This window comes from Pseudoliparis swirei, chromosome 4, assembly GCF_029220125.1.
Source record: "Pseudoliparis swirei isolate HS2019 ecotype Mariana Trench chromosome 4, NWPU_hadal_v1, whole genome shotgun sequence".
Taxonomy (NCBI): domain Eukaryota; kingdom Metazoa; phylum Chordata; class Actinopteri; order Perciformes; family Liparidae; genus Pseudoliparis; species Pseudoliparis swirei.
The window spans coordinates 20,995,644-21,135,611 of NC_079391.1; the positions used below are offsets into that span (position 1 = coordinate 20,995,644).

The 139,968-nt window shown below is 43.2% G+C and overlaps 12 protein-coding genes and 2 long non-coding RNA genes across 22 annotated transcripts in view; 11 read left to right on the plus strand and 3 right to left on the minus strand.

Annotated features, from left to right (window-relative positions):
- Positions 1-18,368: 18,368 nt before the first annotated feature.
- Positions 18,369-21,815, minus strand: mrpl46 (mitochondrial ribosomal protein L46). Of its 2 annotated transcripts, none has more exons than XM_056412919.1 (4): positions 21,553-21,815; positions 20,756-20,957; positions 19,937-20,104; positions 18,369-18,735 (listed from the first exon to the last, which is right to left on the minus strand). In XM_056412919.1, exons 1-4 carry the CDS (start codon positions 21,811-21,813, stop codon positions 18,488-18,490), a joined length of 879 nt encoding a protein of 292 aa, XP_056268894.1. In that variant the 5' UTR covers positions 21,814-21,815; the 3' UTR covers positions 18,369-18,487. The 2 variants fall into 2 exon arrangements, with proteins under 2 accessions (XP_056268894.1, XP_056268895.1); XM_056412920.1 differs by having other exon boundaries at positions 18,369-18,732; positions 19,937-20,107.
- A 500-nt stretch (positions 21,816-22,315) lies between these two features.
- mrps11 (mitochondrial ribosomal protein S11) lies at positions 22,316-25,482 on the plus strand. The gene is made up of 6 exons (XM_056412817.1): positions 22,316-22,499; positions 22,692-22,796; positions 22,943-23,041; positions 23,477-23,606; positions 24,777-24,842; positions 25,292-25,482. The coding sequence occupies exons 1-6, from the start codon at positions 22,396-22,398 to the stop codon at positions 25,397-25,399; spliced, it is 612 nt and encodes a 203-aa protein (XP_056268792.1). The 5' UTR covers positions 22,316-22,395; the 3' UTR covers positions 25,400-25,482.
- A 1,619-nt stretch (positions 25,483-27,101) lies between these two features.
- On the minus strand, positions 27,102-37,234 carry pdpr (pyruvate dehydrogenase phosphatase regulatory subunit). Its single transcript, XM_056412816.1, has 18 exons — positions 37,130-37,234; positions 36,165-36,438; positions 35,858-35,991; positions 35,499-35,580; positions 34,978-35,141; positions 34,688-34,809; positions 34,336-34,453; positions 33,690-33,839; positions 32,220-32,412; positions 31,947-32,071; positions 31,239-31,394; positions 31,005-31,138; positions 30,662-30,810; positions 30,462-30,574; positions 29,914-30,008; positions 29,701-29,790; positions 29,389-29,571; positions 27,102-28,540 (listed from the first exon to the last, which is right to left on the minus strand). The coding sequence occupies exons 2-18, from the start codon at positions 36,425-36,427 to the stop codon at positions 28,133-28,135; spliced, it is 2,679 nt and encodes an 892-aa protein (XP_056268791.1). The 5' UTR covers positions 36,428-36,438; positions 37,130-37,234; the 3' UTR covers positions 27,102-28,132.
- On the plus strand, positions 31,302-32,312 carry LOC130192706 (uncharacterized). Its single transcript, XR_008831429.1, has 3 exons — positions 31,302-31,892; positions 31,975-32,067; positions 32,227-32,312. It is a non-coding gene; the product is annotated as an uncharacterized LOC130192706 (long non-coding RNA).
- A 1,923-nt stretch (positions 37,235-39,157) lies between the features above and the next one.
- Positions 39,158-63,028, plus strand: nadsyn1 (NAD synthetase 1). Of its 2 annotated transcripts, XM_056412414.1 has the most exons (22): positions 39,158-39,444; positions 40,850-40,910; positions 41,100-41,216; positions 41,431-41,484; positions 41,601-41,690; positions 42,304-42,355; positions 42,489-42,577; positions 42,703-42,820; positions 43,855-43,986; positions 44,239-44,310; positions 46,221-46,345; positions 46,484-46,532; positions 46,938-47,040; positions 51,976-52,144; positions 53,323-53,458; positions 53,602-53,708; positions 54,389-54,520; positions 54,862-54,931; positions 55,458-55,586; positions 56,627-56,803; positions 60,827-60,928; positions 61,079-63,028. In XM_056412414.1, exons 1-22 carry the CDS (start codon positions 39,360-39,362, stop codon positions 61,115-61,117), a joined length of 2,208 nt encoding a protein of 735 aa, XP_056268389.1. In that variant the 5' UTR covers positions 39,158-39,359; the 3' UTR covers positions 61,118-63,028. The 2 variants fall into 2 exon arrangements, with proteins under 2 accessions (XP_056268389.1, XP_056268390.1); XM_056412415.1 differs by lacking the exons at positions 56,627-56,803; positions 60,827-60,928; positions 61,079-63,028 and having other exon boundaries at positions 55,421-55,577.
- Positions 63,029-63,659: 631 nt separating this feature from the next.
- Positions 63,660-94,252, plus strand: tpcn2 (two pore segment channel 2). 4 transcript variants are annotated; one of them, XM_056412411.1, is made up of 26 exons: positions 63,968-64,053; positions 73,015-73,213; positions 76,305-76,360; positions 76,643-76,719; positions 80,177-80,354; positions 80,506-80,622; positions 81,584-81,690; positions 82,318-82,390; positions 82,944-83,043; positions 83,121-83,186; positions 83,950-84,014; positions 85,495-85,586; positions 85,763-85,844; positions 86,142-86,231; positions 86,348-86,467; positions 86,576-86,635; positions 87,007-87,135; positions 87,644-87,693; positions 88,129-88,228; positions 88,479-88,550; positions 90,048-90,121; positions 90,708-90,813; positions 91,169-91,251; positions 91,324-91,405; positions 92,795-92,886; positions 93,046-94,252. In XM_056412411.1, the coding sequence occupies exons 2-26, from the start codon at positions 73,048-73,050 to the stop codon at positions 93,122-93,124; spliced, it is 2,316 nt and encodes a 771-aa protein (XP_056268386.1). In that variant the 5' UTR covers positions 63,968-64,053; positions 73,015-73,047; the 3' UTR covers positions 93,125-94,252. The 4 variants fall into 4 exon arrangements, with proteins under 4 accessions (XP_056268387.1, XP_056268386.1, XP_056268385.1 ...); XM_056412412.1 differs by lacking the exon at positions 73,015-73,213 and having other exon boundaries at positions 63,660-64,053; XM_056412410.1 differs by lacking the exon at positions 63,968-64,053 and having other exon boundaries at positions 72,556-73,213.
- On the plus strand, positions 66,700-70,239 carry LOC130192448 (uncharacterized). 2 transcript variants are annotated; one of them, XR_008831386.1, is made up of 6 exons: positions 66,700-66,834; positions 68,155-68,283; positions 68,362-68,555; positions 69,083-69,230; positions 69,425-69,629; positions 69,792-70,239. It is a non-coding gene; the product is annotated as an uncharacterized LOC130192448 (long non-coding RNA). The 2 variants fall into 2 exon arrangements; XR_008831385.1 differs by lacking the exon at positions 66,700-66,834 and having other exon boundaries at positions 67,895-68,283.
- Positions 94,253-96,897: 2,645 nt separating the features above from the next.
- LOC130192442 (ribonuclease P protein subunit p29-like) lies at positions 96,898-101,450 on the plus strand. Its single transcript, XM_056412447.1, has 7 exons — positions 96,898-97,009; positions 98,317-98,372; positions 99,197-99,420; positions 99,554-99,631; positions 99,765-99,826; positions 100,243-100,344; positions 100,769-101,450. Exons 1-7 carry the CDS (start codon positions 97,003-97,005, stop codon positions 100,903-100,905), a joined length of 666 nt encoding a protein of 221 aa, XP_056268422.1. The 5' UTR covers positions 96,898-97,002; the 3' UTR covers positions 100,906-101,450.
- Positions 101,451-101,643: 193 nt separating this feature from the next.
- Positions 101,644-104,901, plus strand: LOC130192437 (pleckstrin homology domain-containing family F member 2-like). Its single transcript, XM_056412437.1, has 2 exons — positions 101,644-103,293; positions 103,951-104,901. Exons 1-2 carry the CDS (start codon positions 103,038-103,040, stop codon positions 104,544-104,546), a joined length of 852 nt encoding a protein of 283 aa, XP_056268412.1. The 5' UTR covers positions 101,644-103,037; the 3' UTR covers positions 104,547-104,901.
- A 258-nt stretch (positions 104,902-105,159) lies between these two features.
- LOC130192685 (two pore channel protein 2-like) lies at positions 105,160-117,075 on the plus strand. Its single transcript, XM_056412790.1, has 7 exons — positions 105,160-105,198; positions 107,919-108,043; positions 112,640-112,745; positions 113,103-113,185; positions 113,264-113,345; positions 116,633-116,724; positions 116,964-117,075. The coding sequence occupies exons 1-7, from the start codon at positions 105,160-105,162 to the stop codon at positions 117,040-117,042; spliced, it is 606 nt and encodes a 201-aa protein (XP_056268765.1). The 3' UTR covers positions 117,043-117,075.
- Positions 117,076-120,874: 3,799 nt separating this feature from the next.
- On the plus strand, positions 120,875-125,409 carry LOC130192443 (ribonuclease P protein subunit p29-like). The gene is made up of 7 exons (XM_056412448.1): positions 120,875-120,986; positions 122,284-122,339; positions 123,166-123,389; positions 123,523-123,600; positions 123,734-123,795; positions 124,210-124,311; positions 124,736-125,409. Exons 1-7 carry the CDS (start codon positions 120,980-120,982, stop codon positions 124,870-124,872), a joined length of 666 nt encoding a protein of 221 aa, XP_056268423.1. The 5' UTR covers positions 120,875-120,979; the 3' UTR covers positions 124,873-125,409.
- Positions 125,410-125,499: 90 nt separating this feature from the next.
- On the plus strand, positions 125,500-128,874 carry LOC130192436 (pleckstrin homology domain-containing family F member 2-like). Its single transcript, XM_056412435.1, has 2 exons — positions 125,500-127,253; positions 127,919-128,874. The coding sequence occupies exons 1-2, from the start codon at positions 126,998-127,000 to the stop codon at positions 128,512-128,514; spliced, it is 852 nt and encodes a 283-aa protein (XP_056268410.1). The 5' UTR covers positions 125,500-126,997; the 3' UTR covers positions 128,515-128,874.
- A 5,010-nt stretch (positions 128,875-133,884) lies between these two features.
- Positions 133,885-137,515, minus strand: efcab2 (EF-hand calcium binding domain 2). Of its 3 annotated transcripts, none has more exons than XM_056412449.1 (7): positions 137,162-137,515; positions 136,213-136,297; positions 135,663-135,735; positions 135,299-135,375; positions 134,727-134,769; positions 134,564-134,630; positions 133,885-134,376 (listed from the first exon to the last, which is right to left on the minus strand). In XM_056412449.1, exons 1-7 carry the CDS (start codon positions 137,298-137,300, stop codon positions 134,258-134,260), a joined length of 603 nt encoding a protein of 200 aa, XP_056268424.1. In that variant the 5' UTR covers positions 137,301-137,515; the 3' UTR covers positions 133,885-134,257. The 3 variants fall into 3 exon arrangements, with proteins under 3 accessions (XP_056268424.1, XP_056268425.1, XP_056268426.1); XM_056412450.1 differs by lacking the exon at positions 137,162-137,515 and adding an exon at positions 136,455-137,033; XM_056412451.1 differs by lacking the exon at positions 137,162-137,515 and adding an exon at positions 136,482-137,031.
- Positions 137,516-138,619: 1,104 nt separating this feature from the next.
- Positions 138,620-139,968, plus strand: part of LOC130192445 (phosphorylase b kinase regulatory subunit alpha, liver isoform-like) — a 3,600-nt gene continuing 2,251 nt past the window's right edge. The window contains exons 1-5 of the mRNA XM_056412452.1: positions 138,620-138,722; positions 138,957-139,037; positions 139,263-139,435; positions 139,540-139,684; positions 139,787-139,865. Of these exons, the coding sequence (XP_056268427.1) occupies positions 139,331-139,435; positions 139,540-139,684; positions 139,787-139,865 (329 nt within the window). The 5' untranslated portion in view covers positions 138,620-138,722; positions 138,957-139,037; positions 139,263-139,330. The remainder of the gene's footprint in view (positions 138,723-138,956; positions 139,038-139,262; positions 139,436-139,539; positions 139,685-139,786; positions 139,866-139,968) is intronic.

Consider the following 139,968-nt stretch of genomic DNA (forward strand, 5'->3'; position numbering starts at 1 on the left):
GTGACTGGCTAGTGCTACCGTGTGGTCAGCTGGTTAAGCATGTTAGTTGTTACCTTGGCAGCAGTTCAGCAGCTAGTTATCACAGGTGTTCCTACCTCACATGCTCCTAATTTTCTGCCATTTAACCGGCTACACCTTTGAAATGCAGCCGTTTTTTTCCGCACTGTTTCGCTGCTTTAAATGTGTTTCCAATAGTCTGAAACTTTCGCTCAGTAGAACAAATAACTAGTCTTAAAGGAGCACCGTTGCAAAACAGTGCAAGTTGTCCCCTTTTTAAGTCTGAATAATCGAAGTTAACATATAATTAACACAGCCGTGCTTAAAATCCAAACAAAGAATCCTCTACACGGTCCACGTCACACCGATGTTGTTCACCCGGCGACGCCGCGTGAGACGGTACAGTAAGGCAACGCTGTCTCGGGCTCGGTGGTTGTTGTCAGGTCTAATTATTTCGCATTCATCTCACTCTCACTCTCTCTCTCTCTCTCTGTAGAGAGCAGGAACATGTGAAAGAGAGCATTTTTCTATGTCTGAATCAAATAAACGTGTCTTAAAGTGCTGACACTGCTTTTTAAAGACGGTAGCTGAGAGAATTCAGGGCTGGGAACTTGTTCAAAAGGTTTATTTCTAAATCAATCACAAGGGAAATAAATCAACACTCAATAAACTACTTTCTCAAGTACAGTTACTTAAGTCCTTGGGTTGCAAAATAATATGTTCGTTAACGTCATAGGATATTCACCGCTTAGAGACAAAAGCTATAACAATGAGCTTGAGTTACAGCTTTCTTTCACTGCCAGTTTGGAAGCACACACACACACATAGCTGTATACAATTCTGTATGATCATATCTTATCTTCGAAGATTTCTTTTTGTGCATTCTATTGTTTGTGCAACGGAACATTTTACATCCTTTTATCCCCACTGTAAAAAGACACACATACAATAATGTTCCATCTTCTCCCTGCCAAAGATTTTTTGTCATTTTGTTCACAACTCATTGAATGTTTGACTTAAACCATCTCCATTTGCATTTTGCATTTGGAGACGGAGGAGATGCAAAGCAGGCCGTTGTATGAGGATCTAATTACTCCACTAAGAGTTTCCCTCCATCTAAATCATGCAGCTTGTCATGTGCTTCTAATAGGATCCAAATAAAGTCTGGTCATTAATGAAGCAGTTAATGTGTTCAGCACAACTCCAGTCGGAGGCCATGTGTTTGTGGCCATTACACTGTCCAAGACAATGTTTCTCATTTCTCAACACGCGACAGGGAAAATCTTCTTCACTGCAGTTAGCTGCAGTCTGTGGAATAAAAAGTGACGCCACAGCTCTAAAGCACATCCCAACGCATGGTTGGGAAAATATATATGTTTGCGGCACATATTTATTAGGAGAATAAAGCATTAAAAACATTTGCATAATCGCAGCTGCAGCTGGCCCACAACAACATCAAATCATACGGGCATAATTTCACTCTTATCGTTTCTCTGCTGAAAGAGGAGCATCGAAAATCAACCGTTCATCCCTTTCCCATTTATTAGCAAGACACTCTCGTGCGTGAGTCTTTCAGCTGCCGCTGTTCATTTAGAGAGCCTGTCTCCTGGGAGAGATATCATATGCTGTTTTATGAGTGTTTTAAAAACCAGTGGTCATGAAAAAAACCAAGACATACCGTGGAAGCGACCTTTTAGATAAGATGAGACAAGGCCCTCCGGAGTGCTTGTGTTTTCACAGAGGTGTCCTAACGTCATGAAGACATAAAACAACATCTTCTAGATACGAGACCCTTATTGATGCAAAGTGCACAAGGGCTAAAAAGAGAGAGGTGTTGGTGAGCACAAGACTGCAGAATTTAATTTATACATTTGTCACTGAAAAAAGCAATGACCCTCAGAAATGTGCAGTTTAATTGTTCGAGGTGGGAGCAGTACTAAGATGTTTTACGAAAAGTAGCAATAGCACAGTATATAAACTAGAACGGGCACTCGGTAGAGCGCATACCTTCGCAAATCACAAGATTGGGCATTGAATTGTAAACATGTTGGCATTAGTTGCCAATTGGATAGAAATGGTTAAAAGAAGATTTTGACCTTTTCATGACTTTGACCTTTGACCCAATCGATCCCAAAATCTAATCAAATGGTCCCCGGATAATAACCAATCATCCCACCAAATTTCATGCTATTCGGTTCAAGAAGATGTTGACCTGTTCATGACCTTTGACCTTGACCTTTGACCCGATCGATCCGAAAATCTAATCAACTAGTCCCGGATAATAAACAATCATCCCACCAAATTTCATGCGATTCGGTTCAATACTTTTTGAGTTTTGCGAATAACACGCATACAAATAAATAAATAAATACACGGCGATCAAAACATAACCTTCCGGCATTTTCAATGCGAAGGTAAAGATAAAAACAGCTGTCACAATCAAGAATGATGGCCAAAGCTTAGAGACACAGTTAGTGTACCAAGGGTTATAAACAACAACTGCTTACTTGCACATCCAGACGCTGAGCAACACGAGACTCCCATCGGGATGAAAACACTGTGTGTTGGAGCCAATGAGGAGAACTCAACTGATATAGCATCGCACTCCAGTAAAGCTGTCAGACTGAAGATAGACGGATTAAATTAAGGATCGACATTGATGAAACAGAACCAGCGATGTCCTTGTCAAAACGTGGCGCCTGCATCACCCACAATGCAACTCGACCACAGACAGTTGAGTCGCAGACACGATAACAACCAGTTTAAGTTTTAAGACTAGTTTCAATTATAATATGAGAGCGGCCATGATGCAAATACTTGTTTAAAAGTAGAACATTTAAATAACTTGGGCGACTATGAAGCTGACAACAACAAAGAAATGCACTAAATGTAGACATTAATCATTATAAGAAAACATTTCCCAGTCCAGATGTAATGTCCCCTTGATTGTCCAAAAGGTTTGTGAATTTATTATTTCGAAGGCCTCCTGAACAAGGTTGTTTATAGTCCAAACTAAATGTCCAAGAAAGTAAAGCAGAATAAATGTCCTCCTTTCAAAATGCAAAATTAAAAATCAGGAAAAGCAAAGCATTGTTAAAAACCCTCAAAATGAATCAAACTCACTGCACGCAGTATTTGGAAATGTTAATCCGGCCTCCGCCTGATTTCAGGTCCTCTTCTCAATAGTTATGGTCCTCCAATCACGCTGATTTCGTTGTTCACTTCAGATAGACAAAGTACAACCATAAACGGTTAAATGCTTTAACTCCTCAGCTCGACTGAAGGCTGCTCAGCTTTTTTGGTGTCTCAGCTTTGTATTATTAGACAGGAAGCAGTACATGATGGTGAAAAACAATGGCTACTATTGTACTGTCGTCAGTGCATTGTCAGAGAAACGTTTCATCCATCGCTGTGAGAGGAGGCGTTTCTCCTACCTCTTCCTCACTTGCAGAGCTCCACGATGCAAAAATTGTCCAACTGAAGAAGAATTGTTACCTGACAACAGTGCTTCTCGTTGGATTTTTTTCCTCAAACAAGTGGAATACGATGAACATTTAGCTCGGTTGCTCTTGCACATCAAGAAAGCTGGGGTCTGCCACACAGTGGAATTGTCACACACTTTGGTCTCCTCTTTCACTAAAGATAATAAATAAATATGATGTTCAACACGTAAGAAGATTGAACTCTATTGGATAGTTTTGCAGCTTTTCTCTTGGTTTTTTCTTCTTCTTCTTCTTCTTCTCCCCCTCCCATCAACCACCCTCTACCTCCATGCAACTTCACACTCCATAGAGCCCCAGCCCTGAGGGCCCAGCGCTCCATCCTCATCCATCATCCTGAAGGGGGGGTAGATTCACGTTTCCTTAGGGCGGGAGCCGTGGCAGAGACTTACAGACAATGGTGATTGATGGGCGGGGTTACGACAGGGCACCTGGGCCAACGCACACAGCTCATCCGGGGAGCGCGTTGGCTCCTCAGCACCAGCTGGGCCACTGTGGAGCAGAAGGTGCAGCAAGGCAGTGGAGGCATATAGGCACTGGCCTAGGGTAAAGGGGGGGGGGGGGGGGAGTTCTCTGTCAGAAGGGTGAATTCTTGTCTACAGTGGTATAGTTTAATTGCGGCAGAAGTGAGGGAGTCGTGCAGACACCCACCGAAGGGAGGATGACACACACTAACACAGACACTGACGCTGCTGTTGCAATACAGTAACTAAGCAACAGGAAACCTCACACACTGACCACTGACACCACATAGTAATAGAAATATGGGTTAACACCTCTCTTTCTCTCTCACTTTCCTTTCTCTCCGTCTCTCTCCCTCTCCCTACCTTTTCTGTCAGACCCCAGACTCTATTCCAGATTCCAAACCACCTGAACAGAGCTTCGGCTGCGGCTTTCACTTCCTCCTCCTACTCCTTCTCCGCAACACCACTATACGCCTCCTCTTTCTGCTTGTCTTCTGTGCATCCCTCTCCTGTTTCTCTGCACGAACACTACAGAGACACAGGCACTGTTTTCCTCCCTCCACCTCCCCGAGTGTTTTGTTTTCTACACCTCCTTATTGTCCTCCACCTCTTTTGGCTTCTACAACACCCTTCTCCTCGCCTGCACCCCCACCTCCTCCTCTACAGTGCCCCTCACTTCCTCGTCCATCTTCATAGAACTCACCTTCTCCTTCACTGCCCCCGACGAGAATCAGCAGACAGGTGTGCATTTCACACGCTATTTGTTTCCCCTGTTTTGTCATTCTACCGGACTCCAGCGGTCACCATTAATAACCCCGGTCCCTCTCGCTGCGTGTTCCTGCGCCTCCGGGCTGATGTTTCCTCCAGCCCGTTGGCAGCACTGCCGGCTCAGAGCCTACGGTGCACGGAGAGAGATGGAGGAGGTAGATCGGGCCAGACACACAGGTACCAAAATGCAGGCAAAAGGGAAAGTGAGCTCCGAGAAGAAATTATACAATGAATTTGAAAATATGTCTATGATATGATGATATGATATGATATTCCTTTATTTGTCCCGCAGTGGGGAAATTTCAAAAATCACAGCAGCGGTGCACATCAGAGCATCAATAAAAATAAATATAAAATACAAAACACAATACTAAAAAAACTAATTACTAATACTAATACTAAATATACAGAGGAAAAATAAAGTGCTGAGTGTGCCAAGATCTCCAGCGATCTAGTGCAGTGTGTTGTGCTGACAGCAGCAGGAAGGAAGGAAGGAAGGACTTGTGGTTCCTCTCCCTCAGACAGCGGGGAGGAATCAGCCGGTGGCTGAAGGAGCTGAAGGAGCTGCGGGAGTGTCCTGCACGGGGTGGGAGGTGTGGTTCATCAGGGACGAGAGCTTTGCCATCATCCTCCCGTCCCCCACCACCTCCACAGTATCCAGAGGACACCCCGGCTCGCTGCTGGCCTTCTTCATCAGCTTGTTCAGCCTCTTCCTGTCAGCCGCTGCCATGCTGCTGCTCCAGAAGACCACTCCATCAAAGATGGCTGATGCCACCACAGAGTCAAAGAAGGTCTTCAGGAATGCTCCCTGCACTCCAAAGGCCCTCAGCCTCCTCACAGGAAGAGTCTGCTCTGACCCTTTTTGTAAAGTGCGTGTGTGAGGTTGTTACTGATGATGTAACAATAGAATATACTTCCGTGTTGTGTATAAAATCGATATATCAGCTGTCTCATATTAAAGTTAACAACCCAAGCAAATCCCAGCCAACAAAAGCATATTTCTTTAGATTTTTTTTTGTTATTTGAACTTCGGAAATTATGAATTCATTGGATTGAATAAGGGATTGGATGTAGATTGGAGAGGATGGTGTAATTCTTCCCTGGATTTGAATATGCCTGTGTGCTGATCTGTGTTGGCCCCATAATGGACCGACGGGTCATCGAGGTTGTTTCCATTTTCTCTCAACAAGGTGCACTGGGACAGTCTGGAGTCAATAGTGTGGGCTAACACTGCGCCTCGCTGCCAACCGTTAATTGTCTCTTTGTCGCATATAATTTCCTGCACTGGGCAACTGTTCCCCTACGGCCACGGCAACAAATTCAATCAACAGCCCTAAGTTGTTTATTTAAGCTACCATATATTTACTTGTGGCAATTCTGCACCTCCCACACAATGACATTAGTTTCCTTTCAAGAAAAGCTTTTGTGATGCTCTGGAATATTACATCAATATATTTTCTATCTTTAAAAGGAAGAAGAGTGCTTATCTGATTGGTCGTGACTGAAGCCAGATGCAGGGGTAATGCGTTTCTCTAAATCAAACCTCATTTCCAGCTGCACGGTTAGCCTCCGGCCTCGAAATTATCAAAAACTCAGTTGCCGAACGCTGTGCACTCACATCCTGTGCCACTGATTTGCAGAAACAGAGCCCACAGTGCAATACTGGGGACATTTGTTCCTTTTTGTAATCATCCGTTTCATGACAGCGGCCTTTCTTCACCGTTAAGCTGCTCTCAAACAGGGTTATGTGCTCTTACGTTCCTCCCTCCTTCCTTTTTTCTTCCATTACTTCCTGAAATCTTTACTGCTCCTTTCACTTCCTGTATTATCCGCTTCAATCCAGGTCGTCTACCCTCCTCCTTTTGGTTCTCTTTCTCCACATCCTCCCTCCCTTTATCCCTTCTTTCCTTCCTTCCCCTCCTGTCTATAAGTCTAGTTCAGTGAGGTCATGAAGGGATCTGTGTCCCTTGGCCTCCGTGAGGCAGTGTCCGGTTGGTGTAATTATGATGGATGGAGTAATTTCCAGAGGCGCCTTTCGCCAAGAGGGTTGAACCTACTGTGCTTTCTCTCAGCTTTAATGACTTTTTAATAGAGCTCACTCCCAAACCTACATTACAGCCAGTGAGAGGCTGCGGGCGAATCGCCGCCGTTAAAGCAGGTAATGGCACAGCGGGACATGGGTGGTCTGGCTTCTTCAAAAGTAACATCCCCTTTAGGTAACCGCAGCCTCTCTGTAGATGTGTGTTGGGCTCCCCTTTTACCAGGTCCTAACTCAGTTAGACTCCTCAACTCTAGAACCACCTGCCCTGAGGCCCAAACTGACAAACCCTGGATTCTGTTATATGATCCTTTGGGACCGCCATTATTGTATAGACTGAGTTAGGCTAAGACTACAACAGTTGTTTTCATAAAAATATACACACACATATATATATATATATATATATATATATATATAATGATTTTGCATAAAAATATAGTATAATGTGCATTGTTTTTTCGTTTTTGAATGAACAATATGGCAGCTGGAGGGTACATTATTTAATTGCTCAAAGGTACTTCAACATTTGCAGCCGTAGCAAAGGAGGAGATGTTGTAACGCTCACCACCACGAAAGATTTATCATAGGCTTTCTTTGAATGTGTGGTGGTCCTTAAAAACTGTGTTAATCATGTGTGAGGGGTTTCCCCAAACCCCCCACCCCTATACATGTAGGAGAGTGCAAAACCAGTTAGTAAAGAAAAAAAGTGCTTAACTAAAGGTAAAGTTACAGTTTTTAAAATAATAATACTGAGAGTAATTTGTTACAATAGCAGCCTTTAAACTAAAATAATTAGATGAAAAAAAGAAAGACCTACCTATCCCAAATCTGATATTTGCCCTCTGGACAGCATTCAGTGTATTAAATACAAGATACCAGAAAGTTAGATGTCCAATTCTCTCAGCGCACATAAACTGCCGTTTAAAGCTTCTTTTTTTTGCTGTTACAATAAACAGCCAAAAATAATGACGGTTTGGACAGTTTCCGTTTCTGTCACTACTTCTCAAGCCCTGAGGCAATCTGCACGGCGGCTTCTTCTGCCACGTCGGTAAAGCTGCAGCAGCTCCTTGTTCTTTCACTGACTCCTCTTCTCTGATTGCACACTATCAGGTGAAAATGTCTCTATTTTCTCAGGGACTGCTCCTATTTCGGTGGCATCAGTCTTGTCCGAGCTGATTCATGACGTGTTCAATTGTAGATCGCTCAATGTTGCATCAACAAGGGGCGGCCTTTGTCGGGACGGCATTTATTTTCACCCTGACTGATGTCTTTTGTTCTTTTCTTTTCTTCTAGAATCTGTGGAGTAAAGAGATGGAGATGGCTTGAGGTAGGACGCATTTCATTTTGATACACCAGAGAGTGATTCAGTGAAGTCAAGCAGTCCATTCAAGGCCTCCCTCGTAGTCTCTCGCACATCTTCTTGTCAAGACTGAGTGAAGTGACCTTGCGTAGCTTCAGCATCATCTCTTGACATCATCTCTGGCTGGTGACCGCTAGTTTGAGTACCAGTGGGTGATGTTTTTCCTGAGCGGCAGCCAGGTCTCTCTGTTTCAGTATAGCTAGATGGTACTAGGTTTTGTTTATATTCTCTTGTCTTTGTCATCCTAATTTGTATTTAGCTATCAAACATCTCTTTCTATCAAACACAAACACATTGTGTTCTAATTTATTCATTCAAGTCACATTACCACGGTTACCCTGCCCGAAGCACTGCAGTGGCGTCGAGTTGCAAAGCGCCCATCGCTACATTTGACCTCCTGTCAGTCGTAACGCAGAGGCAACAAAGGAGCTCTTTGATGGTGAGGTTCATGTATGGTTGACCACCAATTAGAGATGATGGAGAAGAGGTTCTTATTAGGGCTGTGAAACGAGTAGTGACTTTTCTTTGCTCCGTCCCGATGCGTGCAGACACTTGAGAGCCCTGCATTTATACACAGGGGGGCACATAACTTGCTCACCGGTGCGCACGCCAGCATCGGAGCTCTGCCGCGCGAGCCGAGAGAAGAGTTGTTGACGGGGGGGGGGGCAAGTGACTTTTTTTCGTCCCGATGACAGAGATCGGAGTCGTGTTAACGCGACACGTAGAGACAGAATGACATGCTGCTGGTTCGAGACGACCAACAACAGACGGATTGGAAGCTCATTCTGCGCATGTATTAAATGCGTTAAAAAAACAAAACTAATTAATCCTGTAATTTAATTAACTGAGTTAACGCGTTATTTTTCACAGCACTAGTTTTTATATATTTTGCCGGTTATATGTGTAGCCAGAGAGCACGAAGCTCGAGTCGTTTATTTACAACAGCTTTTTAAATCCCTTGTTTTCTTCCATGCGTACTGACATCATGTCTTTTGAGCACATTCTTAATTGACCCTTCGCCGACCCCCGCCACCAGCCTCTAGTTCAGCAAGCTGTCAGAGCTACCGTGGAGCCCACACTGTCACTAAGTGCACTCCCCTGGAGTAGAAGCTAAGCCATGTGTGATTGTGAACTACATCATCCATCGGTCATGACTCGGGGATGAAGAAATTAAGAAAAGGTTTATTATTATTTTTGAAGCGTTAATGCAATCGGCCTGAGTAAAAAGTTAACTTAACTATAAATGAAGTGAGTTTACGACAAGACTATGAAGTCGGACAGGTCGGGGGGGGGGGGATGACGTGTTGTCGTCTCATTTTGCCACTTGTTAGCAACTGCCTTTTTTAAGACATTCAAAAGCTTCAAAGTTCACCCGAGGGGTATTAACCAACGTATTTTATATCCTAGAACTAAACATTAAGATCTCTAAAGCTTCTGTTCACACCGGACCTTGTTTTAGGTGTCCATCCAGAAACCTGTTAAAAAAACACATTCACTTTGAGACGAGGGAACTGGGAATTCCTAGATTGCTACTAACTTCCGGGTTTTAGGACCCATTCCTGCAGCACACCAAGGAACATTTATCAACTATGGTCACAGTGAAATTAGGATTTTTTTTTTATGGGATCCAAATCCCATCTTCTCTTATTTTCACTTCATGATAATTATGGGTTGCTGTTTTTGTCGGTATTTCTTTCTTTAGACACAGTTCAGTCCCTAGAAGCCCAGTGTTAATTTGTCGGAGTTTATTTATAGACCTTTCGATTGAAGGTTTGATCCGATTCAGTACACTTACAGCCCAGCATCAAGCAAGTATTGTCACCATACAGAACAATAGTTTATCATAGGCAAGGACTACAAGATGTTGTACACCTGCAAACAGAAAGGAGTATTTTCTGTGACAATGCCATATGTATTTTGTATTCTTTAAAGAGACAGGTATGCAGTTGCCTTGTCGCACTGGGGTGCAGTTTCACTTTCACAAACAAACAGCAGGGGTGGTAACCAATATTCTCTCCCCCTACTGGAGTTTTCAACGCCTGTTTTATCCCTCTTTTAGCACTCTCTTCCACATCTTTTACATCCAGGCTCCCCTCTTCCACAGTGTTCTCCTTTTCATCCCAACCACAGGTTGGAGGCTGCATGACAGACTTGCATGTCCTCTTCACATTAGATGATTCCTGTCAGCGTCGGCCTAGTTTGGTGGCTTTATTGTGTCACCATTCACACAATCCACTCCTAGACATAAATATCTCACGAGTGTGCTTCTCGTCTCCTCCTGCTCCCTCCACCGACACACCAACATCCGTTAACTTAAGCGTAACCCACAAGCGGAGGTGCTCTTTAAAACGCGCCCAAATCTCACTGCGGTCAAACGGCGGGCGGCAACCCGAGACACCGAAAGCAGCGTGGTCAGCACACTGTCTCGGCCCTCCACCTCTCCGCCTCGCCACCACAGTGCTGAGCTGTGGACTTGTGGCCTGTAAAGAGATTTAGGTGCAAACAAACAGCCCATTTAGTAGCATCTCTCCTCCATTTAGGCCGTCATTATGGCCCTCAAGGCCCTGGCTCAGCACTGAATTATGAATTAAGTTGTCAGGAGAGCCAATGCTTATGAGCTGAGGGGGTCATTTAAATTTAATTTGAAAAGGGATTCTGTTAAGAATGTATGCTCAGCAACCTCTTGTGGAAGCTTCTCCATCGGAGTGGAGAGGGGGTAAGTACTGACTAGGGTGAATTAAATAAAAATGTCTGGAAGAGCATTGACTATGATAATGCATAGTGCATGATGGGATGAAAGCTACAAGACACTGGCATCGCCAGAAACAGTGTTTGAAATCACTATCAAAGTCGGAATAAATGCCTAGAGTTTTTTTTCTTTTTGTCGACGGGCTGCATGTCTTCGCGCGCAGATGTCTCGCACGAGGTGTTGCTTCACCTCGGAGCATTTAAAGTTCTGCTTCGCTGTTGAATAAATAAATTGCAGTGACATTTCAAAATCGGAGAGCTGTACAAAAACAAAATGCAACTGTCAAAAGATCGTACTCATAAAATAGGTTCCGAGGAGTGCACAATGAATTAGAAAATCTCCCCTCCCACCCACACCATGGAGGGCTTTGTGCGCCGGTGGGACCGTCGGGCCGAAATGTTAAATGTTAAACCGGTTCAGTGGCACGAGCTGGGTCTCGGTGATGCACGGCCCGGGGGAACAAGAAGCAGAGTTCCTTCCACTGAATAGTAACAAGAGTGTCAGATTGAGGAGACTCATGTTGGCTTGATTTGCCTCGGAAAAAGAAAAAAGGAGCTTTTGATTCTGATTCTTTTTATGCTGTGAACTGCAGCGATTGGTCCAATTGGTAAGCATTCTCCTTCACTCGCACAGCGGCAGAGAGAAGCTCAACTCACTAAACTCAAGAGGCCGCAGTCGAAGGAACACAAGCAAAGGGGGAAAGCATCTCGCTTTATGAATGCTGCAAATGAAGATAAACACTTTCCCTCACTTCAGCGTGATAATAAATTCAATACTTTTTGGTTTTGGAGTGTTGGTCGGACAAAGCGAGACATTACGTGACGTCACCTAGCTCGACATGAAAATCCAAATTTGTATTGTGTTGTTACTTAATTCAGATGTCATTCTGTACCTCTTGCAGGATTTCGCTCATATTAGTATGTTTGTGTTTATGGTGCTTATTCAAAAGAAGGTGCTTTTATGTTTAATTTACTTACTAATATTAGATTTGGCTCTCCATACATTTGAAAAAAAATGTCAAGATCAAAGCAAATGTGGCAATGGCCTGGTCAAATGTATGATCACAAAATCTTGAATGGATTGATTTTATGTGAAATTCTCTCCACTATTGGGTGTTCCCTAAAATTCCTCTGATGCCTTCGCAGGTTCGGTTCACAACAACTCACTCCTCGTGACTCCGACGACCTCACTTGACCTTATTGACTTAGAAGTGACCTTGAAGGTGTGAACAACCCACAGAGACACAAAAGGAAACTAAGTGTTCTTGACTGATTACTTAATGAGGAAGCCCCCGAAAGAGTCTTTCACCATGCATGCAGTATGCAACGCAGACTAACATAGTCCCCCAGGCCTTCCTATCAAAACCCCTCTGTCTGTTAACATTGCAGGAATGTTCAGCAGCACTTTGCAGATACAGAAGCCTCCTCTCTCTCTCCGGGGAGATGTGTGCAGTGTCTGTTAACGATGACAGAGCCATCTTACGTGATCCTCGGTGCCAGAGTCTCCACTGACAACCTACAACACCAGACTTTGACTTTCCTACCATTGATGCCAGATGTTTGGTCCTGCTGCAGCAGCTGTTGCCCCCCCACCCCCGGGAGGTCGGGCGGGAGCGGGTGCCAAAGCCGAGCATTTCAGAAGTCCCCCAGGGACCATTGATCGTCATCAGAAAGGTCTTTGGAAGGGGACTCGACCCTTCACCGGCCGCTGCCAACAAATTACCCAAAGCCATTCATGATTCCACTGCGTGTGAAGGTTCCCCTTCTTGTTTTCATATTTAGTGTTTAAAGGCCACGTGTTTGATTCGGCTTCATTTGACTTTGTGTTGGCAGTTATTCTATGTTGAAATCAAACACCTCTGCCTCTTTGGGCATACATTCCCAGTGTTGAACCAATGTACTTGTTCCAGCCTTCCTTCCGTATGCTACCACTGACCTAAGGTGTGACGATGCTCCAGTCCGCCCATTGGATGGCGGTGAACTGCTAACCCCAGCAGCCAATCGAATGGCCTGTATGGCTAGTAGGAGGAGGAGGAGGAGGAGGAGGTGTGCTGTGAAGGGGTGACAGTGATGGAGGAAGTAGAGGGCGGCGAAGGGGTCGGCTGTCCGGAAGCGACGCCATCTCACCGCACAGTAGGAGGTGATCTTAACCCCTCTGCTGTCCATTCCCACTCCCTTTTTCCTCGCCCCACTTTCAACCCTTACACCCCATTTGTCATCCATCCATCCCCCCTCTCTCCTCCCCCCTCAACGCAACACGCTCAACAGTCTGTTTTGGATTGACAGCTCGCAGGAAAAACAGGGGGGACAGGAAGGAGGTAGCGTATCCAGACAGTCAGAGGAAGGGAGGAGGACTCACCCTGCCAGACACAGTATGAACAATTTTAATTACATGCCATATGCCAAATCACAACAGAATAAGCTAAATTAAAGGGACTGAGCAAGACACAGCTTTGGATGGAGGGATGGGAGGGAAGAGGGCAAGAAGGAAAGATAGACGGAGGTGTGGAGGACCACAGCTTCCCACTGCAGAGTGGAGACTGGGACAGGAGGAAGCAGGAGGGGCGTCTGCCATCTCCAACTGTTCCATCCCAACAACATCACACACACAAGCCCCCGCAGCTTCTTAATGTGATTCACTGGAGCCGTACGAAACAGAAACAGCCAAAAGCGAAATATGAAACGTTTAGTGTGGTGATTGAATGTGTTGCTTCAAATGAAGATGCGGCGCCGTCACGGCCCGCCTCCTGATCGGCTCTCATCAATTGACGTCACAATTCAAACGGGATCAAAAGATTATTTGTCGCCGTTGACATATGCATATATTCTGTTTCTCAAGAATTTTCTTGGTCAACCAGAAAAGGGGCGGGACTTTGCCTCTATGCCGTTTGGCAGTGTCACAGTTATCGAGGTCCCCTCTGAATACACAACACAGTGTCTACATAACGCACTCATAAAGAGTTCGCCCTGTCCTTGTGTCCTTCAGCAAAACATCCACCAAGTGAATATTAGATACGGCTTAACCATGCAAGAAAAGATAAAAACATGCACTCTATCTTCCAAAAATAGAATACCATTCATCGCTACATATTAGCCTGTAAAATGTCTCTCAATATTTTCCTACTTTCCTCTACTCTGCTGACAATCGAAGCTGAAGAAGTTTATCCAGCTGGTCGAGAGACAGAAATCACATCTCTGCGACGGGACAGACATGAGAGGTCAACGGGTCGCTGCAAAATACAGCTCGGTCACAAAGAGTCACAAAGCCCTCAGCAACGCAGCAGATTTGCTGTTGTCTTGAACTCCGAGAAAGAGTCTGCTCTCGAGTAGTAATACTGTGTCCTGAGGTTGTAAATTGGTTACTGTGGTAGAAGTATACCGTTCTTTTGTTTTAATTGCACTGAAGAAACGGTAATTCAGCCACACAGTCCTGATGAAGCTCTTGAAATACTTTCAAGGTTACGCCGAATTTAAAGAATCATAGCATCGAAAATAAAAACCAGCTCTGTAAAAGTAGCTCGTAGCACTAGCTCCAAAAGTCGCTGAGTTTAGCTGTCATGAGAATTTCATCAAATAGAATGAATAATTTTTTGGAGGTTACCAACCCAAAATTTTAACCTCATAATAGCTTAGTTTGGGGTTGCTTTGGTGCTTATTTTATCCATATGAATAAGTTGAAGCCATCTTGCCAAGTCCTTTTTTTTCTTTCAAGCCTGGTGACGGTTTTGTAGACAGCAGATTGTTGCACGTGTTGGTAGAAAGGAATTGCGGGCAGTGTGGTTTGCTAGCATAAGCTGTCTGGCTGAGCTGGGGTAGCATCATAGTTTGTCTTTATGTATCTCTCTATACACAGTCGTGCATTGTTTCAAGAATATTACCGATCCAAGATAACAATTTACGGAGAAACGCGGCACAAATCCGTCTGCCTCTTCAGCACCACGGACAGCGCCGTGGATTTATGAATCCACGGCGCAGGCTACTGATATTTCAGATCCATGAGTCACATATTCTAACTTGCACAAACCTCAGTCAGACAAAGGTGTCAAGAAGACAAGACTAACACATTAATAAACTTGTATAAATATATTTTTTGCCAAGTACCCCCTAACCAACGCAAAGCATTTTTGGTAGTACAAAAGATGTAATGCACAGCGCTGTGCCATCAGTTTCTGATTTAAAATAGAATATATGAAATTCAGTTTATGAGCTCACACTTATATTTCATTGAATATTTATTAAATAACAATTTGTGAATTTAAATTATATTTTTAGAGAAATCTCACGTACCCCCTGGAGTTCCTTTGCACACCCCATTTGAGAACCACTGAACTAAACAACCCCGCTGGCCCTGCACTTCCTGAAAAGTGTGCATTCTAAGATGACCGTTACTAAATGATTAAGGGTAATACATATAGTGCTGCATGCTGGGAGAGTGGAGCTTACGGTGGTCCGGCTCGGTCGGGATCCAAAAGCCTTGCTCCTCTCTACCTGCATGTCTCGACGAGTCTTAAAGAGATTCCTCTATCGAATTGTTTGGTAAGCTGCTGTGGCCGACCGGCCTGCTTACATCCCTCCCAGTCATAGATTTGCATTCAATTAATGAAAGAAAAAAATACGTTGCAGTGTGTAAGTCTTTGATGGAGGTGTTGGATATTCATTATATATATATATATTTATATATATATATATATATATATATATATTTTGATCTGCAATATATAAACATTGAAGAGGAAATGCCCATACGTGAGGTTGCTATTATTAGCGCAGGACATCCTGATGGAGTTGAGCCTCTCAGCCTGGCAGGGCCTCACTCATTGCATTCAACTTCAAAGGATGATCAAGAATGAGGTTCCGAATATGTAAACAAATCACTTGAATCTGTCTAATTAACTCGAAACACCTGCAAGTGATATCCTTGAGCCTTGACAAACACTCAGCAGTTATAAATCTTTACTTGGTCTGGGAAATATTAAAAGCATCAGCGGCGCCTCATTCTTCGCGATTTCCATCTCTCTTTTATCCTTATCTTAGGGCGAAATAAATGCAAGACCTTTCTTTTTAAATTTGTCATCCCAGAGGTATGGTGTGCTTTCTAATTGGACGAAGAGGCAGTGGGGGGGGGGGCAGCCTCCCTCTGGCAGGAGGAGGATATATATATATGGGGCTGTGATCTTCTACCTAAACCTTGAAGAGGAAATGCCCATATAGGTTGCTATTATTGTTCTGTTGGTGAGCCTCTCAGCCTGGCAGGGCCTCACTCATTGCATTCAACTTCAAAGGATGATCAAGAATGAGGTTCAGAATATGTCAGCGGCTGCCTTCAAATCTGTATAAATTAAGTATTAGCAATGCTGTTAATGCTAGGTTCCTATACCTGTTTAAGTTATGTAACTTAAAAATGGCCAAAAGGGCTATTTAGGTGGCAGGAGTGAGAAAGTCATCCCCAACATTTGTTGTGAAAAACGTTGGAGAACAATTAGACCTCGGCTCGACAAGATGATTTATGATATCATAGTGATGTCACAGTGATGTCATTGACGTTATCTCAGCTCAGGCCTGAGGGCTAAAAGTATATAATAAAAAAGACTGGATAACAAACCTAGGCATTAAGTTCCAAAGATGCAGGCATTGGCCAGAAGGGGAAGTCTAACACAGGATGTTACTGAGATGCATTATGGGGGATGTAGGATCCGGCTTTTTTCAAAGCTTGTGCCACAGTCGGGACTGAAGATTTCAGCATCTGCTGCTTCGTTTTTTTATATTCTGTTTTGGGGTAATAATTCAACCTGCAAGTCACCCAACAATATGAAAGCTCAGTGAGTAAGTTTGCGTGATGGATTTTTAGCATTACGCCTCCATAAAGTCGATGGAGTCACAAGAAACAGATTTTAAAAGAGAAAGGTCAACATTTTCAGGCTGTTCAGTGAAGATGGAAGTCCATTTTGAAAAGACTGTATGCTCGTAAAGATCAGAAATTGGCACTTTCGTAAGAAATCGCATGAACAATGAGAAGTAACTTTTCATAAAGGTAGGCTAGCAAACTGTTGTGTGTTAGTTAGAACTCTGCATATTGTTTTTGACATGTAAATATTGGGACGGATATTCTTCGGTTCCATGAGCCGCCCGACAACCAGCCTTCTTTTTGCGCAGTTCAACAAGAGTAACTGCGAGCTAAGTGCCTTGCTCAAAGCAAGACATTCAGTCCCTTTCAAGTCCCCGATGGTTTCAGGATTCAGACGGACAACCTTCTGATCTCAGGCCAATTCTCCAACCTTAGGCCCTTTCATTACAACTCTGGGAGAAGGCGCTTTCATCAGACTCCCCATGGACATGAAAGCAGTGACTGTTGCTCCTTTTTTTGTGGTCCACGATTTGCCGACAGAGGGAGTGTAATCCGGACGGAGAAGCCTCCATCAGCCGGCTGGAGAGGAGGCCCGGGTCTGTGTGCAGACCAAAATGTCTACCAGTTAGACATGACCTTCATTACCTCTCCCTGACCTTCACATTACATCACGTCATTTAGCCGACGCTTTTATCCAAAGCAACTTACAATCATGTTACATTCATACACCGTGGACACAGCTACAGGGAGTAATTCAGGGTCAAGTGTCTTGCTCAAAAACATATCGACTAGGGCTTGAACCACCAACCCCCTGATTGAAAGACTGACCTGCTAACCACTGACCCACATCTCCACTGACGGAGCAGTGCTCCGCTGCACTCAAGCGGCTACAGGCTTTCAACAAGCCCTGAAAACTAAAGATGAAAAAGAAGAAAAAAAACCTAATGCCAAAGTCTACAACATTAATAACTCTGTCCCGACAGACACAAATAGAACAAACAGGCTGATCTGAGAGGCTGGCTCGGGAACATCAGATTGCTCTTACCCAAGACGAATTATCGGAGCTATTCCAGAGGAACATTTGCCTGCTATAGTGGATATTTTCAGTCTGAGTAAGAGGAAGCCAAGTTGATCAGAAAAGCCCTCTCTCTCTCTCTCTCTCTCTGCAGTCCCTCTGAGGTCACCACACAGGCGCAATTACAGCTCCTTCTCTGGCTGAGCCAACACTGCCATCTGCTGTTGGGACGACGGGAACCTGCTGGAGCCCCGCTGGCCTGCCCCCGGGCCCACGCAGTTCAGTGAGTAAGTGTGCACTCCAAACGGCAGCAGCACCATTTGGCTTTCCCTTTTCAGGGCTCGGTTTGTGCTCATGAACTGCTGCAGGGCGAAAGAAAATAAAACCCACTTTCAGCAAAATGCCTGCTCGACTCCAGGTGAGCACGGCAGCCGTCTCATCATCACGTGGCATCGGACCATATCAGTCGGTGACTCGTTGACATTTGTGCGCGCGGCATTCCAAACAGCTGCAGGAGGAAGTGTGAGCCGTTCCTCTCTCACGCTGCCGTGCAGAAGCGAGCCCACGTCTAATTGTTCTCCAACTGCTTTCATCATTCCGACACCTACCTTACTTAGAACCTACACAATGTGTGTGTGGAAAAAAACTTTTTATTTGTACAACACATACATCAGATGAAAGAACTCTTTATGATACAAGACGACAAGGACGCCTCATAAATAATTGCGCCGCTCTTCACGTGGAGCGCGTCACAGGCCGAGGACGACGCGGTCGACCTTCATCATGTACGCTGGCTTCAGGTAGCGCCGCAGCTCGTCTTTCTTCGCCCACAGGAGAGGGCCGCCTGGGCCCGCGGGGGGCCCGCCGCCCGACAGCACGGCTTTGAAGAAGAACACCTTGATCCCGACTGTGCTCTCAGTCCGAGCGGCTTGGGGCAGTTTGTACTTGTACACTCCGCAGGGCGCGTTGCCGAGGAAAGTCGCCTTGAGACCAGCTGCTGCGGGAGGAGGAACAAAAAAGGGGGGGATGAGCCCTAGAGGTGAGCTGAAGTGCAGATGTTCCAAGTGAAATGCAGCTGAAGCTGTATCGAGTGCGATACTACCCCCGATACTGGAGTTTCCCTCATTTTCTGCTGTGACCTCATCCCCCCCTTGTAACTAAACCTCGCCGTGGTCTAACGCGCTCGCTCCCAGCTGGCCTCACCGGGCCGAGAGCTCCGTCTGGCTGTATTAAAAATGGATCAACCCCCCCTCCCACTGTGGGGCCACTTTAAATATAGAAACCCCCACGCAATAATGTCAAGTGGGAAATCTTTAATGGGGAGTGATTGATGGGGGTTGGCACATTAATCGGTCAGGAGCGGCGTGGTGGGACAGTCCAACTTGCTCCTTCACTGCCGTTTGGTCTCGACGCTTAAAAAGGCTTGGTTATCGAGCGAGCGAGAGAGAGAGAGAGAGAGAGAGAGAGAGGTTCTGAGAAACATCTGGCGGGACGGATCACGACTGGCCCGCGTGTTGCCTTGCAGCTGTGACCCCAAAACGTCCGCCCTGTTCCGTTTTACCACCTGATCCGCGAGCCTCTGCGTCAGTGACCACAAGCATGTTTAGAAGACCCGGTGTTATTGCAGCGAATGGAGTGTTGACAATAAACATCTGACAGAAACCGATGATGTTTAGGATATGGATACAGAGCCTCATATGCTGCCTCGAGCAGCGACTTTGAGGCTAATCGAAATGCATCGTGACCAATTTCCACGCGTCGCTCTCACACCGCAGGCGTCATTTTGTTCAGTTTATCTTTACGGTAATAGATCTGCTTTATTGACCGTGAATAAAAAAAGGTAAGGCAGTAAAGGTCGGAGCTCGTGTGGTAAAGATGAGACTGAAACGGCTCTGTCGGCGCAACAGTGATTGTAAGTACTGTTGATACAGCTTAATATTCCATTTGACTTCATATTGATATAAATGTAAAGAAATAAACGTGGAATAACATTGATAAAGTTAGTTTACATAGAAAGCTCTGGACTTTAATTGACAACATTGCCCATGGGACTTCACGTTTTGGATTAAAACCATTGTTTTCCATTGTTTATAGTTATTCATAGAGGTCTCCATGAGCTGCATTAAACAACAAGTGGAGTTTCAGTGCACCCTGATTCAGCAAAAATTGCAATGGTAAAACAAAAAAATCCAAGTTACCTGGCAGGGAGGCGAGGGCTCTCTCGGCCGTCTGCCGCAGCGTTTCCCCTTCCTGCCACCGGGCCTGAGGCAGCAGCCACAGCGGCTCGCCGGCTACCTGTTGCTCGGCCAGAAGGACCAGCGAGTCGGCCAGACAGCGCTCCGACGAGGTCAGGTCCTGGTCTGCATCTGCTGAACAAGAGACGGGACCGTCATCCGCCACTCAGTGGCAACAACTCTCGCAACTGTACACGGCAAACATTTTCACACTAACTTTGGAAATGTCAACTGGCAATAAAAAAAAATGTTATGCAAATTGGGAGTGATAGAGCGAATAGATTTCCTGAATGTCACAAAAACAAAAAAAAGGAACAAGTCTCTTTCCTTCTTGGTAATTTCATTAAAAACCCAGGTGTGCATTCTTATTATTTTATTGTTTCCATTCTGGTTCACTTCACAGTGAAGATTGTCATCAAGCAAAAGGCTGAATACTACCAGGTGGTAGGAGCCAGTGGGTGGCAGTTCATTTCTGGGGATCTATTAGCATAGATGAAATATGATATTCATAACGATGTTTTAACTCATAAATAAATGCCGCAATCTAATAATTGTTCTGATTTTGACAGCTTTGAAAAAAGGCACTTATATCTACATATATATATATATACATACAGTATATGGGGAGAAGGTCCTCTTCCATGGAGTAGTTGCACCACCATGTTTCTATAGCAGGTTGCAATCTGCAACCACGCCACTAGATTTCACCAAATCCCACACAGTCCCTTTAAGAAGATTTTCATGCTATTTTCAAAATGTTTGTCCCATTTCGCCCATGCTGACCTGTGACCCTTGGAGACGGCTGAAAGCTCTTCATCTTCTGCTCCCAGGAGTCTTCCAGGTCCTGAGCCAACACAATCTCCTGGTCCCTGTAGTCGTCCTCCCCTTCCGAGTCGTAGTTGTCCGCCTGCCTGCGACTCATCCTCTCAGCGTCCTCCAGCAGCTGCAGCTCGTGGTCCGACAGCAGGCTTTTCTCCCGCTCCATCTGAGGTTCAAGTCAAAGCAGGGCTCCACCTCAACTTCCGGGACCCATTGTGTGCCACTATTTTAGTGTAAAATCTTTGCTGCGTGTAATCTGATTCTGATCATATCCTTCTGTGGCTAAACATTACTCTAACCTACTGTGCCAGCAGCTGTAATCACAATAATCCTAAATGACGTCTACATACTGTGCTTGTACACAGATGCAAATCAAATGTTACTCTAATAAAATCCATGGAAATATGAAGTCTGATAAAATCCATTTTTTTTCAAATCAATTCCAAATTTGAGACATTTGTTTTATAATCGTATTAACATTATGCTGACTCAATGAGCCTCCCCAAGAGATTAAAGAGTTTTAGATCAAATGTTACGATTAATAAGTGACATAAAGACACACATCTGTCAATATTTAATCAAAGCAGGTATTACCTACGTTTCTGAAAGATCAATTAGACCTAATTGGGAATCACATTTGGCACTGAATGTGTTTTTATCATGGTCACATATACTGTATTTTTAAATGTGTACAACAAAAGTATTTAGATGGTCAGATCATTTCACGGTCTACACTTGTATTTCGTGCTGAACAAACGCACCTGGTGCATCATCTCTCTGAACTGCTGCTCGATCGGGCTGCAGTCCGCTGAAATGACCGGAAGCCTTTGCAGACAGACAGCTGCCATCAAAGTCCACGGAGAATGCGCTCTTTCTACCACATTGTGGGTCCGAAATGTCGCACGACACACAGAAGTGCTGGAAAAAGGACGAAGACCCGCGTTCCCGACCGCTGTCCTGCTGAAGCAAGACAGAAATTGTAAGAGAGACCGACTTGCCATCCTTCTACAGGGCGCAGACATCTTTTTTTGCTACATTTAGTGTCTATCCAAAAGAATCATAATCCTGGAAACTACTTAGGAAAACAGGGGGTTATAGAAAACGAAAGGAGGAAGTTTCAAACACGTTTCTTCCATGCGGTGGAAAAATTATCATTATCACCAATTCGCGATTTTAAGTGTTCTCCTTTCAGTGATCCCAAGCTTAATGCAGATTGATTTGAACGTTAAGGTATCAAGTGATTTTTTGTTTACGACGGTACATGAAGGCAGCATGCTTTTACCCACAATTCCATGCAGCACGACGAACGGTCTATTCAGATAAAAGTGGGGGAGGCTGATATTGAAATCCTTTTTAAAAACAGACATCTCATTCTACGTAGTATGGAGATATATGTTTATATTCCTCAAAACGGTATTTTCCAATCAACCTTAAAAGTCACAACTATATTTAGTGTCTAATGATAATGTATATTGTATCAAAATTCCTTTCCACCCCTAAACAAATTAATATATCCCAGGTCTGATCAGGTCCTCAATGTCACATTTGTTGTGTGTGAAGTAGCTAAGTATCTGATAGCGAATTTGTTTCTAAATGTATCAAACATGTTTAAATTAAATTGTATATTAGCTAGTTCTGTGAGTAACGTGTGCCGACAACTGTCTGCCTCCCTAAACGCAAGCGGAAGCTCTCTGAAGGTGGCTTATGGGTATGTTTTGCGAGCATCCTTGTTAGCTAACGGCTAGTTCTGATCAAGTCTGAAGCACTGGGCTTTTTGTACAACATCGTACATACTGCCCAGATGACACTTGTTTTGATCGTAGCAGTAAATAGTTTTGAGCTGATTTCCAAGCCACAATGCTTTATGACGATGTAGCACATGTAACTTTGGTGTTTACAGGTTTGGAAGCGTTGGGTTGCAGCGAACACTGTGTGCCAGTGCAGTCCGTCTTCAGGACACCGCAGCGTCCATCGCAGGCTCTGAGAAATCCTCCAGGGACTACAGGTCAGACTATGCTACACGTGCTTATATACATGTTCGTCTACTGACTAATCATTCTGGATTCTTGTTCTCTTGTATTTTCCCCTTTTAATGTGTGTGTACGCCTACTGCACGTTGAAGAGATATTAACCAAACTCTTTATCCTCCAGCCATTTTTCTCCACTCATTGACCAGGAGAGTTCACTGAGATGGGGTGGAAAGAAGTTTGAGGAGTTACCAATCGTTCATGTAAAAGCCACGTACAACAAGTAAGTGGAAAGCTGCAAAAGACAGAAAAACACAAAAGTACTAATTACACAAATTAAACTGAGGAGATCCTTTTTACAGCAGATGTACTGACCACCTAATAACATTCACGATTGTTGCACTCTAAGAATTACTCATACGTCATTAATTTTATTTTTCTGGTACAAGCCAAATAAATATGCTATCTTTATATGTTTTTGCCGGTTTCAAACTGGCCTTTTATTGTTGCCATCTTCAAGTTTGTGCAAACTAGTAGTTCAGTTTTCTAAGTGCTTCCTGGTGGACTGAGTGAATGCATGTGTAGCAACATGTTGTGCAACAGAAAAAGTCTGTCACCCTAATTAGACAATGCACGCTTTATTTTTTTATAAATGCTATTACAAATGTAATCAAATGGCCCAGCGAACCACGAAATAAACTGTCCTGTCCTGCACCAGTACACACATCCAGTTGACGGAGAGCACGGGACAGTCGATGGTCCGGACGTCCTGTGGAACAGAGGGCTTTAAGAATATCAAGAAGTCGACGCCCATTGCTGCTCAGACCGCAGGCATCTCTGCTGCTGCGGTACGTTTTCACGCCCGTGACTCGCTGCGAGGGGATCGGGTTCAGTGTGTTGCTCAACGTTCGGCCTGCTTCGCCACCCTCTGGAACTTATCGTTTAGATGGGATTAACCTTTCTCGTTCTCTTGGGCATTGGAGAGAACACGGGTGCCGTAGTACACGGCCTCTCCTCACAAACAATATATTTGATCTCAACAATCACTGCTATATAATGGGAAAAGAAGAGAGGGTAGGGTTTACTTTCACCTGCTTTTGACTTCCTATGAGAACATGCATGACACCATCTGATCGTGTTCTGAAGGGGCTCCCCACCTCCACAAGCTCATTTCAACAGGATCGGAGGGAGTGTGGTTTTAAACACTGCGCTAAACTCCGTAATCATTAGTCCATCTCCAGTGCATATGCTGTCGGGGTTTTCCAGCTGCTTTATGATGAAGTGAGCTATAGCGTTTAGACTTGAAGGCATCATCGGGGGCCGCTGCCATCATTAACTGTAATTTATGATGAATATTAAAGCGTTTGCTGCAGGTAAGCTGCCCTCACTGAAGAGTGTGACAGAGTGCGACGTTTGGTGTCGAGCGCTCATTGAGACTTTCTATTAGGCTGATTTATGACAGCTGCTGGCCGGCCGAGTTAAGGTCACGCTGGTTCGCGGTAAACACACCGGAGAAATGAGGCGTATTATCATCGTGCTGCCACAGCTTTTACCACATGGGCAGATTATTCTGACCTCAGATTGGATGAGTTTCTTTTTTCTTTTTATGTTCTAAAGCAGAAAATAGAAATTATATATATTTAATGGGAGCTTTACCTCTTGATTGAAAGGCCATATAGTGGAGGTTAGATGAGTCATGCTGTTCAGAAACAAATTAATAAAATACCAATCGAGAATCCCAGAGTGTTTTCGTGTGACTGACGATGAAAAGCAGCAAATCCTCAACTGCAAAGCCGCAACTCGTCTATATTTATGCTCGGTTTAACTTTACAATCAACCAGTTGTACTGAAACTACAGTAACAAAATGTGTTGGTCATACATAAATAAATAGTTTTAATAGCATTAACCCAATGCAGCAAAGTTAGTTTTCTCCTCGTGCTGAAGTTCAACCAGAGGATTCTTATCTAGGATGGCTGCTCGTGTCGACATCAAGCTTCTGTGTGTCTCTTCTGAACAGAAGGCCAAAGCAAAGGGAGTGACGTTTGTCCGCGTCGTGGTCAAAGGTCTCGGCCCTGGACGTCTGGTGAGTCAAAAAATAAAGTTTCTATTGTGGCATTTTTGTCCTTGTGATGGCATTAAAGTGCATATTTAGGCCCCAAGAACATCCTATTCAACCTTCTACAAATCTTGAATAATGTGGTTGCAAGACTTTTTCATTATTTAATTTAGTCTCTGAAATATCGCCAATTAGTGAGAAATTGACATCGACATTCCCCGATGCTCAAGGTGACATCTCGTCAAAAGGTTTTCATTATTAAACCGGTTAAAGCAGCGACTCCTCACAATCAATTGCTGAACGAATGCTTCTTTCATTTTTTCACGTTAGAGGATAGCACATGATGGTATATTAAAGGATAATACGTGTGTTGATCTAACAGTGGCAGTGCAACTCAAACAAACTGAGTGTTATTTTGAGGAGCCACAGACTTGATCTGTTCCCTTGTTCATGAGTGTTTTTCCTCCTGGGTGCAGCCCGCGATCAAAGGCTTGACGATGGGAGGCCTGGAGGTGGTATCGATCACTGACAACACCCCCGTGCCGCACAACGGCTGCCGCCCACGCAAAGCCAGGAGGCTATGATCTGCCGGCCAGGAGGCACTGCAACCCGGAGGAAAGCGGTTGTGTCGTAATATGCTAATAAAGGTGGTCTTTTTGTTATGTAACCTCTGAGCTTAATTTCATCAGTGCAAATAATTCCAGCTTTAGTTAAACACACAACAAAAATTCAAACAAAGTTCTCTTTGTTTCACTCAAAGATACAGCCAAAACACCTGTTTCAACAAGATTATAAATACATTATAGTAAAGCTCTAACAAACACTTACCCAACAGGACGAGAAGGAGTTCAAATGGATACAGAAGGGGGTCGAGCATGCACCGAGCGCGTAGTGGCCAGTGGCACCGTTTCTACACGACCGACTTCCAAATTGGTGATCGTTACAACGGACTTAACGCACTTTCCAGACCGCCACTGACGTTCAATGTGAAACGTTCACCACTTTGGGGTTTTTAATGGTCTTGTTGATATTCAGCTGTAGCGCTCTCTGCACCGTGTGCTATGGTGTCTGATACATTTCCTTCGAAAGATGAGAACTCTTAAAGTAGAAATCCTTTGACGGTGACCAAAACACATGCCGATGCAATTTAGTGCAAATGCTTGGGGCTTTTCTCTTTTACCAAACAGGAGTTAAGAGAAGCAACTGATATCTTAAGTGATTTTTGCAGTAGTGCGTTTCAGACCCCTTCACCTTGAAGGATGCAAACCGAACGGGGACCCTCCATTTATCACAAGCTCCTGCAGTTAAAATGAAATACGGTTGGCTTCATGGCGTCGATTTAATCAAGTAAGACCCCAAAAAGTTTGTTTTGCGTAAAGCCGACGCAGAGTCCCACTGATGGAGACGTGTTGCTGCTTCCAGCACCACGGTGACTCGCTTCCTTTAACATCGAGGCTTAATTTTACAAACATAAGACCTAATACAAATTTGTGCATACTTTATACACCAGAAACTAATAGTATACATCAGTTGAGCTTGGGTACTCGTCCTAAAGTAGTGAACAAGCCTGAGGTGTTAGCAAAGTACTAAAAGGAGAATGACTGGTGAGGCTTTCCATTATCCTGTTTCTGTCAACTCAGCGATGGTTCTTCAGCAAAAGCCTTCCTTTTCAGACGGTACCCCAAAATGATTTAAGTGGTGCAGTCCGGTGGGTTCCCTGTCCTTCCGTTTACTCCGTCCCTTTCATTTGAGCACACCTTATTACCCAACACTGGGAAACACAATTTAGTAGAAACAATCTGCAGCCAAATTGGACTACGAAGATATCAGGAAGCAGCTCATCGGAGCTCAGAAGCACTTGTGCTGTGCTGGTTTGGGCTCAACCATTTAACCTGGGGGGGGGGGATGTTCCTTTTGTCAAAAAGAAACATGCAGTACTCACACACTATTCAAAGTGCGATTGGCTGGACGAGTTCAACTATCGACTGCTTGCTCTGCTGCTGCAGCTGATCTGTGGCTCTCCCAGACTTCTGTCCTGCGAAGGGGGCAAAAGGATCCGATCATTTGAAACGCATGGAGAAAACACCAAGCTTTGGCTGAAGAATGACACGTCCAAGGACAGGACACCTCTGGAAATCATTTGAAGCAAAGCTTGAGAAGAGGGACAACTGCAGGAAGGAAGTGACGTCGTGCAGATGATTCACACTGCGGGTAGGACTTAAAGCTGATCGACTTTGAGGAGGAAACAAAAAGGTGTGCTACTGAAAATAGAGATTTTATACACACTACAGTTACAAAAATATTTGTTTTATTTTATATCGCACTGAAGTCCTTTTACACAAACATCTTAACTCGGGGTCTAGCAACAAAAAACAACAACAATCAAATGACTAATGTAAGATATTGTGGACTCAAACCAACACGTTGGTAGCTTTCCCTCACTGCAGCTCATTCGACATCTTGAACATCGAGAGAGCAGGAAAACGACCACAAAACATAAATAACGGATTATATTGCGGTGAATAGCGTCACAAGCTCCACACAGCAGGACAGCTGGAAGGTGATGAGAACAACGAAGTCGGGTGAACAAAAAGCTCATTTTGCTTCGAGCAGACTTTTACACTTCAAGAGGAGTAAAGATTTGTGGTCGAACAATTTTTCACAGGCTGCCTGATCTTTTCCCCCCGACTGAGAAGGCCGATGTAGCGGGGATGATGGAAAGGATGAAGCCTCTGAATTGGGCCTCTACAACTCACGACTCGCATTCTTTACAGCAGCAGATTTACAACTTGTGAACGGACAAGTGAAACGACTGGAGGGGCACGTCAGCATCCAACGCCATTTCTGTTTCTAAGACTGGGCCAGACTGCGTGGCGTGGGACCGTCACAGTAGCCGGACCGCTGCTGGATGCGGCTTTCTGTGTAAATTCCCACTCGATGGGTGCAAGTGAAAAAAGTGTCATCAACCAATATGGTCGACGCTGCCTTGACAAAGGCACTTGACCGGCGCAGGCCGGGTTACGAGTGCGAGGCCGGGCAACAACACACGAGTGCTGTCGCAGTGTTGCATTTTAAAAACAGCTCAAACTTTTGGTGCCTCTTAAGTATTGCACTTTTGAAAATAAATAAGTATAAATGAGACGCAGCATGGGAGCTAGATACTAGAAAGATAAGGAGTGATTGTGCATACAGCCCTCGGTTTACAAGACGTGGAAGGGCCTATCGGTTGGCACTGCCGGGTAGGAGTGGACTGAAGGACAGGAGGAGTGTCGCAGAGGCCCCTGCTGAGGATACCTGAGGCCTTCCAGTACTCTGGATCACTTCCCCTGGAGGGTGCTGATATCCATGTCCTCTTTGCTGCGTTTTTGTTGGGTGAAGAGTGAGCTGAAGGGGTAGAGTTTGGCTTTGGCCGGGTAGCGCTGGCCGGCGATGTCCACCTCGTAGTCCCCGCGGTTGATGAAATCAGGGGTGATGGGCGTGGGGAGCCCCTCCGGGCCCGGAGGCGGCGACACGAAACCGAGGCAGACGTGGCGCTCCAGGGTGTAGCTGTAGGCGCTGCTGGTGGTCGTCCCGGCCAGCAGGCCATTGCGGTAGATGGGCTCGCCCCACCACGGCCACAGGTCCAGCTCGGTGTCGTGGTCCTCGAGGACCAGCATGACGAATCGCCGGGACACCCCGTCTTGACGCTGCTGCAGCAGGGCCTCGCGACCAAGGAAATCTATGTCCTGATGGAGGCAGAGAGAGAGGACGGGCGAGAATTAAGACAATCGAAAAACACTGCACAGTCCTGTTGGGAGCGACAGAAAGCAACTTTTCATTTGATACATTTCCTAAATAAACTTTACTGGTAAAGACATCGACACTGCTGAGGACTACTAAACTATTCCACACGGTGACGTCCGGTCATTAACGTTGTGCCAATAACAATCAGACAGCAGCGCACCTGATGTTCTACCGTTTTAGGAAATGCTACTTGTTGTGCCTGCAGGTGCCGCTTGGTGACAATCTTAACAGATGTTTTAGCAAAACCGATGGCGCAGTGTCTTTCAGTATTCTGGAGTCATCGTGGCATATTCTGACCGATTCAAAGTAGAATTTGAATGACAGCCCTGCGGCTGTGTGCCGCCGCCAGACAGTTGCAGTTCATCACCACATCTGTTCAAAAATGTTCTCACTTCATCATGTTATCCTATTAGACATGTAACATTGTTAGATTCATTTTTGAGCCCTATAATGAATAGTCGAGGTAGACGTATGAGCCAGATTTAAAGAAATTCCTTCAAGACGTTCCTGATGGAACTAACAGAAGGTCACAGTGACCTTGACCTTTTGACTATAGAAATCAAATCAGTTCAACCGTGATGATCTTTGGCAATTGATGGCACCGAGGCATCCAAAAGTAGTGTCAAATTCAAGCGTCGATAGTAAAGCGGGTCGGCAAAGTCGTGCAGTAGGCAGAGCGAGGAGTTGCTGTTGACCGACACTCAACAAAAGGCTTTCTGTAACCCTAAATGGGAACGCAGCGGTCAGAATGCCCACTGGCAGATAACAGTTCGCTGAACTTGCAACAAACCTTGTCAAATTTAACCCTGAACTCTCGACCACACTGCAGCGGGGTGGTGAAGGCGTCGAGGTCCTGACCCCAGAAGGCAAAGAACTTCTCGATGCGCAGGCTGCGCAGCGCGTAGTAGCCTGCGTTGCGGATCCCGTACTTCTGACCCACCGACATCACCTCGTTGTACACGTGCAGCGCATACTGTGGAGAGCAGAGGGGAAATGCTAATGTTAGACTTCCTGTACGAAGCACTTTCTTAAACCTTACCAACCATCCTGTGGAATGGTGACTGGACTCATCTTTTATTTGTGCATGTGTGTGTGTGTGTACCTCTATAGGTATGTAGAGCATGAACCCTGGCTCTCCAGTGTGAGTCATACTCATCACTCGGATCCCATTGGCATAGCCAACGCTCATCTCCTGTAAACACAGACGCAAACAGTTAAAAATGACTTCTGCTACTGTTAGCGACACTAATGCTATCACCACTATGATTATCGTGACTCTATTAATGTTATTGGAACTAGATTTGTGTCTCCCTACCTTACAGAACATGGAGGGGAAATGGTCCGGTGTCATGGAAACATAAGACAGCTCAGCCAGAACATCCATGGCACGAGGTCCAATCAGATTTAAAGCTGTGCAAAGAATTAAGAGTTATAAACACTTTACACTCTCTTTCCGACAACGTTGAGCCCAAGTACTGCCAAAATAACTCAGAATAATAATATAAACAACAATTAGTATTCGTCTGAAAATAGATACAAATGTTTGTCATGTATTTTTCTCATAACCAGAGTTAATTCTGTAAATTACCATCAAAGCATATTTTTATCGTTAGTGAAAGTACATACTGTCCAAGGCCATGGGTACGTTTTGGGAAAGAGCTCTTCAATTTGTGTCTTATCATCCGTCTAAAAAAAATAGTCACGCAGCCCTAGTGGTGCTCACATTTCAGACAGTTATGCAAATTAGATATTGGAATTGTAATTAACCACCTTCTTTGTGCCCTTAGTGTCCGATAGACAGAGCCTCCACCCTTTATACAGCATGGCCACTAGATGGCGACGTTGCAACAACCTCGTGCTTACCAGTGTACTTCCAGCTGACATCCTCCAAGTGGAGGTGTGGGTCGCTGGGCATGTGTTTCTTTATCCAGGACCAACAGTGGACCTGCTGGTCTGTCGGAGAGACGATGAAGTAGCTGGAGCCGGGGACAGAAACGCTTGTTATTTTTAAATGGTCGTGGTGTACTGCGTGTCTAAGGTACAAGGTCTAAGGGGTTACAAACTTGTTCTTGCTGATGCGGGCAATGCTGCAGTCGTTCTCATAGCCTCCTCTCTCATTGAGCATACCGGTGTGGACGATATGTCCAACGGGGACGTCCAGGTCGTTGGCACACAGATGTTGCAGCAGGTCCAGCGCCTGGCTATTCATCGACTAGGACATCAGGACAGACCACAAGGTTCTGCTTAAATGACTTCACAAACGAGAATGCATCACTCGTCGACTGAGTACATTACAGCTGAATCAACAGCTCCCAGTTGATATGGAATGGCACAAGAGGCATGTCCATGTGCGGTTAGAAGTCTGAACCCCGAAAAGACGAACTCCTGTCCATGCCGATGACTTACAGTCAGCTCGAACTTGGTGAAGGAGGACATGTCGATGACACAGACAGCCTCTTTGCAGCATTTCACTTCTGCTGCAACAATGTCAAACCAGTCCGGCTTGTAGAAAGTCTTACTCTGGTCCAGAGACAGCAAATCTACACACACAAAAGGTTTGTTATATATATATATATATTTTGGATGAAAAGTTACTGAGGATAAAAACAATGTAGTGCGTTGCAGATGAGTGTTCTTTACCTTTACCGTGAGGAACAAAGTATTTGGGCCTCTCAAAACCATGTTTCTCCATCCAGCGAGCTCCCTGGGTGTCCAGTCGGTCATACAGAGGGCTGGTCCGCAGCTGACGGCCAGTCTGAAAGTCCCAGCGCGGAACCTTGAGTTCGTACAGCAGGGCTGGAAACACACACACAAACTTTAAAAAGGTGCTGGAAACACTACATCATGAATCTGACTGCTGTGAACGAGTCACAATGGAAACGTAGAGAGTAGTTTTCTGTAAGTTTCTTTGGTTAAAGGACAAAGTACATTCAAATAGTTATCAGAGGATGTCATCGTTCCTTTCTCTCAAAACCACACACATCCTCTTTTCAAGCCGATACGAGGCTTCTGCAGTGGGCGTTTGTTACATCAGGAGGGTATTTTCCAAAGTGAGGGTCTTTGACATAAAAGAGTTCTCAGACAGCGCGTCCTTGCTGAATTGCAACGGAAATAAAGTAAAACAAAGAGATGTTGTGCGAGAAAACGTTGAAAGATACCACCTTGTTTGTCGCACCTAGACATATCATCTTCAGCTGAACTTGAGATTCCTTTTTGCAAGGACGGTGGACTTTGTCTGCAATCTCTTACACTGGAATCTTGCTGGGAGTGGATCTCTTCGTTTACCACGCAAAGGTTGTTATAAGACCCTGCAAATATTTGAAATTGCAACAAGACTTCACGACTCACGCATGACCTCCATGACTCTGTGTCGCAGGAAGGTTCGGCTGCTCTGCAGGTTGCCAAAGCGCTTGATGTCCAGGGGCCAGACATTGGCAGTGGGGTAGCCGTAGGTCATCCACTCTGCCAGGTACCTGCAGGCCAAACCACACAACATGCCATTTGTGCTTCAATGTGACGCAATCGATGCGATTACGGCGTCATAGAGAGCAGTGATGTCTTCATTTGGTAATGATTGTCCTCAGACTATGTCCTAACAGATACACTTGAACCCATGCTTACTTTCCAGCTCCTCCAGCAAAGGCCAGGCCAGAGGAGTTCATGCCTGCCAGCACGTAGTAGCCACAGACAGCCGGCATCTCCCCCATCAGGCAGCGCATATCAGGCGTGAAGGACTCCGGACAGTTGACCAGCTGATGGATCTCAGCTGATTCAAGACTCGGCATTCTCCTCAGCAAGGCCCCGAGCATCGGCTCTGGAAACAGAAGACGGCACATGTTTAATCTCATTTGAGATTGTTCTTTGTCCACATCAATATATTGCATTTTTAATAAAGACATTACACATACATTGGGATTATGAAAATGGTTGGCCTGTCAGTCTTAGTTTTCTTTATGTCAGCATTTAAAGCCACGTTTCCTATAAATCCAACTGCTGCGTGCCACTAATGTGAAGCTGCTACTTGTCAACAGCTTTTCAAATAACAAAACACTGGAGTTGGCTCTAGTTGCCTTTGCCCAGCGCGCTCCCCCCCCCCCCCCCAAACCAATCTACTATTGCAAAGAATCAACAAGCTAAAGCTTGTGACTCGCAGCAGCATATTCACCCTCCTCCTCACGCTGTGCTATAAACAAGCCATGAAAGCTGACCCAGTGGGTCAAATGTGGCGGCACAATGTAAAAATACATTGCCATCAGAAACCAAACAATGTGGTGCACCATGTTGGTAATCATTTGCTACCGCAATGAAACACATAAGATATTAATATTGTTTTCTTTTTCTTTTTAAAAAAATGCTGACTTGTTACCCGACTTGACATTCCAATCATTATTTCAATTTCCATTTCATATCTATTGTTGACAGGACTTAGTGTTCAATCCAATGTATATTTATTTTTAACAAAATATGCTAATGTTAGGCAATGTTATATATATTTATTTACAACTGTAGAACCCCCTGAGACATTACTTTGACTTGACTGATATATGGCTGTCTTTATGACAACCCGTCAAGATGCCTGAGGAATCTCAGATTACTAGCATAAGGCCAAGAGACAGCTGTGTGTGTGTTTACATGAGTGAGGTGTACTTGGAACTGACATTGCTTTCAGTTAAATTAAAAAGCATTTCACAAACTGAACCGAGTCAGACGATTGTTTTCAGACAACACAAATAAACTGGCCAAAGAAATTTCCAAAATGCAACGGAGGGAAATCTTGGTCGATCAGGACAGGGATAATAATGGGCTGAAAACCAGGTTTCCTGAATCCTTTGCAAATATTTAAAAAAGTATTCTGCAACTACAATGTTCTTTGATCTTATTGGGATACAAATGCAAATGTTTGTGTAAATGACTTTACTCACGTGAGTAAAGTACAAATCAGATTCCTCATTGTTACGCAAAATGAAACACACCTAGTGTCTGATCAAAGGATGCGTCGGCCTTCATTCGTTCCACCCCCCCCCCCTCCCCATATGTTAACTTAATGTGTTTTAAAGCGATCTTCCTCCCTTCCGTCGCTCCATTCCTTACCGAAGTGGTCCCAGTCCTCCTGCATGTTCTGGATCTCCAGCTGGTTGCGGCCCTCGGTGAAGATGGGTTTGGGGTTCTTCTCAAAGCCCCCCGACAGAAGGCCACCCTGCCATGGCCGTGCATATATCCTGCCGTCCATATCGATCACAACTGGAGAAAAAAGCTTGGTGAGATCATGTCCTCTGTAAGCTTGTGTAACCATGTTTAGTGTATATTATTAAACAGTACAAGGAGCCGAGTGGCTGGATTATTTCACTGTAAGAAAGACATTGGACTCAACAAATTGACCAATACATTATGAATCCTCTCTCTCCCACTAAACACACTGAGTCAAACTGCAGTCACAAGAATCAAGGGAAGTTGCATTCTGAAACGTATTTCAATGAGTTTTTCTTCTGAAACTACGTATTAAATTGAGGTGTATATAATAGTGAACCATCAGAGCAGACTTTGCCTTGTGTCATTAGCCTTGTGTGATCCGCTGACTGTTACAGTTATACATTGTGCAATGAATTACTAAAAGACAATTTTCCAAGAAAAGAATGTCAATGTGAACGTTTTTCTCTATTCCAGCCATCGTATTCAGCTGTCATATATTATCCATTAGCAACTTCTGAAAGTTAAAGTGAATTTTCTTGCATGATACCTGGCGTGCTGGATGGAAGTGGCTCCTGGAGAGGTTTCGTGAGGAGGTAGAAGTGTTCACAGCCATGAAGAGGAATCGACACCTTCGCCTCACTTGCCTGGCCCAGCTCGTAAGCCCACTAGAGCAGAGACAGAACTCATATTCACATCTCTGCTCTCAATTTGTTTAGTCATACCGTTCTTATCTATGAGCATAACGTAGGTGAGGATCAGATCAAGATGTATGCATAGTTAAGGCTGAAATTAAGAATTATTTCTGAAATGTTTACACAGATTTCCCATTGATCCAAGTTGATTTGGGGACTTATTGGTGCCCCTACATTTCTACCCCACAAGTCCACTTAGAGGTTTACCTGTCCAGCACAGTTGACAAAATATTCACACTCGATAGAGCCACGATCGGTCTCCACCGCCGTCACTTGACCCTTCTCCACCAGCACCTGCTGAACCGTGGTTCTATCCAGGATCTGAACCCCTGGATAAGAGAAGTAGGAGGATGGAAGTTAGGAGACGCCGATGACGAGGAGAAGAATCAGATGGAGAAACAGTATTGGGGTAGGTAATAAGTAATGCCTGTAAAAAATGTGTTGTAATTGCCCATTAATGCTGCATCAAGGGCAAGCTGAACATTTGAGTCTCTTACCATGTGCAGCAGCAGCCACAGCCAGGGCGTGGTTAACATCAGGCGAAGACACCACAGCGTCTGCAGGGAGGTGGAGCGCCCCCACCAGGTCATGAATGTTAACAAGAGGGTGGAGTTTGGCCACTTCTTTAGGCTTAATGATGTTACAGCTGATCCCCATTACCCTATGAATAAAGTGAAGGAAATAAAGATGAAGGTCTGATGCTAACAAATATCTATGTTAAAAAAGACCCTGCATATCTAACCTGGTTTCAGACCTGTGAATGATTTGAAATGTCTCATCAAATCTGATATATAGGCAGTACATCATCAGCATAATCAAATTGGGAGAAATAGCCTTTGGTGCCGTTACATTGTAGGTATTGTTTACAATACAATACTCTCTAAAGCTTTTTTTTTTTAGGTATCTAGTTGTTTTTCTTAAAGCAATATCGTAGGGACTGTAAATGTCTCAATTGCCCAACACTAATCCTGGCAAAGGTTTCTCTACTAAATGTTGACTGGAGGTTTTAGGTTCTTACTTTAGCCGGGATGCCAGGCGCTTCAGCGAGAGGAAGCGATCTTGATTTTGGGCCAGACAAAGAGAGCCCGTCTTCACATAGCCTGAAACGCACAAAACCACATATTACGCGACAGGTCTCAAACTACGCAAAGTGGATCGTCACCCAAATACTTTATTTTTAAAAAGTAAAGCAAGAATTATAATGCAACTCAAAACTGAAGGGTATGTCATTGTAGCTTTTGAGGAAATGTATGGCAAGGCACATCAAACGACCTCTGGCTCTGGCTGTAATAAATGCCCAATAGTGCATGCCTCGTGCAAATGTTTCAGCTGAATGCCTACAAACATGACAAAGTAAACGCGTCCTGTTCAGCTGACCTGTTTTGACTCCAGTCTCCTCCTCCAGGTGCTTGTAAAGATGATTGGAATAGTTTGCCATTTGACACTCGATGGGAATAGGCTTGGCCACGCTGACAATGCCGGCACACAGTCTGGTTGTTCCTGCACCGAGCCTGCCAACAGGAAGGATATCAGGACGGGCAACGCAGCATGAGCAGAACAATATCCAGTCGACAACTCTTTCCCCTGATAATCTCTTGTATCCAAGCGTAGATAAACGGTCTATATCCCTCCTTTATATTTTGAATAAAAATCTCACAAATGAAATCTCAGACATGCATCTCACCTGCCCTGTTCCAGCAGCACTATATCGGTCCAGCCCATTTTGGCAAGGTGGAAGGCTACTGATGACCCCACAATACCTCCTCCGCAGATCACCACGCGGGCCTGGCCGGGCAGGGGGAGCGGCTGGGAGTCCGGACTGACAGCCAGACAGTGCGGGGAAGTCGAGAGGCCCCTGGAGGCCAGTCTGTACCCCGTCGGAGGAAGCATCAGCCTGGGGAGCAGGACGGGGGACAGAGCCCTGGAGCTCCGCACACAGCTGCACATAGCTGCGCTTGCTGCGGTCACAAAACAAAACGCACCTTTCTCACACACCGGCCGAGCACTGACGGTGTCAGGTTGGCACAAGGCAGCGACGACACTGCTAAAGTAAATATGCGGGTTACATGGACATGTAGCGTTAGGTTAGTTACGTTGATGCTGTTTTAGGAAACTAACCTCGCGCATGCCATTTACCAAGTCGTTGTACTCAACGGGAGTTCAAGTAACGCGGGTTGACGTTAAAGTACGTTACAGTAACGTAACATGTAACTAGTTTGCTAACTTACGCTTTGCAACGCAGACAGGGCCCCGGGAAGCCAGCAAGGTTAGCTTGCAGCAACCCTTCAGCTGTTATCATGCGGGGTAATGTCAGTTTTAACGTAAATTACATCACGTTAACGCCAGATATCCATCTAACCTCGCGTCATAGCTAACGGTACGTTATATCTCTGTGACGTAGCCTAGCTGTAACCATCTCAGAGGCTACGGTAACGAGTCGTAGCTGAGCCGTACGTTCGTCAGGTTTCGTAGACGTGTCTTGGCAGTTGGTGTTTTAAGAGTTCCCCGTGGTTAAAGTGAGCCGTGGCAGCGTAACGTCGCATAGCTTCGGCTATCGCAAGGCTAGCTGACGTGGGTGGTTCGTCCCAGTCACTTCGCTTTGGTTACGCTACGTTAGCTAACCATTAACCTTCGTCGTTTATAACTCACCGAGTCAGCCAAGTCCAGACGTCGTGCTGTCCAGAGGACAGATATGAATGCCAGGGACTGAGCGATATGACAGAAAGTCTTGTTGAGCTCCAGAAGTCACTACAATGTCAAAATAGCTTCAATCACGATTGAAACTTCCGGTCCAAACCTTCAAAATAAAATCCTTCTGCCCGTTTCATCATTCATACATTGAATCAACGTGTGGTTCATTTACTAGTTTACTAGTTAAAATAAATTAGTGGGCCTCCCATAGTTGACTAAACTGATCACCTGGAAGTTATTGACTATGGCTGAAGTCATTGGACCTGTGTCCTCGTATTGTATTGTATTGTATTTTATATATTGTTGTTGTATTTGTGTTTGTGTTTTATGGACCCATGAGTCTGGAATAAAGAAATATATATGGCTCTGTACTATACTAGTCAAATTCAAATTATACGAACTAGTATCGTCAAATAAAATGGGATATTTTTAAATAAATGTATATTTATCTTTTTTAATGAGAGGGTTCACAGATCCTGTCTCCTTTCTTCTCTTGTGTCCACTTTTTCTTATTTCCTCCTCATGTCGTTTCTCTCTCTCTAAAAGACAAATAACAAACAACAAAGAGTTAGTTATTACATTTAACCGAATTGTTGATTAGTATAAATATTATGATAAAACATTAAGTAAATGTGTATACTTATCTTTTGAAGCCTTCCTCATGTCCTCACCTCTCTCTAAAATACCAAATAAAGACAAAGACTTGAAGAAATAATATTTCATGAACAACTTTTTCTAAATTATGCATTAAGAATTTTAAGAAAAAACAAATGTATATTTATCTTTTTAAATGAGGGTTCACAGAGCATCCTGTCTCCTTTGTTCTTCTCTTGTGTCGTCTTGTTCTTGTTTCCTCCTCATGTCGTTTCTTCTCCTCTCTCTGAAAGACAACAAAGAACACGAGAGGAGACAACAGTAAAGAAACAACATCAACAACCAACAACAACCTGTGTGTCCATGAGGTGGTTGGCAGTCTCGTCTTCTCGTCAGTATCTGAAAGACAAATGGCAGATCAGGGAAAATCAGTTCATAACTTCAGCAATGAGGGATACAGAAGAAATATTCATACAAATTATGATTCTTACCATAATATGAATAAATGAACTTGCATTGATCTTCTTGGACCAGAGAGTTCACAGTTCAGGCTGTCTCGTCTTGTTTTGTCTAAAGACAAACAGATGATAAGGAGGACACAGTTAATATTCTCAAGTGTTTCTAACATTTGGGTCATCTCACTTCTCCATGAACACAAGATATCTCACTTTTCCATCGTCATGAACACAAGATATCTCACTTTTCCATCGTCTGTAAAGGACTAACTGCTGATCATTTAAATGTGATCGATTTGAATTGATAGTTAATCGGGAAATATGACAAAGTAAATCAATATTGATTATTTATTGCCATTTATACAAACACTTATGTTTCCCTTGCTGTACGGGATGGCTTGAGCTCTATTCGTGTTGTATTATCTTTCCCTTTTGGCTAGAAACACTTCAGTCAGCGTCAGTCAGGTGTCCGGACTGTTGCATAGTCTGACCTCTACTGGTGACATAACATCTTTACCGAAACACAGACGGTCTCCTTGTCTTAATAAGAGGAGCAGTGCATGCTACTTGACACAACGTCACATATTCTCTTCAGCATCCACTTCGTCATTAATCTCAATATTTTAAAAGTGCTGGATTCTTCTATGATTTCCATAATTTATTTCTTACCTGTGCAGGAAACAGTAGACAGTAGCAACAGCTCTGGCAATCAATACAATATACAATACATTATTGGCATTGGTCAGACGTTCTGAAAGAATAGTGAAATATTAAACAATGATGACAACAACACATTCGATGGATTCAACAGAAATATACTCGTTTGGACGGTGACTGGAGTAATGCCTCTGTTATCCAGTGGGGGAAGTAATGTGCTTTAACTGCCAACATATACAGAAGAAGGAAAGGAACTGTCAAGTAGAGGCTGGGACGAAGACGAGCAGGACAGAAGTACTGAACTGGTCTTTAGACGAGGTCGAGTCAACGCGACACGCGTATGCCAGACAGGAAGATATCGCTGCAGTATTTTCCTCTAACGTGCCACCGTAACATTATTTATACCTTTTCATTAGCGCTGCCTTCCGCCTGGTTTGTTCACGCGATGCAACAGTTGTAGTCGCAAACTAAGGACCAAGAACATGGGACGGAAAGTGACCCTCACGACTTGCTCGTTGAATCAGTGGGCGTTGGACTTTGACGGCAACTTGGAGAGAATACTGAAGAGTAAGAAGGACTATTACTGCCGGACGGTTATGTCATAGACTGTAACTTCTGCAATGGTGTAGCTTTCTGGTTTGTATGAAAAAAACGTGTTTCCTAAAAAACCACCAGACACTCTTTATGACGTTAAATGCAACTCCTCATATTGATGGGTGGAGTGTAAACGGATGTAGCGTCGCTCTTTCTTATTGAGTGTAGTTGGTCAGCCAAGCAGGAGCAGGTAAGCTAAGTTGACAATTTCCCTTTTGAAAAAAAATCCAGTTTCTACCCAAAGTCATTCATTCACGATCGCAGTCGACAGTCCAATATTGAAACTCAAACGGGTCGCCACAGTGTTGATCACATAGCCTGCTATTTCACACGGAGTAAAAGCCATAAACATGCAGTGGCTATGTGAACTGTATTGCCCTTTTGTGATTTGTGCAGTTAAAGCCACGAAAACCACATTTCATGTTGATCTACCAATAAGCTTGAGTCATCCACATGAGGGATTGCACATCAAGACAGTTCTGCCGTTGCTGTTACAGTCATCATAACGGCATTCATAACAACAGTCAGTCATCACATCATGACCACACCCGTAACAGTCAGTTGACATACCGGGACCACACTTTTAACAACAATAGTACAGATCAAAGCATCAAGGACACTGCACTTGGCTGCTTTATCCTCGTACCTTTGAGAAAGATCTTACTCGGTCACTATAGGTGATCACTCGTCTTCCACTACTCATATTACCTGTGGTGTACCATAAGGTTCAATTGTAGGTCCACTTTTATTTTCCATCTACATGCTTCAACTTGGCCAAATCCTCCAGCGACACAATGTATCTTTTCATTGCTCTGCAGACGACACAGATGTACCTTCCGCTGAGACCTGGTGACCCAGAGAGCCTAGCTGCTGCCTTAGATTGTCTCTCTGACGTTAACTGCTGGATGGCACAACATTTTAAAAAATTGTCCAGTCCTGCATCTTTCAATTGCAAATCATTACAAAAATTAAACCCATACTGTAAAGGTCAGACCTGGATAAAGTCATTCATGCACTCATTTTCTCGAGACTGGACTACTGCAACTCCCTCCTTTCTGGCATAAATAAAAAAATCCATCTCCCGCCTCCAACTAGTCCAGAATGCAGCAGCTAAGCTTCTGACTGGTTTTAACAGATGACATCACATAACCCCAGTCTTGGCCTCTCCCCACTGGCTCCCTGTTCGTTTTAGAATTGATTTAAAGATTTTACTGATCACTTTTAAAGCACACCCGGGTCTGGCCCCAGGCTACATCATTGAAATGTTAGCTCTTTATGAGCCAGCGCGCAGCGGGTCAATGCACATAAAACCAACAGTAATTCTTGATCTAAATATCAATAATTCTGTCTGTTGTCTGTCTTGTGCGTTTCTCTGCAGGTATTGAGATTGCTAAAGCTCATGGAGCCAAATACAGACTGGGCCCAGAGCTGGAGATATGGTATGATGAGAAAAAGCTTCATATGGTTTCACACTGACATGAGTTTATTCACAAATTGAAATGTCATAGTATAATCTAAGTGGAATAGCAGCAATACAATATTGAGAGCTCTTTGTAGTGCAGAATCTCCTTTATTAGATGCTAAATCCTTCCAGAGTTTGACTTTTACTTTTCTTGTTCACTTCACAGCGGTTATGGCTGTGCGGACCACTTCTACGAATCCGACACATTGCTCCACAGCTTTCAGGTCCTGAGGAAGCTTCTAGAGTCTCCTATCACCCAGGACATCATCTGTGACGTGGGGATGTGGGTATCGCCATCAAACCATCAGACCAGCCCAACAGCAGGATTCAGTCTGGCTGTGACTCTAAATGTTTTAAGTTTTTTAAAATCGGTTTTAATTACAAAAAAAGTCAACATTGGACACTCTTCATACTTTAGAATTTCAGCTGACAGTTTGTAGTGAGAGTTTGGATTTACTTCAGAAAAATCTAACCTTAGAACATCCTATTCTCCTCAGGCCCATCATGCATCATAATGTGCGCTACAACTGCCGGGTCCTTTTCCTCAACGGGTACGTCAGCACATCAGTCCAGTCTCACAAATGACATTTGTTTGCCCAACACCATATATATCTTGACTAGAGACATATTATATGTTTACCCTGGGTATTTGTTCTTCATCCTGTAGCAAGATACTTCTGATCAGACCTAAAATGCTGTTGGCCAACTACGGGGTCCACAGAGAGATGCGCTGGTTCTCACCTTGGAAGCAGTCAAGGTCAGTCATCACTCGTTCACATGCGACACGTTGTGGACCTGTGGGGGCGCAGGAGTTCGCTCCTCTGCAGTCCTTTGTGACCTCCGGAGACCCTGCTCTGCGGGGGTGTTGACGTGTGTAATCACAGAAAGCTAATTCCAGTAAAACATCCCTTCTCAGTAACACAATCTATTAAAACTTGAGTAGTGTTACACATGATGACTAAACTGTTTGCGATGTGTAAGAAAAACATTGTACAGTATCGAGAAACAACAGTTTTAAGATTAGCTTAGCACAAAGAGCAGAAGCTAATACGAAGCATGCACCTAAACATTCTCGTCCAACTTGGAAGCTGTCTTGTTTACGTGATGGAGCTCGTTAGCTGGCGTGCTAGTCACCTGACCGACCAGAGTTGGAACGCTAATCAAATCAAATGCATTTTGATATGAGCTGTTGAAAGGTGAATTAGTTCACTTTAGTAGAACCTAGGCTAACAGTTAACCTGTGAGTGTGGTCTTTGACTAAGAGCTAAAAAAAAAAACGATGGAGTTTTGTTAAAGGGATTTTGCGTCACCTTTTAAAAAATATAAGGGATGGAAGTGAAAGTACTTGTCTCTTTGCTTTTTTATTTAAGGCAGGTAGAGGAGTATTTTCTGCCCCAAATAATCCAGGAAGTAACAGGGCAGGTAATACAAAAACACAACAAACTAGTATTAACTCTTTTGTGACGAAGACCAGCGTTTTTCTTCTTCACTGGAAACATTAGCAAAGAGATGGTCAGTTTTCTTTTTCTTTCCCATGTTTCTTTGCGTCCATCAGGACACAGTCCCATTCGGTGACTGTGTGCTGTCCACGAGGGACACCTGCATTGGCACTGAGATGTGCGCTGAGCTCTGGAACCCCAAAAGGTACAACACGGAAACAGAGGCTTGGATCAGGGCGCATTGCATGGGGGTTTATAGTTTTCTGCGTACTTACTGAAACAATCCAAACCACCTGATGACTAAACCTATTTTTTTTCTCTTTTCATCAGCCCCCATATTCAGATGGGTCTGGATGGGGTTGAAATCTTTACTAATTCGTCTGCCAGCCACCACGAGCTCCGCAAAGCTGACCAAAGAGTCAACCTGGTCAAGTCAGCCACCATCAAGGTACACTTTCATCTTCCTGTCACATATGACTTACTCAGGCCTCGTGTTGTTTCACTCTTGCAACTCTATGGAAACGGGAAAATCACTGCTAGAAGTAAGGGAACATTTTATTTTTATTTTGTAGAATATATCAGTTATAAAGGCCATAAATCATAAAAAAGAGAGAATTGTCATTTGTTCAAGGACTGAAGGAAATCTGAAAATATTGACAACAATTTATGTTTAGCAGTTTCTGGCCATGATAAATGGTGTAATTCTAGCAGTTTTAGAAGAGAAAACATAACTATAAAACCCGCTGGATGGTTGTTGGGTTCTTCCTTCCATGAGTCATGAGGTCACAACACCGATAACGATACCTGGGCTTTTGATATCGGTCAATACTGCACACAGTTCCAGTACCAGTGTTTAATTAATAAGCTTCACTGTGACTGGTATAATTCTTTATCACCATTTCTGTCAGGCAACATTAGGCATCATTTAAACGTTGCTTTCAGAACTTTGTGAAACTAATTGTAACAAATTCATTTCCTGAATGTATTATTAAAATCCAAAAGATTAAATAAATCTCAAGATTACATTTCAATCGTAAACATTTAATGCAGCAACACATGGATTACAACTTAAATAGGAATTAAACTCTGTATACAATGTAAATGAATAGAATTTATTTTAATTGATCGGCCCGATATCCGATCAAGGTATTTGAATCAGTATCGGCGAGATATCTGTATTAGTGCAGCCGAAGAATCCACAATCATTTCATGGTTTATTCACATAAAAAGAGGGGAACTTTGTGACTGGTCTTATAAACATATGTTGTAGTAGATTATGTAAAAGACGAATACAGATACTGAATAAAATCTTAATTACAATATTGGTCAGAAAGGAATGAGACGCATTCAGTTCGACCAGCATCTTACTGGTAGAGATCACCAGAGGGCAGTGCTGCACTACCAAATCCTGTGTTCTCGGCACAATGCAATGGTTTGACTGAACTCAGTTCTGCATTTAATGTATCGTTGGTGTTGTTCCAGAGTGGCGGTATCTACCTTTATGCCAACCTGAGGGGGTGTGATGGAGACCGTGTCTACTATGATGGTTGTGCCATGCTGGCCATCAACGGAGACATCGTGGCACAGGGAGCACAGTTCTCTCTTCATGAAGTGGTAGGTATGGACATGAAAAGAACCGGGCTCAATGCCTACCTGAAGATACGTCTTTATGGAGTTGAAATCACTAACAAGTCATTGTAGGCGTGGACAGAAGAATGGGTTTATGTGATTTCCTCTGTACTGACCTGTTGGTTTAGTGTTGCAGAGCAGGTCGTGTGTGTGTATGTGCGTGTGTCTGTCTGTGTGTCTGTCTGACTGACTGGCTGACAATGTAATGTTCCCAAAACTGTATTTTGTGTGTTGTAGGAGGTCATTACAGCCACATTTGATCTTGAGGATGTGCGTAACTACCGAGGGGAAATGTGCCAGCCGAACATGGTGAGACAGCTCCAGACCGCTCCAACCGTTCTGATGTACGAGGTTGCCTTGTGGCTTTTTGTTTTGCTTTCACTATGTTTAGCGCACACTGACGGTGAGAAGTTGCCCCCAGTGATTTTTAGCATTAGCTGTCTAAAGCGTTCTCCCTCAATACAAATGTTTCCCTTTTAGTCACTTAACCCTTGTGTTGCCTTAGGGTCATTTTGACCCGAATCAATATTACACCCTCCCCCCGCCTTAGGATTAATTTGACCACATTCAATGTTTAATGTCGGTGTTCTTTCGGTAGTCAACAAACAAACATAAAGTGCCTCACACTTAAACTTGGAAAACAATATTAATTCTAAAAATTTTCTGGAGGTTTTAATTGCTGGCGTCAAATTGAACCCAAAGGGTAAAATATGTTAGTAAATATAAAGGTAACAGGAGGGTGAAACATTGAATCGGGTCAAAATGACCCAAAGGCGGGGGGAGGGTGTAATATTGATTCGGGTCAAAATGACCCTAAGGCAACACAAGGGTTAAACACCACAACGTGGGAAAAATATGGTCCAGGCTGAAAACTACCAAAGTTACCCTTTAACTACAATAACCTTTATTAAAGACACATATTTTGGTTTGAATAAATATTTGTTATGCTGTATTTATTCAGTCGCCTGTAGGCCCATGATAACCTGTGTAACATATTGGAAGTTAATTTGACTGTGTTGAAAAGCCTTGGTTGTATAGTATGTAAGGTGTCTCCAGCTGAGTGGCCCTGGGTTAATAGCAGGCCTGACTCTTGGATGGCACATACTGCAGCTCATGACACTGGAACAGAGGCTGCTCAGGGGCCCCGCTCTCATGAGGAAGTGGCTTCTCTCTTTACAGACCCGTGAGCATGTCTCCTCCTCTTGAGACGCATATCTCTCAGCTATGTTGGGTCCATGTCAGATCTCTTGCCATTAGAGGTGGAGTCCGAAGTCGTGCTTTTAAGTAGAAATGGAGAGAACTGAGCCAGGACAAATAATCCAGAACTGTGTCCAAAAGTGCACAATAATACGTAATATCAAACGTACGCCACTGAAGCACACTTGAGCAAAGCCTGCAGACAATTACATACCGTAATATATAAAATTCAAAGCTGCACGATCATTATCTTATGTTCAAATTGGATCAAATTACAATGAATGATGTGAAATGGGTCATTATAGTCCACAGAGAATTACCAGCCTACTCTGCAGCTCCCCTCAGCGCTACAGAGCTTTTTAGCCTCTTTTAGCTCCATGTTTTGGTTTCATGGCCCACATCTTTACTGTTTGGTTTCCAGCAACAGGCAGCTGTTTATGGTCTCAAACCTGCTGCTCACTAACTGCTCCACACCAAACGGCAGACACACTGTTAGCTGGTGAACACAGTGGCGTGTTTAGCAGCTACGTGTTTGAGCAATACTTTTTCTCAGGGGTTGATGGAGACCAAAATAGAGCTAAATGAGTGAATATTGGACTGACATTCATCAGGTGGACACACACACGACACAACAATGTTGGTCTGTATGTATAAAAGGTAACTGCTTACTTACAACAGCTAACCTCATAATAGAAAATAAGTCATCCAGATGTTGTCTCGGTGTTGCACTGCCCCCAGGTGCCCAACAAACCTCAAACAATTAATGCAGTTTTGAGAAAATCTTCTTACCTATTCAATATTTATCCTTTTGTTGTCCCAGATAGTTTCTTTCCGAATAATCATAATTCATTTTAATTATCATTATTCTCTAGCATCTTTAGTTGGACAGTCACACATTGCTGGGTTCAAGGTGAACTTTGGCTTGAACACCTTTCTACATTTCCTGATCACTGTTGGATGGTTGTGTATGTTTCCCTCTGTTGTCTTGCCATGTCCTCTCAGTCTCAAACTCTCTGTTGTAGGAAATTGAACCCAAACCTTGTCACAGGGTCAAAGTTGACTTTACTTTATCCAGTGGCAACGATATCCACCTCCCGACCCACCAGCCAATAACATGGCACTTCAATTCACCAGAAGAAGAAATCAGGTACAAATACATGGATTTTTTTATTTTGTACAAAATATGTAATATCTGCCAGAAAACTATTTAGTGGCTTCTGAAAAGGGCCAGTTGAAAAGACCCAGTGAAGAAATGACAACAGCAGTTACCACCTGTGTTGTTCAGTCTAGGGCCGGCCTGCTGGCTGTGGGACTATCTGAGGAGAAGTGGACAGGTGAGGAGGAACACATCTCAGTTGATGCTTTGATAAGCCCCGCCCCCTGATGCTACTCGCACACCGCCCACACTGTCACTATATTCACTCCCTGAATAGATATGACTATATTTTTGAAAAAACATAAAAGCGATTTCAGAAAGCAGCATACAGAAGGGTCTTACAACATGTGTTTGAAGGATATATGCAGAATGCCTAACTGATTCATCAGAAAGAGAAGTCGATAACATAAAGGAACAACACTGTTCCTTCAAAGCCGGGTAGTCCTTTGTTTACTGGCATTAAAAACAAAAGCAGCATGTTTATTTACATTCTAATGATGGCTACACAAGTTTTTACGTAGAAACAGAAACGTATATATCTGTGTGACTTGGAGTGTTTGTGATGCTTCTGGTTTGTGTTCAGGCTGGTTTCCTGTTGCCTCTGAGTGGAGGAGTCGACAGCTCCTCCACCGCCTGCATCGTCCACTCGATGTGCGTGCTGCTCTGCCAAGCTGTAGAGGACGGCAGTGAGTATGTTCTCGTTGGCTTTCATTTCAGTTTAAACACACAACTTCTCTCAATATGACTCTTGACATGTTCTCAACAAATAAGCAATGAATGCATCTACCAACACGTATTGTGTGTGCATCAAAGCCTGACATGTATTTGTCCTCTGAGCTGTCGTACTTTACAACTAAAAACACATCAATGAGTCACACTGTTGCTTCGTTACCGTGAACACACACTGTAGTTTATTTTTACTCTCATACACCATCCTGCAGCCACAAATACACAATGCAGCACCAAATGTGGATTAATCGCTGCGGAAAATAGTCCCCGACAAACCTATTTCATCCACCTGGAGTAACCCCTGTTAAAAGCTGCAGTGACTCACCCGTTTTAGTAATTTTTAGAGGTTAGACCATGTATTTGTGAGGTCTGGGCTTTGTGTCGAGTGCCACAGACGGGGTGAGAAGAACGAAAGTATTGAGCGAATCACAAAAAACAAGCTCGGTTTGATCTTTCCATCAGATTTGTAGGCAATGAAAAAATAATACATACTAGGATACGTTGGAAATCAGCAGTATAAGAGGATGAGTTGACTGATGCTGACATCAGGACAGCAGAAAGTCTCTACATCTTCCGCCGGAGACTGAAAACACACCTTTTCCGACTATCTGGATTAAAACACAGATTTGCACTTCAGTGGCACTTAAATAGCTCTTATTATGGTACTTTTGTATTTCGACTATGTTGAGGAAATGTTACTTCCTGTATTCTTGTTGTTCTTAGTTTGTACTTGATAGGTTTTTTCCTCTCTATATCATGTAAAATATTCACGGTCAAGGAGGTGAGAAATGAATCACAGACAACGTAGTATCTTTGAAAGCTTTGGCCAAAGGGGAAGCTCAGACGCACGTGCTACGAGCACGACGACCTCCAAGACATTCCGCCGAGCCACCCTTTGGTCCAGCCTTTTATTGAAAGTTGAACACACACACCCATAACAACAGATGGAGAAGTGGAACTGAGGACATGTTGACATATTCCTTCCGTCTGGTTTATCCTCCCTTCCTTATCCGACTCCCCAGACACATAACACAACCTTCGGGTGGGAACGCGGAGTTTGGGAAGCTCCTCTGATTGTTTAGTTTAAGATACGATAAGCCAAAACATAACACATTAATATCTCTGTCAGTTCCCTCCTGTTTATGCTATTGCTTATTATTTAAACATGGTCAATAAGGGCACTCATTTGATTTGTCTAATTTCTAAGCAGCATGTGATTTACGTATTTGGGTTAAGCATTCCAAGCAGAATCATGATTATTCTTTTTCTCTTACACATAATCTGTTAGTAACACCACACCAATCTCTTTGGGAATTAAACTTTTTAGTTAGCAGCTTCACATCAATAATTGTCCGTTCCTTGTGAGGAGTTTTACACAATTATGTCATACAAGCTTAAACCAAAAGTTTACGTTATATTTTCTTAAACGGGAGCATTGACAGGTCTTCCCATCCCATCATACATATGAATGTACGCGGTCGTTTCAATGGGCTCCTCTCGTTTGAGTTCCTCGGGACCTCTCGCTCCATCACCCGAGCCGACACCTAAGAGCAGGGATCGTTGGTTTCTTCACTGACGTTGAGATGGCTGTCTTTTAAGCGGACAGCCCCCTTTGAAGTCAGTCTTCCCCTCTGCTCGTGGTCTGGGATCAGGCACTGGTCCGGGATTTCTGTAGGGAACAGTTTGCAATGGGAAAGATGTATCCAGGTGGTCCTCTCGGCTATCTTTACAGCGGTTGCAGTCGTCAGAAGGACTTGGAATGGTCCCTCCCAGCGCCGCTCACGCCGTCTTTTTCTTGATGACGCGGATGCAGACCCAGTCGCTGACCTGTACAGACATAATGGGGGAGACAGGTGAATCTGGCAAGACATTTGCTTCCCTGACTCCTCTCCCCATCATGGTCTTCTTCATGTACTCCACTATTGTTTCTTTCTCCCCCACCCGCTCTAAATCTGGGTGAGTTAGTGGTAGGGGATGGGCCCATGAATGATTAGGTTTCCTTGAGGGTTGTGCTTGATGCATGTCACACATGCTTTACAAAAATTTTTAAGTAGTTTTGTTCTATCATAGATACCATCCCTCCTGTTGAGACATGGCATTGCCCATGACTCAAAATAGCAACGGCCTTGAATAGACTTCTTGGTAGGATCTCAATGTCTATTGGACTTGACGGTGTTGTTGCTGCGTTCAGATCATGGTACCTGTGGTGTTTTAGCGTTTTGCTTCTTCATCAGCTTTAGCATTGCCTTTTGTTACCTCATCTTGGTGTTTGTTAGTCTCCTCGTAGTCAGTCTCGTCCTCTACGAGGGTGCTGGGGCTGCTCTGTGGCTGCCATTGGGGACGTCCCGCCCCACTTAGGGTGGGGGCAGTCACGTGACCAATGTCCAACCCCTCCGCAGGCCCAACATTCTTCCTCATTTCGCCCTCTACCCCTCCCTCGAGTCTGTCCACGGCCTCTTCCTCGGCCTCCCCGGTACCCTCCTTGTGGTTTCTCCCCGTATGCAGTCAGTCCAAAATCCTCTCGAACGTAGACCTCTGGTCCTTTGTTCATTTTCAGTTTAATGAGGTTTTCTGCGTGACGTGCATTTGACATAATTGTGTCCATGTTAGCTGTTTCCCAAGTGACGCAGTGTTTTCTAATCCAGTCCTCTATAGGTTTCTGGATACCACGGAGGATGCCGTGTTTCAATGATTGTTGGTAGGGTGTTCCTCCCCCTTCCTCGTAGGGGATCCCACTGCTTGCCCTGTGTTCCTCCTCGTAACGGAATTGGAACTCGGAGACTGACTCTCCGGGTCCCTGTTTACATGCAGCTAATCTGCTGTGGGATGCTGATTGTTGGAACAGTGGGCGAGCTCTTGTCATAACGGCCTCTACCTGGTCTCTGTAACGCCCGCCCATTGGACCGTTCAATGGGTGGACAAAGGGTGCTCCTTCGTCCGCTATTCCTGTATAATCCCCCCTGCATTTCACCCATCGTAGCACCTAACATTTTCTGCATAACTTTCTCCATCTCCTTGCCGTTCAATTTGTAGGATTCGCCAGCATGAACAAATCTAATACGAACTGATCAAAGTTTTCTGTGGTGGAGTAACTCCTTCACATGCATTGGTACATTCGGCCTCCATCCATGGCCGGAACACATACGGGTGTGTTCGCATCATGTGGATTAGAGACTTGTAACATTGGAAATGCGCTTTGCTGTATGTTGGTGGGACGGCGTGTGGAAATCGGTGGGGCTTTGGGTCCTGGAGCTCTTTTAATTTGGGATATAACGGTGTGGTGGCGGTGGTATGCTGGAGGTGATACGTCCTCCTCGTCATCCGGCTCGCTCTGTGGCTCCTCTCCGGAGCTGGACACTGTTGCTACGGGGTGCTGGTGAACTGCTTTTACGTTGGTCTCGTCCAAGTCGGTTTTTGTGTACAGGGCCTGTGAACTCTTTTTCCCTCGCGTGATTTCTACGGCCCTTAATTTTTCTTTTTCTTGGGCTTGTGCCTCTCTTTGCTGCTCGGAACCACTGTTCTGCTTGTTTTAGTTCGTGATGTTTTGATTCGCTGAGTCTGGGTTCTTTGTTTTCTATGGCGATGGTTTTAGATTTTACAGATTGTTTCTATCTCAAAACATTTAGTTCAAAAGCCGTATTTTGTTTTCCATTTTCTCAGATATTTTACACTATCTGAGTCCTGTTTGAACATAAACAATGCGTCGCCTGAAAATTCGCCTTCAGGCTTTCCGTGAGAATTACCCATTGTTTATGGTGTGATCGTATAGTATTAGTACATTTCCTGTTTCTTTACCCAAACTTGCCAATCTGTGGTTGTCTAATTGAACAGGTCGGGCGACGCTGATTCAAATAGAGTCACAGCATTCATTCACAAACAAATATAAACAAACAAAGCTAAACAAACACATAGTTCTCCCACAAATATGTATTAGTTCACCACACTTATTTTTACGTAGTCAACCTTTATTTCTCGCAAAGGGCAAAACCTTATTTTTCCGACGCCAGTCAACCTTTATTTCTCGCAAAGGGCAAAACCTTATTTTTACGGCGTAATCAACCTTTATTTTCGTCGCAAAGGGCAAAACCATACATACTTTGTCTGGGTCAGTCTCTCGGTCTTCCGATCCGGATCCCGTCAATCCACGACTGGATCTCCTCTCTGCCGAAATTATTATCCACTGCTGAGCGGTCTCTTAATCCGATGATAAGTCGGGACCTTGCACAGGTGTCAGTGGCTCCGCAGGAAAAAGAAAAATCCAGCCGATGGGTATGTTGGGATCCGGGTCACGGCACCAAGTTATGATAGGTTTTTTCCTCTCTATATCATGTAAAATATTCACGGTCAAGGAGGTGAGAAATGAATCACAGACAACGTAGTATCTTTGAAAGCTTTGGCCAAAGGGGAAGCTCAGACGCACGTGCTACGACCTCCAAGACATTCCCCCGAGCCACCCTTTGGTCCAGCCTTTTATTGAAAGTTGAACACACACACCCATAACAACAGATGGAGAAGTGGAACTGAGGACATGTTGACATATTCCTTCCGTCTGGTTTATCCTCCCTTCCTTATCCGACTCCCCAGACACATAACACAACCTTCGGGTGGGAACGCGGAGTTTGGGAAGCTCCTCTGATTGTTTAGTTTAAGATACGATAAGCCAAAAACATAACACACATTAATATCTCTGTCAGTACTCTAGGTTGAAATGCACTTATTGTAAGTCGCTTTGGATAAAAGCGTCTGCTAAATGACATGTAATGTAATAATGATGCTTTTATAAGCCTAAGAATTCAGCCTTGTATATTGGTTGTATGCCTCACTTTTTTCCATCTTTCCTCTTGCAAAACAGAAGTATAGAAATGTCTTATTTCCCCCTCCGTGTCTATCAGACAGCCAGGTACTGGAGGACGTCCGCAGAGTGGTAGGGGATGACTCCTACCGTCCTCAGGACCCGAGAGAGCTTTGTGGTCACATCTTCACCACCTGCTACATGGCCAGCGAAAACTCCTCGGAGGACACATGCAGCAGGGCTAAAGGCCTGGCCAATCAGATCGGCAGGTAGGCTGGGTTTCACCTGAAGGGCTTTTTGTGTGAGAATCGAGTAAAACAGTCGTACAAAGCAGCACATGAAAAATGGAAATAAATTATGGAAATAAGGCCTATAATTATAAAACAATCAGAATCATGAGGCAAGACTGAGATAAAAAGACACTTATGCATACAATATGAACGGTATGCAATGGACAATAAAGGGCAATCCAACTTGAGTTTATGACGGATATATTGTGTTTGTATGTTTGTAAAAGCAACACAGTGGCATTTTGGAGGTTGAGTTGGGAGCGATAAGCCGAGCTCAGCATAAAGACTGGAAGTAGGAGGAAAGTTCTAGCCTGGCTCTGCTCACAATACACTTGCTAAAACACCTTAAACTCACTGAGTAACACACTGTATGTTCTTTATTTATTCTGTACTCATCTAACTATTGGTCAGATAGCAAGTGTATTACTTTTATTAACAAATGTCAGGACAGGAATGCCAAAGATGTATGTTTGAGGTCATTAACTGTCTCCTTTACATTAATTGTCACTTTTACAGTGTACATTTTTGTAATGTGTTTACAATTCCTGAAATGTAAGATGTTAAATGTAAACTTGACAGGTGAGGACACAGACAATAATAACAATGAGAACTTGTTTTTGGCATCATTCAGATCAAAGTGGTATAAATCATATACAAAAGTAATTATAAGGTGCATATATTTGGTTTTCAAATGATCACTATTTAGTTGGATGTACATGTTTAATGTTAAATATTAGGGCTGTGAAACGATTAACATTTTTAATCAGGTTAATCACAGGTTTCTGTGGATTAATCATGATTAATCACACATTACCGATATTCTCGGTATATTTTTGTGAGAACATAAAGATTTATGACAAAAGACGGATATATACATTTATACACAGGGGTGCACATAACTTGCTCACCAGTTATCCTTATTTATTTTATTAGGCTTTACAGGGATGCTTCATAGAGTAAATGGACCTGTACTTGTCCAGCGCTTTTCTAGTCTTCCGACCACTGAAAGTGCTTTAACACTACATGACATCATTGACCCATTCACACCCATTGATACACTGGTGGGAGGAGCTACGGTTCCACCTGCACGTCAGCAGTAGCTAACATTCATCTGTAGAGTTCTTTTCATTATTTGTTATTTATCTCTTTGTCTGCAGCACACACATGAATATTAACATAGACATGGCAGTGAAAGGCATTCTGGGTATCTTCTCAGTCATTACTGGACGGTGGCCTCAGTTCCGTGTCAACGGAGGAAGCCACAGAGAAAACCTGGCTCTGCAGAATGTACAGGTACGACAGCCAGTCACACTCATGGCTTTATGCTAGGTTTTAACTGTGCTGCAGACAGTTTTGTAATCACTTCCTGTCTGTGTGTCTGTCTGTGTGTGTGTGTGTGTGTGTGTGTGTGTGGGTGTGTGTGTGGATGTTTCCAGGCCCGAGTCAGAATGGTCCTGGCCTACCTGTTTGCCCAGCTGGGTCTGTGGGCCCGGGGGAAGCCAGGTGGATTGCTGGTGCTGGGCTCAGCCAACGTAGATGAGAGGTATTGCTGGTGCCAGTCGCTGACTACTGTGTGATCACGTCTGACAGTTCATATTTCTTTTTAAAACAAATTCTTAGTTGTTGTTTTTTTCACAAGATGTACCTCAATAATGAAGTGACGACACTTTGCAACACAACTGTTTGGGGGGGGGGGGGGGTGTTTCTAGTTTTTCACCAGTTCTTAAGCAGGCAGCAACCCACCAGTTCTGAAAAGTTAAGCCAGTGCTGAACTGTCTTGAACCTGCATTCTTTCTAATGTCCATCAGGAACTACTCTTAAAAAGAAGTTTGATTGTATTGTAGAGACTCTACTTCTCTCTTGATTCATTCCCTCAGTAAACAGAAGTTTATGGTCTCAATCTCTAGTTTCAAGTTTTCTTCAATACAGCATGATGTTCATTTAGGCAAATGATTTAGAGTCAAACAGACCATAAAGCAGGGTATGCGCTCTGTGATGGACAAGTCGCTACAACTACAGAGTACCGTAGCGCCTATTGCCGTAACGTTAGCTTTTTACTTCTGCAGATTGCAGTCACGCTTCAAAAATCATAAAGGGTTGTTCATTTGTGAAGATTGTCTTGCTGAACCAAACGTGTGCATGTTGAGAGGGCAGTGCAACTACCAAAAGATACATGTTTTCTCAGTGGAGAATATTTCCAGTCTAACAACCTTTCCTGCTCAGTCTGACAGGATATTTCACAAAGTACGACTGCTCCAGTGCCGACATCAACCCCATAGGAGGCATCAATAAGACGGACCTGAAGAGCTTCCTGCTCTACTGCGTCGAGCGGTTCCAGCTCACCGCTCTGACGGGGTGAGGTCCGCTCGCAGACACTTGGAGAGGTCAAATTACAGATTAATATACCTGTTAGTATTCAAAACAAAGGTTGAAGGAGTAAAAAGCTGAAGCAGGAATCAGCTCCAGTATATTAACTGCTTCACTATACCACGTAGAATTGAAAGTAGCACCAGGATTCATGGGAAATGAGGCAAACCAGCATCACCAGTGTAAGATGATGATGATTTAATTTGTTAGTTTTTTCTTTTCTTTACATTTTACACGTATACATTCATATATGTAAATACATATATATATATGTGTGTGTGTGTATGTATGTGTGTGTATATTGTTTTATACTGCGGTTTCCTCTGCAGCATCCTGTCTGCTCCGCCCACAGCTGAGCTGGAGCCGCTGACGGATGGGCAGGTGTCTCAAACAGACGAGGTAATAAAATAAGGCAGAGTTCAAAGATGGGTGAAGAAGGGGGTCATTGTCGATATAACGATTTTTTTGTATTTCCGTTCTTTTTTAACAACAGTCAATGGGGGACAAAAATGTGCAATTTAAAATGTCTGAACTAATAGAACATTTATGTAGTCAGAGTTGTCCTGAAGAGTCCTGAGTTAGTTATTAAATCTTTCCCAGCAACCAAAAAAATCACACAATTGAGTGATATTTTCTCTTAAATTGACAAGGTACAGGCAAGGTACAATGTTTTATACTTCTGGTGAATATAATACATTGTATTTACAGATATTTATTTTGTGCATACCCTTTGTTAACACCTTATTTAAAATAATGGAGGTCCATCGCTAGCTCTCCTTGTCGGCTTTCTCCTCTTTGTACATCCCAGTTCAGCTCGTTGGGCTTCACAACAGTATTGGATTTGTAAAGCATTTGTTTTATTCCTCGTCATCCTTTTGCTAATTTCAGCAGACTTTCACTAACCACCTCACGCGTCCCTCCTCAGGCAGACATGGGACTGACCTACTCTGAGTTATCCGTGATCGGTCGGCTGAGGAAGATCTCCAAGTGCGGCCCCTTTAGTATGTTCTGTAAACTTATTCACGCGTGGAAGGACGCGCTCTCACCCGCTGAGGTCAGTTCCATTATTCTGCTCATCTGTCAGTGTAATCCTCCACTAGAGGAATAATGTATTTTCATTTATTATTTACATTGTTGGCAGGATTTCTTTTAAGTGCTGAACAATTTGTACAATATCTATTTGCGATTTTATGCTGACTAAGATTGTGATTAAAAAAATATTTTAATTGAAATTATTTTCTTTTAGCTTGTGATATAAGACACACTTGTATCAAGAATAATCTTACAATAAATTATTCTGGCTGAAATGGAACCAGATAAAAACGAATCAGATGGTTGTATACGGTAAAAGTAAAGCGACGTAAACCAGTTACATTTTAAGACTTGAGTCCACATTTTGATATTACTGTTTAATTACTAACTCAATCGTATTTAAATATTCAGCAATAATGGCATTCAGTTCCTCTTGTTGTAAAGTGTCTTTATTACAATCATTATTATGAATGTATGTATAGTATATCCATTTTTTTTATATTGTATATCTTTCTCTTTTTTTTTAATCTGCTGGTTTTGGACAACTGTGTTATTCCATATTGTTATAGGGCAGAATCAAACTTGGCTTGTATTATGTTTAGGAGTGTAGCCATGAAATACAAATAAATAAACATTAATGACATAATAATCAGAAGTAAAATAATAATATTTAAATAATCTTGACTCCTTTTTAAATCATTCAGTCTTAACCTCCCTACATTTGTATTTTGAGTAATTCATTTGTTTTGGTGAATTTGACTATCATTATTCATTTGTTTATTTTAAAAACAATTTTATAGATATTGCTATTATAATGTTATCGTGAATTATTTTGGCTACAATAATTGTGAAGTGAAAGATCTGATAACGGGACAGCCCTGATGGTGACTTGGAGCTTAAAGGGTCATGCGATGTGCCGAAAGGTTGAAATGAGATTCCAGCAAATATACAATCAAACATTTAAACAAGTTTCTTTTGAACCCCGAGGGTGAATATTGTGCATTTTGCGTCTGTTTAAGACTTTGACCTTGGAACAACCTTGTTGTCGTCGTCCCTACCCAGGTGGCCGAGAAGGTGAAGCACTTCTTCCGAATGTACTCTGTGAACCGCCACAAGATGACCACGGTGACACCGTCATACCACGCCGAAAGCTACAGCCCTGACGACAACCGCTTTGACCTCCGACCTTTCCTCTACAACACACGCTGGACCTGGCAGTTCAGGTGCATCGACAACCAGGTAGCTGTAAGGCAGGGACGTCACTGCCACCGCATTCTCCGCTTGAATGGTGGGGGGAGACGAGGAAGTCAAATCTGACGGAGATGTAGAGATACAGAAAGGAACCATTGAGCCGAGTCATCCATCCCCAAAGTCAATAGTATTTGGTAGAGCTTTTATTGAGTGTGATAGCTGCACCACCTAGAGTTAACACTTAGTAGTAGTTCATTGTTCACCTCATGCAAATTATGGGGAAACCAGGCGACAACCTCTGGCTCTGACAAGTGAAACCAATGCGGAAATGTCTAAAACTTGCATTCATTTTCGAATTGCCATCATGAATTCATGGTCGCAATCTCTAGTTTCAAGTCTTCTTCAATACTGCATGAATTTTATTTCCTAAATTATGTTAAATTAAGAGTCAATCAGAGTATGCTTTCGGTGGGGTTTACTGTGATTGGCAGGCACCTTCGCAATTGTTATGGAATATAGCATGAATGCATCATAACATAACTCAATACAACCTCTGTACATTAGTTCTTAGCTCCTATGCTGCCAACATTACTAACTCACCAGCAGTGGCTTTTGACACGCCTATTGTTCACAATTCGTTATCAGGGATCGGCGACTGGAAGCATTAATGGTCATCGAGTAAATGGGTATTTTTCAGCTAGGATCCGTGACACCACTAACACAGTTGAAGGACTGCACATGGCTTCCTACATCATACAGAGTTTCTTTAGGATTGGCAGTTTATCAGTTTCTATTTCTAGAGCACACAATTGGGTAATTTCTGTACGGTCATGCAAGAGATTCAAGATTCAAGATGTTTTATTTGTCACATACACACACAGGGTGTGCAGTGAAATGAAAGTGGCAATGCTCAGCAGGAATGTGCAAGGGCAACAAGTACACACTATTTACAATAAAAAACAACACAATATTTACAGTAAGTGTGTGTGTGTGTGTGTGTGTGTGTGTGTGCCTAAGAGGGGCAGTTGTGTGGGTCTATGTGGGGGTCCTGGTGAGGTCGGAGTTCACAGTCCTGATGGCCTGAGGAAAGAAACTCCGTCTCAGTCTCTCTGTTCTTGCAGCGTGACTACGGAGGCGCCTGCCTGACCGCAGCAGCTGAAACAGTCTGTTGTTGGGGTGGTGAGGATCCTTCATGATCCTGCCGGCTCTGGTTCTGCACCTCCTGGTGTACAAGTCCTGCAGGGTGGGAGTGTAGTTCCAATAGTGCGTTCAGCCGAACGCACTACTCTCTGCAGAGCCTTCCTGTCCTGAGCGGAGCAGTTGCCAAACCAGGCTGTGATGCTTCCTGTCAGGACGCCTCTACAGCTCCAGAGTAGAAGGACTGAAGGATCCTCTGGGAAACTTTAAATTTCCTCAGCTGCCTGAGGTGGTAGAGGCGCTGCCTTGCCTTTCTCACCAGAGTGTCTGTGTTCGTTGACCATGTCAGATCCTCGGTGATGTGGACTCCCAGGTATTTATACCCGCTCACCCTCTCCACAGTAGTCCCGTTAATCCCCAGTGGTGAGTACGTCCTCTGTTGTTGTACCCTCCTAAAGTCCACAATCAGCTCCTTAGTTTTGGTGACATTCATGAGGAGGCTGTTGTCCGGGCACCAGAGTGACAGATCAGCAACTTCCTCCAGGTAGGCCTTCTCGTCGTTGTCGGAGATCAGGCCCACCACCACTGTGTCATCCGCAAACTTGATGATGGTGTTGAGCTGAACCTGGCCACACAGTCATGTGTGTACAGGGAGTACAGTAGGGGCTGAGGACGCAACCCTGGGGATCCTGTGTTCAGGGTGAGGGGTTGGAGGTGCGTCTGCCCACCCTGACCACCTGTGGTCTGGCGGTCAGGAAGTCCAGGATCCAAGCACACAGGGGGTGTTCAGTCCCAGCTCAATCAGCTTGCCGGCCAGTCTGGAGGGACTATGGTGTTGAAAGCTGAACTATAATCAATGAACAGCAGTCTCACATAGCCCCGGCTCTGGCTGTCCAGATGAGAGAGTGTGGTGTGCAGTACCTGGGAGACAGCATCATCCGTGGATCTGTTTGGGCGATAAGCAAACTGCAGCGGGTCCATGGAGGAAGGGAGGAAGGCGCAGATGTAGTCCTTTATCAGCCTCTCAAAGCATTTCATGACCACCGAGGTGAGGGCCACCGGTCGGTAGTCATTCATACATGCTGGAGAAGCATTCTTGGGCACAGGGACAATAGTGGATCTCTTGAAGCAGGCGGGACCACGGACTCAGCCAGGAGAGGTTGAATATTGTGGTGAACACTGGAGCTAGCTGGTTAGCACAGGTCTTCAGTACTCGCCCAGATATGCCATCTGGACCTGCAGCTTTCCTGGTGTTCACCCTCAACAGAGCCCTCCTCACACTGTGCTCGGTCACAGAGAGTGTGTGTTCATCCCCAGCGGTAGAACTCACCTCGGCTACGCTTAACGGTGTTGTTGTTAGCCGGCGAGCTAGCGCTGTTGTTGCTAGCCTCAAACCGTGCATAAAATGAGTTCAGGTCGTCCGCTAGGGATGCGTCGGCACTCACCATTGCGCGGGGTCTGCTCTGGTAGTCTGTGATAGTCCGTAGCCCCTGCCATAGGCGCCTGGTGTCGCGCTGCTCCATCTGTGATTCCACTCTGTCTCGGTACCTCCTCTTGGCCTTCTTCACCGCCCTCCTCAGTCCATAGACCGCTGCCTTGTACTCGTCCATGTTGCCGGATACAAGACCGGAGTTATAGGCAGCAGTACGGGTGTTCACAGCTTCACGGATGGATCTATCAACCCACGGCTTTTGGTTAGGAAAGACCCTAACTTTTACCGTGGGGACGATGGTGTCCGCTAGCGTTGCTATGAGGCTCATTGCTACTTCCAAAACTCGCTGACGTCACTGGAACTGGATTGGATCATGTCCCAGTCGACGACACGCAGAGCGCCCTGTAGCTCAGCCTCTGATTGGTCAGACCACCGCTTCGTTCCTCGTCACTACCGCTTCCCGCGATCTTTTGCGGTACTCCGGAAGCAAGAAAATGGCGGCATGGTCCGATTTGCGAGCGGAGGAGAGAGACAGCCTTGTAGCCTCTCTTGAATGGCGTATAGCAGTGGTCCAACGTTCTTTCCTCTGGTAGCACACGTAATGTGCTGGTGAAAGTTCGGCATGACTTTTTTAGGTTTGCCTTGTTAAAGTCCCCAGCCACCACCACAGCCGTCGGGATACTTGTTCTGATGCCGACATAACACATCATGTAGGTCCGATAGTGCTACGTCGGTGTCCGCTTGTGGTGGTATGTAGACGGCTGTGGTGATGACCGAGCTGAACTCCCGGGAAGGTAGAATGGACGGCATGAGATCGCCAGATGTTCCAGGTTCGCGAGCAGGAACGAAAGAGTCTTAATGTCCTTGGGGTCGCACCACTTGTTGTTAGTCATGAAGCAAACCCTCCACCCTTAGATTTACCAGACTCTTCCGTTCTGTCTGCACGGAAAACAGAGAAGGACTCGGTTGGGCATATGACTCGATCCGCACCAGCGGGTCAGCCATGTTTCCGTCAGACAAAAGATGTTACAGTCCCTCATGTCCCGTTGGAATCTGATCCTTGCCCTAACATCATCCATCTTATTTTCCAGAGACTGGACGTTAGCAAGAAGGATGCTGGGCAGAGGTGGACGGTGGGCTTGAACTCTCAGTCTGTTCCGAATTCCGCTCCGTTTCCCTCGATGTTTTCGTCGTCTCCCCGTAGTAGCGGCTCCACTGTTGTTGTTGTGGTTCGCTCGTACGATCTCTGCCGGCCACGCTGGATCGATGGAAAAAGTGGACAAAAACCCTTGTTTTGCGCAAAAGTTTATGTCCAAAAGTGTGCTGCGGTCGTATGCTGTTAGTGCCGATGTGTTTGTGGCAAAGAAAATATTTTAAAAAAACACAAAAACTAAAAGAGCGCACAATCTCCGCGGAGCTACCTCGACGGCGTCTGGACACAGCCGCGCCATGCTTTACCTTGTCTTGACATGCGTTTGCCTTTTCAAATATTTTTTCTTGAGATACCACTGCTGAGGGTTCCTTTGCTGGTTGCTGCTGCTGGAGGGATGTCCTGGCAGGCTGGAGTAAAGGATGCGCCCCCTAGAGCAGAACCTTTAAATGCAGTAAGTGGCCACCATATCGTGATGAGGATTGGGGTTCCTAGTCAAGAGATTCTGCTATACTGCTATATTTTGGGGAAAACATAGACCTGTCATAATCATGCAAGCCAGCTCGGTCCCTCACATTGATGTTTTACCCTCCTTTCCCCACAGGTGTCCCAGATGGCACCCCATAACACCCCAAAACAATAATAACCTACGTCATCAGGGTCCTGAGAAAATCCACATCTGTGACCAATCAAGACTTGATTATTTGGGCATTTGTGTTCCTGTCAGTAAAGCCAAATCTGCTGCACTGTGTTGGCAAAGCGGGAGAAAGAAATCCTGATTTTCTGGGACTAAATCAAACCTTTGTTCTACCTCGGTGTCACAGATGTTATCAGGGCTCTCCTTCCCAGACGTTGCTGAGGTGCATTTGATGTCTTTCCCCAGGTGAAAGCAGTAATGCCTTCATTTATGGCAAACTATGCAACAAGAAATAATTTCTGCCCCACCTCTCTTTACATTGTATGTGATTAGTACCAACTACGATTTAAATAATATTCCTAACTCCCAAACCCACTGCAAGGGTTTTCAAAGTTGATGTCTGATTGATCACGTATGTGATGTAGTTAATATATCTTTGTCATATTAGTTATATGGTGTTAAAGCTAAGAAAAATAACAGCTTATATTCATGTTGTGGCCATTAAAAAACAATTTCTAATAAATGTTCTATAGAGATTTTTTGTCAAATCAATAGTTTTATTTTTTTTTACGACAGATTTATTTAAAGCAATTGTCCCCGTATGAATCACTTTTTATTGAGATTTTAAAAAAGCAGCTTTCAACCTCCATGGTGGGAGATGAAGAGTCAAGGAATTGATACAGTTATAGGGATTCATCCTCTGGGCACCATGGATATCTTTACAAAAAAACCAAAGCGATCGTCCAATAGCTGCTGAGATACCCAAGTCTTACCTTTAAACATCTCAACACCTCTTGGATGAACCAACCAACATTGCCGTATTCGGAGCCTTGCCAATGAATTTTAAAGCATTTTGTCAGCGTTAATGCGTTAATCTATGCAATTAATTTGGCTGCGATTAACGCACTAAAATATTTTAACGCAACTTTGTTTACTTCCGGTGTGCGTTGATGTGTTTGCACTCCTGAGTGTCAAGCCGCGGCAGTGCGGTTTGACACGGTTTCTGTTTTTAAACAATAAAATACAACCAATGAACACTAAGTAAATCACAAAGGACCGACCCACACCACACAGGTGAGGCTCATTAGCAACCTGTCAGTCAGAGAAGAGAGAGAACACGGCGTGAGGACAACTGAGCCTCATTATATAGAGCTGAGATTGTTCTGGAATGTTTGATGTATAACGCGTGGTAACTGGGGATGTGTCGTATGCAAAAGCCTTTAAAAGGTGAATTTACATTTTTTTGGAAAATGGAGAAAATGAGCCCAGACTCCAGAGGGATAACGTGACATATTTGAACGTCAGTCAGTTTACCAAGGCCACTGGTTCTGCTGTTGTTCAATGTTAAAGATGACAGGACCAATGGGGTCTCAAATATACTTCTTTTTTTTTACTAATTTGGATGTTTCACTGACGAAACAATTTATCATCCACAATATTAAATACCTCGCTGGCACTTTATATGTAGGAGCTTCTTTGAAACACAGCTCTGTTTTTTCTTCTTTTGTATTACTGTACTGTCATGTGTGATGTGTGCTTTCCATTTCACTCTGCTTGCATTCTTAAATTACATCAACCTGCCAAGGGACTACAGATGGAAACTAGCCTCCCGGCTATAATCTGGCATATTTACATGTACATTGTACTGTCAATCAATATGCACTGTCCCTTATTCTCTAAATAAATAAATAAATAATAAATAAGAAGAAAAACAATGCATTAATTGCGTTTAATTAATTTCAAAATGTGTGATTAGTTAATTTGTTTAATCGATTGACAGCCCTAATTTTAAGACATCTTGGAAGATTTTGAAAATGGAAGGATATTACGTTTTTATTTTCATTCATTTTTAAGTTGTCAAGTGTATTTTATGACAATACTTAAGGGTTGATTTGTAAAATAAAGGATTGCTGGTCACTAATCTCTCGTCATTTCCACTCTGATCATAAAACTTGGGCCGATTGTTTAAGGTCCCATTGTGATGCAAATATATCCAATACTAAATTCATAGATTAGGTTTCTGGAGGAATAGTTTTCTTTATCTATGACAAGCTAATAGCCATTATGATCTATATATTTAGACAGGAAAGTATATTGGGTGTTTTACGTGTGGACCTCTGAATCACTAATATATTCATAATGCACATTCTACCCACGCTGACCCTGAAAGGCTGTACATGGGAGTGTCCAGTGATTTGTGCTTTCTTTTTTGTGGCGGGTGGGGGTTAGGCGAATAACTAAGGACACACTATGATGCAAGTTCAAATGCCCTCTCACCAGGGACGTGCGGTCAGGGGAGGTCATCATGAGTAAAAAAGTTTTTTTTTAAAAATAAATAATGATAACATCAAATTTATATTAATATTTGTCCACCGATCTTTATGTATGACTAATTTCGAAAATGTTATAGTGAAAATGGCTGAATTTGCCTATTTCCTGTTCAAATACAGGATGAAACGAGAGTTGAGGCAGCGACGAGTCGAGCCTCAACTCTGATTGCGCAATCCATCACAAACTGGGTCGAGACATGCAATTGGCCCGTGCGGGTTGCCGTATCTCTGCATGTCGCCAATATAATGTTTGCAGATATGTTTATTTGCCCTGATTTCCACAGTCTGGCTAAGGTCTTTAACCATTACATGTTAATGTTTATAAGTGAATTTAGTTTTGCTGACGGGAAATAAAACCGCAGTGAAAAGGCGCAGGGTGAGGAAGATAATACTCTGCCTCACTGAAGCTCGTGAGCCAACGGGTCCTTGTTGCTGCTTCTTCTACGCAGAGGCGCCAGGCGAGTCAAGTCCGTTTGTTTTTGTATTTTACTACGCCAGACTGCCAACATGGAAGAGAGGATTATATATCTATGCTTAAAAATGTCTCAAAACTGGACTTTCAGTCAAACGTGGACGTGATTAACACAGGTAGACCAACGCCGGAGCTAAAAGGTTTGCTTCAAACTTTTTCTTACCTTTACCTATCTGTAATATGTACTGTGCGCGTGTGTGTTGTGTGAAGAATGCTGATGAGAAATGAAATAACCAGTAGCCAATTGAATAAGTCTCTTTTGGGTTTATATATTTGTACATCTAACACTGAAGGAGTCGGTGCCTCACCGACCATGAACCTCACCGCACGTCACTTCATCTCACTCAACCTCTGGTTCCAAATAAAGTAGAGGTTTTATTCCTGGGACATTCTTCAGTAAAGGTTAACTGTGCTCAATTACTACTGAACTATGATAGATTAGATTAATACCTTGAAATTACTTTTCCCTTAATGTCTGGGACACTGGGTTTATTGGATCCCAGAGGCTTGTAGGAATATAATGAAATTAGTTTGTGAGACACTGTCTGGTATGGGGCTAGATGAGGTTGAAGGTTTGCTTGAAATAAAATGACAACAAAAGTCATATTTAATTAGTTGTACGGTGTTGTTTGTTCATATTTAAAGTGTAATGATGAAAGGAATTGTTCTAGGTGGACAATGTATTGAGGAAAGGAAACGCATCAGTGGAGCAAAAACAAGCATGTGCTGGTTTAATTGTCATGTGACAGCATGTGACGGGTGAGGTTGGGCCTAATTAACATGATGTTTTTTTGTTTTTGCTGAAGTAATGTCAAAACAAAAAACTGCGAAAAGGCCCATATGTGGTTTCATATGTGGCTTGTCTGTTCTGGGCTGCTGTAGAAACATTGCAGTGCAACGCGGCGGACTCTGTGAAGAAGACCTCGCTACCAATGTGTGGCTCATTCTGAGCTAACGGAGACGCACCTCTTTGTTTCGGGTGATTACACCAAAGAAAAAAAAGCTGTGATTATTATATTCCATCCTGATAATAGGTCGCTAAAAATGCTACGCATTGGCCCGTTGACAACAATCATCAGCAGATATAATAAATTACCGAACGTCATTAGTTGACATGTTTGCCACACTACTAAACACTTGCCTTTGTCTTATACTTTTGACCAACAAATACAAACATAGTATTCAAAAATATATACATATTTAAAGTAATTTTTTAGACCATATGTAGTTCATGGGGAGTGTTCGATCCCCGCTTTCCCCATAGTTGCATGTCGAAGTGACCTTGAGCAAGACCCTGAACCCCCAGTTGCTCCCCAGCCGCTTCACTGCAGTCCACTGCTCCTTAATAACTAGGCTATAATGCTGCATTCACACCAAATATTTGCAAATATTCGCAACGCTTTTGGTGTCAACGCATAAGGATGAGTCACATGCAGAGAAGAATATCCCCACTGTGGGATCAATAAATAATGTATTATTATCTTTGACTAAATTTGACGATGAATCTTTCACTCTTATTTTCTTCTTCTCTTCCTGGCAGTGATGAGTCTACATATCACTGACACCTGCGTTTACAGGTTTACAGTAGGCCCGCGCGCCGTCTGCGAAGGCTCGCGCCCTTTCCAATCGTCTGATCTGGGGCCACTATCTCTCTTAAGGTCGTTTGACCCTGAACGGGTCTGCCCTCTCACGTGACTTCGAGTGGTAGCGTCTCGCGCCACTGTACTGCAGCAGGCTGCAGCACGTGCAGCGTACTCTAGGTGGAGTTTGAGTGTTGTTAAAGTGTGAAGTGATACTTGAGCACAGGAGAGGGAGGGTGCAGCGGCGACTTCCTAAAAAAAGCATATTCCGCTTGCCTTCAGCTTGAGGTTGTTGCGCCGTTTGAAACTATGTAACTTTCGAGTCGGGTCCGTGTACGTTTTGTTAGTTTGTTTTTTCGTTTCATTCCAAATACGGAATACGGAAATCACGTGGTTTTTTCGTTTTCCGTTTGAAAACCAAAAACGGAAAAACGGAATACCACCTCCGTATTTCGTTTCTGCTGTCTGAAACCAAAAACGACAGAACGGAAGTGCTTAAAATGAAGTCAAAATAAAAGCCAGTGATACATATTCGTATTAACCTTAGAAGAATATTAATGAATCAATATAAAGAATAAATAATTAAACGGAGATATTTTAACGATGCAAACACATAGCAGGGTAACGTTAGAAGAATATTAATTAGTCAATATAAAGAATAAAGAATTAAACCTGGATATTTTAGCGACAGTGGTGACGACGGGAAGTTTAATATTCATGTACACAGCAAGAATCACCTTCTCACTTTGTGTGTGTGTGTGTGTGTGTGTGTGTGTGTGTGTGTGTGTGTGTGTGTGTGTGTGTGTGTGTGTGTGTGTGTGTGTGTGTGTGTGTGTGTGTGTGTGTGTGTGTGTGTGTGTGTGTGTGTGTGTGTGTGTGTGTGTGTGTGTGTGTGTGTGTGTGTGTGTGTGTGTGTGTGAAACATATGGTTGGAGGGAGCCAGAAAGACTGTCCCACATTTACAAAGAAACAAATGGTCAATTTGACCCGCCACATAACAGGAGGGTTAAATGTAGTTGACACTACAAAGGGTTGCATTTTGGGTAACTGAGTTTATTCTGTGTTTATCTCCCGCAGTAGACGTGTTTGCCACTGCCACCCTTTTGCACTGAAGCACGCAAGATGGACTCCAGCCTGTTACCTTACTTAGATATTGTACAACAAATGATGCATAGTGGCTGTAGTGATGTGGACATAATTAACCACTTGATATTTGAATGTGGCTTGCGTAGAGGAACGTCCGTGGCCAATATTCGGAAGTTTTGTAAAGACCACGGGTTAAAAAGACAGCGAGTGACGGACCAACAACTTGAAGCTGCAGTCTCCAATGCAATAACACAGGTAGGGTGCAGTTAATTTATTTGCGCGAAAAATGCATACAACGAAACTATAAGTGTGTGTAAGGTTAGTATGTTATACTTTAACCCTCCTGTTATGTTCGTTTCTGACATACAGCCGTCATGCTCCCGGGTCAGTTTGACCCAAAAGTGGTCAGAAACAAAACATCCTAATAACTATAGTTTGTACCTCATCACCAACACCATTACTAACAATCCAATCAGTTTTAGTGGAATTGAGTTATTCACCCTCCATAGATTTAATGAAAAATACATGTTCAAACAATTTTTTAGGTACATTGAAAAAATCTAAATCTAAATTAAATTGCATTAGTTTACTATAACATATATATTCTCCTACATTTTATTACCATTTAGTAAAAAATGTCATGGGGTGATGTAGATAAATAGAGATGAGACACCTGTGTTCAGGGTCATAATGACCCGCCCACTAAAAATCAAGCCAAATGAGTCATAAAGGATTTGTATTGAAAGTAAACTTTAGTTATGTTAATTTATAGTGTTGATATGCATAAATTATGTTATAAAAGATGACCAAAGGCCAGCACATAGTCATCCTCTTGGTGCAGTCGTATGGATCTGTAGAAATGTCACTCTTGCCTGTCTTCAAAACTTGAGAGCCCTGAACAGGGTGTGTGTCACTCTCAGTCACCCAGTCGATTAGAAGTACTAGAGCACCATATTTATTAGGAGAGACATGAAAGAAAGCCTTACCTTAGTGTCCCATGTCCAATAAAGGTGTATTTAGGGGGGAAATGAGAAACATTTGTAAAGTGTGGTTCTCGTGGGGTGATGGCCGGGCACACAGGCAGGATATAGATGGTTCATACAAACAGATGGTAAGAAAGACTGTCCCATATTTACAAAGAGGGGTACTCCATAATAGCTATTGTATTTAGTAGTTATATAGTTATTGTAACACGGTCCGAAAACTGTGCAGCTCCACGCAGCTCCAGCCGCAAATACCTGCCGTAAGTGTGATCCATGTGACGTCATTCTGTAACTTGCTTGTATTTATTACAATAACAAATGATAACGACATCTTTTAACATTAAAGTTAGACACAGATCTGATTAAAGGTCAACATCTGAATCCAACTAAATAATGTAGCCTACTGCTAATTAAATTTGTCTCTTACAACTATGAAAATGTAACGAGTAAAACATGTTTAAACTGCAACTAGTTTTCATAATCATCTATAATTCAAAACACTTAACAATTAATAGTAATTTAATTGGAGTTGAAGTTGACATTTCATGGCTTAACATTACAATGCAACATGTATTCCTTTCTTTATCTTCAGGGTGGTCCTACCTATGGCAGGAAAATGATGACTGGGAGTCTTGCAGCTGCAGGTGTCTTCGCATCAGAGGGTCGTGTTGGAGCTGTTTTGCGCAACATTCACCCACCTTACCATAAGGCACGATGCCAGGTTGGTTTTTTTTTCTCAAATTAGAATATGGTGTGCTATTCAATAAGGTCATGATGTTCTTTTTTGTCTGTGTTTAAGGGAGCAAGGAACCTCAACCCTCTTCCTTACCATGCAGCCTATGTGGGTCACAAAATCCACATGGACCAAAATGAGAAGATTGTCATGTTTGGCGTGACTCATGTGCTGGCAATAGATGGCTTCTCCAGCAAAATTGTTGGACAAGCTACTATGCCTGTAAAGAACAACCTCACCATCTAGAATGACGTTTACAGGTAATTGAAAAGACTGTTGTCCTTGTACCCTAAACATTACAAATCATCCCCATTTTATGAGGTGTTTTAACAGGGTGTCTGTGGGTCCTTAAAAACAAAAATGCATTTAAAATGAAATATCTTACAATTTCTTGAATACCATTTTGTCAGCTCTGAAAATGTACTTGATTAGGAAGAGACGCACATTTTCGAAAGTGGATTTAAATTCAATATGGCTTGTTAATGTATTAAAAGAAAATGCTCAACTTAAGTGGGATTAGTCGCATGTGAAAACCTTCATAATATACTGTATATTTTTTTAGTTTGGATTTGAATCAACGTATTAAATTGCATTCATATTGGTCTAAAAAAGGACTTAAATTAAACTTATTGAAAACTACAGAAACCCTTTTAAGCAGCAAGTTACAACTCATCTCACCTCATCAGTACCTGATAACACAAGACCTACTACACATTTTGTAAATGTATCTGACACCATTAGCCTTACCCTCCATACTGCTGTCTGCCAATGTTATGTTTTCTTGCAGGAGTGCAGTAATGGAATATGGGATGTGGGACCAGGTCAGAGTGGATCATGGAAAGGAGTTCTACCTCACTCTTTTCATGCAGGAGAAGTTGGCCAGCCACCGCCACAACACTGAAAGGCCACCATATCTCCAAACACCATCGACAAAGGTGATCGACATACAATGGTTTTGCTGATTATAAAGTTAATCAACATGTAATTAAATAACTATTTCACACTTTCATTAATTATTCAGAATGGTTAACTGAAGATATTGAAATGTGTGAAAGTAAGTTAGTCTGGGGGGGCGGGGAAAATATTTGTTTATCAAGAATCTGAAAATGTCTCTATTTTGCAATGACAGAATCACAGAATCGAGAGAATCTGGCCAGAAATTAACAACCGAGTTAACTACCCATTGAAAGCTGCATTGGTCGAACTGGTGGATCAGGAGGAGCTGGACATGGAGGACCAGATGACTCGGTTCTGTGTGTCATCTTTGACATGCCAGTTGGCCCAGATCGGTGTTAACCGAACTGTGCAAGCATGGAATGCACACAGGATTCCTGGTATGTCTTCGGGTTGGTCTTTCAAGCCTAATCTAATGTGAATAATTATTTTCAAAATGTTTTACTATTGAATGTTTCTTAAACATGTTTAATCAAATACTAGAAGGAGCATGTTGCAATACATGGCATGGTTGTGACAGCCACATTGAATTATTATTACAGGGAGGGGGATACCAAATTACTTGGCCAGAGATGGATGCCCAAAGAAGCTGTCGACAGACCTTTTGCCAAATGCATCTGTGGCTGCAGACTGGTACGACCAGGAAGTGGGCTCACTGACACGAGTGTCAGACTTTGGCACCAACCCATTTCCAAGTTCACAGGACCAGGAAGCTGCAGTGAGGGAATTTGCTCTGCAGTGCCCTGATACAAGTGGACTGCTGGACAATGCAGTGAATAATCTGCCACAACCGTTCAAAGATGGACTCAAAGGCCTCATCGACATCTCAAGGAGAAATTGTCAACGCTGATGTTTTTTTGTGTGTCCAAATTGTTATTGTCTGTGCTTTTTATTTGGTTCAACTGACGGGATGTTTTTTTCTTTTCTTCAAATGTTGGGGGTTTAAAGGGAGAAATATGTTCTATATGAATAAACACTTACCGGTATGTCTTCAAAGTCTGGCACGAATTTCATTTTTAATCTCTAATGGGAAAGGCTGGACCTGTAACACCAACTATTGAGAGTGACACGGTGTGTTGACCCCCTGCCCTGTAAGGCACTGGAAGATGGCTTGTTCAGCGACCTCTGACCTAGGTAACAAACGTACACCCCAAAATATACACACACAAGACGGTTGCAGTCGGTTTAGGGCGGTGAAGCCATGATAACTTCATACATTAGCCACCATTGTATCACTTGTTTCAGGCTAATAAGTCGGTCTCCCCGACAGCCGGGTATCACAGATTTGGACCCAGTGTGAAGATTTCCCACTGGAGGAGGACCCCTATGTGGTTGGGAACCTCGCTTGTTTATGAAGGGCAGCTTAAGGACCCTGACACCCTCAGTTTGGATGCCAATCTGACACCTATTGCTTCACTAAGAACACAGCTGATGTCTGAGCACGACAATCAAACAGCAGGAACAAACATCAATGATAAACAATCTGAGCCAACCTATAAATCACATAATACTAAACACCATTTTGACCTGAGCTTGTAGCAGGTATGAAGCTTCAGTGAAGCTCAGTCAGGACGGTTCATACATCTGACATTCACTTTTCATTTGGAACAGCTCTTGGAAGGCAAAACTTTGATGATGTAAATCATGCGAGCAGATTAACTGCAGATGGAAGAATCAGAGGAATTGAGATCCAGCAATACAATTCAAATACAGGAATGTAATCCTAATGCAATGCTACCACTAATTCTGAAGGCTTCCTCTTTTAGGGGAGTAGTTAACTTGTGCTTGACATAAAGAATTAGAAAATACCAAAGATTGTCTTTCTTTACTAATCTAGAAATGTGCAGATGTCATTGGATCAGATAGCCTATAAGTAGGCTACATGTGAGCTGCTGCTCTAAACTAAAGGCCATGACCTGTTAGGCCTACTCTGAGCTAAACCTGTTGCTATTAGCTAAACAAGGCCATGACCTGTTGCTCTGAGCTAAACCTGTTGCTATTAGCTAAACAAGGTCATGACTTGCTGCTCTAAACTAAAGAAGGTCATGACTTGTTGCTCCGAGCTAAAGAAGGCCACGACCTGCTGCTCTGAGCTAAAGAAGGCCACGACCTGCTGCTCTGAGCTAAAGAAGGCCATGACTTGCTGCTCTAAACTAAAGAAGGCCATGACTTGCTGCTCTAAACTAAAGAAGGCCATGGCCTGTTGCTCTGAGCTAAAGAAGGCTCTGAGCTGAATATGGCTTATCTAAATGTACATGCAGAGATATAGCCATACGGCTAAACACAGACAACAACTCCTAACAATCAATACTATAAACTATGTGAGACATCTTAGAGATGTGAGAGGAGCTTTGCTCTCCATGTTTCAGTCTGATACAATAACTCATGGAGTCAACTCCTCAGAACATGTTCACACACAACACAGAGCTCCATCCTTCTGGAGACCAAAGTACTACATGATGATGATGTGATGTAGTCAGAGGGCTAAGACTGCAGAGTAACAACAGAACAGGTTACATGTTGATGATGATTTAGTTTATTTCAATCAGCAAAATATACAACACTCATAATTCAACAAATGAAGAAAGTGGCTGACCGAAAGGGTCGAGGCTGAAGCTAACGAGCTTATAAGTGCCCTAACCTATGATTTCTCGAAAAAACTTATTTCAAAGAATCATATATATATATATATATATACACACATACATACGTATACATATACATACATATACACATATATACATATAAACACACACACTATACATACACACACATGCATATAAACAAAAAACAAAACAAAAAACTTGTCCCCATTAACCGTTGATGTAATGATGATGTAGTAATGAAGGTTACAGGTGAAGCACAGGTGGTGCTGTGACTAGGTGTTAACTGAAGGCTGCTTAATAAGAAAAAATCAACTACTGTCTCTTTATTTTTCAATTGTCAATATGTATTGCCTCGTGGTCATCATATCCTCACTCTTCCATGTGGGAATGTTTTGTTCCAAAATGACCCAAATAAAACAAGTAAATACATGATGTATACAACTATGCTGGAAATTAACCATGAACATAAATATCAGAGGAAATAAACGGCATTAAATACATATGTATCAATAACAGGTATACTGCCATCTAGCGGTATAAAGGTGAACCGTTTACTCTGCGGTGGAAATATAGTCTCTGCACAGAAACATTACTTTGATTAATCTATATTAGAACTGTGTTGCATCAAACAATGCAACGATTAAGTGAGAAGGTGATTCTTGCTGTGTAGGCTACATGAATATTAAACTTCCGTCGTCACCACTGTCGCTAACATATCCAGGTTTAATTCTTTATTCTTTATATTGACTAATTAATATTCTTCTAACGTTACCCTGCTATGTGTTTGCATCGTTAAAATATCCCCGTTTAATTATTTATTCTTTATATTGATTAATTAATATTCTTCTAAGGTTAATCCGAATATGTATCACTGGCTTTTATTTTGACTTCATTTTAAGCACTTCCGTTCTGTCGTTTTTGGTTTCAGACAGCAGAAACGAAATACGGAGGTGGTATCCGTTTTTCCGTTTTTGGTTTTGAAACGGAAAACGAAAAAACCACGTGATTTCCGTATTCCGTATTTGGAATGAAACGAAAAAACAAACTAACAAAACGTACACGGACCGAGTCGCCACTGACCGGAGAGCCGCTATCGGACCAAACTGTTTCTCGGGGGCTGAATCCATGACCCGCCGAACTGTCACTTTCACTTTCACAGTGCCGGACCGGGCCCGCGGAAGAACTCGTAGATATGTCCCAAATGGAAACGCACGGTCTGCTGACCGGGAGCGTGAACGAAGCCTTTGAGGAGTTTGGCTCCTTGTCTGGCACAGAGCGCGCAGCGGCCCCACGGAGGAGCAGCGGACAGGGTTCGCTCACCGTCGCGGTGCAGCCGGGCGGTGTCGAGAGGGACTCGGGTGAGTGGAGGGTGAAGCTCTCGCGGGTTGGTGCGTGTCGTTCGCTTCAAAGGCCAGTGGTGAAAGAATATTCTCAAGGCCCATTTAAAACTTAAATAAAAGTACATCGGGGAGTAGCCTCAGCTAAATATACTTCATGTTGAGAAAAATAAACTCCCTCAGGAAAAAATAGTCCCTATCGATATGACAGGTCAACCCCACGGGGACCTGCAGCAAAAATGAGCTATGAGCCCGGAATGACACCAGATGTAGGTAGTAGTATGCATCCTGTAACCATATTTGAAGGATACATAACACATATATATACACTACCGTTCAAAAGTTTGGGGTCATCCAGACAATTTTGTGTCTTCCATGAAAACTCACTTTTCTTTATCAAATGAATTGAAAATTGAATAGAAAATATAGTCAAGACATTGACAAGGTTAGAAATAATGATTAATATTTGAAGTATTAATTTTGTTCTTCAGACTTCAAGCTCAAAGGAAGGCCAGTTGTATATCTTATTTCACCAGCATAACTGTTTTCAGCTGTGCTAACATAATTGCACAAGGGTTTTCTGATCAGTTATTAGTCTTCTAAGGCGATTAGTAAACACAATGTACCATTAGAACACTGGAGTGATCGTTGATGGAAATGGGCCTCTATACACCTATGGAGATATTTCATTAGAAACCAGATGTTTCCACCTAGAATAGTCATTTACCACATTAACAATGTATAGTGCGTATTTTTGATTAATGTTATCTTTATTGAAAAAACAGTGCTTTTCTTTGAAAAATAAAGACATTTCTAAGTGACCCCAAACTTTTGAACGGTAGTGTATATATATATATTAGTCGTCGCATACATACAGGTATACCTACATGAAATATGACCTCAGTATGGGCACTGTCGGAATGTCCTTGAGCAAGGCACCGGATCCCCCGGCTCACGGGCACAGTATAATACTCGGATGGCTAAATGCAGGCTTGATTTCACTTTGTGTTCTGTGCCCTAATCACAGTTGATATCATTGCCCCCTTTGTTGTGCTCTTTAAAGCTAATACAATTACCACTGGTATTCATGAAAGGTTTCACTGTCATGCATTTTAAGTTTGGACCCACTAAGGTTTATGTATTCGACTGCCACAGAAGGATTACGACGTGTGCATAGATAAACACCAAGCCAGTAGTTATTTACATCAACATTATTGATCATAATTGCTGCAACTTGGTTGTGCAATGTTTGAGGGAAATATTTTTCTTTCCCAAACGGACCGAGGAAAATATCATGTCTGGGTGTCCAGTCTAGAGCTGGTTCTGTGTCGTATGTAGATCAGCACAGAGACTGGATGCAGGCAAAGGGATAGCATTGCTCCATCAAAAGTTGGAAAACAACAACAAACAACCATCTTAAATATTTTACCCTTTTGGCTTGGGATCTACACACCAATACGTCCCAGAGTGTATACTTTATACCAATAGCTGATACATTTTAATTAACTTTTTAAGTATTAGGTTGTATTAATATTGCTGTCATAAGCAGGTTATAATAATAAAAACGTTATTCATGCTCTGTTTTGTGGCACAGCATTTTAAAATGGCTACATGTATGTATGTTGATGTATTAAGTTCATCTCCAACTTACAAGTTAAAGATTTAAAGTTACTCCATACATCTGAATCTTGTTTTGCTATTTCTGTCCATTCTGTCGGTCACCTCTAAGCCTACATACAAATATTATCTTATTCATTGTAATGTCTGCCGGATAATGACTGTCGGCGGTGTTGAGAACACGTTTTGTGAGACAGTTTCTCTTGCTCTGCTGTTGCAGCGAGCGCGAGAAGTGCAGCTCACACTCGTTTATCCACCACAGCTGATATGCTCGTCGGCTTTGTGTGTTGCAGTTGTCAGTGACACCCGCCGCCCAACCATGACACATCCTGCTGTAAAGCATTGAGTCAGCAACTGCGTGTGTGTGTGTGTGTGTGTGTGTGAGGCCAGAACTGAGTCATCATGTCTGTTTCAATGTAATCGCTGGATGGAAAAGTTACAGTCATTGAACATTGAGCATCCACAGTTGGTTGACAGGTTACCATCTTAAAGAAATTGACAACCAATTAAGTGCCTTAGAACTCAGAATATAAAGTGATTAAAAACAGAAAGCGTGTCTTCAGTTTTGGCAACCAAAAGCTGCTTTCAGAAGTTGTTTTATACAACCGTGTTCTCCAACCAGTCGCCACGTGATTTACTTGACAGCTTTGTCTATATCGCAATAATTGTCAACATAGTCACGTCTGAATTCTACTTGCATTTTATTTACACAACTTCCACTTTATGCATCACATAATGCAATTCAGAACCACTGTTAAAGGCCAAGGTCAAACCAAACCTCAGCCTCATGCAGGACGTATTGGATGCATGTTGAACCCAAAACACAAGTTCTTATTCATTCCAAAGAAACGTGATGACCGGTTGGAAAACGGCCATCATAGCTTCTCAATACACAATATGAGTTTCACAATCACCAGTGTTATCTGAGTAACCAAAATATATTTTTCTTACAAATAAAGAAAATCATACAATCTTGATGTGTGACACGCTGACACTTGTGGATATTAGGCATTTCTAATTGAAAATTGAGTGTATTTTACACATTAAAAATAATAAGAAATCAGCAGATTTACAGACTTCTCTTTCCCAAATGTGAGTCAATAGGGAAAAGAACATCTTTGGGCCCAATGCATCACGTGACGGACCTGGAAGTTTGAATTCCACGGTTTTGACATGTGTTTTAATATTTGCTTCAAAGCTTGTTGCTGTACCTTCGGCTTTGCAAAGAACAGCAAGCCACACCTTTACAGGAGCACTTTGCAGTTTTGCCTCGAGGGAAACAATCGTTTCCCTTTGGTCCTCATCCAACCAGTTTCACAGAAAACAGTCTCTTCCGAGAGACAGTTATATATTGTTTGTTTGGGTGAACCATTTTAAGCTGTTACCTGCGAGAAGGGCCTCCAGGACACAGTTCTCTGAGTGCTCCTGAGATATGTGAAGGTGTTCGGTGTTGTTCAGATGGTCTTGCTACTCACACTCGTCTCGCACTCCATAGATGCTGAGGAACTCTACATCCAGCAAGCTGTCGTGTTGATCGAGGACGCTGTGCAGGTAAGGGTTTGGGTTAAGTGCGATGACTTATTCCTCTTTTTGTGAAAGATAAGATAAATGGTATCATGTTATCTTACTTTTTGGACTTCCTTCTTATGTCGTCAGTGCCCATTCTCCTTCGTAAATTCAAATGACTGTAAGGTGTCCTGGATAAGAATGTCCGCCATAGAGTCTAACATTTGGAAATATTCCCAAATAAGGTCGTTGGACTTATTATTTCAGTATTCTTTACCACATCAGGCGTTGACTATCGTCTTCTTTCCGTTGTCTGCTCACTTCTAGTACCGCTCCATCAACCATCGGGTGGACGCTCTCTCACTCCGCCTGTATCGATGGTACTACTCCAGGATTTGCCAGTGGTGAGTTCACGCCTTTCAAGCACCTGCTCAGGGCGGTGGATGAACAGTACCTGAGGAGATGTTTGCAAAGAGCTAACATTGTAGGGCCATGTGTCTGCGAGGACTGAAACAGGACAGATACTTATTGTTCTAGGGCTATTGTGACGGACAATTTCTAATCTGTTTAGCTGCTTCAGGATGGAAGAGAGGCGTTGTTAATGTCATTGGTAACATCTGTGCTTGTTCCTGCTCAGAAAAGTCCCAATGCTGAGATTTTATGTTTTCAACACATTCCTTCCCCGGACATATACTTCACTTTGGTATGAAAGTCGACTGACCTGTCGGCGTCACAAACTTGTGCAAATTGATTCGACTGACAAAGGACTGAATGAACAAAAGGGAAATTCTCGCAAGGTGTCCTGGCATCTTTGAGCTGGACCGGGAAAAATCTGTATGACATACATTCACATGACATGTATACATGTCATAATGACTCAAAATATAAGGTGCCGAAAAATGGTGATGCCTATTGCCAGTAGGGTTGCACGCTGTACCGATACTAAAAGGGTATTGCGGTACCCGTACGTTCAAAACGATACGGTTTTGCATATTTTTAATATCGATACTTCATTAAAATAGCGCGTGATCCGAGCGCGCCCACTGCTCTGCTCCCTGTCGTGCTGCCTGCATGTGTTGACTGCAAGGGGGCGGAGCTGCCCAGCGCTCTCACACAGGCAGCGCTGTGAGCGAGCGCACAGCTGGGGAGACAACATGGCGTCACGTGCCGGAGCTTGAAGGAAAGCTCACAGACATACAGACAGTGAAGGAAAGCTCACAGACATACAGACAGTGAAGGAAAGCTCACTGACATACAGACAGTGAAGGAAAGCTCACTGACATACAGACAGTGAAGGAAAGCTCACTGACATACAGACAGTGAAGGAAAGCTCACTGACATACAGTGAAGGAAAGCTCACTGACATATAGACAGTGAAGGAAAGCTCACTGACATACAGACAGTGAAGGAAAGCTCACAGACATACAGACAGTGAAGGAAAGCTCACAGACATACAGACAGTGAAGGAAAGCTCACAGACATATAGTCAGTGAAGGAAAGCTCACTGACATACAGACAGTGAAGGAAAGCTCACAGACATACAGACAGTGAAGGAAAGCTCACAGACATACAGTGAAGGAAAGCTCACAGACATATAGTCAGTGAAGGAAAGCTCACTGACATACAGACAGTGAAGGAAAGCTCACAGACATACAGACAGTGAAGGAAAGCTCACTGACATACAGACAGTGAAGGAAAGCTCACTGACATACAGTGAAGGAAAGCTCACTGACATATAGACAGTGAAGGAAAGCTCACAGACATACAGACAGTGAAGGAAAGCCCACTGACATACAGACAGTGAAGGAAAGCTCACTGACATACAGACAGTGAAGGAAAGCTCACTGACATACAGTGAAGGAAAGCTCACTGACATATAGACAGTGAAGGAAAGCTCACTGACATACAGACAGTGAAGGAAAGCTCACAGACATACAGACAGTGAAGGAAAGCTCACAGACATACAGACAGTGAAGGAAAGCTCACAGACATATAGTCAGTGAAGGAAAGCTCACTGACATACAGACAGTGAAGGAAAGCTCACAGACATACAGACAGTGAAGGAAAGCTCACTGACATACAGACAGTGAAGGAAAGCTCACAGACATACAGTGAAGGAAAGCTCACAGACATATAGTCAGTGAAGGAAAGCTCACTGACATACAGACAGTGAAGGAAAGCTCACAGACATACAGACAGTGAAGGAAAGCTCACTGACATACAGACAGTGAAGGAAAGCTCACTGACATACAGTGAAGGAAAGCTCACTGACATATAGACAGTGAAGGAAAGCTCACAGACATACAGACAGTGAAGGAAAGCCCACTGACATACAGACAGTGAAGGAAAGCCCACTGACATACAGACAGTGAAGGAAAGCTCACTGACATACAGACAGTGAAGGAAAGCTCACTGACATACAGTGAAGGAAAGCTCACTGACATATAGACAGTGAAGGAAAGCTCACTGACATACAGACAGTGAAGGAAAGCTCACAGACATACAGACAGTGAAGGAAAGCTCACAGACATACAGACAGTGAAGGAAAGCTCACAGACATATAGTCAGTGAAGGAAAGCTCACTGACATACAGACAGTGAAGGAAAGCTCACAGACATACAGACAGTGAAGGAAAGCTCACTGACATACAGACAGTGAAGGAAAGCTCACAGACATACAGTGAAGGAAAGCTCACAGACATATAGTCAGTGAAGGAAAGCTCACTGACATACAGACAGTGAAGGAAAGCTCACAGACATACAGACAGTGAAGGAAAGCTCACTGACATACAGACAGTGAAGGAAAGCTCACTGACATACAGTGAAGGAAAGCTCACTGACATATAGACAGTGAAGGAAAGCTCACAGACATACAGACAGTGAAGGAAAGCCCACTGACATACAGACAGTGAAGGAAAGCCCACTGACATACAGACAGTGAAGGAAAGCCCACTGACATACAGAGAACGTCTGCTATATGTGTTTCAAAGCCACTCAAATAAGGGAAGCAACACGTAAAACATGGCAAAGCACCTTTCAGACAGAGACACCAAACTTTTCAAAGAGTTCAAAGAACGACAGGTAAACAAATGTTTTTCTAAACAAGCTCACCCATATACAGCCTAATGGAACGTACGCACCAAAAGCGGCGCGATTTGCCGCCCCAAACGTGCCGCCGGGAAAAATGTCGCATCTATCGCAGCCACACGTGTCTGTACGCTGACTTCTCATGGGATTCGGTCACGCGAAAAAAATCGCTCAGCTTTTGGTGTGTACGTACCATTACACGAGTCGCTTGAGCCTAGTTTGGCAACAAGCCGATATGATCATGAGGTCACAATGCACACGTGTACGAAATGAAACACAATTAAAGCTCCATGCTGGTGGATCATGAGCGAATTATTTTAAGTTTTAGTTAAGGAAAAATAATTATTCCATGAATTAAGTTGAAATCTGAAGTCTTGCTTATGGAAGGAACTATGTATCATCTGGTCAGATACAGACAAAAGGCCGGCATAGCCGTGTATAATCAATACTATCATGGCACCATGTAGCTTTCATTAATATCTTGCTGTAGGCTAATACTAATATTAATTCCATTTGTTGTTGAAAAAGCTGGGCAGGAACCATACAGATGTTTTATTTATTACTATTATAGATAAATATACCAGTATCGTATCGGGTATCGTGATATTTATGGCAGGTATCGCATCGAAGTTCTAATTTTGGTATTGTGACAACCCTAGTTGCCAGCCTTGCAACCACTTTAACAAGGTAGTGGTGGGCCTTGTTCTCAGCCATTTTTCCTCTGATATCCCTGCATTCATTTGTACATCCACTCACCCGTCTCTCCCTGCACCAGGAGCTTGGGCCTAACAATCGCGGTGGTGTTGCTGCTGGCGTTTGTGGAGCGCCCGTCCTCCCTGTCCATCTCCTCGGACCCCCGTCATCGCATTCAGCCCTGGGAGCCTCCCTGCGGCTTCACCGAAAGCATGGAGATGATCTGCCTCCTCGTCTTCTCTCTTGACCTCGCCGTTAAGGTAGGCACAGCCAGGGTGGTAGATGTTTGCCTCCAGGACACTGGCAGCTGTCTGCTTAAACAACGGTTGTAATGTTTTCAATAATCTTGCTGCGTTCAACAGTTATCAGGCCGTTCCAGCCACGGCTTCACTCCTTGTGTTTTGTCCGCAGGGATACTTGATTGGCTGGGAGGAATTCAGAAAGAGCAAATGGCTGATCGGCTATACAGTGGTCATTTCATTCTCCGTCATGGACTGGGTGTTGTCTATTAGCATGGCGTGTGATGAGGTGAGGCCATCCTCGCCGTTCACGTTTGCTTTGGCGCGGTGGGCTTTGTGAAGGCGGCAACTTGCAGTTCTGCAAAGTGAAGCCAATCAGAAGTAATTTGAACTTGCATTCTTTTTAAAGGTCATCGGGAGGCGACTCTTACAATATGCAAAAAGAAGTCAGGGAAAATGTCCTCTATTTGCCATTTGCTTTATTTCCTCAGTAATATGATAAACATGAGCGTATGGTCACAATCTTTAGTTTGAAGTCTTCTTCAATACAACATGATGTTCATTCAGTACATGGTGGTACATTTCGAGTAAAATAGACGATACATGAAACCATTTTACGCCTTTTGTAATAGGTAAGAGGGACGTCAGGGATTCACCACTATTTATATTTATTAAGTTGAGTCTCAATAACTTTGTTCAGCCAGTTTTCACTTTCCCACAAAGAACGAGCTCGTGGTATCACCAAATCAATTTCTGTCTCAAATCTAGAAGCTAGCTACTTAGATATCCAATATCTGGTCGGATTTATACAAAATAATGCCTACTTGAAAAGCCCCGTTGTTAAAGTACTTAATTGGTGGCCTTTGTGTTTTCAACTAAATATATTTTAACTCCTATAAGATAAACATAGGTCTCACAGTCAAAATCTAATGTTTGTTTCGAACAAATTAGTGCAATTAAGGTTCAGTTAACGTTGTACAGCATCACTGCCTCTGTGTACTCAATATAGATATGGAAAAGAAAAGGAAGACAGGTAGTGAGCTATATGATACAAAATAGAAAACAACATATTGGACATGTACATTGTAGTGAGGATAAAAGGTTTGTTGACTGCATCTAATCGTCAACCTGATCAAAAGCTCAGTAAAATATAGTGAGTTTGCATTCTGGAGTTAAACTTGCCAGGTTAAAACTCAAAAGGACTTCAAACATGGAATATTCTGTGACCCTGTCTTTTCTCTGCTAATCAGAGATTCAGAGTACGGCGACTCGTCCGGCCGTTCTTCCTCCTGCAGAACTCCTCCAGGATGAAGAAGACACTGAAGTGCATCAAGAGGACTCTGCCAGAGATTGCCAGGTATGAAGAAAATCAAACAACTCTTGTTTTTACGGTTAATGAGATCATAAAGTATGATGACGGCATTCAAAGCTTCACAGTTGGAGCACTTCCAGGACTTAGGAGGATATTAAACTCTCCCAGTTAAATCATCTGTGCAAAATATGAGCCACTCTTTGAGAAAACGTCTGATAAAATAATTATTTATACATCAAGCTTTAAAAGGAGAAGTCAACTATGACTCCCTGGAGCATTTCTGTAAGAAATCATCCAATCAGAGAGCTTTCAAATGTGTTGTTTGGCCTCTAATGCTAACAGTTCACACTTTCTAGAAACCTGATAAAACTGTCTGCTGTTTGGATCAGTCACTTTGGGATTCTGGGTCAGTTTGGGGTTTTTGGTTTAATGTTACCAATTGCAGGCGCAGACATCCGGAAATTGTTGCAGCGCTGACTGGATTCTTTTCTATCGCAACAGTTGCTGTTTTTTTAATGAAAGAATGAAGAATGAATTTTCCAGTTTTAAAATTGAAATGATTAAAGCTGATTGCCATTGCATTAACCTGTTATACGTTGAAGTCATTCAAGAGACTCTTGGAATATTTTTATTTTAATTTTAAACCGTGTGTGTGTGTTCTCCTATCTGTAGTGTCATCCTGCTGCTGACGCTCCACCTGTTCCTCTTCACTATGATCGGCATGCTGCTGTTTGCTAAAAGCGACGTGAGTTCAGGTCAAAATGCATTGAAATGGAGTTGGAGAAGAAGACTAAGAATAATGTGACAAGAGTGTGTTGGATGTATAGGATAACACATATGTTTAAACAAGAGCAACAGCTTTAAGACCTTTAAAGGAAAGTGGTGCGTGTATGAAGCCACATAATTAACTTTGAGGACCAAACAATTTCCAAGAACTTGTAAGTAAGATGCCCTCTGGCAAAATTCCCACCAACATGTGTGGTGAGGCACAAGAGAGGAATCAAGAAATCCATCCCCGGGAAGTGATCGCTACGTCCTGAGGTTCACTTCAATCGTCTAGCCAGGGATGATGGTACATTTAAAACAGAAAGAGCAAAATATGGATTATTCAATATTTCTGTCTGTAGCTACTTAAAATTAGAAGAGTGTGTTGGATATCTGATATATTTGTTTAACGTTGGTAAAACCATTAGTGGTTGCAGTAGGTGCTCATTTACTCAACTAAAGAACTAATGACTCACCTCTTTCTACAAAGTATTTAAACCAACTAACCAACTCCACCTGTGTTTTCTGTTCAGGATCCAAAGAAGAACGGGGAGTGGAAGTTATATTTCAGGGACCTGCCCAGTTCTCTCACCTCTCTGCTGGTGCTGCTCACCACAGCCAACAACCCTGATGGTACTTAGTCTCCTTGATACACCAGCCTCCTTGTATGTGATGGCACTATTTTCAACGTGTCTTCTGTCCTGTCACAGTGATGATCCCTGCCTACTCGGTGAACAGAGGCTACTCCATTTTCTTTATCATCTTCAGTCTGATTGGTAAGCAGTGATTGTCGTCGTCTGTGTCGGTGCCGCAGCTTTGAAAGGAGAGTTTGGATGTTTTTGAAGAGCTACTTCTCCAGAGTCTGTCTTACTACCTACAGTTGGTGGAGGACGAGCACAGAATCAAAGCAATGTTCTGCTGTGGAGGAGACTGCTAAACAAGTCAATGACGGATTAAGTTTAAACCATATTTAGAATACATTCACTGCTTTACCTTGCTGTCAGACAGCCCTTTTCCCAACGTGGAACTGATGCCGTTAACTATGCTCTCCAGAATGTCATGACGAAAAAGCAGTCTTTTTATCACAGGATTCATTGATGTACTGCTGCCTCCATCACTCAATCCGTTTGTGCTATTGCGTGACTTTGGTAAAGCTAAACCAACCCAGTTGTTTTGAAGGGTTGGTTTAGCTTGACCAAAGTGACGCAACAGCACACCCAGACTAACTGATCGAGGCAGCAGTAGACAGGCAGTTCCCATGTTCTGCAAGGTAAAAACGTCCTTGAAGAGATCCGAGATGACGGCTTTAGTTCCCTGTAGAAAGGGCCGTCTGTGAGGTAGAGCAATGAAAAGCACGGGGAGCACTCCTCACTGTCTCTCCAAACCGCCATCTACTGAATGCGATACACTGAACATGGATGAGGGCCTCAAACAAAACATTCAAACTGTCCATTAAAGTAATAATAGGAGATCATTGTGTTGCTGAGCTAAATAAATGTCTTTGAGTGATATTTTTTTCTTTGTTTTGCCTCCTGGCAGGAACCTACTGCCTGATGAACTTACTGACGGCCATCATCTATAACCAGTTCAGGGGCTATTTGGTGGTAAGTCACACGCGCATGCTGCTGAGGAGCATTTCCTCACCCTGACAGTTATCTTACAGTTATAACTCCTACATACTTAAAAACAGCCAATACAAGCTCAGCTGTTTAGATTGTGTGCGGCAGACGGCATTGAGAGGCTTTTCCACCAAACAAATCATGACTACTGTGGTTTAATTATTCCCAGCTGGAAACATGGTGTGTCTACAGGAAAAACAAGCTGTCAGTGGAAGACATCAGACATATCCCATTTGCCCCAACAGATGCCCAGCATTGAGGAATGAGTTTGTGCTTTACCTACATTTTAATCAACATTTTCATTGAAGTCTTTAAAAGTGTAGCATTTTTTGTACACATACTTTACTTTCTACAAGTGCAAACTCTGTAAAGGCTGACTCTTTTTTCTTCTCGAGACGACTGTGGTATTCCAGTAAATAGGAGTCAATTTGAGATGACAGTGTTGGGAGCAGCAGAGGGGAAAAAAGTCATGGGAATCATAATATCAATCGATTCGTGTTGTTACATGTTCCGTTAAGACGAAGTTCTCATATGAATTGCAGGAATTAAATAATTGGCTCATCATTTTTATATTTATTTGTGTGCTTTTACACCACCCGTATAGCCACACCTACCACCACAATTTCTACTTTCTACTTTTTGTTTTAGTGGTTTTGCATGTTTTAGAGCTTTCCCCGAAACATTATGGGTACTATACATTACAAATCTCTTGCTTTGGTATTTTTTGTAATCATTTTTGGGATCCATTTGTTTCCACTGATTTCTGTACAATGGAAAAATAAATCCTTCAGCAGAGTCTAAATGGCCCTGAAAGATGAGAAGGAGTAGCTACTGCATTTCCTGAAGTTGCGTGTACTCGCAAACGCACCCGAACAGAATGTTTCTTTAACCCTTGTGTTGCCTTCGGGTCAATTTGACCCGATTCAATGTTTAACCCTCCTGTTCCCTTTATATTTACTAACATATTTTACCCTTGAGGTCAATATGACCCCAGCTATTAAAATCTCCAGAAAATTATTGGAATTAATATTGTTTTCCAAGTTTAAGTGTGAGGTACTTTATGTTTGTTTGTTGACTCCCGAAAGAACACCGACATTAAACATTGAATCGGGTCAAATTGACCCGAAGGCGACAGGAGGGTTAAATATTGAATCGGGTCAAAATGACCCGAAGGCAACACAAGGGTTAAGAGCTTCAGGCCTCCTGTTCACTCGAGGAAGTGCGTGGAGCAGGTAGTTGAGTTGTGACTGCCATCTTCTGGAAAACAATAAGAGTCTTTATTACAGTGTTATGACAATATACACCCACAGATATTACAAATTCCACGGCATCATTATCTGTACTGGAGCAACGAAAAGACGAGACAAAAACATTGTGCATTGCCCGCTATATGAAGGGGTAATTCTTAAAGGAAACAGTTTTAGTGTGCAGTGAAGGAATCTTTCCGATGTTTTCTTTGGTCCAGATGTCGGTCCAAACGTCCATCATCAGGAGACGACTGGGGATCCGAGCTGCTTTCCAAGTCCTGAGCTGCCAGGGCGCCCAGCAGGCTACTGAGTAAGACAGACGCGCATATCTCATTTTAGTTGAACAAGTTGTTTCGTTGGCTACCTCCAGAGGAGCAGCCACGTCAGCGCCTTCGCTATAAACAGGTGGTGTCCTGCGGCGGAATGTCCTCCCCACAACAATGAGAAGAAAAACACGGAGACGGTTGTATTGTTTCCTCTGGTCAGGGAGCGTGTGCCTGTTGATCTGGTGATGAAGGTGATGTCCAGGGTCCAGATGAAGAACTACTACAGAGAGGCCATCACTAAGGTCAGAGCCCACACCGCTCTCACTACACTCACACGTCTGTAATTTTGTCAGATAAGACATGACTGGATTTTATTTTGCGAGGCTTGTTTTAAACATTCCTTTCCTGAGTTTGGAAAACAAAATGTAACAATTAAATACATAGATATATATTTACTCAATTAAGCAATATGTTGTTGGTTTTTTAAAGTTATGTATCTTAATATAACGTAATCTCGGCATCAGAACACATTCAGATGAGACGATGCGTCCTCTGGTTGTTTCCCTTGACTGTTTTCCTTCATGCCATCTGGACTTCAGGAGGTGCACAATTATGCAGATGTTGGCTACATGGACCGAGGGGAGTTCAGGAAGATATTTGATGAACTGGACAAAGACTGCATAAAGGAGGTAGAGAAGTGCCCAAGGGGCATTGCTGCCTTAAAGATTCCTTCAACATTTCCTCTCACCTCGACGTCTGTGTCATGCCTCTGACTGCGTATGCTCATGTGTGAGTGTTTCTCCAGCACCCTCCCTTGCCCGAGTACAACTCTCCGGTGCTGCAGAAACTCCAGGCGGTCTTCAGTCACCACTTTCTCATGATATTTGGCAACGCAGTGGCACTGGCCAATGTCCTCTGCATATGTGTAAGCTGCACACACACACACACACACAGTATACATGGTCAGACATGTATGTACTCATAAAGCCTCATATGCTGCCATTTGTCAATATTACCTTTGTTTGTGTTTCAGACCGTCCTGGTGCTGAACGCTGATAAGCCCACGTCAGAGAGGAACAACTACATCATCGAGGTGAACACAGTCGTGTATGTCTTACGGGTTGTCATGGTCCACAGAGGATGTTTACTAATCAACCCCCTAAACTTTCCCCTGAAATTTACTAAATATTGAGCCTGATGTTTTTTAAAATATTTTATTAGAAACACACGTGTTGATTTTTGACATATGAATAACATTAATAATTCACACCACTTATATTATCATAATACAAATCTGTCTTAATGGGGGTGCTGGAGAACAAAGTGTAAAACAATAGTAAACTCATCGGCCGGTCACTCGTTTTATCCAACGGTCTAAAATTAACGTTGCATCTTTGTTAACATTATGACCTTAACCAACTTCATAAAGGAACTGACCTCAGTCTTCCACTGTCCGACCGACAGATCATCAACCTGTGCTTCATCCTTTACTACCTGTTTGAAGTGTGCGTGAAGATCTTTGCCTTCGGATGGAAAGGCTACCTGTCCTACAGGAACAACATATTCGACTGCTTCCTTACCATCCTGCTCTTGGTAACCACCTGCTCTCACCACTTACTCTTTAATATTGTTTTATTTAGTAGAACCCAGCTGCACTTTAGTCAAATGTGAAAAGATGACACCAGTAGCAGATTTTCTGTTTCTGTTCCACAGCCCAGGCAGAACAAGCTTTTATATTGGTCCTCTAGCATTGTGCTGTTGGTCATTGGTGGCTGAAGGTTTACAGGATTTAGACTGCATGTTTAGGATGAACAAAGTAGTTGACCAATTTACAGCAGTGTTTTCAAAGTGTTGCAGTGTCATCGTGTGACCATGTAACCAGCCTGACTATTAAAGGAGTCATTCATCATTTAAAGGGCCAGTCTAGATAATAATAACATATTTAAATTGTTTAATCTGTCCAAGAAAACAACATGTTTGTGGTGTTACGGGCAGTTATGTGCCGGACTGTTTCTTGACACTGGCCAGCCACCAACTGGGACTGTTGATCTTCTCAACTTACTCTGACTCTCTTATTTATCTGGGTCTTTCCCCCCATCAGGTCCTACAGATCACTATATTTTGCACCTTCAAGCTTCCATATTCTCAGTGGTAGGTTTGTGTTTTCTTCTAATCACTTTCAACTGAAAATGTGTCCATGATGGTTCACTGGGAAGTCGTAGGAATCTTTTAAGTTTTGTGTTTTAAATGTAACTTTATTTAACAAGATCCAGGAAAGACAAAAAGAAAGAGAATTTTCAAAAGGAGAAAAGAGAAATCCACAAGTAAAGACACAATCGAAAGTTATCTAAAAATTCAGTTTGGCGACCGCACCTTATTAAATGTGCAGATGTTTTGTCTGTATTTGTTGTTCAGAAGTGAAAATGCTGCTTATGAAAGGCTCACAGTGGTTATTAGCTGAACACAGGAATGTAATTTGTACATACATTGTAGATACATTTCTCTACTTAATCCCTAAATTACCTGACGTGTGTGTGTGTGTGTGTGTGTGTGTGTGCCTGTATGTGCGTGTGTGTGTGACAACAGGGACCCTTCCTCTGTAGGTGCATATTCTCTGTGGGAGATGGTTCGTTTGATCAACATGCTGATTGTGTTCCGCTTCCTGCGCATCATCCCAGATATCAAGGTACGCAGCAGAACTCACACACTAACTTATAGCTTTTCTGAGTAGCCAAATGAAAAGAACAATATCTGGCAAGACGTGTAAAACGCTATGTGTGAATCATTGTCGTGCGTAGCCACGGTAATGACCAGTACACAAGATTTCCGCATTGTGTCCTCTCTCCCAACACAGATCTTCATCTACAGACACTGCAGTCTGATCACGATTACATTCCTGTCTTTCTGTCCCTTGTTGTCTTTCTGTTGTTGTCCAGCTCATGGCTTTGGTCGCGAGTACACTGTTGGACCTGGTGAAAAACCTCAGAGCCTACGCAGGGATACTGATGGTGAGTCAGCATACTTTGAGGAGCAGTGTGTTTTTCATTTGTGTACAGTCACCTGATGATAAGAACCGTTGGGTTTTCTGTAGCTTAGAGGGAGCATTTCATGGGGAGAGGGTCGTCTTCCATGGTCCGTCATGTTTCTACAGTAGCCCAGAACAGACAAACCAGGTGGCAAACCTCCGGGGCTGAAAAGTGAAGCCAATGCGGACAGCGATAAGAAGTCCGACTGTATACAAGTCAATGATAAATTACTATACCTCTCACTTGATTTAATCCCTCAGTTTGTAAACATGAGTTTATGATCTCAATCTCTAGTTTCAAGTCTTCTTCAATACAGCATGATGTTCATTTATTAAATGGTGGTGCATTTAGAGGCAAACCCTTTCACAGTGTGCTTTCAGTGAATTCTAAAGTTTTTTGGTTGCTTAATATTTTTGGGTTTAGTTTGGTTGTAATGAGTTTGACCCTGTCGTCCCTCGTTTGGGACAAAAACACAATATGGCAAAGGCCCAAAAAAACCAGGCTTCTCCATAAACCAATGGGTGACTGGGTGAACCAAACACGGTGACTATGTGATTACCACTTCCCAGATTATTCAATTCCATTTATTTTGTCGAGCCAAAAATGTAAAATTTGCCTCAGAGGGCTTTACAATCTGAACGCATACGACATCCTCTGTCCTGAGACATCACATCATTCCAGGGAAAACTCAAGCTCAACAGGGAGAAAAAGGGAAGTAACCTTCAGGGGAGCAACAGAGGAGGATCCCTCTATCAGGATGGACAGAAATGTGATGAATGTCATGTGTACAGAATGAACAACACAACAGTTCCAACACTCTCAAGGCATATGACAGAAATAATTCATATAGTGAGAGTAGTAGGCATAATGATGAAAACGTTATGACTACCAATAATAACAGCAAAAGTGGGTGTAGTAAAATAATAATGATAATAAAAGCAGCAATGGTATTGGCAATGCTAATTGCAATGCAACTAATAATAATTATTATTATGATAATAGCAGGAGGTGTCAGGCAGCACCAGGGTCCAGATAAAACCATGATCAATGTAAACCTGTGAGGAGAGAAAGCACAAAGACTCCGGAAAAGGAGCAACGTTGGTAATGTGCACGAACGGTGCATGAATTCATATAAAAGGAGAGAGAGAAGGATGGACATCCGCAGGGCCATGGCAGGAGGCAGGAGTCTGCACGCTGGGAAAAGGAGGGCTGAGCGGAGGATATTTAGTTGGTTGTAATCTGCTAAACTCACCACTAGATGCCACTGAGTCCCACACACTGCTCCTTTAAACCAACCAGGGTATCTACGCTTACATTTTGCTCTAGAAATATGTTATAAATTGGTAACTTTTGTGTCAATGGAATCGCATCACGGATGTATTTTTATTTCAACAATAGAACATGTTAACAGTATACGTGTAACGGCAGAAAGCCTCACATGGGGAATGGGTTGGTGTCTTCTTCACGCTCTCTCTGCAGGTGGTGTACTACGTGTATGCCGTGTTTGGGATCTGGCTGTTTGAGGGAGTCATCAAACCTCCTCCAGAGATGAGGTATGGGGTCGTCTGCAGTAAGAACACATGGCGGAGACATTTTGGTTTGGTTGGAAAAGAAACAAGAAACACTAAATCATGTTCACAACCCGTATACCTACAATCCTGAAAGTGGGATGAGCAGCTGAAGTCTGTCTCCTACGCATTAGATTCGAAATTAGAAATTCGGATTAGAAATCCTTCATCTGCGATATACAGTCAAATTGTGTTTCCCCTCATTTATAAAGCAACACTGCCATATGTATTTTGACGTCTTCCTGTGCAGGACATGATGGGACACACCTCTTGAGATACAAGCTTGCACTGGCCAGGACTAGCTGGTTAGCATTCTCACTTATTTAGACACAACACATTCTGTTGATAATGTGAGCTCATAAAATTCTGGCCAGATCATAAACACTGTACCTTTAATAACCTGCAGGCTATGACCTCTGCTCTGTTGCTGGGTCGGACTGGTTCGGACTCTCCATCTCAGAGAAACAGTGCTATTAGTTACTGATCGCAATCACGAGGCTACATTTGTTACATCGTGTGATGTGTGTGTCTGTGTGTGGTGTGTGTATGTGTGTGTGTGTGCGCGTCCCAGTGGGATCTCCAATACCTCCATGGAGAACATCACCTCTAACTTCAGCATGCAGTGTGGCACCTATGAGCAGCTGGAATACTGGCCAAACAACTTCGATGACTTTGCTGTGAGTAACAAGAGGGCAGTCAGACCTTCATCGTTGTGTACAAGCTTGAATCTGGGATTCAAAATCTGTGTTTTGATTGATTTACATTTCTGCCTTAATGCGTGGCTCTTCATGACATCATTATTTACCTGTATACCTGTTTGGCATTAGCTGATGATGAGCCATCGCCGTCAATGATGGCTCACTGGTTGTTGTTGTTGTTGTGATGGGTTAGACGGTGATTTAATCTTTTTGCTCCGCTGAAGGCTGCTGAGAAATACAGCCAACAAAAATGTGTCAGATTGAAAGAAGAGTATCTTTCCCTCCCTCTCTCTCTCTTTCTCTCTCTCTCCCTCTCTCTCCCTCTCTCTCACAGGCAGCCATCATTTTGCTGTACAATGTCATGATAGTCAACAACTGGCAGGCCTTCCTAGAAGTATACAGCAGACACACAACAGGGTAAGAAGAATAATACGTTTGACATGCTCGATGATGATGATGATGAGCCTGTTTTATCTTCTTTTTTTTCAGGTGGTCGAAGATCTACTTTGTGTGTTGGTGGCTCACCTCCTCTGTCATGTGGGTCAACTTGTTTGTGGCAGTCATTTTAGAGGTCAGTTCCCTCAGATCCATCCATCCATCCATCCATCCATCCATGTATCCATACATACATACATTGTGACTGACTATGTTGTCCTTCATTCAGAGGATCGGTAGTTTGATCCCAGGCTCGGCTAGCCATGTCGATGTGTCCTTGGGCAAGACACTACCCCAAACTGCTCGTGTCGATGTGCCTACGGTGTATGAATGTCAGTTACTCCTGACGGTCAGGCGGCACCTAAGCCACTGACATCAGTGTATGAATGGATGAATGATGACAAGTAGTCTTAAAGCTCTTTGAGTGGTCGGGAGACTAGATCCATAAAGGTACATTTATAACATGAATAAAGCACCACACAGTGCCTATGGATTAGACTGCAAACACACTTCAAACAATTGATGAGCATTTAAATCCAGACCCTCCTTTTTCTTTTGTTAAAGTGTCAATCCTTAAGATTACAGTCCTGCTTGATTTGGGGACCCCCGATTCCCTGGTGGTAACTTCTAATATGATTTAATACGATAGGTCCCAGAACACTGGAGGCTCCAAAACAAAACAAACTATTATCGTTTGGTTAAGAAGTCTGGCAATAATTGGCCTTTTTCTGTATCCGTGACTTCTCCTTCTTGTTCCCTGACTCCCTGCAAACATGGCCGCCGTGTTGTTTTGTTGTGCTGTCTTGTTTTGTAAAGTCATTCTTAGTGAGCGATGTGTAAAGCTCACTGACTAACGCTTTGCATTTCCCATCGCGGTTTGCGTTTGTGACTTAAACTTGAGATGACAGGAAAAAAAGCCTCTTTAGCTCTTTTGGAGCACATCACCGGTCACATGTGCACCTATTCACAAAGAAAGTTTTTCTGACTGTTGTTTAAATCATCATGAATCATCTTCTCTTCCTGTTAAACAAAATATGACATGTCCTGAGACCAATTCCAACCGATAATATAACAACGTCCCACCCCATGTTTTACTGGTCCAATCAAATGGCAACAGATTTGATTTAAATCCCTCCTGTGACTGTACGCCGCTAAAATGTTCTGTTGAACTGTGTAATACGTGAAAGCCGGGACCATTTTTACTACCGAGGTGCTCCAAGAGAGGCTTCGGCTTCAATCGGTGTTGAATGTCTGATAGGTCGCACAGCAACTCATGGTTTACTCGCTCAAGTGATGCAAAATGACTCGTAGCTAAAAACACTGACATCAACAAACCACACGGTCACATTTTCCTTTGGCCTTTTCCAAAGGTAAGATCATCAGTGCCACAGACAGGTCGGGCATCAAGAAAAACAAGTGTTGGCTTCAGTGACTTGTTGAAGAGAAACCAGGACTAAAGCCAGCCTTATCTCTCAATACAAACTACGTAATACATGCGGTAATCAACCCAAATGTTTTCTGACAGAACTTCATCTACAAGTGGGACCGGAGTCACAGCTGCTCCGTCACCGAAGTGGAGAGGATCAGATATGAAACCTCTGTTCAGTTCATGTTCAGGTCGGTTGACGCTGCCGTCGTAAATCGTGGGAAAAAATAATATCACAATTCACTCCTTGACCTCTCTCTCTCTCTCTCTCTGTCTGTCTCTCTAACTCTCTCTCTCTCTCTCTCTCTCTCTCTCTCTAACTCTCTCTCTCTCTGTCTGTCTCTCTACAGAGAGCAAATCAAGGAGCCAACCGAAGAGGAATTACTATGTCAATTAAACCAACACCCCCACTTACACCTACACTGGTGACACGCACACACACACACACACACACACACACACACACACATACACGCACACACACACAGAGCACAAGCACCTACATGCACTAGCAAGTCAAGAGACTGATTCTAATTTAGTCTATCTTGTGTTATAAGTGCTGAGATGTCAATGTGACAACATTATACTGCCAGTTAATATGGAATGATGTACTTCTCCTGAAACAAGAAGGTTTTAATTATGGGATTCATGGCACACTGCAAGCTGCAGTTTCTGTTGTCCTGAGATGCCGTGCCATTGGTTGAGGCTGAACAGGAGTGGGTGGAGCCAAAGAAGCACAACTTGTGTGCCAATTCCATGCTGAAGTACTATTCAGTATCTATTAACGTCTTCGCAACAACCGCACACGAATACAATAAAACTGTGAGTACAGAAATCTACGGTCCACATTTTCAAATGTTATGATACCACAAGTTTCACAAGAGTGAAAACAAAATATAATTGACTTCCGTATCAGGTGATGTGAAGGGGGGCAATGTATTTGTATCCAAAGAAGTTACCATACACTGTACAAATATACACAATAATATGAATTCTGTGTTAATTAGGCAGAAACCACCAGAAACATTAAACGGGGCCTTAAACCTGCATTCTCTCTACTTAGCAGCAGGGGGCGACTCCTCTGGTCGTATGGAAAGAAGTCTGTGAGAAGATGACTCTACTTCTCTCTTGATTTATTCCCTCAGTAAACACTGTAAACATGAGTTTATGGTTTCAATCTCTAGTTTCAAGTAATGTGTAATACAGCATGATGTTCATTTAGTAAATGATGGTCCATTTAGAGTCAAACAGACCATAAAGCAGGGTTTGCTTTAGGGCGTGGCTGCAATATGATTGACAGGTCACTACCAGGTCTGGAAGTTTCCCAGTGTGTTTACAATTCGAGATTATAACGCATCACTTGTATTTAACTCCACCCTCTCGTGTCACCTCGAGTTGCAAAAATAATTTTCGAAACGCCAAAATTACATGTGGGTTTTTCCAAGTATATTGTCTCGTCATATACGGGTCGGCTAAGAATGTATGTATGAATGTGTTTGTGTGTATATATACATACATACTTTATATACAGTATAAACTGCTGCTGTAAAATCTGAATTATCTTTATGTTGCTTGAAAAAAACCACAACAGAAAAACAATGGGGGAACTCCAACGTTTCTTACAATTCTCAACCGAGACTCACCCATAGATTCTCCGCAGGTCCGCGTTACACAAACCTTTGGCTCAGTGTTGTGCACGAACAACAACAGAGGAGGCACACCCTACATATTTAGTGTGGCTCAACCGCAGAAGTCACAGCAAGCGAACATACTGCGCTGGCATAAGTATGTTTCATATCTATACAGCCCCATGTCACTTCTCACAAATTTACCTCAAGGGGCATTACAGTCGGTCTTAAAAATATTACTTTCATGGAGAGAAAATGGAAGAAACCTCAGGATGAGCCACCGAGAAGGGATCCTTCTCTCAGGCAAACATACAGAACTGTAGAAAAGTTTCATGTGACATAGAAATATGTTGCCTGTTTTATAACACCTAAAAGTGGCCAAACAACTTCAGCAAGAAAACTAAATAAAAAATCGAGGCTGGTGTGTTTCCGACACTGCAAGAAAAACATCCACCAGGAACCAGGAAATGCACCTCTGACTGGAAAGCACTGGGGCATTCCCACACTTTGACACATTGTTGGCACATTTCTGAACAGCAGTGAAGCATAATCGCCTGACACATTTCCCACATTACTATTATTATTTATTTACTTCATTTGTGCAGCATTTGATCAGGAAATGCTGCACTTCTCTGTCCAGTCACTTGTTCACACAGTTAAAGCTTAAATCTGATCCCCTCGGTGGAAGTCAACTTGGTGTTTCACACTCAAGTATATTTTAACATTTGCATCTATTAATGTGACGTTATATTCATGCAGAGACCCCAACGTGTCATTCAGAGAGTGACATGCATGCGCCAAAGGGGGCAAAAGTTCTGGGAGTATTCATGCTGGAGTATCTTCGATCTACATTGAAAAGTGATGTCTGCCACAAAGCCAGTGTACTCAGACTTTTAAAAACTATTTTTTTCTAGAAAGGACGAAGTACCTCGGTATTTACATTCAAAGTTTAAATGCAGTTTATTTGTAGAAAGAAAACAGGGGAAATATATATGTATATTTTTTTTAATCGAATGGTTTGGATGTGTAGGGAAGTAGGAATGCAACTGATATTTCAATTATCTTGCGATACAGCTTGTATGTTACTCTGCATTTTGTGAACTGTTTTAACTGTATAGAGATTTTTACAAACCGATTTAAAATAAATATTTTGAGAAAAATCCAAAGAAATTTGATTGATTATTTTGTTTCATCAAGAGAAGCACTTCAACTTCCTCTCATTTGTAAATGAGCTCAGCTTTTATTTTAATAAGATTCTTCATCACCATAGTGAGGTCAAAGGTCATGCAGAGGAGCTGCATTGGAGGAGAACTTCACTATAAGCATTACTTTAGAACGTAATCATGTATTGACTGTATTCCTCTGGGGCGTCGAGTTCATGTGGAGTCAACCTGAAGTAAAATGAGGAAACAAACCAAAGGGTTTTCGCGCCAGCTCATCTGCCCTGAATGAGATGTAAACTATGTTGGGCCTTCACTGTGGGGCTTGGATCACAGCTGCTGCCAGAGCCCAATAACTCTACGATGAAGAGATCAGGGTCAATTATGTTTCTCAAAAAGCAAACATGTCAGAACCAGCGTCAAGAAAACGTAACGACAAAACTAAAACGTGCGTGGTCCCATAAACTTTTTTTAAATATACTTTTGTTTTTGCACGACAGTGATTGGCCGATGTCGGGTGATAGGGTTTGTAAACGGTTATCTAATTAAAATAAATGTATCACTAATATCTTCTGTCTAATTTGTTTTTGTTTTTATGTAATGTAACCTAAATGTAATTTAGTTTACATTACATCCAAAGAGGGGCATGAGTCCCACGACAGTAGAAGTTTCCAATGTTCAGGAGTAAGTATGGTCATTAGACTTTTATAGAGTCGTTTGACAGAATCCATCCACTGTATAGCTTTTTCCAGTCTTCTTGTATCAACCAGTTGTATTTGTGATAACTTTTGCCATATTAATAAAACGTAGTATTGTACACATGGTTTATATGCGTTACTCTAAAAGCACCTGTCCCCAAATGTTTTTAAACAGCGTTTTGTTATTGTGACGGAGCTCTCTGCAGTAATTATGTTGTTATTCTTCCTAATTTCTGGTTGTATCAGTGTTTTGTATGAGTCAAAGTATCTATATATCTATCTTCGTCAGGGTAAATGTTTTAATCCGACTCCTTTGTTGTTTTTGTAGACGATATCACATCTTGTTTATTCATTAATTAATGTTATGCTTTATTAGTGTTTGTCTTAAGGCAAAACAAGTACCATAAAAATCCACTCTTACTCCACTCTAACAAAGATTTGAATAAAACGACATAGTTGAACAGGAACTTGCGCAATGTGGCCCTCTCCTCCCCGTGTAGCGTGGGTTACCCTCCCCGCAGAAGGGCTGTTACAGCCCGGGAATCGAGCCCCCTACTCTCCTGATGAGAGGCAGCGCCGGGCGTCTGTAACCTACACATACCAATTAGAGAAGGAGTGTAATGCGTGGTTTAGACTGTAGAGGGCGCCATCGCGGCGGAGCGCCTGCTGGCGACTTTTCAGAAGAAGAAGAAGAAGAAGGAGGAGGAAAGCGGAAGTGCGCTCGTGTGAGAACCAAAACACATGTGTTGAAGAGTTTTCCTGCACCTAGAAAGTGCTGCGTTTGGTCCCAATTTCTTCGTGAAGTTGGCGGCAACGTGGAAATGGACGGTGAGTTTCATTTACGAGAGGGAAGTGACGTTTCGGTTCAAAGTCGGCAACACGTCGCTGTTTCTGACCGATGAACTCACGTCATCTCTCTTTCAAATCCAACGATAAGTTCTCCGTCTACTCTGACCCGGCTGTCAGTTGGTCAAAAGGCTCTTTAACGGGGAAATATCTGTGCCACGTTAGGGTCTATGGCAGGGCTTTTGTGAATACATCGCTGTAATACTAATGTTTTATTTAAAGGCCTGCATTAAAAATGTCAACAACACTGAAGGGAAAGTGCAAATACAACACAAGCTAGTTATACAGCCTATTTAACCAACCATACAGCCTATTTCACCAACCATGCAGCCTATTTAACCAACCATGCAGCCTATTTCACCATACAGGCCATTTAACCACACAACCTATTTCACCAGCCATACAGCTGTACCACCAGACTGCCTATATAACCCTAACGCCAAACTTTTTGATTCATAAAATGTCTATCATGACAGAAAAGAGTTTAGACACCCAGAAAAGACACTTTGAAAGATGTCGTCAGCCTCTGTCTGGAGGTGCGAGTGGTAGAGCGAGTCTCTACTTTCTCAGTCTGAGCAGAAGGGAATATTTGTAATTAGTCAGACAGGTCTGTAAACTCTTTTTCTCTCTCGCTCTTTCCTCCCTCTTGTAAAGCAACCTTTGATTTGGTTCCCTTGAGGCTATACAATTGGAGAATGTACGTCATGTACCCACACCTGAGTTTAGGACTGTGGGGAGGTTATTGTACCACAACTGATAACCTCATTTATCTGTTCCACAGGAAATTCCCTGCCAAACAAAAAAACTAATTAGCTTATTGCCGCATGGCTATTTTTGTCAGCCAATAGAAATCACTGATCAGTTTGATTTGCTTCCTAATGTAAAAGATGGAGCTTCTTTAAAAAAATTAAAATAAAATCTCAATCATGTAGCAGTCTATCGCAGCAGTGCAGGAATTCCACGTAACATCAAAGTAAGACACTTTGGGGAGAATTTGTATCCCTCGATCAAGGTTTTTAGTAACATCCTACACCGACCTGTCTACAGAATAAAATAGCACATTGACAGAGGAGCTTTTACCTGCAGTGATGCAATGAGTAATACGAAGTCTGATCTGATGTTAAAGTACAATCTTATGCGGAATAAGAATAGATGCGTACGACCTGACCAATTTGGAGCAGACTTGGCATTTCCGAGCGGGTGGAGGGCTTTCAGAGGCCAACCACCAATCCTGCATTCTGGTCCAATATCTTGTGTGTAATACTGGTTTTGTTTGTCCCGGTCAACAGAAGCACTTGTGCGAGCCAAAATTCCTCAGGATCTGGTGAAGGTTCTCGGTGTAAAGGTAAGCCGATGCCTCCAAGTTGACCAGGGGCGTGCTGTGGTGACAATGTGTCTTCCAGATGTGTAATAGCTCATACAGTTTAGTCGTGCTGTTCAAAGACTTTTCTGCAGACAAGAAAGTGCCTTGAGATCTAAAAAAACTTTTGATTATCAGTTTTTTGTTTTTGTAATTTTTCGCAGAAAAGACCCACAAAAAACTATTTGCTAGTTGCACATTTATTTAAATATGAGGATTGGATGCCTTCCTGCGTTGAGTAAATGATCATGTAACTATAGTAAAAAGAATATCTTTGGTTTTGGACTGTTGGTTGGATACAAGAAGAAATATGAAATTGGACTATTTTGCTGATATTTTATACTTGTGCGATCATCTAAAAATGTGTTGTTCTTTTTATAAATGTCCGTTCAACATATATTTATGTTTTTCAATGCTTTCATCTGCATTTGCGTGTGCCTACAGGGCAGGCTAAGCTCAAAACTCACGCAGCGACAGCTTCATCCGCGTCATCTTCACTAGGTCTTAGTTTTTAAGATGAGAGATGCTACAAAAGACAACACGTAAGATCACTACATAAGTCGGTCAAAAAGGTGCCATTTAAATACATATTTCATGCCACATGTACATTTTCAATATGCTGTTTTTTCTACTTTTTCTAAGTAGCTTACATTTAGCAAACTAGCCATTTCCCTCATAGATTTGCTGTAGTTCGACTTTTTCCAGTGGGAAGTATTTGGAAGCTTGAAAAGCGTTTTAAAGTAGCTTCCCAAACACTGGTGACCAGAAAGCAGAAACAATTTCACATCCCTGTCGCTCTCATTTTGCAGCCCCGGACCCAATCTAAAGCCGAGGCCTTCACCAGGTCGTTCCTGAGGAACAGCCTTCAGCCCAACTCGCGACTTGATCCGAGGAGCGTGCTGAGTCACAAGGCCGTGCTTCTGGACTACGCCAGGCCCAAGAAGGACAAGAGGAAGAGCAAGAAAGCCAAAGGACTGAACGCTCGGCAGAAGAGGGCGATGAAGATCTTCCAGATCAAGCCGGAGCACCAGAGGTTTGTGACGACGAGAAGTCGTACATCAAAACCGCGTCTTGTCAAATTCGTCGTTGTAATTTGTTTCCCAATGAGCCAGTTGGTTTGCTCGCCCCACCTCCGCTCGCCAGCATCACTGTCTTTGTCATCGCAGATACGAGCTTTTCCTGCCTCTGCATGAACTCTGGAGACAGTACGTCATGGACCTGTGCAACGGATTGAAACCAACATGGTAAATCGGTTTGCATCGCCCCATATTCTGCATTCACTGCCAATTTTAAAGCCATTTCAGAATTCCTTTTGGCCTTCACGGCGTTTTCACTCATGTATGTTCTGTTGTGTGTGTCTTTTGTGTTATTTTACAGCAGTCCACAGTTCGTGCAACAGAAGCTTCTGAAGGCAGACTTCCACGGTGCCATCATCACAGGTGGATCCTTAAGTTTGAACCTTTCTACGTCCTGAAGTTTGAAACGTTTGAGACTTGAAACGTATAAAAGCAAGAGGGCAACTTGTTACGCGTGTAAAGCCAACATTCAATAATCACACTCCAATTCGGCATTGGCAGATATTCATATGCAGGTATTGGATTTTTAAATGAAATAAAGTAGATCTGTGTATGTCTTGATTTGACCGCTCACAAATCGGTAACAGCAAACCTTAAAAACGAGACTGTGAGCCATGTTTTAACGCAGTGTAAAGTTATATCAGACTGAATGGTGTATCTCATGTTGATAGATGTCACCTGTGCTTTGATTGTGAAACCCTACAAGTACCTGTAGTTCCTCATCTGGATGCATTTCTCTCCAGTGTTGTACTAAGAGTTTGTTTTTCTCTCTCTCGTAGTGGTCCGCTCTAAATGCCCATCATATGTCGGCGCCACAGGGATTCTCGTCCAAGAGTTCAAACACATCTTCAAAATCATCACCAAAGAAGACAAGCTGAAAGGTAAGAGGACGCGATGGCCTCCTGGACCCCCTACTGTGCCATTTGACCCGACACCTTCATCTTCTCGTAGCTAATGCTGCTTTTGGCATTTAGGCCCACTGGTTGTCGATGGGTTATCTGACTTGTGTGACAACATTTTAAAGTGTTTTTTTCCTTTTTAAAGATGCTAATAACCAAATTCAGAGCATATCTAGTAACTCTTCGAGGTTCTCAACACTGGCAGTTGGTAGCTAACAGTGTTCACGAGTCCCACCTCGACTGTGTGTTGGCGTTATCAGCTGTAACCGCTGTGTGAGAGCATTGATTTTGACATTTGATCTTCCTTATTGAAATGTGTTCACACAGTATCGTGCCTTGCAGCCAGGTCCTGAGGAAACCTCTGGACAGTTGTCTTGACGGCCCCTTTGCACTTGTCCCGCTACAGTGATCCCCAAGAGGAACAGCGTGTTCGCGGTGGAGATCAACGGCTTCGTCTCGCACATCTACGGGAACCGGTTTGAGCAGCGAGCCAGCGAGCGCTCGGCCAAGAAGTTCAAAGTGAGAGGAACCATCGACTTGTGAGGCGCCAACCACGGGGACGCCGGAAGGACGCAGAGAGACGGAGAGAGAACCGCCACGGCAGCGACCGACACGTAGCAGATGCATTGAGGCCATTTACTGGCGTGTGTGTGTGTATAAATATATACATATATATCATTCAGTTTTTGGTTCGGTTTACACTAAACTGAATATGGACCTCTTTCACAAATTGGTGTCACTTTATATGAAAGGCGATCTTCACCACGGCACTGTGTTTACTTGTCACGGGGCGTTCTAATCATCCAGTGATGGTTGTATAGTGCTCTCTGTGTCCAGAGGTTTGTCGAGTCTGAGAACCAAAATTGGCAACTCGGTTGTACAGTTGTGTTTCAGAGACACTTTAACCAGCCAGCAGGCGAGTTTAATTGTGGCTACTGGTCACATTTATTTATTGTGTTTAGTATTTTTATCTAATGTTCCTGAAATTAAATGCATACTTTTTGGATCATTTAATATTTTCTCGTGGTGGGAAAAAAACCCAATGAAAAGCAGACGTGATAAATTGGTTTTAATTTGTTACGTTTGAATTGGTTTTGTTTTATTCATTTTAATAGAAAAACACGTTAATAAAGAAAAGTGTCGTCAACTCCTGAAGCGTCGAACCGTTCCAACAACAAGCTGTAACTGTCCCGCTCTGCTCCGAGTGCAGACAGCGGGAAACCCGCCTGGCCTCCAGCTGTGGTGTGTTTCACCCGTCTGCTCACAGCGGGGTGACGGAGGTCATCTCACTCTGGTCATCGAGCTGATTGAGAGTCAAATGTAAGCAGCCAGATGGAAGATAACATCCGCAGTTTGATAGCAGTTTAATTCATCTCATTTAATTTCACTATTTAATATCTATTGTGCAGCATGGAGCAAAAGTGTGAGATAACCACACAAGTGTACTGCACACTTTTTTCAACAAACGCGTCAAACATGGCAGGCTGTAAATCATGAATTCTGTTTAAGTGTCGGTGTACTTCCCTGAACTCCAGCGACAAAGGGGATGCCCGAGAGGCTGAGTGCATGTTGGCCTCTCTCACTCCTGATGGACGGCCTCCTTTTCTTTTTTTTTAAAGAGAACTTGTCTAACCAGGTTGACCGAGTTTCTGTGCTTTGACAGTGCAGACGCCAATGGGTTTAATTTCATTTGCATCCTTTTTGAAGACAACTGACCAGACATGCAAGCACGTGTCACCTCTAACCCATTCTCTGGCCTGAGATTACGACCAGTATTCACAGTTTTAGGTTTGCAGCTGGGACAGTGAAGCAAACCGGTGCTGCTCGTGCACGCTGACATGTCCTTGTGCACGCTGACGTGTGCTTCTGCACAGCCAGGATTAACCCTCCTGCGCCGGTTGATAAATAATAAATATTACATTATCACTCATGTTGCTAAACTTGTTTGTTTTCTAACCACAAGAAAAAAAACATCTGTTTTTGAAACAAAGTAACTCTCGTCAGGTCCGTTTAGTTTGAAGTCATGTTCTTTTTTGGGCACTAAACGGGTTGTTATTAAAATCATGTGTATTTACCTTAATATTGCATATAGTTCCGGTTTAAAATGGTTCAGAATGAAACTTTTTAGTCATAATATTCAAATGTCTTCAGTCCAAAGGAAGGACTTGTGTTACTCAACAGCACCTTGGAAGCCTTTGTGTCTGCCACATGCTGTTTGACTTTGTGTAACAGGTTGTGTCTTCTCATTATAGCTGTGTGTGTGTGTATCGTGTGTATCAGGTGTGCACGGTGGAAAGACACTGGCTCTTATTGAATTCACCGTTTGTCAACAACGTCCTACCTGGAAGTCCAAGAGATTAAATAAAAAGACTTCCAACAACAAAAAAGAACAAGAAAAAATTCCGCAGACGCGCCCTGCGTGATAAAAACACCCAGAACCTCTCTGGGCATGCTTTGTCTTCCAGCTGTAACCGACTGTCGGGAAGTCCCACCCCCCCCCCCCCCTCCCACACACACACGACGCGTCACCAACACTTGAAAAGCGCTGATGCGCCGCTGCTTGTGTCACTTACGAAGGCTGCGCGAGCACAGGACGAGCCGAGGAGCTATCTATGCAGAAACGACAACAACAACAACAACAAAAGGGCTCCTGTCGTCTTGTCAGCTAGATACAAATGGGCACCATGGGGAACGGGCTGATGTTTGTCCAGGATAACCGGAAACGCATCCAAGCCGTGGAGAGTTCGTTCAGGCCGTCGGGGAAGCCCCTGTTGGAGCCGGGTCGGGTCCTGATTGGAGAGGGCCGGCTGATGAAGATGAGCCACCGGGGGCCGCAGCCCAAAGTCTTCTTCCTCTTCAACGACGTGCTGGTGTACGGCAGCATCATTCTGAACCGCCGCTGGCACAAGAAGCAGAAGATCATCCCTCTCGGTGAGTCCCTGAAGGCGACATTGGGCGGGGGTCTTCCATCAATGTTTGGTTTTTAAATGCTTTGACAGTAAACAAGTAAAAGAGAACTTCAAACAAACAAACAAATACAGAAAATAACAGGTGAACCGTGCAAGCCGGTGTAATTACAACAGTGTTGCAGCAGCTGCAGGGAGCGACAGTGTTTGGACATTTTGGAACGAAATGCTGGTTGGGTCAGATTACTTTGAAATCTAATATTAACTAACAATTAATCAATTGGAAGACAACAAATAGTAATCTCATCTGAATATGATTGCATTACTTTTGAATTTCTTAGAAGTCAAACATTGAACATATTGCACCTTTTTACTTTAAAACAAAACCCAAATCTTCGTTTAAAATAAAAAAATATAAAGAAAACATCTCAAACCATTTAAATTGCATTGTCCATTATTCAACATTTACAGTTGGTTAAATGAAATTGCACGTGCAAGTACAAAAGATATACCCAATGGTGTATCGGGGAGAACGGGCCTCTTGTTGTCAAACTGGTTATAGTAACAAACAAGAATAGGCATTATTTATGTGAAAAAGCTTTGAACTGACGGAATAATTGCTATATGTCTCTATTTATTGTATCTGACCTATTTAACACACCTTTATTATTTTTTATTTCAGAGGACAGCCAGATAGAGGACTTGGAGGACGGCGCAACGATGAGGAACCAGTGGCTGATCCGGACGCCGCGCAAGTCCTTTTACGTGGCAGCCGCCTCCTTAGAGGAGAAGCGCGCCTGGATCGAGCACATCGAGGAATGCCGGTCCAGTCTGCTGCGGAGCGGCGTCTGCCGGACCGGGTCCAACTTCGCCAACACCTGGATCCCCGACCGGGCGTCCGCGGTCTGCATGCGCTGCCCCGAAAAGTTCACCGTGAGGCAGCGTCGACACCACTGCCGGAAATGCGGCTTCGTGGTCTGCGGCGCGTGCTCCAAGAAGCGAGCCGTGATCCGACCCATTCACCCCACCAAGTGGCTGAGGGTCTGCGCCACGTGCCACTCCGGCCTCTCGACCACGGAGGCCGGAGAGGGGCCCCGCGCGCAGGGCGGCAGCACGGAGAAGATCGTCTCGGACGAAGACGTGGACGGATTGATTGAGGAAGAGGACGCCGAAGAGCAGATGGAGGACCACGACCCCGGCAAGTGGATGAACCCCCCGATCGACCCCTGGTCCATATATGTGTACTTCAAGCCAGAACACTCGCAGCCGCAGACATAAGGAAGAGGCCTCCGGGGCTCTCCGTGGACACTGACTGATGCAGCTTCGTGCAACGAGTGCCAGTTACATTCATCTAAAAAAGTTCAATACCTTTTTTTTCATATAGTATTTATTTATATTTGATATTTTATTTAATAATAAGTGTTTACTTAGTGGTCCAGTACCGACTAACCCAGAACAGAGGGATCCTCAACAGATGGTGGACTCTGAGGGACGGCTGTGACACATACGTGTCTGTTGGATGTAAAGACTTTACTTTTGACATTTACATTGTTGTTTGAGATTATTTACATTGTCAACAGCCGCTTCTCTGGAATTGTTGAGCATATGATAATAAAAGAATGTGATACCTGTACCTGTGTATTTTCTTTCATATCTAAAGCACTTTGCAACTGTAGTTTCAGAGTGCTACAAACATCAGGAGTACATGTGCAGTGGGTATTTGGACTTTTATAACTTATTTTAAAAATACTTACTTGGACTTTTGACGGATTTTCTATACATGTACTCATATGTTTTTATAACAGTGTTACTTGTTTGGACATTTTACACCATAATATTATTCTTTGACATTTGACATATATCCACGTACTGCTTTGATAGACCAATCCCCATGCACTCCGACCTGTGTGGCGAGGGTCAGGTCCAGTCCGTGAGGGTTTAGCGGCCCCACTCACATCGTCGAGTGTTTCAGGGCTGACATATTATTGATTACTTGTTATGCCTTCACCATACAGTCAAATTAATCTAAAAGTCAAAACAATATTTTTAAAACCATTACAACTTTTGCCTTTTGATTTTGCCCTAATAATTGTTTTTCTTATTTAAAGAGGTTTTATGCCATATTTCATCATTTTAATGACTTTTTATAGCCTTCTGTATTATGACCTTGTATTTTAATTTGTATTTAATCGTTTTTATGGTATAGTATACAATGAGTTTTGTACAGTATCTTTCATGATATACTTCCCTATATGACATTTGTTATGGCATACTTCTGAAGTTATAGTTTAGCTTATGGCATACTATAGTTATTTTCTTTATGGTTCTCTATGGCAATCTTCATTCAGTTTTTTCGTGGTATTATATATTTTAAATTTTTTCTGACTCATGACATGTTATATGACAAACTACATAGTATTACATTTTGAATCCCTTATATATATTATGACTTTTTATCCTTTTCTTTGAATTCAGCATGAACCTCCACGGTGTACAGTCACCTGATGATAAGAACCGTTGGGTTTTCTGTAGCTTAGAGGGAGCATTTCATGGGGAGAGGGTCGTCTTCCATGTTCCGTCATGTTTCTACACACTCAAAAAAACGATTCAAGCCCTTCGTAGAGGTGACACATTTAAATATTGTTTGATACATTTAAATAAATCAATTACAAAACGAAGATATTTATATTGAATGGGTGTAACACAAAATGTATGAATACTTTCATTTATTAGATTTATTTAGGTTACACTCACAAAAACGATTCAAGCCCTTCTTCGAGGTGACACATTTAAATATTGTTTGATACATTTAAATAAATCAATTACAAAAATAGATATTTATATTTAATGGGTGTAACACAAAATGTATGAATACTTTCATTCATTAGATTTATTTAAGTTAGATGGTTTGCATATCAACTCAAAATAAATGTGTTTCATTGAGGACGACCCTTTGCGCATGCGCCAGCTGAAAATCAGTTCTTTGCATGAGGTGAAGACACTTTCAGGGCTGTACGGTGGTGTAGTGGCTAGCACTGTCGCCTCAAAGCCAGAGGGCCGTGGGTTCAATTCCCAGTCAAGGTGTTCCTTCTGTGTGGAGTTTGCATATTTTGTTAGTTAGTTAGTTTATATTTTGAGTTGGACAAACACAAATTAATTTAATTTAATGGATATCGTTATTTTATTTTAGATGTATTTGAAACAAATGAGTTAGACTAACTTAATTACATTTTATTGCACTGATGTGCTAAATTTGAGTTGGAGTTGCATATAATTATTGGATGGAAAACCTGCCAACAATTTAATTGAGTTCATCCAATGAGTCATTTCTTTGAGTGCAGTAGCCCAGAACAGACAAACCAGGTAGCAAACCTCCGGGGCTGAAAAGTGAAGCCAATGCGGACAGCGATAAGAAGTCCGACTGTATACAAATCAATGATAAATTACTATACCTCTCACTTGATTTAATCCCTCAGTTTGTAAACATGAGTTTATGGTCTCAATCTCTAGTTTCAAGTCTTCTTCAATACAGCATGATGTTCATTTATTAAATGGTGGTGCATTTAGAGGCAAACCCTTTCACAGTGTGCTTTCAGTGAATTCTAAAGTTTTTGGTTGCTTAACATTTTTGGGTTTAGTTTGGTTGTAATGAGTTCGACCCTGTCGTCCCTCTTTTGGGACAAAAACACAATATGGCAAAGGCCCAAAAAAACCAGGCTTCTCCATAAACCAATGGGTGACTGGGTGAACCAAACACGGTGACTATGTGATTACCACTTCCCAGATTATTCAATTCCATTTATTTTGTCGAGCCAAAAATGTAAAATTTGCCTCAGAGGGCTTTACAATCTGAACGCATACGACATCCTCTGTCCTGAGACATCACATCATTCCAGGGAAAACTCAACCTCAACAGGGAGAAAAACAGGGAGAAAAAGGGAAGTAACCTTCAGGGGAGCAACAGAGGAGGATCCCTCTATCAGGATGGACAGAAATGTGATGAATGTCATGTGTACAGAATGAACAACACAACAGTTCCAACACTCTCAAGGCATATGACAGAAATAATTCATATAGTGAGTAGGCATAATGATGAAAACGTTATGACTACCAATAATAACAGCAAAAGTGGGTGTCGTAAAATAATAATGATAATAAAAGCAGCAATGGTATTGGCAATGCTAATTGCAATGCAACTAATAATAATAATTATTATGATAATAGCAGGAGGTGTCAGGCAGCACCAGGGTCCAGATAAAACCATGATCAATGTAAACCTGTGAGGAGAGAAAGCACAAAGACTCCGGAAAAGGAGCAACGTTGGAAATGTGCACTAACGGTGCATGAATTCATATAAAAGGAGAGAGAGAAGGATGGACATCCGCAGGGCCATGGCAGGAGGCAGGAGTCTGCACGCTGGGAAAAGGAGGGCTGAGCGGAGGATATTTAGTTGGTTGTAATCTGCTAAACTCACCACTAGATGCCACTGAGTCCCACACACTGCTCCTGTAAACCAACCAAGGGATCTACGCTTACATTTTGCTCTAGAAATATGTTATAAATTGGTAACTTTTGTGTCAATGGAATCGCATCACGGATGTATTTTTATTTCAACAATAGAACATGTTTACAGTATACGTGTAACGGCAGAAAGCCTCACATGGGGAATGGGTTGGTGTCTTCTTCACGCTCTCTCTGCAGGTGGTGTACTACGTGTATGCCGTGTTTGGGATCTGGCTGTTTGAGGGAGTCATCAAACCTCCTCCAGAGATGAGGTATGGGGTCGTCTGCAGTAAGAACACATGGCGGAGACATTTTGGTTTGGTTGGAAAAGAAACAAGAAACACTAAATCATGTTCACAACCCGTATACCTACAATCCTGAAAGTGGGATGATGACAGAGATATTAATGTGTGTTATGTTTTTGGCTTATCGTATCTTAAACTAAACAATCAGAGGAGCTTCCCAAACTCCGCGTTCCCACCCGAAGGTTGTGTTATGTGTCTGGGGAGTCGGATAAGGAAGGGAGGATAAACCAGACGGAAGGAATATGTCAACATGTCCTCAGTTCCACTTCTCCATCTGTTGTTATGGGTGTGTGTGTTCAACTTTCAATAAAAGGCTGGACCAAAGGGTGGCTCGGCGGAATGTCTTGGAGGTCGTCGTGATCGAAGCACGTGCGTCTGAGCTTCCCCTTTGGCCAAAGCTTTCGAAGATACTACGTTGTCTGTGATTCATTTCTCACCTCCTTGACCGTGAATATTTTACATGATATAGAGAGGAAAAAACCTATCATAACTTGGTGCCGTGACCCGGATCCCAACATACCCATCGGCTGGATTTTTCTTTTTCCTGCGGAGCCACTGACACCTGTGCAAGGCCCCGACTGATCATCGGATTAAGAGACCGCTCAGCAGTGGATAATAATTTCTGCAGAGAGGAGATCCAGTCGTGGATTGACGGGATCCGGCGGATCGGAAGACCGAGGGAGACTGACCCAGACAAAGTATGTATGGTTTTGCCCTTTTTGCGAAAAATAAAGGTTGATTACGCGCCGTAAAAATAAGGTTTTGCCTTTTGCTTTTGAAATAAAGGTTGACTACGGGTCGGGAAAATAAGGTTTGCCTTTTTGCGAGAAATAAAGGTTGACTACGCGTCGTAAAAATAAGTGTGGTGAACTAATACATATTTGTGGGAGAACTATGTGTTTGTTTAGCGTTGTTTGTTTATATTTGTTTGTGAATGAATGCTGTGACTCTATTTGAATCAGCGTCGCCCGACCTGTTCAATTAGACAACCACAGATTGGCAAGTTTGGGTAAAGAAACGAGGAAATGTACTAATACTATACGATCACACCATAAACAATGGGTAATTCTCACGGAAAGCCTGAAGGCGAATTTTCAGGCGACGCATTGTTTATGTTCAAACAGGACTCAGATAGTGTAAAATATCTGAGAAAATGGAAAACAAAATACGGCTTTTCCGGCGAACTAAATGTTTTTGAGATAGAAACAATCTGTAAAAATCTAAAAACCATCGCCATAGAAAACAAAATACCCAGACTCAGCGAATCAAAACATCACGAACTAAAACAAGCAGAACAGTGGTTCCGAGCAGCAAAAGAAAGGGCACACGCCCACGAAAAAGAAAAATTAAGGGCCGTAGAAATCACGCGAGGGAAAAATAGTTCACAAGCCCTGTACACAAAAACCGAGTTGGACGAGACCAACGTAAAAGCAGTTCACCAGCACCCCGTAGCAACAGCGTCCAGCTCCGGAGAGGAGCCACAGAGCGAGCCGGATGACGAGGAGGACGTATCACCTCCAGCATACGACCGCGTCACCACACCGTTATATCCCAAATTAAAAGAGCTCCAGGACCCAAAGCCCCCACCGATTTCCACACGCCTACGTAACCGTCCCACCAACATACCGAAAAACGCAAACGCATTTCCAATGTTACAAGTCTCTAATCCACATGATGCGAACACACCCGCGTATGTGTTCCGGCCATGGATGGAGGCCGAATGTACCAATGCATGTGAAGGAGTTACTCCACCACAGAAAAACTTTGATCAGTTCGTATTAGATTTGTTCATGCTGGCCGAATCCTACAAATTAAACGGCAAGGAAATGGAGAAAGTTATGCAGAAAATGTTCGTGCTACGATGGGTGAAATGCAGGGGGGATTATACAGGAATAGTGGACGAAGGAGCACCCTTTGTCCACCCATTGAACGGTCCAATGGTCGGGCGTTACAGAGACCAGGTAGAGGCCGTTATGACAAGAGCTCGCCCACTGTTCCAACAATCAGCATCCCACAGCAGATTAGCTGCATGTAAACAGGGACCCGGAGAGTCAGTCTCCGAGTTCCAATTCCGTTACGAGGAGGAACACAGGGCAAGCAGTGGGATCCCCTACGAGGAAGGGGGAGGAACACCCTACCAACAATCATTGAAACACGGCATCCTCCGTGGTATCCAGAAACCTATAGAGGACTGGATTAGAAAACACTGCGTCACTTGGGAAACAGCTAACATGGACACAATTATGTCAAATGCACGCCACGAGAAAACCTCATTAAACTGAAAATGAACAAAGGACCAGAGGTCTCGTTAGGAGAGGGGATTTTGGACTGACTGCATACCGGGAGGAAACCACAAGGGAGGGTACCGGGAGGCCGAGGAAGAGGCCGTGGACAGACTCGAGGGAGGGTAGAGGCGAAATGAGGAAGAATGTTGGGCCTGCGGAGGGTTGGACATTGGTCACGTGACTGCCCCACCCTAAGTGGGGCGTGAACCCAATGGCAGCCACAGAGCAGCCCCAGCACCTTTCGTAGAGGACGACTGACTACGAGGAGACTAACAAACAGAAAGATGAAATAACAAAAGGCAATGCTAACGCTGATGAAGAAGCAAAGCGCGCTAAAACACCACAGGTACAGACACGTAACACCGTCAAGTCCAATAGACATTGAGATCCTACCAAGAAGTCTATTCAAGGCCGTTGCTATTTTGAGTCATGGGCAATGCCATGTCTCAACAGGAGGGATGGTATCTATGATAGAACAAAACTACTTAAAATTTTTTTGTAAAGCATGTGTGCCATGCATCAAGCACAACCCTCAAGGAAACCTAATCATTCATGGACGCCCCTACCGCCAACCACTAACTCACCCAGATTTAGAGCGGGTGGGGGAGAAAGAAACAATAGTGGAGTACATGAAGAAGACCATGATGGGGAGAGGAGTCAGGGAAGCAAATGTCTTGCCAGATTCACCTGTCTCCCCCATTATGTCTGTACAGGTCAGCGACTGGGTCTGCATCCGCGTCATCAAGAAAAGACGGAGCGACGTGGAAGCGGGCTGCTAGGACCATTCCAAGTCCTTCTGACGACTGCAACCGCTGTAAAGATAGCCGAGAGGACCACCTGGATACATCTTTCCCATTGCAAACTGTTCCCTACAGAAATCCCGGACCAGTGCCCTGATCCCGAGACGACCACGAGCAGAGGGGAAGACTGACTTCAAAGGGGCTGTCCGCTTAAAGACAGCCATCTCAACGTCAGTGAAGAAACCAACGATCCCTGCTCTTAGGTGTCGGCTCGGGTGATGGAGCGAGAGGTCCCGAGGAACTCAAACGAGAGGAGCCCATTGAAACGACATTCATATGTATGATGGGATGGGAAGACCTGTCAATGCTCCCGTTTAAGAAAATATAACGTAAACTTTTGGTTTAAACTTATGACATAATTGTGTAAAACTCCTCACAAGGAACGGACAATTATTGATGTGAAGGTGCTAACTAAAGTTTAATTCTATAGAGATTGGTGTGGTGTTACTAACAAATTATGTGTAAGAAAAAAAGAATAATCATGATTCTGCTTGGAATGCTTAACCCAAATACGTAAATCACATGCTGCTTAGAAATTAGACAAATCAAATGAGTGCCCTTATTGACCATGTTTAAATAATAAGCAATAGCATAAACAGGAGGAACTGACAGAGATATTAATGTGTGTTATGTTTTTGGCTTATCGTATCTTAAACTAAACAATCAGAGGAGCTTCCCAAACTCTGCGTTCCCACCCGAAGGTTGTGTTATGTGTCTGGGGAGTCGGATAAGGAAGGGAGGATAAACCAGACGGAAGGAATATGTCAACATGTCCTCAGTTCCACTTCTCCATCTGTTGTTATGGGTGTGTGTGTTCAACTTTCAATAAAAGGCTGGACCAAAGGGTGGCTCGGCGGAATGTCTTGGAGGTCGTCGTGATCGAAGCACGTGCGTCTGAGCTTCCCCTTTGGCCAAAAAAAGAAGATACTACGTTGTCTGTGATTCATTTCTCACCTCCTTGACCGTGAATATTTTACATGATATAGAGAGGAAAAAACCTATCAGATGAGCAGCTGAAGTCTGTCTCCTACGCATTAGATTCGAAATTAGAAATTCGGATTAGAAATCCTTCATCGGCGATATACAGTCAAATTGTGTTTCCCCTCATTTATAAAGCAACACTGCCATATGTATTTTTGACGTCTTCCTGTGCAGGACATGATGGGACACACCTCTTGAGATACAAGCTTGCACTGGCCAGGACTAGCTGGTTAGCATTCTCACTTATTTAGACACAACACATTCTGTTGATAATGTGAGCTCATAAAATTCTGGCCAGATCATAAACACTGTACCTTTAATAACCTGCAGGCTATGACCTCTGCTCTGTTGCTGGGTTGGACTGGTTCGGACTCTCCATCTCAGAGAAACAGTGCTATTAGTTACTGATCGCAATCACGAGGCTACATTTGTTACATCGTGTGATGTGTGTGTCTGTGTGTGGTGTGTGTATGTGTGTGTGTGTGCGCGCGTCCCAGTGGGATCTCCAATACCTCCATGGAGAACATCACCTCTAACTTCAGCATGCAGTGTGGCACCTATGAGCAGCTGGAATACTGGCCAAACAACTTCGATGACTTCGCTGTGAGTAACAAGAGGGCAGTCAGACCTTCATCGTTGTGTACAAGCTTGAATCTGGGATTCAAAATCTGTGTTTTGATTGATTTACATTTCTGCCTTAATGCGTGGCTCTTCATGACATCATTATTTACCTGTTTACCTGTTTGGCATTAGCTGATGATGAGCCATCGCCGTCAATGATGGCTCACTGGTTGTTGTTGTTGTTGTGATGGGTTAGACGGTGATTTAATCTTTTTGCTCCGCTGAAGGCTGCTGAGAAATACAGCCAACAAAAATGTGTCAGATTGAAAGAAGAGTATCTTTCCCTCCCTCTCTCTCTCTTTCTCTCTCTCTCCCTCTCTCTCCCTCTCTCTCTCACAGGCAGCCATCATTTTGCTGTACAATGTCATGATAGTCAACAACTGGCAGGCCTTCCTAGAAGTATACAGCAGACACACAACAGGGTAAGAAGAATAATACGTTTGACATGCTCGATGATGATGATGATGATGATGAGCGTGTTTTATCTTCTTTTTTTTCAGGTGGTCGAAGATCTACTTTGTGTGTTGGTGGCTCACCTCCTCTGTCATGTGGGTCAACTTGTTTGTGGCAGTCATTTTAGAGGTCAGTTCCCTCAGATACATCCATCCATCCATCCATCCATCCAGCCATGTATCCATACATACATACATTGTGACTGACTATGTTGTCCTTCATTCAGAGGATCGGTAGTTTGATCCCAGGCTCGGCTAGCCATGTCGATGTGTCCTTGGGCAAGACACGACCCCAAACTGCTCGTGTCGATGTGCCTACGGTGTATGAATGTCAGTTACTCCTGACGGTCAGGCGGCACCTAAGCCACTGACATCAGTGTATGAATGGATGAATGATGACAAGTAGTCTTAAAGCTCTTTGAGTGGTCGGGAGACTAGATCCATAAAGGTACATTTATAACATGAATAAAGCACCACACAGTGCCTATGGATTAGACTGCAAACACACTTCAAACAATTGATGAGCATAAGACACGACCGGTTCGGAAATCCTCTCCGGCTCCGTGGTTGTCGGACTCGGTGCGCGCCGAGAGAGCCACCCTGCGAGCGACGGAAAGAAAATGGCGCAAATCGAATCAAGCGGAAGACTTGCTCTTCTATCAATCTCTCCTCTCCTCCTTCTCTTCCTCTATCTCTGCAGCCAAAAGCTCGTTCTACCTGACCAAAATTCAGTCTTCCTTCTCTAACCCCAAAAAACTCTTCTCTATCTTTTCCAACCTCCTTGATCCCCCCTGTCCCCCTCCTCCTTCCACCCTTTTGCCGAGCGACTTTGTCGACTACTTTACAAACAAGATAGACGACATACGCTCCTCCTTTACTGATCCATCTTCTATCACCTCACGAACACTAACTTCTTCATCCCCCTCTCTTTCCTCTTTCACCCCCTGTCTCCCAATCAAGTTCTTAGCTTGGTGACCTCCGCCCGACCGACCACCTGCGCCCTTGACCCCGTCCCGTCTCCCATTCTCCAGGCTATTGCTCCTGACCTTCTGACCTTCCTCACCCATCTTATTAACAGCTCCCTCTCAACTGGCTGTTTCCCTAACTCTCTGAAGGAGGCGAGAGTCAACCCTCTCCTGAAGAAACCCACGCTCGACCCGTCTGACGTCAGCAACTACAGACCGGTCTCTCTTCTTCCTTTTCTCTCCAAAACTCTGGAGCGAGCTATCTTGAGCCAAGTGTCCTCCTATCTCCACAGTAACAACCTTCTTGACCCTCACCAGTCTGGATTCAAGGCCGGCCACTCGACAGAGACTGCCCTCCTTGCTGTCTCTGAGCAGCTTCACACTGCTAGAGCAGCCTCTCTCTCCTCTGTCCTTATCCTTCTCGACCTTTCTGCAGCATTTGACACCGTGAACCACCAGATCCTGATCTCTTCTCTTCAGGATCTGGGGATCTCAGGCACTGCACTCGCTCTTTTCTCTTCCTACCTTAAAGACCGCACCTACCGGGTAACTTGGAGAGGATCTGTGTCTGATCCTTGTCCTCTCACTACTGGGGTTCCTCAAGGCTCCGTCCTGGGTCCCCTCCTCTTCTCTCTGTACACAAATTCTCTCGGCTCTGTCATTCGTTCGCATGGCTTCTCCTACCATAGCTATGCTGACGACACCCAACTGATCTTCTCGTTTCCACCGTCCGAAACACAGGTGGCGGCACGAATCTCTGCCTGTCTGACCGACATCTCTCAGTGGATGTCTGCTCACCATCTGAAAATCAACCCTGACAAGACCGAGCTACTATTCCTTCCAGGGAAAGGCTCCCCCACCCATGACCTGACTACCACCTTCAACAGCTCTGTGTTGGCCCCTACCCTGACTGCCAGGAACCTCGGGGTGACACTCGACAGTCAACTCTCCCTGACGGCCAACATCACTGCGACGACGCGTTCCTGTAGGTACATGCTGCACAACATCAGGAGAATACGTCCTCTTCTTACTCAGAAGGCGGCGCAGGTTCTGATCCAGGCTCTGGTCATTTCACGCCTTGACTACTGCAACTCCCTCCTGGCTGGTCTACCCGCTAAGGCCATCCGACCCCTGCAGCTCATCCAGAATGCAGCAGCTCGACTGGTCTTCAGCCTCCCGAAATTCACCCATACCACTCCGCTCCTCCGCTCTCTCCACTGGTTACCGGTGGCTGCTCGCATCCGCTTCAAAACACTGGTCCTGGCGTACCGTGCTCTAGACGGGTCGGGCCCGTCTACATCCGGGATATGGTCACACCGTACACCCCGGCACGTTCGCTCCGCTCGGCAACAGCCAACCGACTTGTGACTCCTGCACCTCGAGCTAATCACTCGAAATCCAGACTGTTTGCTGTCCTGGCTCCTCAGTGGTGGAACGAGCTCCCCACTGACATCAGGACAGCAGAAAGTCTCTACATCTTCCGTCGGAGACTGAAAACACACCTTTTCCGACTATATCTGGATTAAAACACAGATTAGCACTTCAGTGGCACTTAAATAGCACTTACTTATGGTACTTTTGTAGTTCGACTATGTTGAGGAAATGTTACTTCCTGTATTCTTGTTGTTCTTAGTTTGTACTCTAGGTTGAAATGCACTTATTGTAAGTCGCTTTGGATAAAAGCGTCTGCTAAATGACATGTAATGTAATGTAATTTAAATCCAGACCCTCCTTTTTCTTTTGTTAAAGTGTCAATCCTTAAGATTACAGTCCTGCTTGATTTGGGGACCCCCGATTCCCTGGTGGTAACTTCTAATATGATTTAATACGACAGGTCCCGGAACACTGGAGGCTCCAAAATAAAACTAACTATTATCGTTTGGTAAAGAAGTCTGGCAATAATTGGCCTTTTTCTGTATCCGTGACTTCTCCTTCTTGTTCCCTGACTCCCTGCAAACATGGCCGCCGTGTTGTTTTGTTGTGCTGTCTTGTTTTGTAAAGTAATTCTTAGTGAGCGATGTGTAAATCTCACTGACTAACGCTTTGCATTTCCCATCGCGGTTTGCGTTTTCAGTGTGACTTAAAGTTGAGACGACAGGAAAAAAAGCCTCTTTAGCTCTTTTGGAGCACATCACCGGTCACATGTGCACCTATTCACAAAAAAAGTTTATCTGGCTGTAGTTTAAATCATCATGAATCATCTTCTCTTCCTGTCAAACAAAATATGACTTGTCCTGAGACCAATTCCAACCAATAATATAACAACGTCCCACTTTTTCCTTTGGCCTTTTCCAAAGGTAAGATCATCAGTGCCACAGACAGGTCGGGCATCAAGAAAAACAAGTGTTGGCTTCAGTGACTTGTTGAAGAGAAACCAGGAATAAAGCCAGCCTTATCTCTCAATACAAACTACGTAATACATGCGGTAATCAACCCAAATGTTTTCTGACAGAACTTCATCTACAAGTGGGACCGGAGTCACAGCTGCTCCGTCACCGAAGTGGAGAGGATCAGATATGAAACCTCTGTTCAGTTCATGTTCAGGTCGGTTGACGCTGCCGTCGTAAATCGTGGGAAAAAATAATATCACAAGTCACTCCTTGACCTCTCTCTCTCTCTCTCTCTCTCTCTAACTCTCTCTCTCTAACACTCTCTCTTTCTCTGTCTGTCTCTCTCTCTCTGTCTGTCTCTCTAACTCTCTCTCTCTCTGTCTGTCTCTCTAACTCTCTCTCTAACTCTCTCTCTCTCTGTCTGTCTCTCTCTGTCTGTCTGTCTCTCTACAGAGAGCAAATCAAGGAGCCAACCGAAGAGGAATTACTATATCAATTAAACCAACACCCCCACTTACACCTACACTGGTGACACACACACACACACACACACACACACACACACACACACACACACACACACACACACACACACACACACACACACACATACACACACACACACAGAGCACAAGCACCTACATGCACTCGCAAGTCAAGAGACTGATTCTAATTTAGTCTATATTGTGTTAAAAGTGCAGAGATGTCAATGTTACAACATTATACTTCCAGTTAATATGGAATGATGTACTTCTCCTGAAACAAGAAGGTTTTAATTATGGGATTCATGGCACACTGCAAGCTGCAGTTTCTGTTGTCCTGAGATGCCGTGCCATTGGTTGAGGCTGAACAGGAGTGGGTGGAGCCAAAGAAGCACAACTTGTGTGCCAATTCCATGCTGAAGTACTATTCAGTATCTATTAACGTCTTCGCAACAACCGCACACGAATACAATAAAACTGTGAGTACAGAAATCTACGGTCCACATTTTCAAATGTTATGATACCACAAGTTTCACAAGAGTGAAAACAAAATGTAATTGACTTCCGTATCAGGTGATGTGAAGGGGGGCAATGTATTTGTATCCAAAGAAGTTACCATACACTGTACAAATATACACAATTATATGAATTATGTGTTAATTAGGCAGAAACCACCAGAAACATTAAACGGGGCTTTAAACCTGCATTCTCTCTACTTAGCAGCAGGGGGCGACTCCTCTGGTCGTATGGAAAGAAGTCTGTGAGAAGATGACTCGACTTCTCTCTTGATTTATTCCCTCAGTAAACACTGTAAACATGAGTTTATGGTTTCAATCTCTAGTTTCAAGTCATGTGTAATACAGCATGATGTTCATTTAGTAAATGATGGTCCATTTAGAGTCAAACAGACCATAAAGCAGGGTTTGCTTTTGGGCGTGGCTGCAATATGATTGACAGGTCGCTACCAGGTCTGGAAGTTTCCCAGTGTGTTTACAATTCGAGATTATTCAGCATCACTTGTATTTAACTCCACCCTCTCGTGTCACCTCGAGTTGCAAAAATAATTTTCGAAACGCCAAAATTACATGTGGGTTTTTCCAAGTATATTGTCTCGTCATATACGGGTCGGCTAAGAATGTATGTATGAATGTGTTTGTGTGTATATATACATACATACTTTATATACAGTATAAACTGCTGCTGTAAAATCTGAATTATCTTTATGTTGCTTGAAAAAAACCACAACAGAAAAACAATGGGGGAACTCCAACGTTTCTTACAATTCTCAACCGAGACTCACCCATAGATTCTCCGCAGGTCCGAGTTACACAAACCTTTGGCTCAGTGTTGTGCACGAACAATAACAGAGGAGGCACACCCTACATATTTAGTGTGGCTCAACCGCAGAAGTCACAGCAAGCGAACATACTGTGCTGGCATAAGTATGTTTCATATCTATACAGCCCCATGTCACTTCTCACAAATTTACCTCAAGGGGCATTACAGTCGGTCTTAAAAATATTACTTTCATGGAGAGAAAATGGAAGAAACCTCAGGATGAGCCACCGAGAAGGGATCCTTCTCTCAGGCAAACATACAGAACTGTAGAAAAGTTTCATGTGACATAGAAATATGTTGCCTGTTTTATAACACCTAAAAGTGGCCAAACAACTTCAGCAAGAAAACTAAATAAAAAATCGAGGCTGGTGTGTTTCCGACACTGCAAGAAAAACATCCACCAGGAACCAGGAAATGCACCTCTGACTGGAAAGCACTGGGGCATTCCCACACTTTGACACATTGTTGGCACATTTCTGAACAGCAGTGAAGCATAATCGCCTGACACATTTCCCACATTACTATTATTATTTATTTACTTCATTTGTGCAGCATTTGATCAGGAAATGCTGCACTTCTCTGTCCAGTCACTTGTTCACACAGTTAAAGCTTAAATCTGATCCCCTCGGTGGAAGTCAACTTGGTGTTTCACACTCAAGTATATTTTAACATTTGCATCTATTAATGTGACGTTATATTCATGCAGAGACCCCAACGTGTCATTCAGAGAGTGACATGCATGCGTAAAGGGGGCAAAAGTTCTGGGAGTATTCATGCTGGAGTATCTTCGATCTACATTGAAAAGTGATGTCTGCCACAAAGCCAGTGTACTCAGACTTTTAAAAACTATTTTTTTCTAGAAAGGACGAAGTACCTCGGTATTTACATGCAAAGTTTAAATGCAGTTTATTTGTTGAAAGAAAACAGGGGAAATATATATGTATATTTTTTTTAATCGAATGGTTTGGATGTGTAGGGAAGTAGGAATGCAACTGATATTTCAATTATCTTGCGATACAGCTTGTATGTTACTCTGCATTTTGTGAACTGTTTTAACTGTATAGAGATTTTTACAAACCGATTTTAAATAAATATTTTGAGAAAAATCCAAAGAAATTTGATTGATTATTTTGTTTCATCAAGAGAAGCACTTCAACTTCCTCTCATTTGTAAATGAGCTCAGCTTTTATTTTAATAAGATTCTTCATCACCATAGTGAGGTCAAAGGTCATGCAGAGGAGCTGCATTGGAGGAGAACTTCACTATAAGCATTACTTTAGAACGTAATCATGTATTGACTGTATTCCTCTGGGGCGTCGAGTTCATGTGGAGTCGACCTGAAGTAAAATGAGGAAACAAACCAAAGGGTTTTCGCGCCAGCTCGTCTGCCCTGAATGAGATGTAAACTATGTTGGGCCTTCACTGTGGGGGTTGGATCACAGCTGCTGCCAGAGCCCAATAACTATACGATGAAGAGATCAGGGTCAATTATGATACTCAAAAAGCAAACATGTCAGAACCAGCGTCAAGAAAACGTAACAACAAAACTAAAACGTGCGTGGTCCCATAAACTTTTTTTTAATATACTTTTTGTTTTTGCACGACAGTGATTGGCCGATGTCGGGTGATAGGGTTTGTAAACGGTTATCTAATTAAAATAAATGTATCACTAATATCTTCTGTCTAATTTGTTTTTGTTTTTATGTAATGTAACCTAAATGTAATTTAGTTTACATTACATCCAAAGAGGGGCATGAGTCCCACGACAGTAGAAGTTTGCGACCCAATGTTCAGGAGTAAGTATGGTCATTAGACTTTTATAGAGTCGTTTGACAGAATCCATCCACTGTATAGCTTTTTCCAGTCTTCTTGTATCAACCAGTTGTATTTGTGATAACTTTTGCCATATTAATAAAACGTAGTATTGTACACATGGTTTATATGCGTTACTCTAAAAGCACCTGTCCCCCCAAATGTTTTTAAACAGCGTTTTGTTATTGTGACGGAGCTCTCTGCAGTAATTATGTTGTTATTCTTCCTAATTTCTGGTTGTATCAGTGTTTTGTATGAGTCAAAGTATCTATATATCTATCTTCGTCAGGGTAAATGTTTTAATCCGACTCCTTTGTTGTTTTTTGTAGACGATATCACATCTTGTTTATTCATTAATTAATGTTATGCTTTATTAGTGTTTGTCTTAAGGCAAAACAAGTACCATAAAAATCCACTCTTACTCCACTCTAACAAAGATTTGAATAAAACGACATAGTTGTACAGGAACTTGCGCAATGTGGCCCTCTCCTCCCCGTGTAGCGTGGGTTACCCTCCCCGCAGAAGGGCTGTTACAGCCCGGGAATCGAGCCCCCTACTCTCCTGATGAGAGGCAGCGCCGGCCGCCTGGCAGCCCGTCTGTAACCGACACATACCAATTAGAGAAGGAGTGTAATGCGTGGTTTAGACTGTAGAGGGCGCCATCGCGGCGGAGCGCCTGCTGGCAACTTTTCAGAAGAAGAGACGGAAGAAGAAGAAGAAGGAAAGCGGATGTGCGCTCGTGTGAGAACCAAAACACATGTGTTGAAGAGTTTTCCTGCACCTAGAAAGTGTTGCGTTTGGTCCCAATTTCTTCGTGAAGTTGGCGGCAACGTGGAAATGGACGGTGAGTTTCATTTACGAGAGGGAAGTGACGTTTCGGTTCAAAGTCGGCAACACGTCGCTGTTTCTGACCGATGAACTCACGTCATCTCTATTTCAAATCCAACGATAAGTTCTCCGTCTACTCTGACCCGACTGTCAGTTGGTCAAAAGGCTCTTTAACGGGGAAATATCTGTGCCACGTCAGGGTCTATGGCAGGGCTTTTGTGAATACATCGCTGTAAAACTAATGTTTTATTTAAAGGCCTGCATTAAAAATGTCAACAACACTGAAGGGAAAGTGCAAATACAACACAAGCTAGTTATACAGCCTATTTAACCAACCATGCAGCCTATTTAACCAACCATACAGCCTATTTAACCAACCATACAGCCTATTTCACCATACAGGCCATTTAACCACACAACCTATTTCACCAGCCATACAGCTGTACCATCAGACTGCCTATATAACCCTAACGCCAAACTTTTTGATTCATAAAATGTCTATCATGCCAGAAAAGAGTTTAGACACCCAGAAAAGACACTTTGAAAGATGTCGTCAGCCTCTGTCTGGAGGTGCGAGTGGTAGAGCGAGTCTCTACTTTCTCAGTCTGAGCAGAAGGGAATATTTGTAATTAGTCAGACAGGTCTGTAAACTCTTTTTCTCTCTCGCTCTTTCCTCCCTCTTGTAAAGCAACCTTTGATTTGGTTCCCTTGAGGCTATACAATTGGAGAATGTACGTCATGTACCCACACCTGAGTTTAGGACTGTGGGGAGGTTATTGTACCACAACTGAAAACCTCATTTATCCGTTCCACAGGAAATTCCCTGCCAAACAAAAAAACTAATTAGCTTATTGCCGCATGGCTATTTTTGTCAGCCAATAGAAATCAGTTTGATTTGCTTCCTAATGTAAAAGATGGAGCTTCTTTAAAAAAATTAAAATAAAATCTCAATCATGTAGCAGTCTATCGCAGCAGTGCAGGAATTCCACGTAACATCAAAGTAAGACACTTTGGGGAGAATTTGTATCCCTCGATCAAGGTTTTTAGTAACATCCTACACCGACCTGTCTACAGAATAAAATAGCACATTGACAGAGGAGCTTTTACCTGCAGTGATGCAATGAGTAATAAAAAGTGATCTGATGTTAAAGTACAATCTTATGCGGAATAAGAACAGATGCATACGACCTGACCAATCGGAGCAGACTTGGCATTTCCGAGTGGGTGGAGGGCTTTCAGAGGCCAACCACCAATCCTGCATTCTGGTCCAATATCTTGTGTGTAATACTGGTTTTGTTTGTCCCGGTCAACAGAAGCACTTGTGCGAGCCAAAATTCCTCAGGATCTGGTGAAGGTTCTCGGTGTAAAGGTAAGCCGATACCGCCAAGTTGACCAGGGGCGTGCTGTGGTGAAAATGTGTCTTCCAGATGTGTAATAGCTCATACAGTTTAGTCATGCTGTTCAAAGACTTTTCTGCAGACAAGAAAGTGCCTTGAGATCTAAAAAAACTGTTTTGATTATCAGTTTTTTGTTTTTGTAATTTTTCGCAGAAAAGACCCACAAAAAACTATTTGCTAGTTGCACATTTATTTAAATATGAGGATTGGAAGCCTTCCTGCGTTGAGTAAATGATCATGTCACTATAGTAAAAAGAATATCTTTGGTTTTGGACTGTTGGTTGGATACAAGAAGAAATATGAAATTGGACTATTTTGCTGATATTTTATACTTGTGCGATCATCTAAAAATGTGTTGTTCTTTTTATAAATGTCCGTTCAACATATATTTATGTTTTTCAATGCTTTCATCTGCATTTGCGTGTGCCTACAGGGCAGGCTAAGCTCAAAGCTCACGCAGCGACAGCTTCATCAGCGTCATCTTCACTAGGTCTTAGTTTTTAAGATGAGAGATGCTACAAAAGACAACACGTAAGATCACTACATAAGTCGGTCAAAAAGGTGCCATTTAAATACATATTTCATGCCACATGTACATTTTCAATATGCTGTTTTTTCTACTTTTTCTAAGTAGCTTACATTTAGCAAACTAGCCATTTCCCTCATAGATTTGCTGTAGTTCGACTTTTTCCAGTGGGAAGTATTTGGAAGCTTGAAAAGCGTTTTAAAGTAGCTTCCCAAACACTGGTGACCAGAAAGCAGAAACAATTTCACATCCCTGTCGCTCTCATTTTGCAGCCCCGGACCCAATCTAAAGCCGAGGCCTTCACCAGGTCGTTCCTGAGGAACAGCCTTCAGCCCAACTCGCGACTTGATCCGAGGAGCGTGCTGAGTCACAAGGCCGTGCTTCTGGACTACGCCAGGCCCAAGAAGCACAAGAGGAAGAGCAAGAAAGCCAAAGGACTGAACGCTCGGCAGAAGAGGGCGATGAAGATCTTCCAGATCAAGCCGGAGCACCAGAGGTTTGTGACGACGAGAAGTCGTACATCAAAACCGCGTCTTGTCAAATTCGTCGTTGTAATATGTTTCCCAATGAGCCAGTTGGTTTGCTCGCCCCACCTCCGCTCGCCAGCATCACTGTCTTTGTCATCGCAGATACAAGCTTTTCCTGCCTCTGCATGAACTCTGGAGACAGTACGTCATGGACCTGTGCAACGGATTGAAACCAACATGGTAAATCGGTTTGCATCGCCCCATATTCTGCATTCACTGCCAATTTTAAGCCATTTCAGAATTCCTTTTGGCCTTCACGGCGTTTTCACTCATGTATGTTCTGTTGTGTGTCTTTTTGTGTGTTATTTTACAGCAGTCCACAGTTCGTGCAACAGAAGCTTCTGAAGGCGGACTTCCACGGTGCCATCATCACAGGTGGATCTTTAAATTTGAACCTTTCTACGTCCTGAAGTTTGAAATGTTTGAGACTTGAAACGTATAAAAGCAAGAGGGCAACTTGTTACGCGTGTAAAGCCAACATTCAATAATCACACTCCAATTCGGCATTGGCAGATATTCATATGCAGGTATTGGATTTTTAAATGAAATAAAGTAGATCTGTGTATCTCTTGATTTGACCGCTCACAAATCGGTAACAGCAAACCTTAAAAACGAGACTGTGAGCCATGTTTTAACGCAGTGTAAAGTTATATCAGACTGAATGGTGTATCTCATGTTGATAGATGTCACCTGTGCTTTGATTGTGAAACCCTACAAGTACCTGTAGTTCCTCATCTGGATGCATTTCTCTCCAGTGTTGTACTAAGAGTTTGTTTTTCTCTCTCGGAGTGGTCCGCTCTAAATGCCCATCATATGTCGGCGCCACGGGGATTCTCGTCCAAGAGTTCAAACACATCTTCAAAATCATCACCAAAGAAGACAAGCTGAAAGGTAAGAGGACGCGATGGCCTCCTGGACCCCCTACTGTGCCATTTGACCCGACACCTTCATCTTCTCGTAGCTAATGCTGCTTTTGGCATTTAGGCCCACTGGTTGTCGATGGGTTATCTGACTTGTGTGACAACATTTTAAAGTGTTTTTTTCCTTTCTAAAGATGCTAATAACCAAATTCAGAGCATATCTAGTAACTCTTCGAGGTTCTCAACACTGGCAGTTGGTAGCTAACAGTGTTCACGCGTCCCACCTCGACTGTGTGTTGGCGTTATCAGCTGTAACCGCTGTGTGAGAGCATTGATTTTGACATTTGATCTTCCTTATTGAAATGTGTTCACACAGTATCGTGCCTTGCAGCCAGGTCCTGAGGAAACCTCTGGACAGTTGTCTTGACGGCCCCTTTGCACTTGTCCCGCTACAGTGATCCCCAAGAGGAACAGCGTGTTCGCGGTGGAGATCAACGGCTTCGTCTCGCACATCTACGGGAACCGGTTTGAGCAGCGAGCCAGCGAGCGCTCGGCCAAGAAGTTCAAAGTGAGAGGAACCATCGACTTGTGAGGCGCCAACCACGGGGACGCCGGTAGGACGCAGAGAGACGGAGAGAGAACCGCCACGGCAGCGACCGACGCGTAGCAGATGCATTGAGGCCATTTACTGGAGTGTGTGTGTGTGTATAAATATATACATATATATCATTCAGTTTTTGGTTCGGTTTACACTAAACTGAATATGGACCTCTTTCACAAATTGGTGTCACTTTATATGAAAGGCGAACTCCACCACGGCACTGTGTTTACTTGTCACGGGGCGTTCTAATCATCCAGTGATCGTTGTATAGTGCTCTCTGTGTCCAGAGGTTTGTCGAGTCTGAGAACCAAAATTGGCAACTCGGTTGTACAGTTGTGTTTCAGAGGCACTTTAACCAGCCAGCAGGCGAGTTTAATTGTGGTTACTGGTCACATTTATTTATTGTGTTTAGTATTTTTATCTAATGTTCCTGAAATTAAATGCATACTTTTTGGATCATTTAATATTTTCTCGTGGTGGGAAAAAAACCCAATGAAAAGCAGACGTGATAAATTGGTTTTAATTTGTTGCGTTTGAATTGGTTTTGTTTTATTCATTTTAATAGAAAAACACGTTAATATTCCTCAAAGAAAAGTGTCGTCAACTCTTGAAGCGTCGAACCGTTCCAACAACAAGCTGTAACTGTCCCGCTCTGCTCCGAGTGCAGACAGCGGGAAACCCGCCTGGCCTCCAGCTGTGGTGTGTTTCACCCGTCTGCTCACAGCGGGGTGACGGAGGTCATCTCACTCTGGTCATCGAGCTGATTGAGAGTCAAATGTAAGCAGCCAGATGGAAGATAACATCCGCAGTTTGATAGCAGTTTAATTCATCTCATTTAATTTCACTATTTAATATCTATTGTGCAGCATGGAGCAAAAGTGTGAGATAACCACACAAGTGTACTGCACACTTTTTTCAACAAACGCGTCAAACATGGCAGGCTGTAAATCATGAATTCTGTTTAAGTGTCGGTGTACTTCCCTGAACTCCAGCGACAAAGGGGATGCCCGAGAGGCTGAGTGCATGTTGGCCTCTCTCACTCCTGATGGACGGCCTCCTTTTCTTTTTTTTAAAGAGAACCTGTCCAACCAGGTTGACCTAGTTTCTGTGCTTTGACAGTGCAGACGCCAATGGGTTTAATTGCATTTGCGTCCTTTTTGAAGACAACTGACCAGACATGCAAGCACGTGTCACCTCTAACCCATTCTCTGGCCTGAGATTACGACCAGTATTCACAGTTTTAGGTTTGCAGCTGGGACAGTGAAGCAAACCGCTGCTGCTCGTGCACGCTGACGTGTGCTTCTGCACAGCCAGGATTAACCCTCCTGCGCCGGTTGACAAATAATAAATATTACATTATCACTCATGTTACTAAACTTGTTTGTTTTCTAACCACAAGAAAAAAAACATCTGTTTTTGATACAAAGTAACTCTCGTCAGGTCTGTATAGTTTGAGGTCACGTTGTTCTTTTTTGGGCACTAAACGGGTTGTTGTTATTATTAAAATCATATGTATTTACCTTAATATTGCATATAGTTCTGGTATAAAATGGTTCAGAATGAAACTTTTTAGTCATAATATTCAAATGTCTTCAGTCCAAAGGAAGGACTTGTGTTACTCAACAGCACCTTGGAAGCCTTTGTGTCTGCCACATGCTGTTTGACTTTGTGTAACAGGTTGTGTCTTCTCATTATAGCTGTGTGTGTGTGTATCGTGTGTATCAGGTGTGCACGGTGGAAGGACACTGGCTCTTATTGAATTCACCGTTTGTCAACAACGTCCTACCTGGAAGTCCAAGAGATTAAATAAAAAGACTTCAAACAACAAAAAAGAACAAGAAAAAATTCCGCAGACGCGCCCTGCGTGATAAAAACACCCATAACCTCTCTAGGCATGCTTTGTCTTCCAGCTGTAACCGACTGTCGGGAAGTCCCACCCCCCCTCCCACACACACACGACGCGTCACCAACACTTGAAAAGCGCTGATGCGCCGCTGCTTGTGTCACTTACGAAGGCTGCGCGAGCACAGGACGAGCCGAGGAGCTATCTATGCAGAAACGACAACAACAACAACAACAACAAAAGGGCTCCTGTCGTCTTGTCAGCTAGATACAAATGGGCACCATGGGGAACGGGCTGGTGTTTGTCCAGGATAACCGGAAACGCATCCAAGCCGTGGAGAGTTCGTTCGGGCCGTCGGGGAAGCCCCTGTTGGAGCCGGGTCGGGTCCTGATCGGAGAGGGCCGGCTGATGAAGATGAGCCGCCGGGGGCCGCAGCCCAAAGTCTTCTTCCTCTTCAACGACGTGCTGGTGTACGGCAGCATCATTCTGAACCGCCGCTGGCACAAGAAGCAGAAGATCATCCCTCTCGGTGAGTCCCTGAAGGCGACATTGGGCGGGGGTCTTCCATCAGTGTTTGGTTTTTAAATGCTTTGACAGTAAACAAGTAAAAGAGAACTTCAAACTCACACAAAAATACAGAAAATAACAGGTGAACCGTGCAAGCCGGTGTAATTACAACAGTGTTGCAGCAGCTGCAGGGAGCGACAGTGTTTGGACATTTTGGAACGAAATGCTGGTTGGGTCAGATTACTTTGAAATCTAATATTAACTAATAATTAATCAATTGGAAGACAACAAATAGTAATCTCATCTGAATGAAATGATTGCATTACTTTTGAATTTCTTAGAAGTCAAACATTGAACATATTGCACCTTTTTATTTTATAACAAAACCCAAATCTTCGTTTAAAATAAAAAATATATAAAGAAAACATCTCAAACCATTGTGTCCATTATTCAACATTTACAGTTGGTCAAATGAAATTGCACGTGCAAGTACAAAAGATATACCCAATGGTGTATCGGGGAGAACGGGCCTCTTGTTGTCAAACTGGTTATAGTAACAAACAAGAATAGGCATTATTTATGTGAAAAAGCTTTGAACTGACGGAATAATTGCTATATGTCAATATTTATTGTATCTGACCTATTTAACCAATCTATTTAACACACCTTTATTATTTTTTATTTCAGAGGACAGCCAGATAGAGGACTTGGAGGACGGCGCAACGATGAGGAACCAGTGGCTGATCCGGACGCCGCGCAAGTCCTTCTACGTGGCAGCCGCCTCCTTAGAGGAGAAGCGCGCCTGGATCGAGCACATCGAGGAATGCCGGTCCAGTCTGCTGCGGAGCGGCGTCTGCCGGACCGGGTCCAACTTCGCCAACACCTGGATCCCCGACCGGGCGTCCGCGGTCTGCATGCGCTGCCCCGAAAAGTTCACCCTGACGCAGCGTCGACACCACTGCCGGAAATGCGGCTTCGTGGTCTGCGGCGCGTGCTCCAAGAAGCGAGCCGTGATCCGACCCATTCACCCCACCAAGTGGCTGAGGGTCTGCGCCACGTGCCACTCCGGCCTCTCGACCACGGAGGCCGGAGAGGGGCCCCGCGCGCAGGGCGGCAGCACGGAGAAGATCGTCTCGGACGAAGACGTGGACGGATTGATTGAGGAAGAGGACGCCGAAGAGCAGATGGAGGACCACGACCCCGGCAAGTGGATGAACCCCCCGATCGACCCCTGGTCCATATATATGTACTTCAAGCCAGAACACTCGCAGCCGCAGACATAAGCGCGGGAAGAGGCCTCCGGGGCTCTCCGTGGACACTGACTGATGCAGCTTCGTGCAACGAGTGCCAGTTACATTCATCTAAAAAAGTTCAATACCTTTTTTTTCATATAGTATTTATTTATATTTGATATTTTATTTAATAATAAGTGTTTACTTTGTGGTCCAGTACCGACTAACCCAGAACAGAGGGATCCTCAACAGATGGTGGACTCTGAGGGACGGCTGTGACACATACGTGTCTGTTGCATGTAAAGACTTTACTTTTGACATTTACATTGTTGTTTGAGATTATTTACATTGTCAACAGCTGCTTCTCTGGAATTGTTGAGCATATGATAATAAAAGAATGTGATACCTGTACCTGTGTATTTTCTTTCATATCTAAAGGCTAAAGCACTTTGCAACTAGTTTCAGAGTGCTACAAACATCAGGAGTACATGTGCAGTGGGTATTTGGACTTTTATAATTTATTTTAAAAATACTTACTTGGACTTTTGACGGATTTTCTATACATGTACTCATATGTTTTTAATAACAGTGTTACTTGTTTGGACATTTTACACCATAATATTATTATTTGACCTTTGACATTTGACATATATCCACGTACTGCTTTGATAGACCAATCCCCATGCACTCCGACCTGTGTGGCAGGGTCAGGTCCAGTCCGTGAGGGTTTAGCGGCCCCACTCTCACATCGTCGAGTGTTTCAGGGCTGACATATTGATTACTTGTTATGCCTTCATCATACAGTCAAATTAATCTAAAAGTCAAAACAATATTTTAAAAACCATTACAACTTTTGCCTTTTGATTTTGCCCTAATAATTGTTTTTCTTATTTAAAGAAGTTTTATGCCATATTTCATCATTTTAATGACTTTTTATAGCCTTCTGTATTATGACCTTGTATTTTAATTTGTATTTAATCGTTTTAATGGTATAGTATACAATGAGTTTTGTACAGTATCTTTCATGATATACTTCCCTATATGACATTTGTTATGGCATACTTCTGAAGTTATAGTTTAGCTTATGGCATACTATAGTTATTTTCTTTATGATTCTCTTTGGCAATCTTCATTCAGTTTTTTCATGGTATTATATATTTTAATTTTTTTATGACTCATGACATGTTATATGACAAACTACATGGTATTACATTTTGAATCCCTTATATATATTATGACTTTTTATCCTTTTCTTTGAATTCAGCATGAACCTCCACGGTGCTCCTCATAATAGAGGCTTTGCTTCAAGGTCTTCAGTGTTAAGGAAATCTGTCAAGAAGTTTTTGGAAACTCGGGACAGACAAAGAAAACGACTTTACTGACAACATGAATTTGCAGAAAATTATAACACTCAAATTATCTCAGAGATAATGTTTAAAAAAAAAGGTTTTTTCCAAAGACTCAGAGCCAGCCAAGCAAATAGACATTTGCAGTGACAAATGTTACATTTGTCCACTGATGATTTTGTCAATTTAGTTTATGGCCCAACATCTGCTAAACTAAGGACATGAGACTCAGCTGTGCTTTGTGTTTAACCCACTAAGCTAAGATGAAGACATGATGAACACCAAACCTGCTTGTTGCATGTCGTCACGATCAGAGGAAAAGAGGCAAGCTGGTTTACAGATAAATGTTCTGTTATTTTCCCTTCAGCGGGAGGTAAGAAAGTCCCTAAACCGTGGAAGCATTGCACACCTTGCTTCTTAATCTCTCCACGATGCCAACGTCAGTTTCCGATAGACGACGCTTTGAAAAACAGGCAGTAACAATGAATCATGGCTTTGACTGGTGACAGACCTGTTTGATGTACCGCCTCCGGCAACAAGGAACAAGAACACATTGTTATTCGAAGCGCAGTGGCCTGAATAGAGAGGCCATGTCGCAATCTTAAACAAAATAATCCTTTTTGTTCTCTTGTGAAAACAAAACTATCGTTGGCCTTCTTTTAAAAAAAGATTTGTTTGCTATCCTATTGTGAAGTTATAAATACAGTAGGGAGTCCCTGTATAAAATCAAAACACTCCGTGGCTTATGTCTAGAACAATTATGATTATTTAAATGACAGAAAACATACTGCTCATGAAAAAACCCAGTATAATCTCCTTTAAATCTACACCTTAAAATGTGGGGGAAACTATGTTTCTCGACATCAACAGTATGTAACAGTTTGTAACTGCTGGTTAAACCTCTTCAAACTGTTTTACACTTTAAGGGGTAAACAAAGACACATTTCTTTCTCGGATCAGGGGGAAATGAAGAAGCACGAGGTCTGACAGGCGAGCAGATACACAAGGCTCAGCTCTGGAGCTGCAGTGAAGATATCATAGACACCTTGTAGTGTTGTGGATGAGGGGCCACATGGGAAATGGTTTGACCCTTGCAACATTCCTAATGGCTGATGCTAAAATATATGCTGTGGGCGGATCATCAGAGGATAAAAAAAACGTAACAGATTTGTTTTAATATTTGGCCAAAGCACCACATGTTTAAATTAATTCAATTCAATTCAGTTTATTTGTATAGCCCATTTTCACAAATTACAAATTTGTCTGAGAGTGCTTTACAATCTGTACATATAGACATCCCTGTCCCAAAACCTCACATCGGATCAGGAAAAACTCCCAAACAACCCTTCACAGGGAAAAAGATAAGAAACATTCAGGAGAGCAACAGAGGAGGATGTGCCACCAGAAGGTCCAGCTCAGGGATCGAATTTAAGTAAAACCATTCAAATGTAATTTTGATAATTTATGTGGTCTTTCAAAAAAAATAATGTTTTCGTGCAGTGTCTGAACTCTGACTTAACATCAAGTTAAACCGACATTCAAGGAAGAAAGAGTCATGGTATGTTTCTTCAAATTACTTTAGCAAGCTGTTCTCTGCTGCTGCTCAACCCGACGTGCTAAAACCGGCCATTATTTAATTGGAATAACCGGAACCGGAAGTGACCAAACCAGAAGTATTTTAACCGGACGTGATTTAACCGGAAACTGACAAATCATACTGATATTAATTATTTCCTGAAATTAATATGAGAACTAAACAAACCGAGAATAGAAAAGGCCTTAAAGCAACACATATCTGATGTATATGAGGTAACAACAAAGTTGCAGCCTGTTGAAATGTTCCACTCTTGATCAGTCCTTGGGTAGAACTAGAACAGTCTCTGTGATTGGTCTAAGAAAGGTTTTTACACTGCGTTGATCAGTTCTCTTCATCTCAACCTTTCTTACATGTCCATCTTTTCCAGGTAATGAGGTGATAATCCTTGCCATCGGCCAGCCACTGCGGGCATTGTGCTTGACCATGAGCAGAACTAAATCTCCAATTTGAAGGTTTCTACGTGGCAATGTCCACTTCTGTCTGTGTTGTAAGGCTGGTAAGTATTTACTGCTCCAACTCAGAGCTTGAACTTGTCTCCACTGCTTTGTGTACAGGTCCATGTCCGAGAAGTCTCCAAGTGGGTTCCTCAGGATCCGTAGACACGGGCACGAGTGGTCGTGCGTTAATGAAGCCTGTGACCTCTGCATTGGTGTGCAAAGCACTTCATAGGTCATTGAATTGAGGATTCTTTTGGCAATCATGCGTTCCCATGAACCTCCCTTATGAGAAGCGTGTGGTGGGTTGAATACCCCGCTGCACATCTCAACAGAGACCTCTCAATTATGTCAGGAGCGGCATAGCACTCACGCAGTCCCGCCCATGCCTTGCGTGAAGCCAGATGGGGGTTGCTTAGCTACCCTGAGCGTATGCGCTTCACCCGTTCACTAGATTCATTCTCTTGCCATTTAGTCATGAGGTCCAATTCTTGTGTTACTGTGAGGTGAACTTCGCCAACGACATTGTCAAATGAAGAGCGCCATGCGCGGTAATTATCAGGCGTATCATCAAAGTGGTACATGTCCTGAATTGACAAGGTCTCGCCGCGCTCAATACAGTGCCAACGGCTCTGCCAGAGGTGGCGTTGACTGAGCATGGACATTCACAATGGGATTGCTTCTTCTGACTTCAGGCCGAGTCTCCAATTTAGGTTGATCAGGTGAGTTTCGTGGAGCTAAAAGCACCCGATCAGCTCTTTCAGACGTTGGCCTGTAGTTGGTGCAGTTACATAGCTGGCACTGGATTCTGCATGGAATTAGGAAGCAATAGAGGAGAGGAGCTGGAGAAAGAAGAGTCTAAAGATGGATTTGTGATTGAACATATTCACTCGTACCTTCAACTTTTACACTGTCTGATTCAGATCGGCCATCTTCAACTGGCATTCTTTCGGCACCTTCCAGCACTTTAGCTTCCATCAAGGTAGCATCAGCTTCTCGATGTAGTGCCAGCACCTCCAACTCTGTGTCCATATTCTTACTCCTTCCAAATGGATTTGAGCATCTCTTGTGATTCTTTCTGCTTCCCGAGCAGCTTTTTCCATCTTCAGTTTAGCCTCTTAGGTAGCATATGATGCCCAAACACGAGCCACACTGGCTGAGGATGCCGCAGTCATGCTGCTCCCAGCCCTGGATACAGACGATTTGTCGTTGGCAGCCATCTTGCTCACTTCGAAACATCCAATGCTTTCCTTTTTACTGTAATGTTCTCGTGCAGAGTGTCTGAACTCTGACTTAACATCAAGTTAAACCGACGTTCAAGGAAGAAAGAGTCGTAGTAAGTTTCTTCAAATTACTTACATTTTTCCTCCTTGGTGAAAACTGAAAACCAAGACAATACAAACACTTAGTCTACATTCCCAAACATAGAGTGATAAGATAAATTTACATTGTCGAAGCACTCACAGCATTGCCTCTTTGATGCTTCCCAGTGGAGCATGCTGTCCTCTGCTGCTGCTCAACCCGAAGTGCTAAAACCTGACATTATTTAACTGGAATAACCGGAACCTGGAGTGACCAACCCGGAAGTGACCACACTGGACGTAGTTTAGCCAGACGTGATTTAACCGGAAACTGACAAATCATTCTGATATTAAGTATATCTTCGTTTCTCCATGTTGTACTTCACTGTATTAGTGAGAGAAATCTTGTACCTTTTCCAATACTATAATATATACATGAATTTTACATACATTCTCAGTTACAAATGACCATACAACACATTCCCCACTCAACCAGCTTTTAAATGCCGTTTACAAAAATGCATTATTGCTATGCTATGTATAATACTTTAACACTTCGTATACACTTGTTTTCTTAATGCGCACTTTTTACTTTTGATACTCAAAGTATATATATAGAGAGAGAGAGAGAGTTAAGAGGTTTGACATAAACGTGATATGACATGCCAGCTTTCAGCTTGATATACTCAAACATCAAGTGTAAATACAATTAAATGTCCATAAAGGTGACACAGGACAACATGTGAGGTTGTTAATTTTTTTATTTAAAGCTATTGTCTTAATCAGCATGTCCAGACTCCACACCACAGGTTGTGTAGTTGTTATCAGAAGGTCCTAAATTGTGAAGATACATCTTACAACATCTCTGCCATGCCAAATGGAAATAGCAAAACTTTGTCAATAGACGGTAGCGTGGAACTACTGAATATTTGACCTAAACATTTGACCTAAACATTTGACCTCTCCTGCATTGATAATTTGTTCTTAATCTGCCAGTTTGAGCACATTTATAAAAGGTGAGGTTCGAGATATGAACATTTATTTATTGAACCATATTGGAACTACAAGCCGACATTTAAACACGCAGAAGTGCACACACACACACACACACACACACTACAGGTCAGGGTCAATGGTCAACTGGCTAATTAAGTCTTTGTAATAGACATGGTTGTCCTCGTGGTCGGCGAGTGCTGTCAGCATCTCCTCCATCTCCTCCTGCGTGAAGAGCTCACCTGGTTTAAACACAACCATGAACCAACAACATAGACATGGGGGGGATAAAAGTTTGCTTATTAAAAAGGTTGTTTTGTGGATTTCCGAGTAATTTTAGACACACAAAAAAACATATTTAGAAAACAAATCTGCTATTAAATCACAAATGAAAGATCACCAAATGAGGACCGAAATCTCCAGCTTTACCTTCCTCTGTCATGTGCTTGGTCAGCTCCTCGGGCTCCAGGTACTCTTTCTTTTCTTTGTCCAGAACCTAGGAACACAAATATCAGGAGTACTTCATTTGATAGAAGCGGTGCAGCTCGATTATGAACTGGATGAATTATGAGGAAACAGAAGCTAATCTCACCTCAAAGGCCTGAAGCAGCAGGTCCTCGGGGATGGGAGGAAACCTAACACACACACACACACACACACTTTACTCGTATTTTCCAGGCCCAGTTTACACTACGGACTGAACTGTATTTAAACTTTATTATATTTGTCACTGGGATCACCGAGGTGTTCACTGGTTTAATTGACATTGGAATGTCACCGGAGAAACATAAGGAGAAAACTGTATATTACAAAGGATACACGTTTAAAAGATAGTGTAATGTTGTATTTCGTACTGCGGTGGTGAAAAACCTTCACCTGATTAGATTAAGGATAATAAAAAAAACAGTAAAGGAGGGGTTAACCATCGGCGACTTTTACCACACATCTACTCTGCCTAATACTGCAGTCACAACCTCGTTACATTTACCAAATATAAAAGCCATCTGAAAACTAATTTACTAACGAGCGGAAAGTCGTGTTCAGGATTTCCTTTAACACAAGCAGCTGTTTGCATCAGGACGCGGGCCTTCTTCTCCACCTGGAAATTCACCTTAAATAGTTCACTTCGAAGTACAAAACAACACGGCTGCGTAATAGTCTTACTTGTGCTCCAGCAGCACTTTGGTCATGGCTGGGAGGAACTTGTCCAAAGGGATGTACCCTGTGTGGTCCTCCTCCACCTGAACAGGACAAGGCCGCTGAGTATTCTTCCAAAACTGATCATAATATCAATTTACATCCAAAATATAAAGCCGAATATATAGTGGAATAGATGCTGTTAGTTTACCACGATACATTTACCCATACATCTTTTTTGTAGCCCAATAAATGTAGCCTAACCGCCCTCAATATATGACCCAAAGAAATAACAAAATACAAATATTTAATAATTTATTTAAAAAAAAACTTTATTTAAAGTGAAGGCCATCTACAAGTGAAGCAGAGTATAAGTAAGCACTGTTCTCACCTCAGCGATGATGTCATGTAGGTCTGCCTGAGTGGGGAAGCAACCCAGGGAATAGATGATGGTGCCGAGCTCCCTGGGGGAAACACAGCCATGTTATTTATAGACCCCACTACTGAACATAAAGACCTGCCACAGCATCTGATCAGTGCAGGGCTCTCAAGTTTTGAAGACAGGCAAGCGTGACATTTCCATCAGCACCCGATGCTCACCTGTGCGCGCATCGCAGCTGAGCGTTGCGCGCGCCGGCATCGAGCCGAGAAGAGTTGTTGACGGGGGAGGGGGAGGGGGGTTAAGACCGAAATGCGTGAGTCTCACGCTCAATGCGTGAGACTTGAGAGCCCTGTCAATGGATATATGGAAGGCGTAAATTCAAAAGTTGTTGAATAGACATAGTGTCAAATTGTGAACTCCATCTTCACATTTACTCTGTGGGAAGATGTGAGTTGTGACCTGAATAGTTCAGATGAGTGAGTTTATCACCCTGGGAGAAATAATCACCATCACCTCACTCTGTAAACAAACACACAGACAATAACTTGTAGGAGCTCACCTGACATCCACTTTGTTGTTAGACTCATAGTCGAACAATTTAAAAGCTGCTTTAATCTTCTTGTGGACGTCTGGCACGATGGCCTCTGATAAGACAGGAGAGAGCAGAGGTGACGTCGGCGTGTTACCGACACGTCCACTCTGTCAAGCAAACAACGTTCAACTGACGCCAATAATTCAATATGGCGCGTTTATTGTTGCTTCAACACGAGGACTGAAACTAGTTGGCGGACGGCATTTCACCTGTACCGTCAACTAACAGGCACGGACCTCCACTTTGCTTGTTGTCCGTCATGCTTTCCCGGCGAAATGTTTCCACGCTGCGATGGCGAAAGTGATGACCCGCCTTACTGTCTTCTGATTAGTTTAGCTTGTGCTCGGACCAATTACACTCCTCATACCGAAAACTCAAACAATCCCAACCAACCAAATGTCACGAGTATTAACCAATCAGAGGTGGGTCATAGTAGGTTTCCCGACTGTTATTGTGTTGCCTAGCAACCGTGACTGGCGACAGCCAGGTAGCTAACGCTAGCTAAAATGAGCTAAAATGCTGGATGACTGGAAGAGTAACAGACGTTCAAAACACCCACAAAACCAAGTAACGTTACATCTGGAAATACTGCAGTGTAGGACGTTGTCAATCTTTAATGTCACACTTAAATATAAATATATGGTGCCAGAGCTACCAACTCTCACGGTTTCGCGTGTGACACACGCTGTTGCATGTTTTCACACGCTCTCACGCCACACAACCAATTTCTCACGGCAAAAGAAATTCTGATTTTGGGCCGAAGCGCGTTGGTTCCTTTTCAAACTCCGCGACCATAGATGGCGCTAAGGATCTTATCTGTAAACCTATTCGCTGCATAGACATCCTATTTACCCCCAAAGAGTCCCGAAGTTAGCAACAGAAGAAGATTTTCACAGACACAACGAGCAGAGACTACGGTATGTTGCACGTCTCATGTGCTTCCCCTCAGTCCATCCTGTGCTCCATGCTGCAAAGAGCGTCAACGTCAAAGGAGATCGACGCCGGTGTGCGGGATTAACTGGTTTTTGAATTAACTGGTTTTGGTACGCGTGCATGAGGCAGATGTGTCGTAGGAGTGGCCTCGAGTTGCCTCTCAGGACCCGTCTCGACTAACTAGGAAATGCATATTTCCATCGCTTAGCCTCTTTGTCACGTTCTTTTCATGTAACGCTAATGTTTTAAAGACTAAACACGGATGACTTTGCTGTAAAATGTGATACCTGTTCGGGAGGCTGTAGTTGAGACGCCGAGGACACGGAGCGAGGACAAAGTAGGTCTCTGCTGATGCCTGTTCAATATACTACTAACTTCAATAAATACTTGACAAAATGCTCTTGTCAGTCTGATATTTATGTTATACGTCGTTATCTGACGTCAAGTCGATGTGAGACCAGTTTACTCTTCATACAGTGTGTAATGAAGCATGTAGCCCGTTGTTTACACCCAGCTCGCCCACCGCTGTCAGCTGGGAAACTGTGATCGACTCCGATTAAATTGTGATACAACAACAACAACAACACTTTGTGCTGTCTCACATCTCTTATGTTTTATATTCGAGACTACGGATCAACATATATCCTCGTAACTATACTCTACCCTGTGTAGCACTCACTGGTCCAGATTAAACATGACTGTTACCTGTTGTTTTGTTACGATAAGGACACACATTGAATAACTACACACAGGAGTGAGCGTGTCTTTAGAAACATGACGGGGGAGCAGCTTGCTCCAGCGTTCATTTAGGATTTCGACGGCATTAACGAAACGTTTTCCACCTTCATGACGAACATAGGCTATCACTTGTTGACTGGCGATGAAAAATAATAAAAAGTTGAAGTCTGTGACGTTGCTTGAAGCAGGAGAGTGACATGTGGGACTTTTATTGTGAAAGGGAACTTTCCTCACACAGTTGACCGGGATCATGACGTTTGACCCGGCTATTTTATGACCTGTTTTATTACCTGTTTATGACAGCTGGCCGTAAGCCAACTAGAGTGTAGCATGCTGAACTGACCAATGGAACTCACTTTTAGGATTAAGAGGTGTGGATGCCGTTACTAATAAATACGGGTGGAAAGGGTGAGTTCGTGCTTACGGTCGGAAGGTTACAAGACAGTTAATTCCCTATCAGCTACTTTGCTGTTAGTCTGTGGCGTAATATTCCGGTCGGCCCTAAAATCGTAGCTTCAATTTACTGCTTAGACTTCTTGCCATTAAATATTGTTAAACGTATCTATCGGATTCAGATTCTCATTTTATATCGAGCCCGGGACGTCCAGTTTGCTACACCATAATACAGTCTAACAGTCTTTTTTTTCTCATTGCTCTATTTACATATATTACCAGTGTAAATGTCTTGCCTCCAACAGGTGGAGGAGGAGTACAGCAATCCTCACTCAGTGGACAGGGTGGCCATGGGGCAGCTGCCGCACATGTGGGGCCAGTCGCTCTACATCTTGGGCTGTCTTCTGTCCGAGGTATTCACAGGTTCCCTTGAACACCTCATGTTGGCTTGCAACACTTAGCAGCTGTCTGGAAATATTATGATGATTAAATGTTGTAAATGAGGAGGAAATGCACAATTACAAGATGTCTACAATAGACAATGGAGCTATGCTAAATAGATCTCTTTAATAAACATAAAAGTAAGGAAAGAACACGGCCATCGTTTGCCTTTGTCACATCTTCTCTCTTTTTCTTTATGTTTGAAGGGTTTTTTTTAGCACCAGAAGAGATAGATCCCCTCAACAGGAAGTTCTCTACTAACTTCAAGCCAGATGTTGTGGTACAAGGTTGGTGATGTATCATTAGTCTGAGGGAAATGTAAATAAAACATTGTTAAATCCCACAAAAAGTGGAAAAATAAGGTACCAATAAAAGAAATAGAAATAACCAACACTCCATCGTGTGTCCATCAGGAGCAAAGAAGAAGGAAGGCTCATCTGATGTGTCACACTGATGTTAGTATTGGTTGATATGCAGATTATGATGTAATTCTTTTCATTTGTGTGTATCAGTTTGTGTTGTAGCAGAGTCGGAGGAGATCAAGGAGTTGCTCAGTGATCACGGGGTCGTGGCCCAGACGATGTCAGAGGTTCTGCCTAGTGGCCGGCCCTACAGACACATTGGAGTCCTGGGAACATCCAAATTCTACGAGATCAGAAATCGCTCTTATATATTCACCCCGCAGGTAAAACTGGCTTGAGATGTTGCAATGCTCACAACCGTAGAAGTGGTGGTAATGAATACGGCTGATTAATACTTTGTTTGCTTTCTTTCTGTCCTGTCCTCCAGTTTCTGGATCAGCACCATTTCTACCTAGCGCTGGACAACCAGATGATTGTGGAGATGTTACGAACAGAGCTGGCCTATCTCTCCTCTTGCTGGAGGATGACAGGGCGGCCCACTCTCACTTTTTCCATCACCCGCAGCATGCTGGGTAATAAGGCTCCTAACCCTTTTTTTGGCCAAAAAGGTCTTGGTTATGTTCAATATTGAGTATTTTGTCGCTTCACCGCATTTGTTTACTTTTTATGTGCAGTTGAGCATGGAGATGCGATTGATCCGTGTATCCTAGCAACCCTCAGGAAGCTACAGGATGGCTATTTTGCTGGAGCGAGGTCTGTTTTTATCTGACACAGAAACGTCATCCTATTAGTGTGTTGAAATGTCTGTCACGTGACAATGTGAAGCCCGTATCTATAGTTATACATTCCATGCAAT

Bases quoted from the DNA above. Each gene is read 5' to 3' on its own strand.
- mrpl46 (XM_056412919.1), bottom strand. From the start codon at position 21,813: ATGTCTGCGCCCTGTAGAAGGATGGCAAGTCGGTCTCTCTTACAATTT. The intron at 20,958-21,552 runs GTGCGTTTGTTC...CTTGAACCTCAG, and splicing joins TCAGAGAGATGATGCACCAG to ATGGAGCGGGAGAAAAGCCT. The intron at 20,105-20,755 runs GTCAGCATGGGC...CTTGTTCAGCAG, and splicing joins GCCGTCTCCAAGGGTCACAG to ATGCAGACCAGGACCTGACC.
- mrps11 (XM_056412817.1), top strand. From the start codon at position 22,396: ATGTTTAAATTAAATTGTATATTAGCTAGTTCTGTGAGTAACGTGTGC. The intron at 22,500-22,691 runs GTATGTTTTGCG...TGGTGTTTACAG, and splicing joins TCTCTGAAGGTGGCTTATGG to GTTTGGAAGCGTTGGGTTGC. The intron at 22,797-22,942 runs GTCAGACTATGC...TTTATCCTCCAG, and splicing joins AAATCCTCCAGGGACTACAG to CCATTTTTCTCCACTCATTG.
- pdpr (XM_056412816.1), bottom strand. From the start codon at position 36,427: ATGTGCAGCTGTGTGCGGAGCTCCAGGGCTCTGTCCCCCGTCCTGCTC. The intron at 35,992-36,164 runs GTGAGATGCATG...TCCTGTTGGCAG, and splicing joins GTGCTGCTGGAACAGGGCAG to GCTCGGTGCAGGAACAACCA. The intron at 32,072-32,219 runs GTAAGCATGGGT...TTTGGCCTGCAG, and splicing joins TTTGCTGGAGGAGCTGGAAA to GTACCTGGCAGAGTGGATGA.
- nadsyn1 (XM_056412414.1), top strand. From the start codon at position 39,360: ATGGGACGGAAAGTGACCCTCACGACTTGCTCGTTGAATCAGTGGGCG. The intron at 39,445-40,849 runs GTAAGAAGGACT...GTTTCTCTGCAG, and splicing joins CTTGGAGAGAATACTGAAGA to GTATTGAGATTGCTAAAGCT. The intron at 46,533-46,937 runs GTGAGGAGGAAC...GTTTGTGTTCAG, and splicing joins ATCTGAGGAGAAGTGGACAG to GCTGGTTTCCTGTTGCCTCT.
- tpcn2 (XM_056412411.1), top strand. From the start codon at position 73,048: ATGTCCCAAATGGAAACGCACGGTCTGCTGACCGGGAGCGTGAACGAA. The intron at 82,391-82,943 runs GTGAGTTCAGGT...TTTTCTGTTCAG, and splicing joins TGCTGTTTGCTAAAAGCGAC to GATCCAAAGAAGAACGGGGA. The intron at 85,845-86,141 runs GTCAGAGCCCAC...TCTGGACTTCAG, and splicing joins ACAGAGAGGCCATCACTAAG to GAGGTGCACAATTATGCAGA.
- LOC130192442 (XM_056412447.1), top strand. The intron at 99,632-99,764 runs GTAAATCGGTTT...GTTATTTTACAG, and splicing joins AACGGATTGAAACCAACATG to CAGTCCACAGTTCGTGCAAC. The intron at 99,827-100,242 runs GTGGATCCTTAA...TCTCTCTCGTAG, and splicing joins CCACGGTGCCATCATCACAG to TGGTCCGCTCTAAATGCCCA.
- LOC130192437 (XM_056412437.1), top strand. From the start codon at position 103,038: ATGGGCACCATGGGGAACGGGCTGATGTTTGTCCAGGATAACCGGAAA. The intron at 103,294-103,950 runs GTGAGTCCCTGA...TTTTTATTTCAG, and splicing joins GCAGAAGATCATCCCTCTCG to AGGACAGCCAGATAGAGGAC.
- LOC130192685 (XM_056412790.1), top strand. From the start codon at position 105,160: ATGCACTCCGACCTGTGTGGCGAGGGTCAGGTCCAGTCC. The intron at 105,199-107,918 runs GTGAGGGTTTAG...GTGTAACGGCAG, and splicing joins GCGAGGGTCAGGTCCAGTCC to AAAGCCTCACATGGGGAATG. The intron at 113,346-116,632 runs GTCAGTTCCCTC...GTTTTCTGACAG, and splicing joins TTGTGGCAGTCATTTTAGAG to AACTTCATCTACAAGTGGGA.
- LOC130192443 (XM_056412448.1), top strand. The intron at 123,390-123,522 runs GTTTGTGACGAC...TTGTCATCGCAG, and splicing joins ATCAAGCCGGAGCACCAGAG to ATACAAGCTTTTCCTGCCTC. The intron at 124,312-124,735 runs GTAAGAGGACGC...GTCCCGCTACAG, and splicing joins CAAAGAAGACAAGCTGAAAG to TGATCCCCAAGAGGAACAGC.
- LOC130192436 (XM_056412435.1), top strand. From the start codon at position 126,998: ATGGGCACCATGGGGAACGGGCTGGTGTTTGTCCAGGATAACCGGAAA. The intron at 127,254-127,918 runs GTGAGTCCCTGA...TTTTTATTTCAG, and splicing joins GCAGAAGATCATCCCTCTCG to AGGACAGCCAGATAGAGGAC.
- efcab2 (XM_056412449.1), bottom strand. From the start codon at position 137,300: ATGCACGCGTACCAAAACCAGTTAATTCAAAAACCAGTTAATCCCGCA. The intron at 135,736-136,212 runs GTGAGCTCCTAC...TGTTTCCCCCAG, and splicing joins AACAACAAAGTGGATGTCAG to GGAGCTCGGCACCATCATCT. The intron at 134,631-134,726 runs GTGAGATTAGCT...TTGTGTTCCTAG, and splicing joins TGCTGCTTCAGGCCTTTGAG to GTTCTGGACAAAGAAAAGAA.